General features: G+C 45.4%; 4 protein-coding genes across 9 annotated transcripts; 2 read left to right on the top strand and 2 right to left on the bottom strand.

Annotated features, from left to right (window-relative positions):
• The first annotated feature begins 33,063 nt into the window (after nucleotides 1-33,063).
• Nucleotides 33,064-35,417, top strand: LOC142861018 (tubulin beta-2A chain-like). Its single transcript, XM_076010436.1, has 3 exons — nucleotides 33,064-33,220; nucleotides 33,568-33,678; nucleotides 34,591-35,417. Exons 2-3 carry the CDS (start codon nucleotides 33,618-33,620, stop codon nucleotides 35,400-35,402), a joined length of 873 nt encoding a protein of 290 aa, XP_075866551.1. The 5' UTR covers nucleotides 33,064-33,220; nucleotides 33,568-33,617; the 3' UTR covers nucleotides 35,403-35,417.
• A 9,682-nt stretch (nucleotides 35,418-45,099) lies between these two features.
• Nucleotides 45,100-49,184, top strand: TUBB2A (tubulin beta 2A class IIa). The gene is made up of 4 exons (XM_012768510.3): nucleotides 45,100-45,258; nucleotides 46,450-46,558; nucleotides 46,906-47,016; nucleotides 47,929-49,184. Exons 1-4 carry the CDS (start codon nucleotides 45,202-45,204, stop codon nucleotides 48,987-48,989), a joined length of 1,338 nt encoding a protein of 445 aa, XP_012623964.2. The 5' UTR covers nucleotides 45,100-45,201; the 3' UTR covers nucleotides 48,990-49,184.
• A 505-nt stretch (nucleotides 49,185-49,689) lies between these two features.
• On the bottom strand, nucleotides 49,690-86,664 carry BPHL (biphenyl hydrolase like). Of its 2 annotated transcripts, none has more exons than XM_012768413.3 (7): nucleotides 86,499-86,664; nucleotides 79,336-79,439; nucleotides 76,536-76,702; nucleotides 74,579-74,732; nucleotides 65,062-65,193; nucleotides 61,760-61,883; nucleotides 49,690-50,010 (listed from the first exon to the last, which is right to left on the bottom strand). In XM_012768413.3, exons 1-7 carry the CDS (start codon nucleotides 86,597-86,599, stop codon nucleotides 49,923-49,925), a joined length of 870 nt encoding a protein of 289 aa, XP_012623867.2. In that variant the 5' UTR covers nucleotides 86,600-86,664; the 3' UTR covers nucleotides 49,690-49,922. The 2 variants fall into 2 exon arrangements, with proteins under 2 accessions (XP_012623867.2, XP_075866550.1); XM_076010435.1 differs by lacking the exon at nucleotides 86,499-86,664 and adding an exon at nucleotides 86,209-86,463.
• Nucleotides 86,665-89,605: 2,941 nt separating this feature from the next.
• On the bottom strand, nucleotides 89,606-126,254 carry RIPK1 (receptor interacting serine/threonine kinase 1). Of its 5 annotated transcripts, none has more exons than XM_012768424.2 (11): nucleotides 126,207-126,254; nucleotides 111,076-111,286; nucleotides 110,077-110,233; nucleotides 107,477-107,614; nucleotides 105,610-105,838; nucleotides 103,649-103,795; nucleotides 102,489-102,565; nucleotides 98,530-98,620; nucleotides 97,080-97,646; nucleotides 93,712-93,864; nucleotides 89,606-91,604 (listed from the first exon to the last, which is right to left on the bottom strand). In XM_012768424.2, the coding sequence occupies exons 2-11, from the start codon at nucleotides 111,225-111,227 to the stop codon at nucleotides 91,318-91,320; spliced, it is 1,998 nt and encodes a 665-aa protein (XP_012623878.2). In that variant the 5' UTR covers nucleotides 111,228-111,286; nucleotides 126,207-126,254; the 3' UTR covers nucleotides 89,606-91,317. The 5 variants fall into 5 exon arrangements, with proteins under 5 accessions (XP_012623878.2, XP_012623870.2, XP_012623877.2 ...); XM_012768416.3 differs by lacking the exon at nucleotides 126,207-126,254 and adding an exon at nucleotides 119,757-121,493; XM_012768423.2 differs by lacking the exon at nucleotides 126,207-126,254 and adding an exon at nucleotides 118,918-119,373.
• Nucleotides 126,255-143,702: the final 17,448 nt, after the last annotated feature.

Below are 143,702 nucleotides of genomic sequence, written 5' to 3'. Positions count from 1 at the left end.
CCTCATAGGAATGCTGTATAATTTGGGTGCTTTGGGCTGTTTCTGAAATCAATTCAAAACTTGCTTACAAAAGGTATAAAGATGGAAAATCATTGGCTCATATAATTGAAATTTCCAAAATTCCAGGGATACATGGTTCAGTTCCATCATACCTACCCCTGGAGCCTCTAATTATGTCATCAGAACTTTTTCTTGATTACTCTCTTGACTTTGCATTCTCCTGTTTTGTTTTTATATTTTGGCAAGATCTCCCCACATGGTGGCAACTTTAGGCTCATACCACCCTATTGCTGGAGAACCTGAAAAAAGAAGGATCCATAGTGGCCCACACCTGCAGTCCCGGCCACTCAGGTGGTAGAGGCGGGGAGGATCACTTGAGCCCAGGAGTTCAAGGCTGCAGTGAGCTGTGATCATACCAGCCTAGGCGATAAAGCAAAACCCTGTTTCTTACAGACACATTTAATAAAAGACCAGTCCCTGTGGTCAGTGGGGAAGGGGCAGTGATTGACTAGCCTGGATTGCATATCCTCCTGTGAGATGGACAAGAAAGGGCCAAGTGATTAGTCATCTCATCATTTAGGGAATTAACTGTTCCTGAAAGAAGTCAGGCTTAGGTTAAGTAACTTGTCCCAGAATCATTCAGCTCTAAGTGGAGAACCTGCATAAAAAAATCAGGTTTTCTGACTCCAAGTGAATGACTTTTGCAATGTCTATACAGTATCTAATCTGCTGTTGACCTTATATGGGTATTTTGCACTCGGATTTTTTTTAATCTTTAGAAGTTCTAATGAGGTATTTTAAAAATTGTCTGTTTCTCTCCTCTTCATGATTTCCTCTACCTTCTTGAACATATGGGCACATATATACTAGCTGTACCTTAATTGCATCATTTCTGTCATCTCTAAATCTATTTATATGAACTGATTTTTCTCCTAGTTATGAGCCATGTTTTCTTGCTGCTTTGTCTCTTTCAGTTGGATGCCAGATGTTGTGGATTTTATGTTGTTGAGTGCTGAGTCATGTCCTTTAAACATTGTTGGACATTGTTCTGGCACACAATTACATAACATGGAATCAGTTGCATCCTTTTGAAACTTGCTATTAAGCTTTGCTAGGACAGGTCCAAAGCAGATTTTGTACCAGGGATAATTTAACCCCATTATTAAGGCAATGCCCATGTGTGAGCTTTAGGAATTGTTTGGTCTACTGCTTTCCATCTGTTACCTTATTCTCACATAGTTTCTTATCTTACATGTACATATCAATTCTCAGCTGGAGGCTGGAGAGGACTTCTCTGCTGACCTCCAGAGATCTCTCTGTGAAGTTTCGTCTACTTCTTCCACTTCGGAATTCTACTGTGATTCTAGCTGACTTGGGTTCTCTGAATTCTAACTTGAACTCTCTGAATTCTGATTTCTTTTAACTCAATGAGACCATCAAGCTCTGTCTGAGTTCCCCTTCCTGCACTTCAACACAGAAAATGCCTCCAGATAGTAAGTTGGGGAAATCATATGGTGACCTAATTTGTGTCCCTTTTCTCAGGAGTCACTGTCATTCATTGGCTATGTCCAATGTCCTGAGAACCACTGTTGCATATATTTTGCCCAGTTTCTTAGTTGTTTCAGTTGGGAGGGTAAATCCAATTCCTGTTGCTCCATCTTGGCTGAAAGCAGAAGTCTTCTCATTTCCTTTTGATTAAAATGTTTTTTCTTTCTTTCCATCTACTTCCATAAGAGAATTCTGTTTATTTGCTCTTGTGTATCTTTTAGTTTAGAGTTCATTTATGATTTTCTTTATTTCTACCACTTTTCTGAGTTTTTTCACCTTTGTTTTCACAGATTTTTCTTTTCCCCAAGAATCTAATTTCAGAGTTTTTATAATTTTATTTATTCTTTCATATGTTAGCTTTCTTTTTATTTTTTTATTTTTATTTTTTAGCCATTTTGAAATTTTAGGTTACCATTTTCAGCAGTTTGGATATATTGTTTTTCTGATATATTTTTATGATCTAGAGAGACATAATTTTTTTCCCCATTCTTCTTGCTTTTATTAACAATTTTGTATGGGATTTGACAATGATCCTTTTCTGTTGCTTTTTTTTTTTTTTTTTTTTTTTTTGAGACAAGGTCTTTCTCTGCTGCCAAGGCCAGAGTGCAGTGGTGTCATCATGGCTCACTGCAGCCTCCTCTGGTCTCAAGCAATCCTCCCACTTCAGCCACCCTTGTAGCTAGGATTATAGGCACATACCACCATGCCTGGCTAATTTTGCTCATTTTTATAGAGATGGGATCTCACTATATTGCCCAGGTTGGTCTCGAACTCCTGGCCTCAAGCAATCCTCCTGCCTCAGCCTCTCAAAGTGCTGGAATTATAGGCACAAGCCATCATGCAGGGCCCACATTTTTAAGTGAAATGAATTTTTCTGTAATTTGAGGAGGAAGTTAAAGGCCTCCAAAGTTTAATAGCTGCATGGCTCTATAGCTCCCCCTTCTGTTGTTTTCAGGAAATTATTTTTTTTTAAAATGACCTACTTTCTGGGAGATCTGCTTCAATGCCTCCTCCCTTATTTTTACCTGGATCCTCTCTTCCCTTTGCTGCTATTAATCCTATCTTACTTCATCTGGAATCTGCTTCCAGCAGTTCTTCCTCACTCTAAGGCTTGTTCTAAAAGGGAATTTTGATTTTTCAGTTTGAGAGTTCATAGGGTTTGTTTCTCTGTCTATTTACAGGGAGGAGGAAGGTGAGGGGAGACGAAGGGTTAAGGGAGATTCAAAGCCATGGCCCCGCCACGGAGATCTTCCACCTGTCCCAGAACCAGGTCATTTCTCAAATCTCTTGTCTCACGGTTCCAATGGTCACATTTCTATTTTATTATGTATTTACTTCAACGCTATTTGCTGGGTACCTGCTATGTGCACCACATTGTGCTAAGCATATGAACAGGAATAGACACACACTAGCCTCCACGGCGTTTCCAAGCTGGGGTGGAGGGAGGAATAAATGTAAGCACAAGGAGGTGTAATCAGGCTGCAGTGTTGCTGTGAAGACTCTATGGAAACACACAGAAGACATCAACTCACTCTCATTGGCTGGAAATCAGGGTAATTTTCATAGCGGAAGCAACATTTACAGCCCCCCAAATTGGAAGGTCTAATGGAATTCACCTGTTAACAAGAATCAGGTTCTTGGAGGAAGAGGGACTAACTCAAACAATGGCTCTTGAAAGAGCCGAGATACATTACAAAAGAAAATGCAGCCAGATAATGGGGTTGTCTCCTCCACAGAGCTCACGCCTCTCCTCGCCTTCGGCAGCCTGGCCTCCTTTTCTTGTATTTGTTCCCTCCTCCCCAGCTACCCTGACAGGTCTCCGGGCGGAGACGGAATAGCCCTGCCTGGTGTGGGCTCCACCTCTTCCCCCGGGACGGCGGACTGCGGCTTTCCTCCGCCTGCGGACAGCGGGGGCCGCGAGGAGCCTCCCTGCATTCTGGAAGTGCGGGTCTGCCGCCGCCCCTGGGTGGACCGGCAGGCGGCGCCTCGCCCAGCCGCGCCCGCGGCGCCTCCCCCGACCAGCCCCGCGGCGCCTCCCCCGACGAGCCCCGCGGCGCCTCCCCGGACCAGCCCGGCGGCGCCTCCCCCGACCAGCCCGGCGGCGCCTCCCCCGACCAGCCCGGCGGCGCCTCCCCCGACCAGCCCGGCGGCGCCTCCCCCGACCAGCCCGGCGGCGCCTCCCCCGACCAGCCCGGCGGCGCCTCCCCCGACCAGCCCCGCCGCGACTCCCCCGACCAGCCCCGCGGCGCCTCCCCCGACCAGCCCCGCGGCGCCTCCCCCGACCAGCCCGGCGGCGCCTCCCCCGACCAGCCCGGCGGCGCCTCCCCCGACCAGCCCGGCGGCGCCTCCCCCGACCAGCCCGGCGGCGCCTCCCCCGACCAGCCCCGCGGCGCCTCCCCCGACCAGCCCGGCGGCGCCTCCCCCGACCAGCCCCGCGGCGCCTCCCCCGACCAGCCCCGCGGCGCCTCCCCCGACCAGCCCCGCGGCGACTCCCCCGACCAGCCCCGCGGCGCCTCCCCCGACCAGCCCCGCGGCGACTCCCCCGACCAGCCCCGCGGCGCCTCCCCCGACCAGCCCGGCGGCGACTCCCCCGACCAGCCCCGCGGCGACTCTCCCGCGCTGACGTGCCCCGCCTGGCGGAGGGCGGCGGCGACTCCCCCGACGAGACGAGCCGCGCTGACGTGCCCCGCCGGGCGGAGGGCGGCGGCGACTCTCCCGCGCTGACGTGCCCTGCCGGGCGGAGGGCGGCGGCGACTCTCCCGCGCTGACGTGCCCTGCCGGGCGGAGGGCGGCGGCGACTCTCCCGCGCTGACGTGCCCTGCCGGGCGGAGGGCGGCGGCGACTCCCCCGACGAGACGAGCCGCGCTGACGTGCCCCGCCGGGCGGAGGGCGGCGGCGACTCTCCCGCGCTGACGTGCCCCGCCGGGCGGAGGGCGGCGGCCGCTCCGCGCCACAGCAGGCTCTGCAGCAGAGCGTCGTTGCCGGCGCCCGCGTGTGTGCCTGGCTGCTCTTCCTCAGAATGTTGGTGCTTTGTTTTTTTAAGTGTGAAATCCTGTATTCACTCATTCAAGGGTTCACCTGGAAATTTTACGAAGACACAGAAGATGTGGTTACTTTGGAACTGGCAGTGTTTCCTCCATCCCTACCTCTGCTGCCTCCTGCAGAGCCAGGGGCTCAGATCGCCCGAGAGGGGCGTGGGAGCTACAGGAGCCCTAGACCAGCCCACTCGTGCCACCCAGAGCGGGGCTCTGCTGAGGGTAAACGTGGCCCGAAGGTGGTGACTAAAAGAGGAGGAGGAGGATGACTCAGTTCAGGAGAGAAAGGCCTAGCAGGTCCCCATGGCCCCACACCAGCCTCCTAGCTCACCCCGGCCTTGAGGCAGCTCACTGTAGGAGCATCGCTGCTTCTGGACTCTAGGGGCTCACTGACACCCCACCACATTCTTCATCCGGATGAGGAAAGCCCCTTTGTAACATAGTCCCATAAAATAAGGTTAGAAACGTCCTTGAAGAAATTAGACATTCTAAATCCTGGAAGCAGGCCAGGCGCGGTGGCTCACGCCTGTAATCCTAGCGCTCTGGGAAGCCTAGGCGGGCGGATCGCTCAAGGTCAGGAGTTCGAGACCAGCCTGAGCAAGAGCAAGACCCTGCCTCTACTAAAAATAGAAACAAATTAATTGGCCAACTAAGAATATATAGAAAAAATTAGCCGGGCATGGTGGTGCATGCCTGTAGTCGGGCATGTAGTCCCAGCTACTCGGGAGACTGAGGCAGGAGGATTGCTTGAGCCCAGGAGTTTGAGGTTGCTGTCAGCAAGGCTGACGCCACCCACGGTACTCACTATAGCCCCGGCAACAGAGTGAGACTTTGTCTCAAAAAATAAAAATAAATAAATCCTGGAAGCAAAGGACTTCCAAGCCACAAGAGTCTTATCCTAACTCAACTGCCCTACAGATGGTGCAGCCGGCCCAGCTCACAGGGCTCCCCTCGCGCATTCTCTTCCTTCCCTCAACACTGTCCACACTGGGAGCCAGGCAGACCCAGTCGTCAGACCACAGGGAACCTGGGATGGAGCCCTCGCCCGCTCTGGGCACGGGCTTCCTCCTTCCTCACGCCCCTGGGCATGGCCCAAGGTTGGACTTCTGTTCTTGGACTGCCTCAGGGGTTCTGTTCGCACCCTTAAGTTGTCCCTGCCCCAGGCCCAAATGATAGGCAGGTGGCATTCCACAAGAAACTGGAATTGAACTAACTAGTTCAATCAGCTTTCTGGGTCATGTGTGAATCATCTTGGTGGCTGCACTTGGCTGGTACATTCCAGCTTGTGCTTCATTCACATAACACATTTTCCTAAGACTCCTAGAGTGGCCAGGGTAAGGGAAAAGGTCAATCCCAATTGTCTGAAGCTCACAGCAGACATAGCAAACATTATGCAACACAGGAAAGTGGCCTAAAAAGGGAATTGGACACAATGTCATAGTCGCTAACCACTGGCAGCTCAAGGAGACTGGCTGGTCCTTTTCTCCTTCCTCTATGTGTCATTAAGCAAAATCTCTGGGCTAGTGTCTAAATGAAGGGACATAGCCCCAATGGGTTTGTAGACCCCAAATCAGATTGGAATAAGAGCCAGAGTCAAGGTCAAGCGTTATTAGGCAGGCTGTGGAGAGGACAGTGCCACACATAGTCCAGAGTTAGCTGGAGTCTCCAGGTCCCACAAAGTCCAGTCCCATGACTGAGTCTTTTCTAGCGGCTGAGGTCCCTGGAGGGCTTGCCAGCTTCAACCCCAGCCTCAGAAGTTATGTTATCACCACCAGCCACTTTGGCAACTCTGGAGATGCTAAGGTGTCTGCTGGGCTCTTAAAATTTGCTCTAGACCCTATTTGAGGTGTGTGTATGTAGGCATGAAGATGTGTACTGTACTTCTCTCCTCATACTCACTTTTAAATTTGCCTATATATTTAACATTCCTAGTGTTCTCCATTCTTTTGTGTGGATCTGACTTTCCCTTTTTTTGTTTTTGGAAACAGAGTCTTTCTCTGTATCTTGGGCTAGAGTGCAGAGAGTCGTCATCATACCTCACTGCAACCTCAAACTCCTGGGCTCAAGCCATGCTCCCACCTCAGCCTCCCGAGTAGCTGGGACTACAGGTGTGCACCATCACAACCAGCTAATTTTCTATTCTTTGTAGAGAGTGGTCATGCTCTTGCTCAGCCTGGTCTCGAACTCCTGGCCTCAAGTGATCTGCCTGCCTCAACCTCCCAAAGCACTAAGATTACAGGCATGAGCCACCATGCTCAGCCCTGGTTTTCACTTTGATTTTATTTTCCTTTAGCCTGAAGATCTTGCTGTAACATTTCTTGTAGTGCAGATCTGCTGGTGATGAATGCGGCTTTGCTTATATGAAAATGTCTTTTTTCATCTTTCTTTCTTTCTTTCTTTCTTTCTTTCTTTCTTTCTTTCTTTCTTTCTTTCTTTCTTTCTTTCTTTCCTTCCTTCCTTCCTTCCTTCCTTCCTTCCTTCCTTCCTTCCTTCCTTCCTTCTTTCTTTCTTTCTTTCCTTTCATTTTTCTTTCTCTCTTTCAATCTCTCTCTCTCTCTCTCTCTTTTTTTGAGATAGGGTTCTCATTATATTGCCCAGGTTGGCCTCAATCTCCTGGGCTCATGCAATCCTCCTGTCTCAGCCTCCCAAGTAACTGGGACTACAGGCACGCACCACAGCAGTTGACACTTCACCTTTATTTTTGAAGACTATTTTGACTAGATTTAGAACTCTAGGCTGGCTTTATTTCAGCCTTTCTGATATCATTCACTGTCCCCTTGTTTATGCTGTGATAAGAAGTCAGCAGACGTTCATTTTCCCCTGTATGTAACATGGCCTTTCCTCTGGCTTCTTTGTGTTAGGGACCGACCTTCCACAGCCCCACCGGACAGAAAAGCAGAGACATTGAGGATGCATTCACACAAGAGGAGGTTTATTTTCTGGCTAGCCAGGGTCCAAGCCCCAGAGCACCAACGCAGTGGCCACTCTCGCAGGCAAGAACCCCGACCGGAACTACGGCATGCCTTTTATCCCCATGGTGCACAAGCTGTGCACACGCTGACTACGCATGAATCATGCGTTGACCTTTAAAATGATTGGTTGCCCACTATTGCCTTTTGAAATAATTGACGGGTTGGTTGCCCTGTATTGCCTGATGGGCCAGTCGCCCGTGCTTCAATGACCTCATCCCGTAATTCCCCCTACAGCGGCGTAGCAAGCAAGCAATGACCAGAAGCAAAGGTTTGTGGTTAGCTCATTGCCCCACCCAAGTAAATTCCCGACAATTGGAAGAATTCCTCTGCCCTTCCTCTGTCCTACAAATTCCTCTGCCCTACATTTGAAGACTTTATCACTGTTTTTCACCATTATGATTGTGTTGTGTCCTGCTATAGTTTTCTTTCTGTTTATTCTGCTGGGCTCTGTTTTTGGATCTATGAATTGATATTTTTGAACTGATATGAATTGATATTTTGATGCCATGTCTTCAAAACTAAAAAAAAAAAAAAAAAAATTCCAGCCATTATTTTCTCAAAAATTTTCTGCCCCTCTTTCTTGCCTCCCCTCCTGGGAGTCTAATCATATGTATGCCTGATATTGTTTCATAGAGAGCTGAGGATAGGAATTTTCATTGTTTAAAGCTGCTTCTTCTTTATGTACTTGAATTTGACTTTTTTTTTTTTTTTTTTTTGAGACAGAGTCTCACTTTGTTGCCCAGGCTAGAGTGCTGTGGCATCAGCCTAGTTCACAGCAACCTCAAACTCCTGGGCTCAAAGGATCCTCCTGCCTCAGCCTCCCAAGTTGCTGGGACTACAGGCACATGCCACCATGCCCGGCTAATTTTTTCTATGTATTTTTAGTTGGCCAATTAATTTGTTTCTATTTTTAGTAGAGACGGAGTCTCCCTCTTGCTTAGGCTGGTTTCGAACTCCTGACCTTGAGCGATCCGCCCGCCTAGGCCTCCCAGAGTGCTAGGATTACAGGCGTGAGCCACCGCACCCGTTTTTTTTGTTTTGTTTTGTTTTTTGAGACAGAGTCTCGCTTTGTTGCCCAGGCTAGAGTGAGTGCCGTGGCGTCAGCCTAGCTCACAGCAACCTCAAACTCCTGGGCTCAAGCAATCCTGCTGCCTCAGCCTCCCGAGTAGCTGGGATTACAGGCAGGCATGTGCCACCACGCCCGGCTAATTTTTTTTTCTATATATGTTAGTTGGCCAATTAATTTCTTTCTATTTATAGTAGAGACAGGGTCTCGCTCTTGCTCAGGCTGGTTTCGAACTCCTGACCTCGAGCAATCCACCTGCCTCGGCCTCCCAGAGTGCTAGGATTACAGGCGTGAGCCACCGCGCCCAGCCAATTTGATAGTTTCTATTGCCATATCTTCAAATTCACTGCTGTTCAAAATTCTGTTAGGACCGTTCAGTAAAATTTTTCATTTCAGATCTTGTGTAAGATCTAGAATTTCTACTTTTTAAAAATGTTTTTTTAGAGACAGGGTCTTGCTCTGTCACCCAAGCTGGAGTACAGTAGCATCAGCATAACTCACTGTAACCTTGAACTCCTGGGCTCAAGCGATCCTCCCACCTCAGCCTCCAGAGTAGTTGGGACTACAGGTGCACACCACCACCCAAGCTAATTTTTGGTTTTGACAGGATCTTACTATGTTGCCCAGGTTGGTCTTGAACTCCTGGTCTAAAGTGATCTTCCTGCCTCGGCTTCCCAAAGTGCTGGGATTACAGACAGGAGCCACTATGCCCAACTTATTTTTAATTTCAATATAATTCATATACCATAATATCCATTATTTTTATATTTACCATTTATCTCTTCATCATGTTAATATTTTACTTTAAATTCTTCAGTTTATTTATATTATCTATTTTAAAATTCTTGTCTGATAGTTACATTTTTTGCCTCTGTCATTTCTGGTTGTCTTTCTATTGACTTGATTGTTCTCCTGGTTATGGGTCAGATTTTCCTAGTTTTTTGGATTACTATAATAGTTATTTGATTGAATGTTGGGCTTTGAATATTTCATTGTTGAACATCTGAATCTTGTGCTCTTCCTCTAATGAGTATTAGACTTTGTTCCTGCAGGCGGTTAATTTACTGCATACACAATTTTATCAGTATGATCCTTCTGTGGCCTGTTTTTAATCTCTTTAGGGTGGACCTACAGCAGTATTTATACTGGTGCTGTTTTACTTACATTCCTAAGGTATGACCTTCCTGAAGTTTCTACCGAATGCCCTGGGTGTTCGTTGAGATAGCTCCAGGTAGCTGCTCAGCACTCAAACATCTCCAGTATCAAGTGAGCTATAATTACACAGTGGTGGCTCTTGTCCCTGGTAGTTGGTCTTTGCACGGCCTTGTAGAGTCTCATCTGCACATCACAGGCTAGCAGTCAGCCAAAATCTTGAAGGGTATCATGCATATATGTGGAGTTGTTTACTTGTGTAGCGCCGAAAATTCAACCCCTCTCAGCCTTCAAGCACCTGTCTCTGTCCTCTCAGCTGCTGCGCTCCGCTTGGATTCCTTTTCCCTGCACCGTGGGAGCCTCTCAGGCAAAAAGCGGGAACGATTGTAATGCTCAGCTCACTGCTTCTCTTCCCTCAGAGACCGCAGTCACTGGGATCTGTTTTCCAGGGACTGAGAACAGTCCTTTCATATATTTTGTCCAGTCCTCTAGTTGTTTACAGCAGAAAAGTTGGTCTGGTATCAGTTACGTCTTCTACACCCTTCTGCATGAGGTATTTTGGGGTGACAAGTAAATAGTACACTAGTTCTGGAAAAGGTCTTCCTTGCTTTTGAAAAATAGATGGGCAAAAAGAAATAGCGCCTCTGAAGATGTGATGTCAGGAACTGTCCCAGCAGATCTTTCTGTCATTTCTGGTGTCCATTTGGTACCCCGAGGGAAGCCAATGGAAGAGAGCAAGCCGAACAACTGGGGCTGGCCGGCATCGGCAGACAACACAGCGGTCAGCCCTGAGGCTGCCCGAGGCCTGAACTCGGGTTCTCACACTGTTCGGTCTCAGGGCGCTTCATGCTCTTAAAATTCTTGAGGATGCCAACAAGCTTTTTAAAAATATTGATAGGGAAAAGCCCCCGCCCAGGGGCCCTGAGGCAAAATCCACTGCTGATTGGATTCATGTGAAGCTTACGGCTGATCCTACTAACCCCACTGTTAATTGGATCATTTTGCATGCTCATAGCTGGGTGTGTGTGACCCAAGAGCTGCATAAGACTGCAGAGAAATAAGGAAGCGGGGCTCAGAATTTGGAGGCGTGCCCCTCTGAGCCGCCGGCGGAATGAAGGCTGACTCTCCAACCCTGTGTGCCGCTTGGGTCTCTCCCTGGTGAGTCTCTGTAACACTTGCCGGAACAATATAGCTTGTATCTGTTAATATTTACTATATTATTAGTTGAAACCAAGAGCAATTTTACATATATATTCATTAATTCACTAAAAATAAACCTATTGCCCATTAACATAGATGTATTTGTGTGAAAAATATTTATCTTCTAAAACAAAAAATAATTTAGTGACAAGAGGCATTGGTTTACATTTTGGCAAATCTCCTTAATGTCTGGCTTAATACACACAGCAGATTATATATCTACTCTTGTGTTTGATCTGTTGAAGTATGTTGTTTGGTTGAAAAGTATATTTAAAAAAATCTGGCCTCAGATATATAGTAGGAAATGAAGCAGTATTTTTTTTTTCTTGAGACAGAGTCTCACTCTGCTGCCCAGGCTAGAGTGAGTGCCGTGGCGTCAGCCTAGCTCACAGCAACCTCAAACTCCTGGGCTCAAGCGATCCTGCTGCCTCAGCCTCCTGAGTAGCTGGGACTACAGGCATTCGCCACCATGTCTGGCTAATTTTTTCTATATATTTTTAGTTGTCCAATTAATTTCTTTCTATTTTTTAGCAGAGAGGGCGTCTCATTCTTGCTCAGGCTGGTTTCGAACTTCTGACCTTGAGTGATCTGCCTGCCTTGGTCTCCCAGAGTGCTAGGATTACAGGCATGGGCCACCATGCCCAGCCCAAAGCAGTATTTTGAGCAGACAGTTATGGATGTTCTTCTTTGAGACTATGCTAAGAATGTAACAAGTGGTCATTCCTTAAAGGTCATTTGCAATGTGGAGTCTGAAACTATCTCCAAAAATGTTGTATACTCTATGGCAGGATCAGCAAATTTTTGCTGTGAGGGCCAGATAGCAAACTGTTCCCCTTTGCAAGCCATTTGGTCTCTGTTACAGCTTCTTGACTGTGCTGGTGTAGCACAAAAGCAGCTGTAGACAATACATAAACAAATGGACATGGCTACGTTCCTATAAAATTTTATTGATAAAACCCTTTTTGTGGCCGGGCGTGGTGGCGCCTATAATCCTAGCACTCTGGGAGGCCGAGGCGGGTGGATTGCTCGAGATCAGGAGTTCGAAACCAGTCTGAGCAAGAGTGAGACCCCATCTCTACTAAAAATAGAAAGAAAATAATTGGCCAACTAATATATATAGAAAAAATTAGCCGGGCATGGTGGTGCATGCCTATAGTCCCAGCTACTCAGGAGGCTGAGGCAGGAGGATCGCTTGAGCCCAGGAGTTTGAGGTTGCTGTGAGCTAGGCTGATGCCATGGCACTCACTCTAGCCTGGGCAACAAAGTGAGACTCTGTCTCAAAAAAAAAAACAAGCAAAAAAACCCTTTTTTTGTAAAGTAAATGCTGACCTCTGCTCTATTACATTAAAGTCCTTTGGTCTACCTTGCATGTGGAATGGATGACTTTGAGCACCAGATGCCTTGAAGGAGTTTCAGGGGACCATTACACCAGCACCAGGGGTCGCTAGACCACACTTTGACAACTGCTCTAATGTTTTTGTTATATGGATAATAAGTCCCTTATTATAAAGCCACTTTTAGTTGCGTCTCCTGTTACTTGCAGCTCAAAGCATCCTAGCTAATAAACTCCTGGGTATTTTTACAAGCCAGACATCCACATATTGGTTTCTATCTTCTTCCTATTTCTTAAATGGCAACCCCAACCACATCAACCCCCACCAGTCTGATGTGTCAGCAGTGGAGTAGAAACAGCAAGATGCACGTCCAGGCTGAGAGGCCCAGAGGCAGCCCCATGGAGACTCACTGGGTTCCAGGACATTGTGGAAGAGATCTGGAGAGTTCCCCATGTTTTCACTTGGAAGGGCACAGAGATAACTGAGAGAAGGCCAGGGGAACCAAAGAGGCCCTTTATGGGACAAGGCAGGATGGGTCAACATGAACTTTATAATGGAAGGCTTTAGGGGAGTATGGGCATCTCACAAGGTACTAGGCTGGATGGGTGACAGTGAAGGGGGAATGCACCCCACCATCTACAGCTGCCCTGGCATCACATACACCCTCTCTAACTTGGAATCAACCTCAGACTGATAGAGAAGTTGACCAAGGGTCTGCTACATTGTCTAAGTGGAAGTTGTTTCTGCCAAGGAGAATGAGGGCTCTTGAGCTAGAAATTAAGGTTAAGTTTAGGAAAGCTTTACAAATTTTCATACACCTGTGTTTGTGCAATAAAAATTCATATTCTCCATCAATGGACATCAAATTTAAAAACTTTGCCAACATGATGAAAAATGATATTTCATAATTTTATTTATATTTCTTAATTATTAGTGAAGATGAACATCATTCAAATGTTATTGGGTGGCATTAATTTTAAATCCACTACAGTTCTTTGAATCCAGTGCAATTATTAATAACATTTACAGTCTAGGATACAGTACGCTAGAAGCTGCAGACGAACCTATTTGCACAGAAAAGGATGCTGTAGATTTATAGTTTGTCAAGCATTACATAGACCACTTAAGAGACATATTCCTCTAATTCAAGTTGACTTTCTACCATTCCTGTATGTTTATGCTGTTTACCATGTAAATTACACTCCATTTTCATGCACGTGCCTGCCTGCCCAAGCTTCTTGGTCACACTGATGACTGGTTGCTGAAAACAAGGCAAAGGCATCACACACAGTGCGATTCTGGGTCTTGTTGCTTCCAACATCTCTCTTCTCCCTCTCAGCCGTCTGGTACAGTCAAGGCACACTCTTTGAATCTAGACCTGAGAACAGGGGCAAGTAATTCTCTATGTTGTGCTATTTCTTTCATATATTAAAACAGCCTCAGTTTGCTTGCCTGCATAAGTAATACCCATTTACAAATTACTTTCATTAAAAAATAAAATGGTACACAGAATTTAAAAAGCCACTCTAAATCCCACTGCTCAACACAACCATTAGTTTCATTTTTGTATATCAGCATCAAATCCTCACTCAACTACATAGATATTTTACATACTAATAATGCTATGCCATTAACTAAGCATTTATCCCCTGAGCATTGGACATCAATCTGCTATATTTAGTCTACAAACATTGTAAGTTATAAAAACAATGTTGTTATGGATTTGTGTAATCCTTGGCTGCTGTGAATTCAAATACCATCACATTTCTATTTTCTACTTTTATGATTTGTTTATTCATTTATTCAACAAATATTTATGGTACTAGGCACTTATATATAAATAAGACACTGCTTCTGCCCTTAAGAATCTTGTAGTCTAATGAGGGAGTTTACATTGTCATGTAGGTTTTATGCCTTTACTTATTTGAGGCATGTATTCATGTTATATTTACACAAGCATCAAAATATAGAGTATCTACATTTTCATGTAAATTATGTACAAGTGGCCAGACATGTGTTTGGTTGACTGAGTTATTTTCCTCAATGCTACACAGAACCATGCAAGGCTCTAGAAGACTTGCTGTTGTTTGTGCAGTGGAATCTCTAGACAGCACATGCCTCCACTTCAGCCACAGGATAGTTTGGCAGATAAATGTTCTTTTGAATGAGAAAAACAACTAAGCATTGAAAACATGAGAAAAAGAAAACACAAGATAAAAATAGAACTTGCCAATCTGCTTTATGAAATGCATTTTTAATTGGTTGGATTTACAGGTAGCATTTTTACCATATTCCATCCTGCCTGAACTATACTATCTTTGTGATGAGGAAATAACTATACCATGCATTCTAGTTTTGAACTCTAGGCCAGCTATGAGGAAAACTGTCTCATGTTTCAGGTCTAGAACCAATCATTAACCCTTTCTGCAAAACTTCAAAAAAATTAAAAGAAAACCTTAAAATCGACAGGTTGAAAGCATAGCATAGTCAGCCCTTGAATGTCCTTCCTCTAACATCAACAGTTTTTAACGTTTGCCCATTTGGCTGCATTTGCATGTTTACTTTTTTACCTGAATTATTTGAAAGTAGATTGCAGACATCATGGCATTTCGCCCTAAATGTTTCAGCACACAGCTCCTAAGAACAAAGATGTTCTCTTATGTACCTACAAATGCCACCACCACACCCGAGAAATGTATCATTGGCATTCAACAGCATCACCTAATAGCCAGCTATGGTATCCCGGAGCAGTGTCAGCCCTGCCCTGCTGCCCGGGCACTGAGCCCTGTCCCTGTCCCATCCCTGCCCTGTCTAGAATGGAAAGTCTGACTTGGCGGTGCATGTCATGTCCACAGACTGTCCCAGCACCTTTGCCCACCGGCTCAGACTCCTGGATGCTAATGCCTCCCACATCCCTGTAACTGAGCTGACCGTTCCTGTCCCATGGGTCGCACCTGGGCTGGTGCCTCCTCACCTTGACCTACGGCCATCCTGCAGTTGACCACTGATATCTGAAATGACAAGTGATTGTGTTAACCATAGGTAATGGGGCCAGCATGGACATTTCCAACTTGTTCCTTTGCACATAATGTTACCAAGAAAAATGGTTTTCAGCAACACCCGTGATCTTGCATTTCATTAATATTTATTTCAGAAGAGAGCTGCTCATAAAAGCAAAGTGCATTTCGGCTTCCCAGTAGAGGGTAAAGGAAATGCTCTGGACGGCTGAAATGCAGTTGTCAGAGGCGGGGAGGGAGGGCTGCTGCTTAGTCTCTCAGCCTCAGCCTGTCCCTTGCAATAGGGCAGGGAGAGCAAATTCTTTAGGTCCCAGTGGCCATCACAAGGCAGATCATGGCAAGCAAAGATGCAGCACAAGGATGCCAGCCCCAGTCCTGTCCTGGTCCCTCTGCAGAGCCCTTTACCCAGGGTGGGGGCAGGGAGTTGCAGAGATGCTGGAGTCTCTCAAGGAGCACAGGCTCCCGTGAATAAGGAGTGCTCACTACTGGCTGCAAGAACAAAAAGCCTGAGAGAAAAGGAAAAGGCAGGGGAGTGAATAAAAATAGAAACCAGCTCAATGTGCTGACAGGCGAGATTTTCAATGAATTGGGTTTTCCAGGGAGTGGAAATATCTCATTTGAAATAGAATCCCATGGACAAGCTTCTGGGCTCTGTGTTTCCCCCACATTAACACCCTGACAAAGGGCTGCGCTACTGGAGCTGCAGGAACCGGGAGAGGCTGGCTGGCTCCCTCCTGTTGTGCAGACAGTCCTGGGGCCTGTGGTGGTTACCTAGGAAACAGCTCGTGTGAACTTGAGAAAATATGCTGTCAGGCAGCAGGGGATGCAATTGCTGATTTGTTGGCTGGTATTGTGTGGTGCCAGGCCATTTTATTAACCCCTCAGAACCGGTTTCCTCACATGTAAGGAGGAGACAATATCTACTCTGTGTGTGTGTGTGTGTGTGTGTGTGTGTGTGTGTGTGTGTAGACTATAGCTGGCTGTAGAGCTCAGGAGGGGCTCAGCATGGACTTCCTCCCTTCTCTCCCACCCACCGCACAGTCTTGCTGCACTTACCAGGTGCCACTGAATAAATAGGATATAGATATGAGATGGAAACAACTCTGGTAATGAATGAGAAGTTAATCAATTTTTTAACTGGAATGATGTTTAAAACTTAATAAGAAAGTTTATTATGTGTTTATTATCTGGTGTTAGATGATCAATCTTTTGTAAATGGAAAAATCATTTAACATACAATTACTCATAATTCATCACTTCTGTAAATTTGAAATTGTTAAAGTGTAATGTTTCAGATGCTCTTTGAGTAAAGCACAGCCGCGTAGTAGGGGTTGCAGGACCTCATAAAGAACATTCTCTTCTTCTCTGCTTGGGTTTGGACCAAATGAGAGATGAATGTGACTCAGACAGCAATAGCAAAATGGCAGCATTATTACTGATAGAATCCACGTTACCAATGAGTGCAGCACAATAGGCCTTTCAAAGCCCCTCAGAATTAGAGAGACGTCACACTCCCCCATGCACAGGCCCCACTGGGCACTTGTGCCACCCCCAGCTTCAGCACCCAAATCAGGGCTGAGTCCCTCCCCCCAGCCCATGCACCCTGTCTGCAAGCAGACCACCGTCAAAGTCTGCAACATAGAGATTGTTGACCAGCTGTGCATTAAAGACTTCAAAGGAGTTAAAGCTCCAAGTTTCCAGCTTCATTAACAAAGCAGGTGCTGTGTGGACTTGCCAGACCCCCCTTCAGGGCTGGGAAGTTCTCATCTCTCCAGCTGCTGGGAGTTGGGGGCCACTGCCAGCCCGCAGGGTGCCCCTGTCTTCCAGCTGCCTTCAGCCGGAGAGAACACCCCACCCAGCGCTGAGGCCCCTCCCTGGGACAGCTCAGCTGCAAGGGCTGCTCAGTGGGAGGATGCAGGTCTAGTCTCTCCGCCTCAATGTGGGACCCTTTGAAGGGTCATCTGAGATCCAGGGCATCCTTGGGATTGCCTGAGACCACTCCTGGGCCTGCACGATCTGACTCCTAGTATCTCCATCTGATCCCTCATCCTTTATCCTTCATTCATAAATCTCTCCGAGTCTGTTTCCTGAGGAACTGACCTGAGACGATTAATCTCCAAGCAAGCGCATCATGCATTCAGATCACAAGACGGTGAAGGACTCCACCTTACGAAATTACATCTGGAAACTCATACTCTTCAGTTATTTTTCTTGATATATTTATATGATCACGTCTCTCCCCAGTTTCTTTTCCAATTCTTCTCTGTGAAGTTCCTGTCCCCCCGATGTTGGACCTTCTTGGGCTAGTCTTCTCATTTCTCCATTTCCCGTCCCCTTCTCTCCTTACCGCACCGTCTAGGAGATTTGTTTGAGGTATCTTCCAAGGTCTCCATGAAGCTTTCACCTGCGCTCTTATATCTGTAGTCCCCAAGAACTTTTCGTTTCCCAATTTCTATTTTTTATATCATCCCATTCTTATTTTGTGGATTCACTATTGCCTCTTACCTGAGGAGATTCATGAGGTTTTAAAAGATGTTTTATTCTCCTTACATAATTTCTTCCATGTTTCCTTTTTCCCATTTGTGTGTTTGGGTCTCTTTGATGCTAGAGGCTTTCTACAGGTGTGGGTGGTCTTTGGCTGCCCACTCCTTCGTAAGAGGGAGGCACCACTAGGGGCCTAATCGGAACCTCTGGGCCTACAGGGCTATTCGATTACGAGGCTCACTGGATGAATGGTGGGTGATCTGTCTGGTGCTTTCCTTGGGGAGCCATCAGTGCCAATGTACAGATGGAACGATAGCCACCAACTCCTGCCATCCCTGAACCCACTCTGTTGTGGCAGCATTTTATGTGTCACTTCGGCGAGGCTATGGCACCCAGCTGTTAGGTTGAACAATAGTCTACATGTTACGGTGAAGGTATTTCGTGGACATGCTTGACAGTTATGATCAGTTTGCTTCAAATATAACAGATTACTCTCCATAAGGCAGATGAATCTCATCCAGTCAGTTGAAGACCTCAACAGCAGAAACAGGTTTCCTGGAGAAGAATTCCTTGAAGACTGTAACAGAATCTTGTCTGGGGTTCCAGCCTGCTGGGCTGCCCTACAGATTCCAAGCTCTGTTGGCTCTGTCTCTGGAGACCCCTCACTGGTACACATTCCTTTGCAATGTGACTCTGTCATGCTATCAATCAAGAGCTGGAGCCTGTTTCTCTCTGAACCTACATTTGGCCACATGATTTGCTTTAGCAGACGGGATGTCAGCAAGGGTAGGAAAAGCGTATGCAACCTGGGGCCTGCCCCTCCTGCAGCTGGAGGCCCTTTGCCACCACGAAGCCTAGATTAACCTGATGGGTGACGACAGCAATGTGGCTGTTGTTCCAGCTGACGTTAAGCCAAACCGCCAGAGATGACAGCAAGGCTCTCCCAGGACAGCAGGCCCCATATGAACTGGCCCAGAACGGAGAAGCCACTCAGCCAACCTGCAAGGCTGCAATTAGTAAGTGCTTTCTCACAATCCACTGAATATTGGGGTGGTTTGTCACACAGCAAAAACTGATATAGTCATTATCAATCGGTCTTTCTTCATAAGCTGGCTATATTCCCCAGAGAAAACATGCCCGTGTCCTGCTCCTTATGCCTGGCTGCCAGCACGCTGAGGGCTGGGGCTGGGCTTCAGTATTTGGTATGCAGACAGTCACTTCATCCCCTGAACAAGCTAGGACCACCCATGAAGTTTTAGGGGTGCCCAGCATCCACACATTCTTCTCTGCTCCCTCTTCGGACACTAAGTGAAAATTTGGGAGGTTCCCCAAACCACCCTCAGGTTCAATAATTTTCTAGAAGGACTGAAAGCTATCATACCCACAGTCGTGGTTTATTAAGTACACAGGCTAATATCCGCCGAGGGAAAGGACATGTGAGGTGGAGCCCAAGCATAGAGGTTTCCCTGCAGGAGTCCTGCACGGTGTCAACTCTGCTCCCACCAGCATCCGTCTGTGACAGCGCGCACAGAGCCTTTCCGGCCAGGGCAGCTCACCCGATCCTTTGGTGTCCAGAGTTTTTACTGGGGCCTGATCACATACTGACCACATGGCTGCCCTTTAGTGCCCAGCCCCGCCTGGAGGTTAGGCCAGCTTCTTCCAGTTCCTGAGAGATTGGAATTGATACAGTGTGGCCCAAAGCCCTCGTCATAAATCACCTTGGTAGGCTGTCCAGTGGCCACAGTCCCCAAGCAAACAAAGACATCCCTATTAGTCGGTACATTCCGGGGGCCTAGAGATCACCTCCCAGGAGCCAAGAGCACAGGCCAGGCCTCTCTTTGGATAAGAACAATTATTCACTGCACAGGCCACCCTCTGGCATTTGGCCAAGGCTTTCTTACAGCAAAATATCATCTTTGGGCATCTATATTTAGTATAGCATTTATTAGACATAATAATAGTAAAATAAAGCCATCCTATAAAGCCATTATGTACATTTTCATGTTTTTGTACTCATTTGATTATTCTTTTCCCCCTGATCTACCACTATTTGGACCTTCTGATAAAGCTGTGCAGTGCTAGTTGGCATGGAAATTAGCTAATGGTTAGCTAAGTCCACTTCCTCCTCAGGCAGCCATTTCATAACATGCTGGAGAGCTTTGACTCAGTCTCTCTGCACACTCAATCAGCAGTATCAGCATTATCATAAGGCCTCTTTGCACAAGGTAGTTGAATCTTATTGGTGATAAGGCCAGTGTCACACCATGTCACAGTCTGGCAACCTGAAAAATAGAGCCAGAAAATAGCGCCACATTACCAGAGTCCCACCGAATCATCAGCAATTATTCCAGTCCATGATCGGAGCAGATGACCAGAACACCTCCCCAGGTGAGGACAGTCAGGTTCACAGGCTTTCGTTGACACAGTCAGGTTCCTAAATCACGAGTCTCAGCAACATGCCCCCCTTTCCAGGCACCTGGGGTAACTGCGCTAGGAGACAAGTCACCTGTTGCTCTCAGCCTTCTTAAAGCACAGTGTGCACTGATCCCCATGCACACACCTGTGCTCATCCCTTTACTCTCGGCTTCTTTCCCTTTCTCTCCACTTACCGTTTTATTTTCACCAAATGTTTCCACTTTGGAAAGGACGTTAGGTTTGGTCACTCTACCGGTGTCAATTGCCAGGAGTAATAATCTTTGTGCCTTTATCACCCCATTTCAGACAACAGTGTTTCAATTGCCTGTTCTAAGTCTCTACCAAACTTTTTTCTGAGGATGAAAGGTGTGTTCCTTGGCCCAAAGGAGTGTGGCACAGCGGTCCAAATTGGCACAATATCTTCTATTCTAGTCCTTTTCTGCAGTATTTTGAACATCAGCATCAATCACGGGTCAGCAGCCAGACCAGGGCAAGTGCCAGCTCCCAACAGGCCCAGGGCCCACCAGCGCCCACCCGACCCAACAGCTCTGCGCAGCCAGCCCTGGAGAGCCCGCCCTCCGCCTCTACTGGCTCTGTCTGCTGGCAGACGGGACAGCAGGCATCGTGTGCCTGAGAGGGTGCCAGGGGACTGTGTCTAGCCTCAGCCATCTCTGCATGGCTGCAGTACCCCTTGCTGACCCATTCCATGGGCACAGGTGGCCGCCTCAAGCGAGTGGCCAGGATATCCACTTGGCAATTCTTTTTTTTTTTTTTTTTTTTTTTTTTGAGACAGAGTCTCGCTTTGTTGCCCAGGCTAGAGTGAGTGCCGTGGCGTCAGCCTAGCTCACAGCAACCTCAAACTCCTGGGCTCAAGTGATCCTTCTGCCTCAGCCTCCCGAGTAGCTGGGACTACAGGCATGCGCCACCATGCCCGGCTAATTTTTTATATATATATCAGTTGGCCAATTAATTTCTTTCTATTTATAGTAGAGACGGGGTCTCGCTCTTGCTCAGGCTGGTTTTGAACTCCTGACCTTGAGCAATCCACCCGCCTCGGCCTCCCAAGAGCTAGGATTACAGGCGTGAGCCACAGCGCCCGGCCTCCACTTGGCAATTCTAACCCCTTTCTGGTCCTGGAAGAGCCACGTCCATGTCCTATCTTAACATATCCCTCAAATTCTCACAGCGATTTCCATGGGGCTGGGCACCATGTAGGCCAGTTTTCCATTGCCCACCTGCCTGATGCTACGGACTGGCCATTGGCTACTGCCCATAAATCAGCAAAAACCCAAACACAGTGGCAAACAGCACACGTTTCAGCCCAGTGAGCTGATTGGTTTGTGCCTTCTTCCATCAGTGTGGCAGTCTTCCAAACGGATGCTTTCTGCTCGCCTTGGAGCTGCCTCCCAGAAGCCACACTTGGCTCTTTGGTTAATAAATGGTTGCTCCCAGCAGCTCCTCACATGGCTCCACGTCAGTGGTAGGGAAGAGAGAGGCTCCTTCTCTCAAGTATCTCATCCTTGTATCACCCCGGACCCATGGTCCTCTACAGGCCAATTCCACTCTGTTATGGGGCTTTTCTCAGCACACTCCTCCCCGTTAGGGTGTTTCTCTGACAACACCCAAGACATTATGGGTTTTTCAGATTTCAAGATTATGTTCTTCAGTCCTAGGGCAGCGTCAATTAATATCCAGTAGAAGGCTAGTAATTGCATTTCAAAGGGAAGTTTTCTGGCCCCAAATCCTAGTGGTCACGGGTTGGTAGCACTCCCAGGCTTCTGCTATAAGTCCCAGTCTGCACACCGCACAGGGATATTACGCATGAGCGGTCTGTACCATAACTCCCATGAAATTAACTACCTGTGTCGGCTCAGGCAGTCTCACCGACTCCCACTAGCATGTCCAACCGATATCAGGTAGAGTTACAAGATGTCTGCGCGCAGTACTAGGCAAGGGAAGCGTCCCCAGACTCGACAGCCATCCCCTTAATAAATTCAGGCACAGGAGACACGGCCAATTCATATAAAGTCTGTTCAGATGTTCCAATTTTCACCCAAACTTCCACTTAATGCCTCCAACCATTTCATTCCCATATCCTCCTAATCTAACTATAGCCCCTTGACTCCAACAGGTTTTGGAATCATGGCACATGGGGCTCCTGTGTCAAGGAGTTCTAGAAATGCCTCTCCTGCAGCTGGGCACAGTGGCGCAGGCCTACAATTCTAGTACCTTGGGAGGCTGAGGTGGAAGGATTGCTTAAGGCCAGGAGTTCAAAACCAGCCTGAGAAAGAGACCCCGTCTCTACAAAAAATAAAAACATTAGTTGAGCATGGTGGCGCATGCCTGTAGTCCCAGGCAGGAAGATCACCGGAGCCCAGGAGTTTGAGGTTGCAGTGAGCTATGATGCCACTGCACTCCAGCTTGGGGTACAGAATGAGATCCTGTGTCAAAAAAAAAAGATTCATATTACCCACACTTGAGCATGTGCCCTTGGGTCTTTTGCCAATCCTTACCCTGATTGGATTGCGAGACCACTGTCTCAGGTGATTCCAAATAAGGTTCTTCATTGGCATCTTTGCTTTCTGGCTTTTGATACTCCTCCAAATGATAAAGCAGAGTTTGTTTAAAGTGAATAAAGTGTATTTGTTTAGAGACCTTCAATATTGGGGGAGGAGCAGGGGCTTCCATCAGCACCCCTGATTTCTGAGGGTGCTCCATTAAGACCTCTGTGTTGACTCCGCCAACGTCTGCTTTATTCATCCCATTAGTGACCACTGAATCCCTGACTCCCCTCGGTCCCTCCCCCACTCTCCTGCAAATCTTGGTTATCTCTTGCTTCAGCTTACCCACTCCCTTTGGCTGAGCACTGAGGTTACCAGCTCTAGGGTGACCAGCCTGAATCCAGGCTTGGCTCAGCCTCAGGCCCACACCCATGCTCTCTTGCTTTCATGCGCACCACTGCAGAGAATAACCAAGGGGTTGGCATCAGCTGGCTACTTTTCATGTCCTTACGCATCCAGTGCCATCTCCCCAGAATTTGGATCCATTATTTCTAAATTGTTACTGAAAGTCTGGTACTTGTCCCCATGGCTAAATGAAGAGTGAGGACAAGCAGTTTGGGGGAAAGAAAAGAGAAGGTTATTAATTTGCCAGCAAATGAGGAGGATGGCAGACTCACATCTGTGAAAGTACCATTGTCCTATCTATACGCAGAAATATGGAGCTCTTAAAGGGAGTTTCCAGCTTTGGGCTATTGCTGTTTAACCGTAGCATCTCGGGTACAGATAACCTCTGACCTCTGCCCAGACAATTCTGTTGAACCATCTCCTGTGGTACAAAGAACAAAGGCCACTCCTCTGCCCCTCTGACCACTGGCCTGGGGCAGGAATGCAGGCTTTAATTCACAAAAAGAGTGGGGGGGGGTCATTAAAGTGACAACTTAAAATACATGTTGCCCTTTTTAGGCCATTACTTCTGTTACAATTCCTTTGGTCATGTTTGCTTCTAGTAACCAGTTGCAGTGCAGCTTTATTTCCACACCATTGGCAACCCTGCGACCACCCAGTATTCAAGGCCTCATCACGCCACCACCTCTGTTCCTTCTCAAACCACATCTTCCAGTGACTCAGGGTAGGGCTTGTGAATCCTACTCTGACACCAACCATGAAGTGCTTGAGCCAACTGTGAAGTTACAAGGACCAGTCCTAAAGAATATCCTTACTTCTGACACTAATTGCAAATTCAAGAGTCTAGAAGATCACCCTTAGGTTTAATAATTCCCTAGAAAGATTTACAGAACTTACTGAAATCTTTTATACTCACAGCTATGATTGCTTACAGGGAAGGGACAGATCAAAGTCAGCCAAGGGAAGGGCACATAAGGCAGAGTCCAGGGCAGTAAACGAATGTGGAGTTTCTTGTGGAGTCAGGACATGTAACTTTCTCCATATCAACATTTTACCATATGCATGGAGTATTACTAGCCAGGGAAGCTCAGGGAAGCTCTGTTGTTCAGAGTTTTTGTTGTGCCTTGGACGCACCATTGTGGATGTCCTAGACCACACATCCAAACTACCCCATCCTCCCCACCCCATGGGCAGTTACCCTGGGAGTACCTCTTTGTCCTGGGGTGCACACTCCAGGCATGACAGCCCTGGGGAGAGGCACAAACAGGCCACAGGAGTAGGTTCAGGGCAGTTTGAAAAGACAGCTCAGGCACCTTAGAATTTGGAATATGGTCTAGAAGAGGGGTATAATTTTGAGTGAATATGACCTCTCAGATCTACAAATTGTCTCCCATGGGAAGAAGACTGGACAGAAAAGGGAAAATCATGCTTGATTTTTGGAATAGGTCCTGTTATTTAACAATCCTCTTAGCCCCTATCAAATCTTTAACCAGACTGCCTTCCTTTCTCACCTTAACTACTGTATTACCACTAAGTTTTTCAGGCATTAGATAACCCAGAAGATCTATAAAAACCTGTTATGTCAACAAGCCAAGGCACAGAATCCCAGGCCCAGAAAGAGGTGGTAACCTGCCTACCCACCAGGTTCTCAGGAAGCCACAGAACAAGAGGCGGGAAGGTTGGGAGGAAACTGATGCTACAGCAGATCTCGGGTGGACAAGCTTTGTCCTGGCCACCCAGTGAGTTCACCAGAACTCCCACATTTTCCGTGCTCCTTGAGAAATGGCCAGAACCATGGACAATTTTACCAAAGACACCAACATTACCAGAGAACTAAGGAACTCCAGCAAATGGTCCTCAACAGCTGCCTGGCACAGGTGTGAGCCTGGATTCCCACAGGGCCCTTGGAACTGTGCTGTCAGAAGTGACTGCCATGCACATGTTCCCATAGATCTCTGATGCCCATGCCATCGCCAAAATATTCAGACTGCAAACTGGGAAATCCAAATTGCTACTGTCCTCCTTAGTCCTACAGTTAAGGACACTCTAGGCCCAACAACTTGGGGCCTTCTCAGCTAGCTTCCTTCAGACCTCAGATCTTGGTTTTTATTTTCTAATTTAACCTTTAATAATTATTCATTTATTACATTCTAGGTTTACTTCCTTTAAATGCCTGATCTAAGACCCTCTAGTACCTGTCAGTCTAGCAACATACTCAGATGATACAGCTGTCACTAAAAGTTTGGTACTTGTCCTCACAGCTGAATGAAGAATGAGGACAAGTGGTTTGAGGAGAAGGAAGGAGACGGTTATTAATTTGCCAGCAAAGGAGGATGGCAGACTCTCGTCTTAAAGTACCATTGGCCTCTCTATACAGAAATACAGAGCTTTTAAAGGGAGTTTTCAGCTTCAGGCTATTGTTATTTAATAATGAAGACAGTGAAGACAATCTTGTGACTTCTGCCCAAACAATTCCATTGAGCCACCTCCTGTAGTACAAAGAACAAAGGGTATTCCCCCTGCCCCTCTGATCACTGGCCTGGGGCAGGAATGCAAGTTTTAATTTCCAAAAAGAGTATGTGTGGGGGGATGTTAAAGAGACAACTTGTATTATATTTGCCCTTTTTCAGGCCCTTACTTCTGTTACACATTTCCCACTGTCAATATTACCCATATCTATGGGAGGAGGGGTGACATAGTAATAGAGCTATTTCCTGCTGGATTGGGGTGATGTTTTAGATGCAAGGTTTATACTTATTTATGCCACTGAAAAGCTTTGGTAGTAGATTTACAAAAATAAACAATGCAAGAGATTACCAGGCAAAAAAGGGCATAAGCAACAACTGCAACCATGAGGATTGACAAGGTGAACTGGAGGATACCTGATAGGAGAGATTTTACCCACTTGGTATCTAAGACACTGGTAAACTGTGGGCCCTTCCTGTTGCCTTGTACATGATGTCTGAGACAGGGTTGGGCAAGAAAGAAGCAGGGGACCTCTGAGCACGGAGCTATTAGTCACACCTTGTAGGTGATCGAGACACCGGCTTCCACAAATTCAGAGTGTAGGAAGGCAAATTATACACAGCAATATGACAAGCCCAGCAGCGAGACAGTTCAGCAGAAGAGGAAATCCCCACTAAGGAGTTGTCTCTCCATCCTGTAGATAGAACAAATAACCAAAGAAAGAATACCAAAAGGAACATCAGCATTTTCATTTTTACTTCCTTTTTAAAAGGATATTTTAGATCACCCAAAGGCTGGGCCATCCACTGGGGGCTTGGGTCCTCTTCTTCCATGGGACACCTCTTTACTCTGGTGTTATGGACCCAGGGTTTTACTCCTGGCAATTTCAACAAGGTGTGAGTTGATAGGGGCACTTCATAGGGTCCCTTCCACTTCTCTGCCAGTGGTTGTTGGTCCTCGTCTTTCCAGGCTTCAAGCATTACCCAGTCTCCTGGTTTAAAGCAACAGAGGGAACTGGCACAAGGACCTAAAAGAGGCAAACTCATGCACAGCGGTTACCATCTGACCCATTCATTTGACATGTTGCGTTACTCTGCTTTCTTTTACTTATGGTTACTTTACCACACTTACCTTGGGGTGCTAGGAAGGGTCTCTCATAAACTGTTTCACGGGGGCCAACTTTATCCAGAAAAGGGCAAACATCAACACCCTATCCCCCTTTAAACGGGTTTCCTGCAATTTCCATTCTAGATGTAGGGCTTTTGCTTACTGAGTTACCTCCGATATAAAGGAGGATCCATTATCTCTCTGTATGGAAGAAGGAGCCCATACCTTGGAATGAGTTTCTTCAGAAGGATTCTGGCAACTTCAAATGTTCTCTCCATTTGGATAGGATAAGCCTCTACCCAGCCTGAAAAGGTATCTACTAATACACGTTGAGGCATCTGAATGAAGTCAATTTGCCAAGCATCAAAAGGATGGGTTCCCTGTGCAGTAGGTCATTTTTCTGCCTTTGGAATGTTGTGAGCACATTAATAGTTTGTCACAAATGGCATCCTCTTAAATGAGGTCATACCAGATCCACTGAGGCATCACATCAATAATGTGTGCCTTCATGTAGGTGCCTCGTAAGGGGCCAAACCAAGGCTTCGGGTAGAAGAAAGAGTCTATGAGCATTCTGTCTCCACTTAGCTGTGTCATCCCAAATGTCAGAGCCCCAGCCTTTAGTTTTAACGGAGGTTTATATTGATCTAGATCTAGCTGGGGATCAAGGCCCCAAGGAACAGATCACCTTTAGCAGTCTCCTGAGCAGCTCTGCCAGCAGCCTGCTTCATTTTTGCAGCATAAGGTCTCCCATTTTTGGTGACCAGGACAGTGTATGATAGTCACCTGGTTGGGCTCAGGGTGTACTAGTGTCCTTATTTCCTGCATTCAGGAGCCCCCTTTCCTTCTAAATGGCGTTAGAATGAGCATGCATAATTATAAAAGCATATTTAGAGTCTATATAAGTGTTTACCTTTTCTTTCCTTCTGAATAAAAAGGGAGAGCTCTGGTTAAAGCAATCAGCTCAGCTTCCTGGGCTGAAGTCCCAGGTGGCAGAGCCATTGTTTCCAGCACCTGTTGTTCCGTGACCACCACATAGCCAGCCCTTCATTGTTCGTTGTCCATAAAGCTGCTCCCATCAGTGAAAAGATCCCAGTCTCTGGCATCCGCTGATCTGACAAAGTCCATCCTGCTAGGACAGCCAGTCTCCAGAACCTCTGAACAGTCATGCTGCAAAGGCTCATTCCCCTCGGCTGATAACAGTGGCAGGACTGAGAGTAGATACAGTCTTTAATAAATCACGAGTAGCTGCTACTGCCCAGAGACAAAGAGGCCACCCTCTCACAATATTGTCCAGTGGCTTTGACAAGCATGCCACTGGCTGTGGACCATCTCCTGGCATCTGTACTAACATTCCAAGGCTCATTCCTTGTTTTCCATGAATTTATAACTTAAATTCTTTCTGCAAGTCAGGCAACCCCAATGTAGGGGCAATCATAAGGCTCTGCTTTAGTTTTTTAAAAGGTACTTTGACAGTCTGTAGTCCAGATCAGTGGCTCCACATCTGTTCCCTTAAGGGCCTCACACAAGGGCTTTGCTATTAGTCCAAAGTTTGGGATCCAGATGTGACAGACCCTATCATTCCTAGAAAATGGAAGAGTTGTTGAGCAGTCCCTTGCCAATTTGGAATCCCAGAGAAATGACCTGCTGTTTGCAAATCTATCCAATTGCAGGTTCTGCAAGTACCCCACTGAACCCTCACCAAACAGGAGAGCCTTTTAAACCCCTGAGGCAACACAGTCCTACAGTGCTACAAAGCCACCCTAGTCCCAGGATCCTGCCATTCCAATGCGACTGAGTAGCATTCATAGTCACCTGTACAATATCATTAAGGGTGTGTAGATCCCATATAAATCTATACTCACTGGTATGGAGAATTTAAATCCTTTCTGCATGTCCCGCAGTCCTGTTGGCCCACATGGCCTTACTCACTTTTTGGTAGCTGCTTCTTGCAAATGCTACAATGATGGGCAAGTCTGCTGAGGCCCAAATTCAAAGTGAACTGACCCACAGAGGCAGCCTCCTGTGTGCCTCGCCAGGCCCTGGGACTCATCCAGCAGGATCTTGGTGGCGGCCTCAGAGGAGTTTCTGCCACTGCTGGAATAGCTCCCGGTGCTCCTGCTGCTCTCCCGTCTGCTGGATTCGGTGGCAGAGGCAGCGGCTCTCTGGGGTCCACATCCTAAGCCTGTGGTGACCAGTTCCTCAGCGGCTGCTTGCCAACTGCTGCCTCTCCCCTCTGCCTGGCCCATGAAGCGCCATGCGCACCTGGTGCCCAGGTAGCAGCCAATGGTGAGGCCCCAGGCCACTTCTGCCCACCCGGCTTGGTGGTGGTAGCACTCCTCTGCCAATTAAAAGGCTGCTAATTGCATCCCCACTCTCAGTTGTACCTGGGGCTCCTGCGGGGTATGTGGATTGGATCCACTGGTGAGGCATGGCACCTCAGCCCCCTCCTCCATCACCTAAGTCATAGACTCAAAGAAAAGCTTGCTCTCCTGGGACTTGCTTGTTACCTGCAGCTGTTGGCAATTTGGGCAGTTTTCTTTCCAGTGTCCTTTCTTTTTACAAAAAGCACACTGATTGTATTTCAACCAGGGGTGAACTTTTTCTGCCCTTTCCTTTTAACTGCCTCAAAGGACTCTTGGTTGGCACAGCTAACAGAACACACATAGGTTTCAGTTTCTGTTCTACCCTAGCATTATATGCTTTAAAGGCACTATCAGCAAGCTGTCAGGGATTCATGCCAACTGTCCCTTCCACACACTGGGCTTCTTCCATATATCTGGAGCACTCTGCTCATATTAATCATGCACATATTTTCAGGGCCCTCTGGATCTGCATCTGTATATTTCCGATATGCCTAATGGATGCATTCCAAAATTCAGAGGGATCTTCATTAGCTTTTTGTTGTAATTCTTGGACCTTGTTTAAACTCTTCAGTCTAAGCACTCCCTTCCAAAGGCCTGCCAAAATACATTTTTTTGTTTTTTTTTGAGACAGAGTCTTGCTTTGTTGCCCAGGCTAGAGTGAGTGCCATGGCATCAGCCTAGCTCACAGCAACCTCAAACTCCTGGGCTCAAGCGATCCTCCTTCCTCAGCCTCCCAAGTAGCTGGGACTACAGGCATGCGCCACCATGCCCTGCTAATTTTTTCTATATATATTAGTTGACCAATTAATTTCTTTCTATTTATAGTAGAGACGGGGTCTCACTCTTGCTCAGGCTGGTTTCGAACTCCTGACCTCGAGCGATCGGCCCGCCTCGGCCTCCCAGAGAATACATTTTTTTTAAATTTATTTTTTATACATTTTTGATAAATATTTATTCTCACACCATCTGCATCTGTGTTAGGATCCCAATTTGTGTAACTCCAATAATACCCTTCCAACTGTCCTAGCACATTCAAGCCCCCTATCTGATATTGCCATAATGGAAATTGCCCTGTCCTGGCTATGAGTGCCCTCCAGCCAAATTGAGTTCCCTGCCAGGTCTTAGTAGAGACCATTCCCACTCCTGAGTCATAACCTAGTGGGTGTGGAACTGAAGAATCATTCCCAGTTGTGCCCTCTCCAGCACATCTCACAGTGCCAAGACAGTGGCAGCAGTAGTTGCCCCAGACCTGGCTCCATGAGGGGCTGCTTCCTAGGCTGGCCACAGGGCTCAGATGGGGGGGAGGACGGGAAACTGCTCCCATTATGTACTCCATGACCACTGCATCAGGAGGCCACACCAGATGGGGCCTCAGGAGACCCAGCAGCACAAGCTTGAGCATGGCCAAGCCCATGGTGTCTTCTCTAGCAAGTGGGGAGCTGGCAGTGGGCAGTGACTCATTAGATCCAACCTGGTTAATCCCCCCAATTTTATCACATGGCCTTTCAGTCTCATTATTATGCAACTGTATGAAAGATTGTACATATAGGATCTCGTCCCATTTACCTGAACTTTGACAAAATAATTACATTTTTAAGGTAGCATAAAAACTTAAGGTTCCATTCAGTGGCCACTTCGTACACTCTAGCACATACACTGGATTACAGTCCCATCATTCTCTTTTAGACTTATGGCGATAAGCTGGCCATTCAGCCAAAATTTTCCCCAAGGGGCTTTCAGATGGAAAGAAATGGGGCCTCCCATGTTGATAAACAACAATGAACACAACATGGCAAGTAGACAATACAGGGAATTCCCAACAAAAACAATCTTAAATGCCAGGGCCTTACAAAACAAATGAGAACTGCACAGACGAATAAAGATCTCAAATGAGAACCAACATTCCTAATCCAAAAGAGAATGAACTCCTCAGGTTTCCTGGTTCCACCCAACTGTGGCTTCCACCCACAAACAAGCCCCTACAAACAAGTGGGCTGCCACAGGGATGGAAAGTCTGAGAACCTCCCCCAGTGGGTGGAATCAAGGGTCTCAGTGTGAACACTAGGGAGCTAGCCAAAAATGGCCGAGGTGTTGCAACACTTCCCAGATCCATTTCCTTTTCCTCAAAAACGTTCAGGTTGGTCAGAGCTGTGTCTAATTTGGGAAGAAAGAGACTGTTTCCCAGAGTTAAACAGTCTCCAGCAGCTGCTGGGCTGGCCCCTTACTCTCCCAACCCAAAAGGCCGGTGCTGCCCCTGGGGAAGACCAGAGCTTGCCCCGGCTGCTCGCCACCTCTTCCAGCCACAGCAGCTGTCTTGGGTGCTGGGCTGCCTGAGCCTCGTGGGCTCACCAGGGATGCCAAATTCTGTTACTGAAAGTTCAGTACTTGTCCCTGTAGCCAAACAAAGAATAAGGACAAGTGGTCTGAGAAGGAAAGTGAATGTTATTAATTTGCCAGCAAATGAGGAGGACGGCAGACTTGAGTCTTTGAAGGTACCAGCGGCCTATCTATATGCAGAAATATAGAGCTTTTAAAGGGAGTTTTTAGCTTTGGGCTATTGGTGTTTAACAATAGCATCTCTAATGAAGACAATTTCATGACCTCTGCCTCTTGTGATACAAAGAACACTCCCTTACCCCTATGACCACTGTCCTGGGGCAGGAATGCAGGTTTTAACTCCCCAAAAGAGTGGAAGGTGGGTTCAGAGAAACACTTATATTATAGTTTGCCCTTTTTCAGGCCTTTACTTCTGTTGCAAAGCTGTCTCCTCAGGGCCAATGAGAACATGAAGGCCAGCCCAGCCCTGACACCTAATGGAACCAACCCCAGCCCCTAATGAAGGTCATTCCATCTCTAAAAGCACTAAGTAACAGATTCTATCTGTCTGAAACAGAAGAATGAGCATGAGCTGATTTCTTACCCACTAAATTGGTTTTGCCAAACATTGGTCAGGCCCACTAATTTCGGCTTGGCCCCAGGCATTCACATGCACACCATCCACCTTGACAGTTCAGCTTCAGAATCTGCTGACTATAGATAAAAACATTCCCTGCTGAAGTGCCCCGATGTTGCTACCTGCCTATCCCCACCTGTTTCCTCTCCAATAAAATTCCTGCGAGACCTGCTCACCTGTCCAATTAAAGAATAGCCTTTCGATGGTTTTGGATGCTTGCAGGTTACTGAAACCAGAACACTCTCCCTATTGCAATGGTCTTTTTGAGGATTTGTTTTTACGTGACCATAGGGTCCCACACACGAGGGTGTTAGATCAGTTCCCTGCACCGGCACTGTCTAGACGTGATGACATAGAACGCCATGCTCTTGTCTCCCGACTGCCAGGCGGCAGGCGACTGCATCAGGTGGGGCTGCGGTCACCGACTGCACTGGGGAGGCGGCAGCGGGCCTGGTGCACGGGTGTGGGCGGGCACCTGTGCAAGGACATGGTCTCTTTCTAAAGCGCCATGTTGCCCACCCCAACCTCCCTGCCCCTCTCCTGCTGCAAACTCACAATGGAGTCAGCGCCCTCGCCAGGGCCAGCTCCTTACGTGGCCACCCAGGCGCCCTCCAGGCTGCTGTCTGCCCTCCCCGGCCCTTCCTGCTGGGGTCAGTGGCATGGACCTGTGCTGTTGGAGGGCCGCCTGGGGTCTCTGCAGGAAACTCTGATGGCTGGAGGCAGCTGCTGGGCGGGGTCCGCCTGTCCTCAGTCCTGCCAGGACCCACCCGTCAGCAGGGATGTAGCCACACTCAGCCCTGCCTGGGGTGACAGACCCTCCCTCAGATCCTCCCCACTGCCACCCCTGCCCCTGGAAGGGCATCTGCTGTGCCCCTCCCCCTCCAGCGTCCTCCCAGCCTCCCAGCCTGTCGCCATATTATGGCGATGCTCTGCAGATTTCCAAGCCCCAGCAGCAGCTGCTGCAGGAAATAGGGGCTGTGCAGAAACTGTCTGGCGGCAATGGCTGCTGTTCCAAGGACATGGGAGGAAGATAAGGCCATGCTTGGTGACATTAGGATGCCACAGACAGCATGATGTGATTCTTTCATTTCAGTTTTGGGAGGTCATCAGCGATGAGCATGGGATCGACCCCACAGGCAGTTACCATGGAGACAGTGACTTGCAGCTGGAGAGAATCAACGTGTACTACAACGAGGCTGCCGGTGAGTGTTGGGATGTGCTCGGCCTGTCGACCTTGCTTTGCATACTGTGGCAGGTGAAATGTCCTAGGAGCATGCAAATGACAAACACATGCTTCTTGCATATTCATTTAAAATGGCAACTGCTAGAAAATACACTGTATGGTTCCTTAGGACTCCTGCCTGCTCCAAATGGCTGAGCATGCTCAGAATCTCCCTTTTCTTATGGGCAGAAAACCTCCCCTGTTCTCCTTTTGTCTCAGATGCTGGAATTTTCTCTAAAGAATTCTGCTGTGAGAGCCACAGAGGGCATAGCCCTGCCCAAGGGTCCTCTGCCAACCGAGGGCTAAGTGGGCTCTTCTTCCCCGCAGGTAACAAATACGTCCCTCGGGCCATCCTGGTGGATCTGGAGCCGGGCACGATGGACTCCGTCAGGTCCGGACCATTCGGCCAGATCTTCAGGCCGGACAACTTCGTGTTCGGTATGTAGGCACCATCAGCGGGAGCTGGCAGGATGGCTCGCCTCCTTCCCCACAGCTGTGCACGCCTCAGTTCCTAGCGTTCAGTGCCCGGGCGAGACTGTGTCCACAGGCAGCCCCGAGTCCTGCCTGACCCGACCCTCCCAGTCCACGGTGGTCCTGGCTCTGGCCGCCCTCTGGACAGCTCAGAGATCAATGTCAGCCTGGACAGGGCTGCTGCAGCCCTCCCGGCACAGAGCAGCTCTGAAGGGAAAGAAGAAAGGCCAAGAGAAGCCTCAAGCAGGCCTTAAAGGCTGCAGGTAATTTTAAAGGACCAGGGCAACAAGGAACCACTTCAAGGAGCCTGAGGTCCAAGCACAAGGAGTGACTAGAGGTGTGGACAACTGCTTAGGGCCGTTTTCTCTGCTGATCACATCCTGGCTAACTGTACCTAAATTGAGTGCTTACAGAATGCATGTCAGGGTTTAAAATGTATTTTAAAGCCCAGTAAGTTTTGTTTTCTTTTGTTCTTTTCTCTAGCTCATTAGTTTGTTAGGTTATTAGTTTGCATGGTGACTTAGATGTCTCAAACACTGGGGGACCCCCAGCTCCACCCGTCTGACACAGGAATGCAAGTTTCAAACCTGTTATGAACAACAAAGACCTTTTTTAAAAAACTGATCCATTAATTTTTTTAACCCAACCTTCCTCCTCAATAGCCTCATATGAACTAAATTCATTTTTTATTTTATTACGATCCTCTGTGTTTTTGAGGGTCACGGATATATGGGGAAAATTTTAGATAAATGAAAAGGATATGTAAAAGAGAGGAATCTGCCACTCTAGGACTAGCCCTACCGTTTCCTCCACGGTGAAAACGAGAGAATTTGAACCTCCTTATGTTTCAGTGTCTAACAGTCTCCTTCCCTCTGGCAGGCCAGAGCGGAGCGGGAAACAACTGGGCGAAGGGCCACTACACGGAGGGCGCGGAGCTGGTGGACTCGGTCCTGGACGTGGTGCGCAAGGAGTCGGAGAGCTGCGACTGCCTGCAGGGCTTCCAGCTGACGCACTCGCTGGGCGGCGGCACGGGCTCGGGCATGGGCACGCTGCTCATCAGCAAGATCCGCGAGGAGTACCCCGACCGCATCATGAACACCTTCAGCGTCATGCCGTCGCCCAAGGTGTCGGACACGGTGGTGGAGCCCTACAACGCCACGCTGTCGGTGCACCAGCTGGTGGAGAACACGGACGAGACCTACTCCATCGACAACGAGGCGCTGTACGACATCTGCTTCCGCACGCTGAAGCTGACCACGCCCACCTACGGGGACCTCAACCACCTGGTGTCGGCCACCATGAGCGGCGTCACCACCTGCCTGCGCTTCCCGGGCCAGCTGAACGCCGACCTGCGCAAGCTGGCGGTGAACATGGTGCCCTTCCCGCGCCTGCACTTCTTCATGCCGGGCTTCGCGCCGCTCACCAGCCGCGGCAGCCAGCAGTACCGCGCGCTCACCGTGCCCGAGCTCACGCAGCAGATGACACGTGCCTGCCTAGCATCCAAACACTATCAGCAGAACGGCAGGGAGTGTGAGACAGCTCTTAGCAGCTGCACAGAGACAGCTGCGTGCGAGTCGCCAGCCCGAGGAGGCGGTCGGGCAGGTGACATGGTCAGATCTGCATCACGACAGCTTCCAAACAAAGAGGACCAAACTAGTGAGAAAGTCTTTGGCGTTTTCGTTCCTTTCTAAACCCAGTGCATGCCTAGATTATAAAGTGTTCAAAATCTTGCTTCGGTGGGGGTCCAGGGAGGCACTGGACGTGTTTAGTGCAGAGAGCTGCAGGGCAGCATGAAAACTGCAGGTGTCTGAAAGGCAGCCTGCAGAAGACCGGTGTCAGCTAAGGGGCCACACAGGGACCCATGGCTAAGGGCCACATGTCAGAGGGTGCAGAGGAACTGCCTAACAAAGGCCTCTGTAGCAGATGCTGTTGGCCCCACCCATGTGATCTGCCAAACATGACGACCTCCTACGGAAACTGACCTGCCCGGGCTCATCTGTCCAGCGAGGTAAGCCCCTCTGGAAGGGGCCCCAGTCATTGACAACTTAGATGCCAAATGCCCAGCTTCCCTGCCTCTCAGGTGGGAGCACTCTGAGTGAAGTTTCAAGTAGTCTCTTACAGACCCCTGGGTGGCGCCCGCACCGCTCAGCCGCATCCCTTCCCCTCTGCCAGCTCTGTTCCCCACGGCCTTTCCAGTGCTTTCCAGAGTGGACAAAGCTCTCACCAACTTCCCTCACACCCTCCACTCAGGGTCTGCCTCGGGAGACCTGACCTGTGTCATTCATCAAAAAAGAATCACACGTTAGTTTTCCATTGCTGTTTGGTGACCCCAAACTCAGCAGCTTAGAACGTCACAATCTCCTTATAGTTCCAGGGAACAGGAGTCCAGCGAGGCCTGGCAGGTCCTCGCATGTCTGAGCAACCCGGGCTGCGCTCCCACAGGTGCTCGGGGCCTCTTCCACACTGGCGCTGGGCAGGACCCAGCGCCCCCAGCCGCAGGCCTCAGGACCCCAGTTCCCGGCCGGCTGTGGACAGAGGCTGTTCCCGCCGCTCGGCCTCCCACACAGCGCAGCCTCTCCTCCAGGTCATCCAAAGAAAGTCTTTCCTACCCACAGCTACAGAGAATCCTCTGCTTTAAAAGGGCTCATGGGATCAGGTAGAGCCCATCCAGATAGCCCTATCTTAAAGTCACCTGATTTGGAACCTTAATGACATTCGCAGAATTCCGTCACAGCAGCGCCTAGATTTGTGCTTGATTGAACAACTGGGAAAATGTGTGTGTACACCTGGGGCCAGGTGAATTTTGAGCCGTCTTAGAATCCCACCTATCACACATGGGCTGTCTGGGGAGTAGAAGCAGCATGGTTTTTGGAACAAGATGAACCTGGGTCCATGGAGTGAGTGATTTTTCTACTTACTAGCTGTATGGCCTTAGGCAAGTATTTCAATCTCTGAGCCTTAGCTTCTTTATGCAGAAAATGGTTTTCATTTTACTCACTTTGGAGGGTTATTTTGAGGATTAAATGAAATATATATAAAGTACTTGTCACACAAGTGTGCAGTAATTGGCTCTACAGTAAGCACCTTGTCAAGGGAGGTGCCCAAAGTATCCAAGGCTAACACAATATGTCAGGGATTCTTCAAAGAGAAACCAAGGTAGACTAACATTGGAAAATATTTTAATTTTGAACACATGATTTTAGATTCCTTTAACGAGGAAAAGTCTATGGCTCTATGTAAACATTCTTGGAAGAGTTAATATACTTATTGATCAGAATAAGGCCTTAATTGATTGGCATTAGATTACTTTTGTGGTACAGATTTTAAGGAGGTGGAGCCTGTGTGCCCAAAATGGGAAGGGTAGCAAGAGGTGGGAAGAATAATCAAAAGGGACATGTAACAACCTTATAATTGCACTGAGGACTAGTCCCGACTCAGAAGTTAAATGTGCAACTGCAGGCAGCTACACTGGAGATTTAGCTTAGGCTAAACTCAGAGCAGCAATCTAAGTTTTTCTGAATCTGCCCCACAGGGCAGAGGTCACATTCCAACTCCCCTCTGACATGTGCGTCTGGCTTTCTTGTCTTGCTTCCCCATCAAGGCCTTTCAGCCAGATCTAAGACTGTAGCATGGATTCTGACTCCTGCCCAAATCTCTGGTCGACTCAGCAGCTCATTGGCTGACTCAGCACCTGGCTGGGGCCTCTGCCCCTCTCCCAGTCCTGGGCCATGCTCTCTCGCTGTGGACGCTCTCGGCTTCATTCCTCTAGGTCACGGTGATATTGTGAAACATTTATTTGGTTTCCAGCCTCATTTCCTAACATACAATTCCTAAAATCCTTAGAATCTCTAAATTGATGTCATGTTGCATGCTAATGATTGACTGGCCGCTGGCAGCCCCTAAGTCGCTCCAGGTTGGGGGACTGGTCACCAGAAAGAACAAGGCAAGAGTAGTGGGTTGGGACTCTCAGCCCACCCCCCACCTCTGGGGCAGAGAGAGGCTAAAGGTTAAATTGATCACAAATGGCCAGTGGTTTAATCAGTCATACCTACTTAACGAAGCATCCTTAAAATCCCCGAAGGACTGGGTTTGGATAGCTCCCAGGTGGCTGAACACATGGAGGTTCAAGGAGGGTAGTGTGCCTGGGAGCTCCACACCCTTCCCCAGTACCTCACCGTGAACATCTCTTCCTCTTTGTCCCGTGTAATATTCTTTATAGTAAACCAGTAAACATAGTGTTTTTCTGAATTCTGTGAGCTGCTCCAGCAAATTAATTAAACCAAAGGAGGGGTGGTTGGATCCCTGATTTATAGCCATGTGGTCAGAAGCACAGGTAAAACAACCCGGGGCTTGTGATTGGTATCTGAAAGTGGAGGGGCAGTCTTGGGTACTGAGTCCTTAACCTGTGGGATCTGATGCTATCTCCAGGGAGACAGTGTCAGAATTGAATGGAATTAGAGGATACCCAGCTGGTGCCCCCTGCAGAATTATTGCTTGCTTCCTTGGTGTGTGGGGAAATACCCTACATGTCTGGTCATACAAGTCTTCTGTGTTGATTGTTGTAGTGGTAGAGCAGAGGAAAAACAGCTTGTGTTTTTCCACTCACAGTCATTATTGGCATCTCAATGGGATCAATAATGCCTCATTAATTACAAAACTATCCAACCTTAAAAGTTAGTGGCAGATCATGTCAGTATACATGTATTCATGCATTAACACATTTTTAATCTTGAACCATCTAGTACATAGACATACCTGGTTGCACATTACTTCTGTCTCCTGTCATTCCCCGAGAGGCCTCATTCTCCCCTCTCAGCCCGCGAGCCCCCTGCTGGCCAGTGAGGGGAATGCCTGCCCAAGCCCTGTGCTCTGATTCCCTCCAAGCTAACTGGGCACACAGCAGGCACCTCCCTTCCCTCTTCCAACTTTCACAGCTCTGTTAAATCACTCTCAGAGAATGTCTCTCCCACAGATCTGGCTCTATCTTCTTTAATCTCCTCTTTTCTTCCAGCTATTAAAAAAATTCTACTCATTCCTTTGTAACCAGAAAATGATACTAACGGTGAGTGATGAACAGAGCCAGTTCAAGAGCTCTGTAGGTCCTTGGTACTGTTACTTTTGGAGAAACCCCCCATCCTATCAGATATCTTTAAATTTCTATTGGTTAACTTTTTACATTAATTATAATTTATGTTATGATATAAAAGTTGAGTTGCATTTGACTAACTGGCATATGTTCTGCAGTTATTTAAACATTTATTCGTTTTACTACTGCAGTTTTCTTTTCATATTTTGAAGTCTTTACTCCCCTACCCCACGCCATCTCAAGTATTTTCTTACATAACAAATGTTCCTCCCAATTAAGAAAAAATATAGTACATGTAGGCAGGATGCTACATTGGCAGCAACAAAATGTGGTGGCATCAAATAATAAATTTAACAAAATGAGTTAAAATGACGCCTATCACTATTTTTGTACTACATCCAATTAGGCATAAATAATCACTGATTATAATCAAGCAGTAGTATTTCTACACAGTCAAATCAAATATTTCCAGGATTTAGCTGGAAAACAAAGGAGGCAACACAGACCGGAACCCGGGCCGCACACCAGGAGGCGCCCAGGAGCCTGGGTTTTCCCATAACTTAAATGCTGCAGGCCCAGTAAGCACGTCTGAAAAATGCACCTCTCTATTTTATAGTCTAAAAAAGAGGCACTTCCCATTTCGAGTGCTTCCCGCCCCCCGCGGCAGTTCGCCAGCTCGGCGGGTGGCAGCTGCCCGCGGGCCGGGTCCTGGGAAAGAGCCGCGTCCACGCGGGCCGGGTCCTGGGAAAGAGCCGCGTCCACGCGGGCCGGGTCCTGGGAAAGAGCCGCGTCCACGCGGGCCGGGTCCTGGGAAAGAGCCGCGTCCACGCGGGCCGGGTCCTGGGAAAGAGCCGCGTCCACGCGGGCGCGCCCCGCGGCGGGAGAGCTGCCGTCGCCGGGCGCGCGGCCTGGGGAGCGGCGCGCCGGCGCGAGCCCGGGCGGGAGGAAGCGGCGCGCCGTGGCCGCGCCGCCCGATCCCTCGCAGCCGAATCTGGGCGACGGAGGGGAAAGCCAGCGTGCTGGCGAGCGGGTGGCGAGCGAGGTCGGAGAGGGCCGCGGACCGTCCCTCCCGGGCTCCCCCCGCCCCGTGCCCGCCGCACCCGCGGACCGCGGGGCGGGGCGGACGGAGCGCGGCGCCGCTCTGCAGGCTGCGGCCGGTCCTAGCCGCTCCGCCGCTTCCCCTCGGGCGGGGCTGAAGGTGCGGGGAGGGAGCATTTTCGCCTAACGAGAGCGTCACCGAGAAAGTGACACTGCAGTTGAGTCCTGATTTAAGGAGAAGAGCTGCCTGGAGGGAGGGAGGGAGGGAAGGAAGGAAGGAACAAACCAATTATAATGGCTATGCTGTGCATGGCACCTGCTGTGGGGCAGGTGGTGGTGTAAGTGCTTTCACACACTCATTCATTCAGGCCCTCTCAAACCCCCAGGAGGTAGGGACTATCATTACTCCAACTTTATAGATGAAGCAAGGGAGGCACAGAGAGGTTAAGTAACTTGTCTCAGTCACACAGCTAATTTAAGTGGCAGTCAGGAGTTGCAGCCATTCGGTCAACCTCTAGGGCCTGTGCTCTCCACCCGTCAGTGAACGGGGTGGGATGTTAAGCTGGGGAGAAGATTCATTCCTGTCTGTAAACAGCTTGGCCATGTGGAGCCAAGAGAGTTGGGTAGAGAATTTGGTATGGCCCAGATGGGGAGAGTGGTAGCAGCTGGGAGTAGGTTACATAAATCTGAGAATCTGTGAGATTGTGTCTCATTTAAGTCATGGCATAAGAAGATATAGTATTTCTTCATCCTTAATGTTAGAGGCAAAAATAATTAAAATTATGCCACAAAGGAGCAAACAAAAACACCTAAACAAACCATAATTAGGAAAAGCATAAAGGAGGATAATATATTAAACATGAACAGTGGTGAAAAATCTAGAGAATAGTGGAAGGATACATTGTGCTCTTTAGCACTTTCTAAATTTTCTACATTTATAACATGCATATGCATATGTATAAAATATGTATATAAAATATGCATGCTATGCTATTCATGTGTATATTGTATGAATATATACATTTCTATATATTTGGGGGGAAAGGGCTTAATGAGAATTTGACATCTGACCAGGAATGGTATCTTCAGTTTTGAAAGGCCCAGATTGACGGCTGTAATAAAAATGGCACATTCTGGGGTGTGGCACATTACAGAAAGTGGCTGAAAAACATTACCATATATTTACTTTGAATTATTATTCTTGTCTGCTGCAAAAATTTGTAAACTTTGGTGGGGCTGATATTTTAGAAATTAAATTGGAGTTCAGACTGTTATACTTTAGATAAGCATTCTAAAAAGGACGCCCCTTAAATGCTTCAGACAAAATCCCTCCATTTTCCTAAAGAGATGCTTTTATTAAAAAGTAGCTGCTAACGTTTGGGGGATGGTCACACTAAGCTCTGACTCCAGGGGGGGACATGGGCAATATACGTAACCTTAACATTTGTACCCCCATAATATGGTGAAATTTAAAAAAACCAAAAAAATAAAAACATTTAAAAAAGTAGCTGCTAAAAAGTAGGAGGCAGGGTTGTACTAAATGAGTTTCATGGGAAAGAGATGTTGGGGGTGCCTTGTTCCCTGGGCCTGCTCTGAAGGCACAAATGAGATGCGAGACTGTTCCATAAACATTGAGACAATTTTATTGCTGGGATGATTTTCATTGTTCTGCAGAGGAAACTGGTATAAAAATTCCAGGACCCTGTTACTTGGACCGACTAAATTTATTACAACTTGATCATATCTGTCACTTTTAGAGATGATATCGATTAACAGTAATAGCATCACAACATCACATATTCACAGGGCACTTTTCACTAGAACATTCTCACCAGAACCCTTCCTTTTGGACCCTCTGAAGGCAGGAGCAGGGCAGGACGAGCAGAGAGAAGGGCAAGCTCCCGAGTCCTTTTGGAAAAGACGGACAGGGCTGAGCCTTCCACTGAGAACACACTCTCTAGTCTGAATGTTGCCATCATCACCCCACCACGCCTTCAAGGTAGGGGTGGCAGAGCTCAAACACTGGTGACATCAGGTCTAAAGCAGGAAGTGACCCATGGCTGGAGGATGTCGGTCCCTTTCCCTGTCACCCTGCCCAACAATGCCAACAGTGAGAGGAGCTGCTCCTTTTTAGACACAAAAATAGATAAAGGGAGAGAGTGGAGGGGAAGAGAACTTTTCCCCAAAGCTCTTCAGAAACTTTGGGGAGGGGAGAATTAGTTGGTTCCATTCCTCCTGTTACTATCTGCATCAGTGCTGTACAAACTAGCATGGCTTTGTGACAGCCTGGAGGGCTTGGGATGTCTACACTGGGAAGAGGGCAGGAACTCACAGCCCTCAGATGAGTCACCTCGGGCAGGGCAGCAGTTACTTAGAAATGTGCATGCCCCTTTCTGTTCCTCCCATTAGGTACTAACAGCCATCAGGCGCAGGTGCTGGGGCGGGCTGGCGCGTGCCCAGCAGGAGCTGGAGGCAGGAGGCGGCCAACTCAGGAAGAGCTGTGGCTTCCAGTAAGCCACACAGCAGACAGTCCTCAGGTGCCTGGGCCTGCACTAATAAGCGCTGTCATTTGTTTATTTACTGCATGCTCGCTCAGTGCCAGTTCACAGACAGCCCCTCTCATCTCCACAAAGTAACAAAAACCACTTTCCGTTTTTCAGAGGTGGTAGCAGAGGCTCAGTGAGGTTAGGGGACTTGCTGAAGGGCTGAGCCAGGACGGAACAGTTTGGACACACTCCATGGGGCCATCCCTATGTCCCCAGTATATTCCCTTCCAGGTCTCATCTTTTGCTCCTACAAGGCCTAAAATTTCCACCTTGAATTAGAACACAAAGGCCAAGAATCAATTATCTCCAGAAAGATTCTGTGGAATTGTGTAATCAGTGATATTACCATTGGGACCCTTCTCTGGGGAGTTTCTGGAAGGCTCCAGCTGGCTGTGAAGTGCCAAGATGTGGGAGTTGAGGTGGGGGTGGGGGGAAGATGGAGGCCAAGTGCTGGGTACCTGGGAATAGCACCAGTGGGACAGGCTGTGTGTGGCTGACAGCATCATGCAGAGGGAGAGAGGAGGAGAAATTCTAGGAAATCCACCCCCACCCTTCGAGGAGACACCAGGCACCTGCCCGCCCCGTGCCTGGAGGACAGGGAAGAACTGGCTACCTAAAGCTGGGGCATGCAGACACGACTGGGCCCAAGAGGCTACTCACTAATGCCTTTGACTTTCCACCTCTGATACAGAGCAACTATTAATATGGTGAGTGGGTTCACATTTTTAATGACAGCAACACCTTGGGTTTTACAGAGGCATTTTTGCTCCATAAACTCAACCCGCTTTCATATGTAGCTTTGTGTTTCCTACTCACAAAGCCGGCTCTGGGGCACCTATAATTATCATCATTGTACAGTTGGAAGTGCTGGGAATCAAAGGCAGTGCCCAGGCCCTGTTACCTAGCCCACTGTGCAGGGTCGCTACTGCCAGTGATTACGGCTGGTCCTCACAGCATCCTGCCCCAGCCTTTAAAACTCACCTGGCTTTCCCCTGGTACAAAGAATCTAGCTTCCTTCGCTTGCAGCCTCGTGGCTGGTCAGGGCTTTCATCCTTGCTTTGTAGCTGTGAAGCTGGGGTAGTAATGACGCTTACTGGAGTCCAGGGCTCGTCAATAGAAACAGGCATATTGTGAGTAGCAAATGTGAACCATGTATGTAATTTTACATTTCTAGTAGTTATGTATTTAAAAGTTTAAAAAAAACCAAGTGAAATTAATTTTTACAAATATGCTATTTAACACAATATATCTAAAACATTATTTTGACAGGTCATCAGTATTTAAAAATTAGTAATGGAATAATTTATGTTATTTTACATAGTGAGCCCGTGAAATCTGGTGTGTATTTTACCTTTACAGCACACGTCAGCTCAAGGGCTCAAGAGCCACATGTGGCTAATGGCTATGGCAGCGGCTGCAAGGCTCTGCGAGGATTAGATGGCCTAAGGTAGGTAAGGCCTGACACAGCGACACATGCTCGTTGCCCTTGCTTCTCCCTCCTCCCTCCCTCCACCGTGTGTGTGTGTGTGTGTGTGTGTGTGTGTGTGTGTGTGTGTGTGCGCGCGCGCCTCTCTCTCTCTCTCACACGCGCGCGCCTCTCTCTCTCTCACACACACACGCGCGCGTGCCCTCTCTCTCACACACACACACGTGCGCGCGCCTCTCTCTCTCACACACACGCGCGCGCGCGCGCGCCTCTCTCTCTCTCACACACACACGCGCGCGCGCCTCTCTCTCACACACACACACCCACACACACGCGCGCGCGCGCCTCTCTCTCTCACACACACACACGTGCGCGCGCCTCTCTCTCTCTCACACACACGCGCGCGCGCGCGCCTCTCTCTCTCTCACACACACACGCGCGCGCGCCTCTCTCTCTCACACACACACACACACACACACACGCGCGCGCGCCTCTCTCTCTCTCACACACACACGCGCGCGCGCCTCTCTCTCTCACACACACACACGCGCGCGCGCACGCAGAATGTTCCCCATTTAAGAGGCCTTTACCAGGCCTCTAGAGCCCAAAGCATACACGCGACAAACCCAGCACCGAGCACTGTTCCTGGGGTCTCCCAGGCCCAGCATCTTCCTTACATAGAGAAGTGAAATCCGCCCGCCCTGCTGTCCGAGGTTTCTTCGAAGGCAGCTGCCCATCAGCTCCCCGGGCCCCCCACCCGCCAGCTGCGCTCCCCCGGCGTTTATACTCGCCAAGATTTCCCACTCGGAATAGAAAGAGTGAGGCCGCGGGTGCAGGACCCGCCCGGGGTGCAGGAAACCTGGGCGAACGGCCGGGCGCCCACGGAAAAGGCGCCTTCAACTCCAGGCTGCCGCTGCGAGGGCGCCGCAGCCTCTCGCGCCGCGCAGGCGGGACCCTGCTGGGGGCAGCCCCTCCCTGCTTCCGGGGCTCGGGTCCCCAGCCGCTTTCCAGGGCCAGGGTGGGCAGGGGGATGGGGACCGCGCGACGCGAAGGCCAGGGCGGTGCGGCCGCGCCCCGGGACGGGGAGGGCGGCCGGCTGGGACCGAGGCCTGACCCCCGCCTTTGGCCGCCGAACCTCAGGGCCAGGAGCCCGCCGGCCCGGGCCTGGACGCCTCACACCCGCACCACGCCCCGGCTCCCCCTCGCGGTGCCGCAGTCCCGCGTCCCGCGCCGCAGCCCGCCCCATGACGTCACGGGGCTGGGCGGGTCCGCAGCATTAAAGGCGGCGCGGGCGGGTGCGGGGAGCTGCCCGTCCTCCGCCGCCGCCGAGCTCGCCCGACCCTCCGCGCGCACTGCTCCGAGGCCAGGCCTCCACCCGCTCCGCAGCCGGCACCATGCGCGAGATCGTGCACATCCAGGCGGGCCAGTGCGGCAACCAGATCGGCGCCAAGGTGGGCGCGCCCCGGGCGGGCCGGGGTGCGGGGGCGCGAGGGTGCTGGCTGGGCCGGGGAGGTCGCGGCGGCCCCAGGCCGCCCGGGCGGCACCTTCTGCGGAGAGGCCGCCGGGCGGGTCCCAGGAAGCTGCTCGACCTGCCACGGTGCCCGCGGCGACGCAGCTCTGTGTGCCTGTAATCAGGCCTTTTAAATTTCCTTCGGACTCAGCCCTTCTGTGGGCTGCAGCTAGCATTCCCAGTGTATTAGTCTCCGGAACTTGGATCGGGGCTACGATCGTATTTATCCAGTAGCCGCATGTGAAATTAAATTTGTATATTTTTGTATGTCGTTTGAATGAAAAAAATGCAGTGTCACTGGAATGACAGATGTGAGAGAGGCTTCCCTTTGGGCCCCACACACGAGGGTGTTAGATCAGTTCCCTGCACCGGCACTGTCTAGACGTGATGACATAGAACGCCATGCTCTTGTCTCCCGACTGCCAGGCGGCAGGCGACTGCATCAGGTGGGGCTGCGGTCACCGACTGCACTGGGGAGGCGGCAGCGGGCCTGGTGCACGGGTGTGGGCGGGCACCTGTGCAAGGACATGGTCTCTTTCTAAAGCGCCATGTTGCCCACCCCAACCTCCCTGCCCCTCTCCTGCTGCAAACTCACAATGGAGTCAGCGCCCTCGCCAGGGCCAGCTCCTTACGTGGCCACCCAGGCGCCCTCCAGGCTGCTGTCTGCCCTCCCCGGCCCTTCCTGCTGGGGTCAGTGGCATGGACCTGTGCTGTTGGAGGGCCGCCTGGGTCTCTGCAGGAAACTCTGATGGCTGGAGGCAGCTGCTGGGCGGGGTCCGCCTGTCCTCAGTCCTGCCAGGACCCACCCGTCAGCAGGGATGTAGCCACACTCAGCCCTGCCTGGGGTGACAGACCCTCCCTCAGATCCTCCCCACTGCCACCCCTGCCCCTGGAAGGGCATCTGCTGTGCCCCTCCCCCTCCAGCGTCCTCCCAGCCTCCCAGCCTGTCGCCATATTATGGCGATGCTCTGCAGATTTCCAAGCCCCAGCAGCAGCTGCTGCAGGAAATAGGGGCTGTGCAGAAACTGTCTGGCGGCAATGGCTGCTGTTCCAAGGACATGGGAGGAAGATAAGGCCATGCTTGGTGACATTAGGATGCCACAGACAGCATGATGTGATTCTTTCATTTCAGTTTTGGGAGGTCATCAGCGATGAGCATGGGATCGACCCCACAGGCAGTTACCATGGAGACAGTGACTTGCAGCTGGAGAGAATCAACGTGTACTACAACGAGGCTGCCGGTGAGTGTTGGGATGTGCTCGGCCTGTCGACCTTGCTTTGCATACTGTGGCAGGTGAAATGTCCTAGGAGCATGCAAATGACAAACACATGCTTCTTGCATATTCATTTAAAATGGCAACTGCTAGAAAATACACTGTATGGTTCCTTAGGACTCCTGCCTGCTCCAAATGGCTGAGCATGCTCAGAATCTCCCTTTTCTTATGGGCAGAAAACCTCCCCTGTTCTCCTTTTGTCTCAGATGCTGGAATTTTCTCTAAAGAATTCTGCTGTGAGAGCCACAGAGGGCATAGCCCTGCCCAAGGGTCCTCTGCCAACCGAGGGCTAAGTGGGCTCTTCTTCCCCGCAGGTAACAAATACGTCCCTCGGGCCATCCTGGTGGATCTGGAGCCGGGCACGATGGACTCCGTCAGGTCCGGACCATTCGGCCAGATCTTCAGGCCGGACAACTTCGTGTTCGGTATGTAGGCACCATCAGCGGGAGCTGGCAGGATGGCTCGCCTCCTTCCCCACAGCTGTGCACGCCTCAGTTCCTAGCGTTCAGTGCCCGGGCGAGACTGTGTCCACAGGCAGCCCCGAGTCCTGCCTGACCCGACCCTCCCAGTCCACGGTGGTCCTGGCTCTGGCCGCCCTCTGGACAGCTCAGAGATCAATGTCAGCCTGGACAGGGCTGCTGCAGCCCTCCCGGCACAGAGCAGCTCTGAAGGGAAAGAAGAAAGGCCAAGAGAAGCCTCAAGCAGGCCTTAAAGGCTGCAGGTAATTTTAAAGGACCAGGGCAACAAGGAACCACTTCAAGGAGCCTGAGGTCCAAGCACAAGGAGTGACTAGAGGTGTGGACAACTGCTTAGGGCCGTTTTCTCTGCTGATCACATCCTGGCTAACTGTACCTAAATTGAGTGCTTACAGAATGCATGTCAGGGTTTAAAATGTATTTTAAAGCCCAGTAAGTTTTGTTTTCTTTTGTTCTTTTCTCTAGCTCATTAGTTTGTTAGGTTATTAGTTTGCATGGTGACTTAGATGTCTCAAACACTGGGGGACCCCCAGCTCCACCCGTCTGACACAGGAATGCAAGTTTCAAACCTGTTATGAACAACAAAGACCTTTTTTAAAAAACTGATCCATTAATTTTTTTAACCCAACCTTCCTCCTCAATAGCCTCATATGAACTAAATTCATTTTTTATTTTATTACGATCCTCTGTGTTTTTGAGGGTCACGGATATATGGGGAAAATTTTAGATAAATGAAAAGGATATGTAAAAGAGAGGAATCTGCCACTCTAGGACTAGCCCTACCGTTTCCTCCACGGTGAAAACGAGAGAATTTGAACCTCCTTATGTTTCAGTGTCTAACAGTCTCCTTCCCTCTGGCAGGCCAGAGCGGAGCGGGAAACAACTGGGCGAAGGGCCACTACACGGAGGGCGCGGAGCTGGTGGACTCGGTCCTGGACGTGGTGCGCAAGGAGTCGGAGAGCTGCGACTGCCTGCAGGGCTTCCAGCTGACGCACTCGCTGGGCGGCGGCACGGGCTCGGGCATGGGCACGCTGCTCATCAGCAAGATCCGCGAGGAGTACCCCGACCGCATCATGAACACCTTCAGCGTCATGCCGTCGCCCAAGGTGTCGGACACGGTGGTGGAGCCCTACAACGCCACGCTGTCGGTGCACCAGCTGGTGGAGAACACGGACGAGACCTACTCCATCGACAACGAGGCGCTGTACGACATCTGCTTCCGCACGCTGAAGCTGACCACGCCCACCTACGGGGACCTCAACCACCTGGTGTCGGCCACCATGAGCGGCGTCACCACCTGCCTGCGCTTCCCGGGCCAGCTGAACGCCGACCTGCGCAAGCTGGCGGTGAACATGGTGCCCTTCCCGCGCCTGCACTTCTTCATGCCGGGCTTCGCGCCGCTCACCAGCCGCGGCAGCCAGCAGTACCGCGCGCTCACCGTGCCCGAGCTCACGCAGCAGATGTTCGACTCCAAGAACATGATGGCCGCCTGCGACCCGCGCCACGGCCGCTACCTCACGGTGGCCGCCATCTTCCGCGGCCGCATGTCCATGAAGGAGGTGGACGAGCAGATGCTCAACGTGCAGAACAAGAACAGCAGCTACTTCGTGGAGTGGATCCCCAACAACGTGAAGACGGCCGTGTGCGACATCCCGCCGCGCGGCCTCAAGATGTCGGCCACCTTCATCGGCAACAGCACGGCCATCCAGGAGCTGTTCAAGCGCATCTCGGAGCAGTTCACCGCCATGTTCCGCCGCAAGGCCTTCCTGCACTGGTACACGGGCGAGGGCATGGACGAGATGGAGTTCACCGAGGCCGAGAGCAACATGAACGACCTGGTGTCGGAGTACCAGCAGTACCAGGACGCCACGGCCGACGAACAGGGGGAGTTCGAGGAGGAGGAGGGCGAGGACGAGGCGTAAGAACTTGTCAAATCAGTCGTGTATCCTTGGTGAACTTCTGTTGCCCCCAAGCATGGTCTTTCTACTTGTATACTATGGTGCTCAGTTTTGCCTCTGTCAGAAATTCACTGTTGACGTAATAATGTGGAACGCCTCTAAAAATTACAGTATTGTCTGTTAAGATATCTATAGTAATAAAAAAGCATGTGTATAAAACCTTGTGGTCTCTATTCTCACTAAAGTAGTTTTTATTCTTTCACTTAATACTGCTTAATTATAAAGTTTAATACTAATAGTAATATAGGACTTATGCTTTAGTACCTTTAATTACAAGTATTCCTACACTTTTCGTACAGAAAGATGAAAATACATATTCTTTTTCATCTTTACTGACGCAAAGTATTAAAATCATCCCTCGAAAGTGATCCAGGAGTAAAACAGTGGTTTGAGGATAAAGCAAACCTTCCGTGGTTGTTCAGGTACCCTACGAATCTGTACAATCAACCTTAGGCAAGGATTTTGTTTTTCTACTTCTCTTTGAAGAGTGGGAAAAATACAAATAAAGAAATGAAGCTTGGACCCCTCAGATAAAAGGTACAGTACAAATTCAAGATGTCCTAAAATTGCAGACATCTACAAATATTCCACTTAAAATTTATTTTTAACTAAATTGTGACAGGAATTTAGTTTTTAAAACCAATGGCAGACATCCACAACTAAATGTTAAAAAATCAGATTTAATTTTTGTAGCTATTGAAAATAAAGGCTATTTTCAAGGTGTCATTATTCCTGTTTGATTAAGTCATATTGAAGAGAGGGATAGGAAGCCTGAGAAGGTGGGAGACCTGTTGTGTGACTCAGTGGGGGGTTTCAAAGGCTTCTGAATAACTGGCAGCTACATGATCAAAGCCCAAGTAAAGAGCCACCAAGAATCAAATGTTCTCAGGGACATATTCATTGTAGGAAGTCTTCAGCTAACTTGTTGAATTCACTTGCAAAACGCAAATGCAGGTTGTGTTTGCCTTCTGGCATCAGATGCAACCTAAAAAAAGAGGGAAAAAAAAGCTTTTGATCAATGGTAAGTCACTTAAAAACCACTTACCTTCCCCAACATTTCTTGAAAATCTAAAGTGACAAAAAGCCAGTTTTTCCCCATGACCGCTATCCAGGAGCAAATTTAACAGTGTCAACTTTCCATGAATGTAGACATGAGGGTAAAGCCCCTTGGAGTGTATGACCGCCCAGGTGGTTGGGCGTCAGGCGATCGCTTAACAGTTACAGAGAGATACACATACTGTATTCAAGGTTGAATCAGGTAACAGATAGTTTGACTGAAAAACTGAGAGCAGGGGAGGTGCTTTGGTAAAATCCATTTTATAAAATCTGTTTAATGAAGTTGATTTTAAGAGAGAAGTTTAAAAAGATGATAAGAAATGTGTAGAACCCACTGGGTTGGAGCAGGTAGTTTTTTGGGGTATACCTATGTAGTGGGAGAGTGCAAATCAGAATTCACAGCCTGCTGTTCAAGGTTCCAAATCACCCTTCCTTTCTGGATTACTGAGTAAGTCTGAATACAAGCCACCAAAGGGCAAAACTCCTCAGGACCATTAGGGTGGGGACCTGGGTCAGCAGCCCTGTGTGCAGGAGCCACAGCTGCGGCTGTCCCAGCTCCACACTGGAGCAAACCTCACTGTCCCTGTAAGGCTTCTGCTTTTCAGTAGAAGTTTGATCAAATGGGACTGGTTTGCAATTTCTTTAACAAAGTCAGCCTTCTCTGAGTTCCATATTTTATTTATTAGCTACAAAAGTAGAGAAATAGTAGAAGTGTTAATGCTTCTAGGATGTAAGCACAAGGTCAAGCCAGTTTGTCTGCAATGACAACTGGACATTAAAAGGACTATATTGGGGCAAAATTACAGTTACTATATTGCCACATTCTCTGACTTTCAACACTGGGGGGCACTAGGGAGGACTTGGGGCCAAGGGAGCTGTTCTTGGAAAATGCAGGGCCTCTTGCAACTCAGCCACATCGGGGATGGGGGTACCAAGAGAATCAACTTGAAGACATATTGTTGACATCTTTCTGAGGCCCTTGAAAAGTTAATGCTATCAATAATAACTAGAACATTATAAATTCAATGTTAACACATTAACTGTCATGAAAGTTGTTTTTAACTTCTACCAGTTTTGAGCCTGGGGCCTCATGAAGCATATATAACTCACACATCTCTTTACCCATTGACAGTTCTAAAAACAGATTAAATGAATAGAAGTCAATAAATGTTGTTGTTCTATCTGTTTAACTTTACACTTAAGCCTGAGAAGTCAAGAAAAACACTTTACCCTTATGAACTATTTTTCAAGTTTTCACATTCCTTTTTTTACATTAATTTTCAAGTTTTTATATTACATTTTATTGGTGATATAACAATTTTTTCGTTAAATTAGAAAAGGATCATTTTGTTTCTGAAGTTTTTATTCTGTTTTTGTAATAAAACACTGTGGTCCCAGGGAGAATTTCTTTTCCTAGTGTGGCAGTCGACGTGTCAATGCTATTCAGAAAAAGATGAGTTACACCCACCACAAAGGTAGGATTCCAGTTGCATTACACAAGGAACAGTGTTTGCAGGAACACTCAAGCCATGTTTAGGAAACAGAAAAAGAACCAAGTGTCCAGGATGCTGAGCGGTCACAGAAGGATGCATCCTCCAATCTGCACTAAGCTGGGTTGTGAGGCAGGGACTCCCCAGCCTGCTAAACTTGATGTCTTCCTCTGTACATTTCCAATCTGGCTATGATTTGCTAGTTTCTGATAAGGAAGCAAGGTCAGAACACAGCTGTGAATCCTTTCTTTTTAGCCATTCAGTGCTCTCTATACTTATCCAAAAGTAATTTCTAGATTTGGGGGAATAACACCCAAGTTCCCTTCATTAAAATATAGGAGACCTTCTCTGGATGCTGGATGCATGCATGGACAGACAGACGGACAGATAGAGTATGAAGAAAATTGTCATTCTCCCTGACATTTTTGGAGGTCATTTCAAGATCCTTAGTACTCCTTCCTTCTCTATGTCTGACCCAGGATTCACCACACTTAAAATCGAGTGTGTGTTCCTCTTAGGGAACAGGGCCGCAGCAGACAGGCATAAATACCAGCTGTCAAGGCAAGGCAGGAGCTCTGCTGTTGACCTAGATTTTCACCCAAAGAACAAAAGGATTCAATCACATGCTCCATGGAGAGTGGTTTTTGAACAATCACATTTTCCAGGAAAACCAGTAAAAAGCCTCCTCACTGCTAAACACACGGCTCAGCTGGAAATGAACAGGCCTTTAAGAGGTTACAACAAGTTCCCATGTGCGGGGGCAGGTTCCCTGTTGCATTTGGCACCTTTAGAAAAAGAGACCTGACTGCAGATCTCTTGAGGAACTAGAAGCTGTCTAACCCCACTGTGTAAATTCAGTGGTCACTTTTCCTCTGCTGATACGGTCCTTCTGGGTGCAGTTGGCACAGGTGAGATGCTATTCTCAGGTTACTTTTCCTTCCTCACTCAAACCTTTTTTCCAGCTTTAACTGAACAGAACTTTCAGCTGTAACTCCCAGAGCTAATAGTAACAAGGGCATAAGTAATGTGCTGTAGCACGTCTTCACTTCAGATTAGTGTGATGAAACTCTAAATTCTTTCTGAACCCATAGAGTTGCTAGCAACTCTGTGAGCACTTTCATTTTAATCAGAGATAAAAGTAGCCTGCTGGTTCTCTGTACTGGGATTTCTTCCATTACCAAACTGGATGGCAATGCGGCTTGTCACTTTTTCAGTCATTCCTTCTGAGGCCACCAAGACCTGGTTGCCAACAACTGCCCTTTTTCATTCAGAAACTAAATCTTTTCCATTATCATTCTGCTCCTTCTAGAAAACTCCATCTAAGGAAAAGGTAATGGTGGGCAAGCCACATGCTCCTTGCAGCTGGCAAAGCTGGTGGGAGGGAGCAGCTCCCCAGCCAGGGCCCTACCCAACAGGCTCTCCCTCTCCACCCAAGGGACAATCAGGCATTTGAGAATGGGGGATGGGCATCTCTCCAAGAAGCTCCTTTTTTCAAATGCTGCCACATCTCAAGCATTAACCACTTTGGTGCCAGCGTCAACTATAGTTGACAGCCACAGATGAACGCGCACAGCAACTTTAGCCGACAGCCGTGATATGAAGGTGCACAGCCGAACGTAGATTTTAGTCTATAATTTTGAATTGACTTTTCTAATTTTCCATTTACCAAAATAAAATTGTGAACATTTAAAAACAATGTAATGAAAACATATATGTATAGATTACCTATTCTGATTTACATTACAAGTAAAGCTGCCTGTAAAGTAAAAAAAGCTTTCAGTGCTTTAAAGTTTTACTCATCACACAAGAGCAAAACGGATTCATCGTCAATGCACAGCACAGACCGCCGTGCGGGCTGGGAGTGCGGCTGTGGGCGAGGTTTCGTGGCCAGTGAGCGCCGTACCGAAGTGGTTAAGAAAGAAACAAAACTGCATCAGATGCTGCTTTTTCAGTAATGCAACAGCTTGGAGGGGACTGCTTCTGGGCAGTCAGGAGCTACTGGATTCATGCTTTTATTTTTTTAGACATAGTGTCTTGCTCTGTCACCCAGGCTGGAATGCAGTGGCACAATCATAGCTCACTGCAACCTCAAACTCTCAGACTCAAGTGATCCTTCCACCTCAGCCTCCTTAGTAGCTGAGACTACAGGAGTGCACCACCATGCCTAATTAAAAAAAAAATTTTTTTTTTTTTGTAGAGATGAGGTCCACTATGTTACTCAGGCTGGTCTTAAACTCCTGGCCTCAAGTGATCCTCCTGCCTTGGCCTCCCAAAGTGCTGGGATTACAGGTGTGACCCACCACATCTGGCCTGGATTGATACTTTCAAATAGTGTGAGGACAAAGCCTTTGCAAAATTGCTGGGACTGTGCAGACCTAGTTGGGGCCTCGGACTGCAGTGAAAGCTTTCTTGCTGTGGCTGCTGAGTGTAAACTGGAGGTGCCATCACAGGGTGAAAGGCATGGGCTTTACAGAGTTAGGATGAGTCTGGGCCAACGCAGGCTCTGTGCTGCAGGTCATACCATCTCCCTGAGTCACGATTCCACATCTGGAAAATGGGGAGAGTAACAGTATCTACCCCACAGGATTATTCCAAGGATGAAATGAGATCGTACGTATGAAGTACACCGCACAGGGTCTGTGGGCACATTGTAAGCATTTAACAAATGTCATTATTATTCTTTGTATTGCACTGTACAATGTATAAAAACCCTTATAAAGGTTCTAATTATGTACAGCATATTAAAGAAATGCTCTGACTCAAAGGAGCACAGTTTATTTGTATTTGTTGACTAACAATACCTCCAATTGGAAGATTCTTCCTTTAAGAGAGGCTTAACAAAATCTTGTGGGTAAGATTTATCTAAAAAGGGTCCACCTCGCTCTTTCTGAACACAAAAGACTCAACTTTGCAAACGCTGGCTAATTCTGTTTGGAGTTAGTCCTTCAATGTGACCACAAGCAGAGTCTGTAGCTGACAGTTTTCCCTCCCACCCGAGCAGCAAGCAGTTGAGGGTGGGGGCTGTGATGGCAGGGAACAGCTACCTGGCAGTAGGAGAGGGGAGGGCAGCCCAATGCCCCCAGGCGCATGTGGTCCAGAGCTGAAGCTGCAGTTGCTGCCCTGCTTGCAGTGCCTACCTGCCCCCAGAAGCTGGCCTCACTTTTCTACAGATCTGGAAACAAACCCTTGTCACTGGTGTGGATCTTTTTCACCTAGGCCAATTTCCCTGCAGCCCAGCTGGTGGTATGGTTTCCACTGGCCTGCCTTGGAGGACGAGGGCCATCTTACCACTGGTGGCCTGACTTGCATTGTCAAGGAAGCTACAGAAAGAGGCCCTTTCCTCCCTTCTATGGTCCAGACAGAGGACAGCAGCTAGATCCCATCCTAGCTCCCAAGTCCCTGTGGCACCCCCTCCAGGCAACCCAGCCCAAGGCCAAGGCCTCCATGGAGAGGAGCACGCAGCCCTTTCCCATTGTGGTGTTTCATTTTATGTGTCAAAGTGACTGGGCTACGGGGTGCCCAGACATTTGGTTATTCTGGGTGTGTCTGTGAGAGTGTTTCTGGATGGCAGTGACATTGCATTGGTACACTGAGTAAAGCAGATGGCCCTCCCCAGTGTCGATGGCCCTTGTCCAATCTGTTGAAAGCGTGAGTAGAACAGAAAGGCTGAGTAAGAAGGAATTCCTCCTGCCTGGTGGTGTTCAATCTGGGACATTGGCTTTCTCCTCCCTTTGGACTCAAGCTGAAACGTTGCTCTTCCTGGGTCTCAAGCCTGTCGGCTTTTAGAATAGAACTACACCTCTGCTGGTTTTCAGGACTTTGTACTTGGACTAGACCCACACTTTCAGCTCCCTTGGGTCTCCAGCTTGCCGACTCACCCTGCATACCCTGGGATGTGTCAGCCTCCATAATTGTGTGAGTCAATTCCTCATAACAAATCTCTTTCTCTCTAAGTATACATACACACACCTTTCTTTCTCTCTCTGTGTGTGCACACAGACACACACACATCCTGTTGGTTCTGTTTCTCTGGAGAGCCCTAATATACCCATACGCCTGCACTGATGATGGTGCCTGACGCTGGGACAGAGGACAACTTGTCACCGACCTAACTGCAAGCTATACCTGACGTCTCCTGGGGGCCCGGCCCACCTGCACCCACACCAGCATTCCATCCACAAAAGTGGCAGCTACTGTGTGTTGAGCTCTGAGTCTTAAATGTACAAACTCATCAATCATTCCTCAAAAAAATATTTTGAGATGCTAGGTATCAACCTTCCTATTTTCCACACGAGGAAGCAGAGGTGCAGAAACGTGATGTGCTGCACAGCTAGTGACTAATCCACACTCGACCCCAGCCTGTCTGAGTCCCTGCTCATGCTCTAGTAAGCCCACTGCTAGTTGCTCAGGACCCCAAATACTGACTGTAGTCTCCAGCAAGACTCCACTTCCCAAATGTCCCCTGTAGCTGTCGCAAACCTCAGATGCCAACTCTTTGTGCACGTGGCTTTTCTTTCCCACCTGGCCTGGTGACACACGAAAGTACCCATGGAGACTTGGCCCCCCATGTGTCCCTCTCTCTCTCCACAAGCACTGAGCACTCTAAGATGTTCTAGACCACTTCTGGGGTAGGTGTTGGAGTGTTCAACAGGAGGAAAGTGACATCCCCACACCAGCAGACATGAAAAGGTAAGAATCAGGAGCCCCATGACCTTAGAAAGATGCATGAGGTGGAGGCAGAGCCCAGGGAGCCTTGCAGAGGAGGAGACACGTGAGTGTGAGCTGAAGGGGGAGTGACTCGGGTGGGCAAAGGGATGCCTGACAGATGGAGAGGAGCTCTGGGCAAGGGGCTGGGCATTTGCAACTGGCTCTAAAACCCAGAACCGGATCTGGGCTGGGCCTCTACTTCCTGAGATCTGAGCACCCCCTCAGAAGCACTGTTGTGGGCTGACTTGTGTCCTCCCAAAATTAATATGTTGAAATCCTGATCCCCAGTACCTCAGAATGTGACCTTATTTGGATATAGAGTCTTTAACCACTTTGGGACCGCGCTCACCGCCCCGAAACCTCGCCCACAGCCGCGCTCACAGTCCGCACAGTAGTCTGTGCTGTGCACTGACGACGCGTCCGTCTTGCTTTTGTGTGATAAGGAAAGCTTGAGAGCACTGAAAGCTTTTTTTACTTTACAGGCAGCTTTACTTGTCATGTAAATCAGAATAGGTAATCTATACATATATGTTTTCATTACGTTGTTTTTAAATGTTCACAATTTTATTTTGGTGAATGAAAAATTAGAAAAGTCATATCATGGCTGTCAGCTAAAGTCACTGTGCGCGTTCATCTGTGGCTGTCAACTATAGTCGACGCTGGTCCTGAAGTGGTTAAAGAGACAATTAATTTGACATGAGGTCTTACGAATGGGTCCTAATCCATTATGACTGGTGACCTTATAAGAAGAAATTTGGACACAGGTTCAGAGGGAAGCCAACGTGAGGACAGGGGAGAAGGTGGCTGTCTACAAGCTGAGGAGAAAGGGCTCAGGGGGAGCCAACCCTGCCCACACCTTGATCTTGGACCGCAGAACTGCGAGAAGATAAACCTCTGTTGTTGGGGCCCCAGTCTGCGTACTTTGTCACGGCAGCCCTCGCCAACTGGTCCACGACCTGAGCACACATGTAGCCGGACCTTGCTGTACAGTCGCCTCCTCTTCTGAGCTGGCTCCAGGGCCTGTCCACACCAACCCCAGAGTCTGAGTGGGGCCAACCTCTGCTCAGCAGGAATGCTCTGAAAGCCAGCCAGGCTGGCCTCAAGGGCGATACCACCCTGGCAGCAGGACATGCCCACAGAGGCTGGCTAACCAGGCAGTGGGGACCGATGCTCAGTGCTTTCAGGCCAGGAGGGAGGGCCAGATATACAGGGGCACAGGTGCTGGGGCTAACGTCAGCTCCTCATCGCTGCTGTGATCTGAGCAGCTCTCATTTTGTGTTCTACATCTTAAACTTCCACACAAGAGTTTGTTCAACTACCTAAAAACGAATTGTAAAACCACTGAACTTGGTGGGTGTGGTGGCTCATGCCTATAATCCCAGCTACTCAGGAGGCCAAGGTGGGAGGATTTCTTGAGGCCAGGAGTTCAAGACCGGCCTAGGCAACATAGTGAGACCCCATGCCTACAAAAATTTTAAAAATTAGCTGGGCATAGTGGCACACACTGATAGTCCCAGCTACTCAGGATACTGAGGGAGAAGGATCACTTGAGCCCAGGAGTTTGATCATACCACTATACTCTAGCCTGGGTAAGACAATGAGATCTTGTCTCTAAAAAAAAAAAAATACAAAAAACAAAACCAAACAAAAAACCATGAACTTGAATGTCTCTAAGGCCTCTTTGCTTCGAGACTTCCTATGAGGGAAAGACAAACTAACAGGAGCTGGCAGCAGATCTGCAAAGCAGCTCTACCCTTCGTGTGGCCTCCTTCTGAGGATGTTTGCTTCACACATAATATGTATTTCTTGGTAAAGGAAATAGTAATAATATCCCTTCTTGTGAAGGGATAGACTGTGCCATTAAGTTTAACTTAAAAAAATGTACCTGGCAAGGTAACGAACTATCAAGTTTACTGCAAGTTGTTCCTCTGTTGTCAGATGGCCCGGTGCACAGAACACAGTAGGATTTTGGTATTCAAAGAATCCACCTTCCTTTTGTGGGGTCCAGAATAAACCATGGTAGATCATGCCTAATATAAAAGGCTCTCACAGCAGAGGAAGGCAGTAAGTAGAAAATACAAGCCCGTTTTAGACAGTTATTGCTAATAACACTTTACCCTCAATCCATTTGTTCTAAAGTTTATTGCTCTTACAAAATGATCTTCCATAAAATAGTCTACTGAAACAATTAACATCTGCTTGGTAGGGGTTTATTTTTCTCCCATACTGGTGTACCTTGTTGCTAGGAGATGGGTCTGGAACAGAATTCCTAAATTAAATGTTCTCGCAGGCTGACTGTTATTGAACCTGGCTCTTTAAGGGCACACACTGCAGTTACTAAGTGTGTCAGTGTGCAAAAACCTGTCATTTCTGAAGCTAGAAGACAATTAACCAGGTCACCTAGTATATGATTCTAGGCATCTTATCATCATATTAAGAGTATGCTTTTAAATGGCAACTGTGCAATGGTGGAAAAGCACTATATTAGGAGGGAAAAAAATCTAGGATTTGTAATTTACTAGCTATGCAACCTTGAAAGAATGCTTAACATCTCTCAACCCTGATTTCTTATCTGTAAAATGGGTAATATTTTTTCATAAGTTTGTTGTGAAGTATAACTAGCTATTATATGTAAATGCTTTTTAAAGTATAAAATGTTATATGGAAACATTATCTTGTACACTGCAAATATATATAATAAAACACAAAAATTGAGATTGTATAGAAAACTTTCAGAAGGATTAATAAGTATACTACTTGAATTCTATACCATGAACATGACTTAGTATTATAATTTTATAAAAGTCTAGTTTGAAAATATCTTTTATTGCCTACTAAATACATTAATAAACTTCTCCACTAAACCTTTATGTCCACCTACAATATAATGGTAACCTAACTTCTACCTTTATTCTTCACTTACTCTATATTCCAAGCAAACGGGTTATTCATTACACATGCTCAAATGTATTTTCTGATGCATGACTGAAATGTTAAAGGAGGAAATATTAGTATGTGGAATAAAGAGATGCCTTTTAGTTTTTAAAAAATGCTATATGGATATAGGAATTATAAAGGTTTATGGTAACTTATTTTATCACACTCTAAGAAGCATTTTTTCTCCATTTAAAAATTCTTGGCTGGGCACGGTGGCTCACGCCTGTAATCCCAGCACTCTGGGAGGCCGAGGCAGGTGGATCGTTTGAGCTCAGGAGTTCAAGACCAGCCTGAGCAAGAGTGAGACCCCGTCTGTACTAAAAATATATATATAAAGAAATTAGCTGGACAACTAAAAACATACAGAAAAAATTAGCCAGGCATGGTGGTGCATGCCTGTAGTCCCAGCTACTTGGGAGGCTGAGGCAGGAGGATCACTTGAGCCCAGGAGTTTGAGGTTGCTGTGAGCTAGGCTGATGCCACGGCACTCTAGCTGGGGCAACAAAGTGAGACTCTGTCTCAAAAAAAAAAAAAAAAAAAAAATCATAGACATCTGTTATTGAGTAGCTCACAGAATAGAATCTTAGGAAGCAGTGGAACTGTTTCTGTGCCTGCTTTCCCTGTGGGACTGTGGGGGCTTGGGGACAGGGAGGACCACCACTAACCATCAGAGTAGTGCTGCCCTCAGCAGGAATCAGAAACTAGCTCATGGAAGGAAAGGAAGTGGGGGAGAGAGAAAGGACGAAGAAAAGGAGGGAGGGAAGTTGCTAATAAATCCAACTTCAAAAGAATTCCCTAGAATTCTGAAGTTGTCTTGAGTGATTCAGACATGTGTAAAATTAATATATAGGCTCTGAAGGGATCAAGGCTCAGTTGGATGTTTATTTTCTAAAAAAACAAATCGGGCCCCTCATCTCCCAGTTACCCCTCATTTTCACCCCCAGGATACAAATCCACTGCATGTAAAGGAGATGATGAACTTATTCAATTTTGAATTTCCATCCAGATAAAAGTGCCAACAAAAGCTGGCTACTGTGTCAGCCAAAGTATTTAAAATATAAACTTCTATTTCATACAAAAATTTATGGGCCTGAATAACAGAATTTCTGCTGATATATCTTTTAAGATTCTCTGATGTCCAAGGTCAGTTGGCAGAAATAAGGATTAAGAGAACACGTGAAGGCCGGGCATGGTGGCTCACGCCTGTAATCCTAGCACTCTGGGAGGCTGAGGTGGGCGGATTGTTTGAGCTCAGGAGTTCAAGACCAGCTTGAGCAAGAGCGAGACTCCATCTCTACTATAAATAGAAAGAAATTAACCAACAACTAAAAATACATAGAAAAAATTAGCCAGGCATGGTGGCGCATGCCTGTAGTCCCAGCTACTTGGGAGGCTAAGGCAGGAGGATTGCTTGAGCCCAGGAGTTTGTGGTTGCTATGAGCCAGGCTGATGCCACGGCACTCTAGCCCGGGCAACAGAGTGACATTCTGTCTCAAAAAAAAGAAAAAACAAAAAAAAACAAACCACATGATATGTACCTGCTCTTTAATCAAGTGAGCCACCAACATGGCTTGGCATATGTTGGTATTTTGTGACTTTGAACAATAGGTTTCTCATTATGGTGTGTCCATATTCGAGGCTGAAATAACTTATTTAATAAAAGTTTACAAAGTAGGCCGGGCGTGGTGGCTCACGTCTGTAATCCTAGCATTCTGGGAGGCTGAGGCTGGAGGATTGCTTGCAGTCAGGAGTTCGAAACTAGCCTGAGCAAGAGTGAGATCCCGTCTCTACTAAAAATAGAAAGAAATTAATTGGCCAACTAAAAATATATAGAAAAAATTAGCTGGGCATGGTCGCCCGTGCCTGTAGTCCCAGCTACTCAGGAGGCTGAGGCAGAAGGATTGCCTGAGCCCAGGAGTTTGCGGTTGCTGTGAGCTAAGCTGACGCCACAGTACTCTAGCCTGGGCAACAGAGTGAGACTCTGTCTCAGAAAAAAACACAAAAAAACCCAAAGTTTACAAAGTAATTTTAAGTGGGGAAAAAACAGCAGGATTCAGAGTTGAATATAGGATATGATTATATCTAGGTACAAAAATGCTAATAATGATAGTATTTAATGGCTGGCAAGCAATGAGCAATCTGTTTTCTTCTTTTGGTTTTACAAATTTATTTTACTGGGTAGTTAGTGCTTCTATAATAGTATAAAACTGTACTGAAAATTCCCAAATTATACGAAATTGTTTCAGTTAACAATGATTGATATAAATTGAAGTTGTCACCAATGTTATAGAACCTAACACCTATTAGCACATTTGCCAGCCACAGAAACAATGAGAGACATTTGTCTCAGAATTCCTTTCCTTCTGATTATCCATTACCCGCAGTTCAGAGCTCCTGTCCTCCGTGGCATCCTAAATAAAGTAGTAGTATTGGCTGACACTGGCAAAATGGAGGAACTTCTCCTGCTTCTTATCCTACTGGTAGCTTCTCCAGCTTACTCTGGGCTTCTGGGGCAGGGAGTGCTAAGGTGATGCCTGGACTTACCGCGACCCTTTCACGTGCTCATGTATGAAGTCGGCATGAAATCGTGGGACCAGAGGATCCTTCTCCCCGTGCACAATCAAGGTGGGGCACTGGACCAGGGGCAGCAAGTGCCGGCAGATATTACCTGAAGGACAAACACTGTTCTAGGAGGTGAAAAGACACACAACTTGGCAAGCCATGCCGCTCTTTGCTCCTCAGTTTCTCTGTCTGTAAAAACAGTAGTTGGATTCGAACAGTAGTTGTGACTGGGGTTCTTTCTTTGGGTTTCCTTTTCTGTTCTTCTGCTATTTTTTGTTTGTTTTTGAGCTCTACTAGTAAACAAGTGGCTTTGCCACAATTCATATCAAACAGTAGGAAAATCAACCAAACAAAACCCCCGTAACCTTTTATATTACACAGGGCAGTTCCCAATGTGCAGAGCAGCAGTGGGTGCTTGACACCTGGAAAGCTTTTTCCTGCAAATCTTGTCTGGAAGGTTGGCGGGGGCCCCAGCCAGCCCTCCAAGCACATGTACCTCACAAGGAACCTGCAATTTGCACATGGTAAAGAAGGTCACCACTCATGCCTCTGTGACACTCCAACATCCTTTGGGGACTGTAAGGACATTTCTGAGGCAATTTTGGTACAAACTGGGCTATAGTCCCTGAACTGCCATTTCCTGCCCTATGAGACCTTGGTGGCTCCTTACCCACTTTGAGCTTAAGCCTCAAACAGGGACACTCATAATTTCCTTGGGGTTGCCATGAGGCTATAAAGAGAGCCATACCTAGGGGTCCTGGTATCCTAATGTAGCTACTCCCACCCCCGCCCCTCCTTCCGCCTGTGTCTAGAGGAAAGCGCTGCTGTCTGCGAGGGCTGGGCCCAGTCTCTGCATGCCGCCCTGCCCTGCCCTGCCCAGGCCTCTCCCCTCCTCTTCAGCTGGGGGTCACTGCTTGCTACACGAGAAGGGGACCAGTTGACTATGGAAATACTCGAGGCCTCTTAAGCTTCTCTCTCCTGTCCTTCGATGACACACACCTGCCAAATGTATAATCAACTGATGATAATGAAAGTCAGTGAGTGCTCACTTTGAGTCAACAACTGTTTACGAAACTTCGTATCTGTTAAGCACTTATGGTGCCTGCATGTTTCAACTCATTGAGCACCCACAGTTATTTGTGCATTAAGTACTTCCATACAGTAATACCAACCTTTCATTAAGCACTTACTTTGTCCTTGGACCTACACCGAAGCTGAACAAATAGTATCTCACTGAATCCCCACCACAGCTTAATGAGGCAGGTAGTTTCTCCCAGGAAATAGACAGGAAACTGTAGCTTTGAGATGCTAAGTCATCTGCCCAAATCCATTCCGACAGCAAGCCAGGGTCAAAACCAGAATTCACGCGTAGGCCCACCTGACTCCAAAGCTGTGCAATTAACCCCTAAAGTGAGCACCCATAAACTTAACTGTACAATTATGGAAGAAGGGCTCCTATCAAATTAATTAGTACAGAATGGGGATAAGTCTATATCAAGACATATTTTTGGGCCCGGTGCAGTGGCTCACGCCTGTAATCCCAGCACTCTGGGAGGCCGAGGCGGGCGGATTGCTCGAGGTCAGGAGTTCAAAACCACCCTGAGCAAGAGCGAGACCCCGTTTCTACTATAAATGGAAAGAAATTAATTGGCCAACTAATATATAGAAAAAATAAGCCGGGCATGGTGGCGCATGCCTGTAGTCCCAGCTACTTGGGAGGCTGAGGCAGAAGGATTGCTTGAGCCCAGGAGTTTGAGGTTGCTGTGAGCTAGGCTGATGCCACGACACTCACTCTAGCAACAAAGTGAGACTCTGTCTCAAAAAAAAAGACATATTTTTGAATTACTAATTTAACTCTATTTCTGCTTTTAAATCTCCCTATCTTTTCACTGCTCTCTTCCATATGGCATGAAATTTTACATTTTACAAAGTCACTCTCTTTAATGGAGAACTGTTTCAAACATTGCTTTATGGCATTTTTTGTTTTAGGAACAAAGAGAAACACATTTCAAAGACTTGTTTTTATGGGCGGATACTGCATTTGAACAGGATCATTATAAGGCATATATGTGCTGTTTTCAACTTAAACCAGAAAAGTAACATTTCTAAAAGTCCTTTTCATTGTGAAAGTTTTGACACATGACTCATATAGGAAATGATTACCTAACAGATGAAACTGGTCCTTCAATCACAATTTGTAACAATGTACTCCAAGATTAGATCTTAGCTACTCTATTTTTTCAGCAATTAAAAAAAAGAAAAGAAAAATGAGACATTATGAACATTAATAGCTGAATAAAAACAAACTTTAATTTAAAATTTCTCCTAAAAATGTCAACTCTTACTGTTAATGGAAGTCTTGTTAATTTTTCGGATAAAGAATATCAGATTCACGCCTGTAATCCTAGCTCTTGGGAGGCCGAGGCGGGCGGATTGCTCAAGGTCAGGAGTTCAAAACCAGCCTGAGCAAGAGCGAGACCCCGTCTCTACTATAAATAGAAAGAAATTAATTGGCCAACTGATATATATATAAAAAATTAGCCGGGCATGGTGGCGCATGCCTGTAGTCCCAGCTACTCGGGAGGCTGAGGCAGAAGGATCACTGGAGCCCAGGAGTTTGAGGTTGCTGTGAGCTAGGCTGACGCCACGGCACTCACTCTAGCCTGGACAACAAAGCGAGACTCTGTCTCAAAAAAAAAAAAAAAAAAAAAAAAAAAAGAATATCAGACATTTGTTCATAGCTGAGATCATATGACTTAGTTCTGAAGATGGAAAAATAACTGAGTATTTTCCTCCTCATACTAATTCTGCTGGGGCCGAAGATTATGACAGAAATTCCCTTCTTTTTTTTTGTCCTGGTAACAGAGTATCCTAGTGGTGTGACACATCTAAATGTGTAAACAGGAAAAATACAGTGTATATATTGTGGCTTATTTGTTTTCTCATAACCCATTCTGGAATTAGAAAATAGGAACTGTCCAAGGCTTCTGGAGAATTATTTTATCATCATACACACAAAGAGTTAAAAGGAAAAAAGAACAGTCTGCTATTAAAGACTCAAGAATGTCACCCTTTAGACAAGCAGTCCTATCTCTAGGTTAAGGCTGATTGCTTGTGCGAGAGCGTGCATTGTACACAGTAACTAGTATTCTCTGTGCACACGTGAGTGTGGAAGGCCAATGGGTGGACTGAGGAGCCACTGAGGAACTCTGCAACATCAAGGGAGGAACTGAAGATCCCTCTCTAATCCACAGAGCAACCCTTCAGTAGTCCAGGTAACCTACCATCTGGTTGATGTTTAAACTGTCCTATGCCATCCACCCACTTCTCACAGGTTCTGGCAAAGTAGTCATACCCATATAGGGCTTCTAGAGGCTTTCTTGTTCTCTCACTCCATTTAGAAACATCTCGGATGCCTGAAAAACAGAAGCATAGACAAGGATAAGTTCAGTCTCATACTAAGGTATTATGCTGAAATCTTCCGAGCATGAGCCACCTGTGAGCCTTATGCTCACTGCTCTGTCTGCCTGCAACGCTTTTCCACCGCCCAGGCCCTTCCCTCCCTCTCCTCTGCTTGGCACTTCCCACTGCTTTGCAGCGTCTCCTGCACCCACGGCTGAGCGCCTGCCCCTGCCTAGGTCACATGCCCATTGTAAGGGACTGTGCTTTGCCCCTGACTGCACCCCAGGGCCTAGACCAGGACCTCCCACACAACAAGCCCACAATAAATACTTACCAAGTGAACAAAATGAGACCTTCACTTAATGCTTTCTGTTAAGGGTATATGATAAAAGAAAATATTCCTCTAATTAGGGTCACTTGAGTGAGAGTGATATTATTTGTAAAAGAGGACTTTTTGCTGAGTTTCATTTTTATGTATATTGAAAAATGTACACAAATTATTCATTCTAATTTCTGCCACTGAAACAATATGGGTGGGTGTAAAAGGCTAACTCCCAACTTCAAACTATATTATAGCTGATGCACTAGTTGGAAAGGAATAACAGCTGAAAACAACCTTTAAAATGAATCAACAAATACAATTACTTAGCCCAATATTTCCCATATTTCTTAAACACACTGATAATTTAAAAATTCAAATGCTTTTGAGTATATTAAATATTGCTTATTGAGGGCTTTTAATACAGTGCTTCTACTGAACAGTACACCTGGAAGACAATATGACACTAATGAAATAAATGCCCATCGAACAATAATCTATACAGGGCTCCGGCTGCCAGGAGCCCACAGGTACTCAGTGTGTACTCAGTGAACTGGAATAATCGAGTGGAGGAAAAACTGCTGCTCACAGCTGCACCTGCCTATGCAGGCTGGATCCCCGCGCGAGACGGTGCCTGCCTCTGACTGCCTCACACTGCTGGCGGTAGCGGAGTGAGCTGAACACAGAGGCTGAGGGCGGCCGAACTGCTCTGCACAATAGTGAAGAGATGAGGGGTGTGGAGAAGCAATTAAAAAATTAAGAGGTGGGGAGGAGATTTGGGAAGAAGAAAAAGAAAAATCGGGGAGGGAGAGGAGGACAGAAAGCCCAGCACGACAGTGGAAGACAGTAAAAAGATTCCCCGTAGATGCTTCTCTTCTGGCCATATGGCAGACCGCACCCTCTGAAAGCCCTTCTAGCAGGAGAACAACTAGTTCTTTCTCAAAACATAGTTTTGTTGCATTGTTGAAGCTGCAGTGATCAACGGAAACTAGGGTATGAGAGGGTCTGAGTGTGTTTGTGTAGGAGGAAAAAGGCCTGAAAACAGAGCTAAGGAAGACCCCAGAGGCAGGGCTGCTCCGAGAGGAGATGCAGCCGTCAGCCGGGTGGCTGGTGAAGGCCAAGCCTGACATTCCTGGTTTCAGCTGAGCTAAAACTGGCCCCAACTTGGTATGCTCCTCTGGTTCCCAAGAGCAGCAAATGCAACTCTTCTCTGAAGGAAAGCATTCTCAATTTATGCTCACTGTTTTGTTTGTTTCCAGATTTAAGAGTAAGCAAACATTAGCTCCTAAACAAAGATCACAAAATAAACAGAATTTTTTTAAAGTTGATGAAAAAACTATAAAACTAGGTAAGAAATCTCAATTAATTATGTAGAACGGGACAGAGACAGAAGCACAAGAGACATGGAAGACAGATAGCCGAGGCCATGGAAGCCTGCCGGGACCGGAGGAGGGGACGGGGCAGTGAAGGAAGCTCAACACTGCAAGAATGGCAGTGCACGTTTTCAGAAGTGATCAAAGAATCCATGAACAAAAGTCAAATGTATTCCCAACAGGATGAACAAAAAGAAACCCGCACTTAGACGCAGTATAGCGAAACAGCCTGCAGCAAAGGTTGACGGAAAATCTGAAAACACAGGCAGAGCGGGGAGGCTCAGCACCCCCACCCAGCCAGGGCGTGGGACAGGAAGCTCAGGCCCTGAGCACAGAGGGAGGCAGAAGGCTGCAGAGTTACAGAGAAGTGACCATCCTCCTGCAGGTTCACAGCCAGCCAAACAGCCCCTCAAGGAGGGCGAAATAAAGATAGTTTTAGGTAAAAACTGAGGTGACTATTAATGGGCTGTCCTTAAAGAACTTCTAAAAATAACTTCAAGAAGAAGAGAGAAGCTTTCAGAAGGAACACCTGAATTGAAAAGACAGGTGCATAAAGACACATGCAAACCTGATGGCGAACCTCCAAACAAAACCGCCAAGCTAATGAGAATATGAAACACTATGGCATTTCCTTACATTAATATTAAACAGTTGTGTCCATAAAGAAAGTGAAAAGACAGGCCACAGGCTGTGAAAAGATATTTGCAACACAACTACCTTTCAAGGGGTTATTAATTAGATTATTTTTTTAAAAACTACACATTAGTAACACTGTGACAATATTGGAACTGTGCTAATCTTGGGTTGGGTGTAGAGTCCTTGGGGTGTTTGTTTTGTTATTTTATGGGTTTTGTTTTTGTTTTTGAGACAGAGTCTTGCTGTGTTGCTTGGGCTCGAGTGCAGTGGCATCATCATAGCTCACTGCGACCTCAAACTCCTGGGTTCAAGCAATCCTCCCACCTCAGCCTCCCAAAGTGCTGGGATTATAGGTAGGAGCCACCACACCTGGCCTGTTTTGCTGTTACACTTAAAATTGTATACCTGTTGGCCAGGTGGTATTATATGTATGAAATGTTACCTAATAAAAATTTAAAAATCAATAAAGATATGAATATCTTTCATAATATGGAAGAAGCCCAAATGGTGAATAAACACATAAAAAGATTTTCAATCTTATTAGTAATAGGAAAATGCAAATTAAGACCACAAAAAGATACTTTACACTCATCTTTGAGTGACTAGTCTGACAATTTCAAGTTGTTTTTTTTTTTTTGAGACAGAGTCTCACTCTGTTGCCTGGGCTAGAGTACCGTGGCATCAGCCTAGCTCACAGCAACCTCAAACTCCTGGGCTCAAGCGATTTTTCTACCTCAGCCTCCCGAGTAGCTGGGACTACAGGCATGCGCCACCATGCCCGGCTAATTTTTTCTATATATTTTTAGTTGGCCAATTAATTTCTTTCTATTTTTAGTAGAGATGGGGGTCTCGTTTTTGCTCAAGCTGGTTTCGAATTCCTGACCTTGAGCGATCTGCCTGCCTTGGCCTCCCAGAGTGCTAGGATTACAGGCGTGAGTCACCTCACCTGGCCAATTTCAAGTTTTTATTGAAGACGTTAAGGAATCTTGTATCTTGCTGGTGGAAGTGTAAATTTATCGTTAGAAAATAGTCTGTCACTTGTAATGTGGTATATCTGCCCACAACACTCAGCAATTTCACTTGTGGGCTTGGACCCTAGAGACACTGTTGCTCCTACGCCCCAGGAGGCAGGTACAAGAATGCTCCTGGCAACAGTGGAAATAGACTGCCTAAACAGAACGGCTCTGTGAGCCCAAAGGGGCGGTGGGGAAGGAGTGGTGGTGGTGGCGGCTCTCTCGGAGATGTGGTGCTTGAGTTAAGTCAGGGGGAGCAGAAGCCAGCAAGGAAGGGAGCAAGCAGCAGGGCACGTGCACTTTGCAGCTCCCGCTCACAGGCCGCAGGAAGCAGGAAGCAGGTGTTTCACGTGGCAGGGCTGGAGGCGGAAGCGTGGGGAGGTGGCCTGCAGAGGCACAGTCTCGGGCCACTTGCTGATGAACAAAGCCTAGCAGTTTGGACTTTACCTGGAAAGCTGTGGGGTGTCCTTGAAGGCTTTTCAAGTAAGATGCCATGACATCGCTGTCAGAGCAGTGTGGAGAGGAGGGAGTGCAAGTTGGGTCCACAAAAAGCAAAGAGGAGGGGTAGAGCGGAGCGGCAGGAGGGTGCTGTGTGGAGGTCACCACACAGCACAATGCAGAGCCAGGCCTGAGCCCGCCCTGCCAGCTGCGCCACTGCGGCAGGTCTACACTTCCCTGAGCCCCGTTCCCTATCTGCGGAGCAGGCTGGGCAACAGCTACCCTCCGAGGATGGTGTATGGCTGAAGACTTGAGCTCATGGCAGACACTCGATAAACAGTAATTAAAAATGTTCTTTTGTGGGAGAAATAGTATATTCCAGTGGGTATCATTTACCAAGATAAAGAATTTAGCAGGAGGAACAGGTCTAGAGGGAAGATTATGTGTTCAATTTTAGACAGACTGAGTTTAAGGTAGGGCAACCGGATAATAAAATTGAATAAAAAGTTGAATAAGGCAATAAAAAAGTTGAATAAGGCAATAAAAAAGTTGACTGTGTGGGATTTGGGAGTTAGGTGTAACTAGGGGCTGAGTGCAGCTACTCGGGTTTTGAGAGCAGAAGAGCAGAGCACCGAGGACAGCGCCTGGAAGACGCCCAATATCACAGCCCACAGAAGGAAGTGGGCACATGTCACAGCCAGAGAACAGCCGGAGACAGAACGGGTAAGTAGGGAGGACACGGTGGCAAGAACTTCAAGACAGAGAAAGCTTCAAAAAGAGAGTGTGATCAACACGCTACGACCACACATCATGAGCACATCCTCAAATACTGCAGAACGACCAGGGAACACAGGCAGGGGCGTGTCTGGGGGTTTGGTGACACGAAGGCTCTGTCTCCACTGCCTAGAAGGTCAGAGCCACCTTGACGCAAGTTAGGAGAGACTGGGGAACAGGGAAGTGGAAACAGCCCAGAAGGGAAGCAGAGATATGTCGGACAGTAAAGAGGGCCGTGAGATGGAGAGGAGTTTTGTTCTGTTCTCACGGAGGAAGGAAAGCCAGGGCAGTTGCAGAGTGCGTTCCCTCTGCAGTGACTGAGGCGAGAGTGTAGGAAGAGGACAGTGCTGGGACCACGGGCCACGATGCAGGCATGTGCATAGCATCACCGGCCCCGAAGGGTGGGCACCATTGGGTATCAGCACTTGGGATGCTGTCCCAGACAAAGTGCCCCCAGAGCTGGGTCAGGGGTCAAGATGCCTTACTGAGGAGGAGGGGGCCACCTCAGGCCAGTGCTCACAGCAGGTCAGCAGAAACAAAGGCAAAGAGGCATGAAGAGGAGAGCTGGTTTCGGGAACGGTGACTTACCCCATGAGGGAGATGGCCCAGAAGGATGAGGGAAAAGGGAGATGAGGCTGGACATGTTGCTTGGATTTAAGTTACTGAAGAGTTTTAAGTACTGCAGTAGAATGATCAGATTTTTGCCTTGGAAAGGAAACTCTCCTATGGAGGACAAACCTACCCTGAGAGGCCAAGAGCCTCTCAGGAGAATGATGGGAGGGAGGCGGGGATAACTTGAGAGGCAGCACGAACCTGGCACCAGCAGCATGCGGCCAGAGTTAAATGCAGAGGGAGAGGAGGACTGGGCCCTGAGGGATGACTCTGGCTTAGATGACCGGCACACTGGGTGCCATCCCTGAGACAGTGACGGTGGGTGTGGGAAGGGCCATGAAATAATAAGTTCAGTTTTAGAACAAGGAAGACCACATTCTCGGGCATAAAACAAACCATAACATTCAAAAGAATTAAAATCATGCAATGTGTGTTTTCTGAACCAATGGGATTAAACTAGATTTCAATAACAGAAAGGTTTCTTGGAAACCTCAAATAATTGGAAATTAAATAATATACTTCTAAATAACCATGGGTGAAAGAGGAACTCTGAAGACATATTAGAAAATATTTTTAACTGAATAAAAATACAACATATCAAAATTTGTAGACTGTTTAGATGTAGCAGTGCTTAGAGAGAAATCTATAGCATTAAATGCTTATATTAGGAAGGAGAAGAGGTCTCAAATCAATAAGCTAAGCTTCTACTTTGAGACAGGGGGTAGGGAGAAGGAAGCAAATTAAAACTCAAAGGAAGATAATAATAAAGAGATAATAACTAAAACAACATGGTACTGGCATAAAAACAGACACATAGACCAATGGAACAGATTTGAGAACCCAGAAATAAATCTACACATCTATAGTGAACTTATATTCAACAAAGGTGCCAAGAACATACAGTGGGGAAAGGACAGTCTCTTCAATAAGTGGTGCTGGGAAAACTGGACATCCATATGCAAAAGAATGAAACCGGACCCTTATCTCGCTCCATATACAAAAATCAAACAAAAATGGATTAATGACTTAAATCTAAGACATGAAACTACTAAAAGAAATCATTGGGGAAATGCTTTAGTACACTGGTCTGGCCAAGGACTCCTTGAGTAATACCCCCAAAGCACAGGCAGCCAAAGCAAAATTGGACAAATGGGATCACATAAAGCTAAAAAGTTTCTGTACAGCAAATGAAAGTGAAGAGACAACCCACAGAATGGGAGAAAATATCTGCAAATTACCCATCTGACAAAGGATTAATAACTAGAATATATGCATATAAAGAGCTCCAACAACTCACTAGGAAAAAATCAAATAATCTGATTAAAAAATGGGCAAAGGATCTGAATAAAAATTTCTCAAAAAAAGACATACAAATGGCCAACAGGTGTACAAAAAAATCCTCAACATCCTTAGTTATCAGAGAAATGCAAATCAAAACTAAAATGAGATATCATCTCACCCCAGTTAAAATGGCTTTTATCAAAAAGACAGGCAATAATGAATGCTGGTGAGGATGGGAAGACGGGGACTCTGTACACTGTTGGTTGGAATGTAAATTAGTGCAACTACCATGTAAAGCAGTATGGAGGTTCTTCAAAAAACTAAAAATAGAACTACCATATGACCCAGTAATCCCACCACTGGGTAGATATCCAAAGGTATTGAAGAGGTATTTGTACTCTCATTCTCATTGCAGTATTAACCACAATAACCAAGATATAAAATCAGCCTAAGTGTCCATCAACATATGAATGGATAAAGAAACTGTGGTACATAGACACAACAAAATATTATATAGCTATGGAAAAGAAAAATCTTGACATTTGCAACAACATGGATGGAACTAGAGGACTTTATGTTGAATGAAATAAGCCAAGCACAGAAAAACAAATCTTGCATGTTCCCACTCATATACGTGACCTAAACATTAAAACAATTGAGCTCATGGAGACAGAGAGTAGAATGATGGTTACCAGAGGCTGGGAAGGGTAGTACAGAGGGAAGATAAAGTGGGGATGGTTAATGGGTACAACTGTATAGTTAGGTAGAATGAATAATATTTGATAGCACCACAAAGTGACTATAGTCAACAATAAGTTAGGGTATACTTTAAAATAACTAAAAGAGAGTGAGTTAGAATATTCCTAACAAAGAAATGTTAAATGCCTGAGGTGATGATACCCCAATTAGCCTGATTTGATTAATTCACATTGTATGCCTGTATCAAAACATCACATGTACCCTATGAAGACATACAACTATTATGTACCCATACTAATTAAAAATGAAAAAAATTTTAAAAAGAACAGAAATAATGACATTAAAAACAGAAAATAGTAGAAATAATTCAACAAAACCAAATCTAGTTCTTTGAAAAGACAAATGAAATTGATAATCTTCTAGCCAGACTGGCCAGGAACAAAAGAGAGGTGACACAAATTACTCATACCAAAGGGAAAAAAGAGGGGCATCACTGCAGACCCAATAGACTTTTAAGAGTGTAGTAAGGATACACCATAGCAACTCTAAAATTATCCACTGGCTTTGGCAACAAGATTATATTGATACTTATTTCTGTGAGAGCAGTTTCAGTAGAGTGTGCTGTAGGGGACAGAGTGGGAGGTGGGCCAGAATGGACTGAGGAAGGAAGGAGAGGAGAAGAGCATGTAGAAGCAGAGAATGAAGACAGCCTTCAATAAGTTTGTTGGGGAAAGACAAAGAATGGGAAGGCAATAACTACAGGTAAGAGGGGCAGCTTTTTGGAGGAGGAACCATGCCTACCTTTATGGGCTGAGAGTAAGGATCTGGTAGGGAGGGGTCAATGACACAGGAGAGGGAGGGAAAACCTAAGGGAGCGCACAGTTCCCTCACTGGTGCCTGGTGACTGCCAACAGTCACTCAGATGCAGTGGCCACCAGCGCAGCCCCTGGACAGCAATGCTGGGAGCAGAGGGGGCACCTGCTTGGTCTCGCAGAGGCAGCGGGAGGGGATGCCAGCAAGAGTGGAATGGTTCACTCTGCACAAGACAGCCACCAGGTGGGAACACAGTAAGCACAGCAGGAATACAGGTTAGCACTGGTAACTACATCAGACTCACCCTTTACGCATTTCATATTTCTTTATAAAGCAGACTGTTAAGAACTAAGATTCTACAACAGAACCCTGCTGTTAGTAGCTTAGTCAAAAGTCATGTGAACTGCAGAATAGCTGAAAAAGACCAGACCTGGGATATTCTAGTGCAGGGGTCTGCACACTTTTTCTCTAAAGGGCCACAGAGTAAATATTTTAGGCTATATAGGTCAAGAGACAAAAATCAAAGATATTATGTAGATACTTATATAAAGGAGGGGGGGACACCTGACTTGCCTGGGAAGGGCCATGTGTGGTCCACTAGAATCACACTGGGACAAAAAGCTACTGGCATAAAAAGGAGGTTCCCAGTGGCCAGGCTGGCAGGTGATGGCAGTGGGGTAGCCCAGGTCAATTTTCACTTTTTGCCCCAGCAGCTCCCAGACTCTGGTGCACTCTTCTCTCCTCCTGAGAGCCTGGTCCTCTCAACTTGGGCGGCTGGCTGGAGCTGAGCAACTTTAGTCGCTGACTAAAGTTCCATGACTGGGTGCCTGGAGCCTGTCAACTGTCACTCACATGGAGTGGCCACCAGCACAGGCCTGGGCAGCAATGCTGGGAGCAGAGGGACGCCAGGCTTGGTCTCTGTGACTCACAGCACTAGCCTCCTTGATTAGTGCCCAGGCTTTACAGAGGCAGGAGGCAGGCTGGATTTAGTTTTTCAGTACATCCAAAAACCTCAAAGAAAACCCTTAAGGATAACCTTAAAAAATATGAATAGCACAGAAATTCTTTAATCAAAATATAAGGTTTCATATTTGAATTCAATGCTCCCTTTCATACTCACATTATTTTAAATGAAATTATAAATAACATCGCACATCACCTCTCACTTCCTTGAAGTTCACTAGTAGCAGTAGTAAATGGAAATGCTGCTTTTACTTAGCCTTTTCTTGAGTCATGAAAGTTTCACTCCTGGAAATAGAAAGCTTTAAAACTCAGACTGGTTAAACTGTATTACTTTTCTGAGAACTCATTATTTTTCCTACCTTGCAGTTGAGAACTGGAAGCAGATATGACTTGTCAACACATCTCAAAATAAGAGATGAGAAGGGGAGAGAGAAGAGAATCATCCATTGTCAGGGCATCTCCGGTTGGCAGAACCTACCCTCATAAATCACGCTGTCCTCAGCAGTGACGTAGGCGTTGGCGCCCCAGATCACCATCTTGTGGATATAAGCGGGATATTTTGCAGCAGCAATGAGTGCGGTTATGCCGCCATCACTCCACCCCAGCAGAGAGACCTTCTTAAACTTCAGTGTCTGTGACAAATACAAGATGCACAGCACAGGTTACTGCTCCTCTGCTGAAAGAACCCAAGAGCCACTAATGTTTAGAATCAATACAGGTGTGGGGTCAGACTATCAACTAGTAATAAAAGAAAAATCCTAGCATCCACCATTTGATTACATAATCTTTTTTCTCAATTAATTTTGGTGTAATAATTGTCACAAAAACCTAAGAATATAGTATGGGTCTGAATTATGAGGGAACTACATCTTCTGGTTGGATAAATCTCAAGGAACCAGAATCAACAAAGACCGGTTATACTTAGATATGACAAATACTCTGTGTGTGTCTGTGCAAGAGTATGCACATGCCTGAGCAAGAACTTTGAGAACAGTTCTGTAGAGCAGAGAGGGGACCTTGAGATCTGCTGGAGGAAGTGACGTGTGGCATCTGGTAAAGCCACTGACTGCACCTGTGGGTAGCATTGCTCGAACTGGGCTGTCAGCGAAAGGTGTGGTAAGAGGTTATGTTAGTCCTTGGGTGAATCAAGCAGCATCTGAAAATGTGTTTGGCAAGGAAACAGACAAAGATTACATCTGCGAGAGGCTGCCTAGAAGTAAGAATAGAATGGCTAGGAATATTTAAGGTAAAGAATTAACAAATATTAGTCAGTGGTATTTGCTGCCAGGACTATAAATTGGTATAACCACTATGGATAATAATTTGGCATTATCTTATAAAATGAACATTTGCATCTTCTTCACTCAGCAAGTTGCTTCCTAAATTCATATGACACTTTCCCACAAGTGTGCTAGGAGCTCCATCCAGGACATCCGCAACAACATTATTTAAAATGGCAAAAAAAATGAAAATTAAAATGGCCATGAACAACAGAATGTTCACTGCAGTGCTATTTATAATCACAAAAAAAGGCAAGTTAAAAATTAAATTAGTTGGCTGGGCGTGGTGGCTCATGCCTATAATCCTAGTACTCTGGGAGGCCGAGGCTGGAGGATGGTTTGAGCTCAGCAGTTCGAGAACAGCCTGAGCAAGAGTGAGACGCCTGTCTCTACTAAAAAATAAAAAGAAATTAGCTGGACAACTAAACAAAAACAAACAAACAAAAAATATATATATAAATAAATTAGCCGGAGGCATGGTGGCTCATGCCTGTAATCCTAGCACTCTGGGAGGCCAAGGCGGGAGGACGCTTCAGCTCAGGAGTTCGAGACCAGCCTGAGCAAGAGTGAGACCCCATCTCTACCAAAAATAGAAAAAATTAGCTGGGCATGGAGGCGCATGCCTGTAGTTCCAGCTATTCGGGAGGCTGAAGCAGAAGGATCGCTTGAGCCCAGGAGTTTGAGGTTGCTGTGAGTGAGGCTGACACCACGGCACTCGAGCCAGGGCAACAGAGTGAGATTCTGTCTCAAAAAAAAAAAAAATTAAATTAGTTATCTACCATCAGAAGATGGGTGAAGTAAGACACAGTACATCCACCTGATGGGCTTAAGACTGATGTAAATGTGTATTTGGTGACATGGAAGTATCTCCTCAACAAATTGTGCAGTGAAAATGGTAAGGCGGAAAAATGTCAGGTGTCGTCTGATAACAATGCTGGCCGGAAAGGCAGAGCCTTAAAGTCTCAGTAATGGTGTCTTTAGATAGCTGGATTGTGAGCTATTTCAACTTTCTTCTTTACATCTATTTGAACTCTTTGAATTTTCTATAGGAACCCCATGGTATTGGCTTTGTAGAAAGAAAGAACAATAAAACAAAATAAATGCAGACAGGTCCACCCACCCTCCCTGCCCTGAGCGCCTCCCTAAGAGACCCACCTTCATCAAATCAACAGCATCTTTTGCATCCCTTTCAAAAAAGTCCACTGGGAAATCTCGATCTGGGGGTCTGGAATGTCCATATCCTCGGGGATCCCAGGCGACCACTGTGAAGAGCTTCTTACTCAGGCTTTGGAGCTGGGGTCCAAAATCAGTCTCTCCACTTCCTGAAAACAGCCACTCTGTTACCCCAGGCAAATGCTTTCCTTGTATCAAACACATTGCAGTGAAGACAGAAGCAACGACAATCTTAAAGCACAGTAGCCAGTCTCTACTCCAAGTTAGCCGCCAGAATCCATCAGGAAAGTAGTCTTCCAGGGACCTAAGCCACGCTCTCAGGCGGACTGCCTTTCCCGCAGGAGTTGGGATCTGCCTGCGACCTCCCCCTGGTGGCTATTTTGAGAAGGACCGAGGGCTCGATTCTTTGGTCCTCTTATTATTTCAGTACTTTCAATATGGCTTTACTTAATCTTCCTTTTTTTAAAAAAAAGAATTAATGAAACTGTATAGAAATAAAATTATACATATGATATGCTTTGTTTTTTTTTTCTTTTTTGTAATGACTTACAAATGAAAGATATCTCTATATTATCTGTAAAAAAATTTATGAGATTTGGTCCAAGTTATTTATTCAAAGCAGAATTCTAAAATTCCACATTTTTTAATTAAGCTAATGTGAATAGCCCTAAATATTTTGTTTTGTAGTTATAATTAAAAAACAGAAAACTAAACTAAAACGCTGAAATGGGGGGAGGACATGGAAGGAAGAAATCAAATTATAAAAGTTTGCTTCATCAAAACAGTTCAAAATAGCCTATGTTAACAAGTAGAACTATATTCCTGGGCCTGTGCTGGACCTGACCAGCAGTCCCTAGCCCTGCCACATGGTCACTCTAGGTGTGGTGTGCCCACACCCACTGCGAGCAGCATGCACTCTGAAAGAGCCTAGTCCAGGGGAAACTCAGCATCTTATCTGTAAAGCCCACTGATTTCTGAGGACTCATAGCTCAGGCCACCAATGAATACTAAACACTTTGTCTGAAATGTCTTTCACGATGGTGCAAGATCATTTAACATTATCAAGGCCCATTATTCTTCCTGGCAAGATATATCTTTTTCAAGATGAGGTAAATCATTCAGAAAACCCAAGTCAAAAACAAATCAATGTATCTCTAGCCTACATCTACTGCTGTGACCCAGGGGCTTCTCTTACGATCCCTGACCTGGGGCGACTTCTGCTGGGAAACTGCTCTGCAGGAGGGGCGGAAGGTGAGAAGACAGGAAAAGGGAACCCTCTAAAATATCAACTTCATAAATAGTAAGACATTTGCTTTCTGGCACACATGCATACAGTTGCAGAATACTAAAACCTTAAAACATGTTCAAGGAAGAGATATGCATAGGTACTGCTTTGTGACACCTGAGAAGCCTGTGGGAGGGGTCTGCATACTGAGGGCGGGATAGGAGACAGAATCTCACTGCTCCATCTTTTAATTTTGGAATCGTGCTAATGTTTTACATAACCAACAATTAAATCAGTAGAAGTTTTTATATCTGGATAATGACTGCAATACTGAAATAATGGAAAACTAAGCTGGGAAATTATTCATTGTTTACAGTTAACTTTAGCTTTCCATAGGCCACTGGAGTGAGTGTCCTCTTTCATTACAACAGTTTAGGGAAACAAAGATACTATCTAGACTCAGAGCATACAGTACCACAATCAGCTGAGGCTCAGTCAAGTGGAACCACCACTGATTGAAACGACTTTAGCACTTTACTTTTAGAAGAAATAAGCAAATCACAAGGAAATAAGTACAGTCAGCCCTCCACATCCATGGTTTTCACATCTGTGGATTCAAACAACTGCAGATCAAAAAAATATTTTAAAAAATATGGATGGTTGGGTCTGTACTGAACATGTAGTTTTTTCCTTGTTATTATTCCCTAAACAATATAGTATAACCACCATTGACACAGCATTTACATTGTATTAGGTATTATCCATAAACTAGAGATGATTTAAGGTATACAGGAAGATGTGCATAGGTTATGCAAATACTGTGCCATTTTATAGCAGGAACTTAAGCATCTGGGGATTTTTGGATTTACGCAGGGTCCTAGAACCAATCTCCCACAAATACCGAGGGATGACTAATATATGGGAATTATTTAACTAACTCAATAATAAAGCAACAATACTAAACCCCTTTAAAACCAAACTTTGGATGTCCTGAGATCACTGGAAATATTCCCCTGAACTTTCTACATCTGAACAACTGTTCTGAAAATGAGACTGAGACCCAGTGGGCTTTATTATGCCTCATACATTAAGAGACGGTAATCTGCTAATCTAATTTTGATTTTCGGAAAAGACTTTATGTTTTTTTCTTAACTCTTACATTAATTGAACATATTATCAATCACAACAGGGTGAGCAATCCAAACTGGTTTTAGCACGTGGAAAATTCCTCGATGCCAGGCAAACTGGGATGGCTAGTCACCCACTCACCTTCTTCCTTTGTCTAGCTTTCTTCCCTTACCTCTGGCACCCCTCAAATTGGGAGCAGCTGTGGTTTCATAGTGCACTTGCATGGGAAAAACTGGGCACTTAAAGGCATAAAAAATACATGTGGCAGACAGTTATCTACTTTTCTAAATCACTTATATTTGATTGTGGCAAATATTGCTTCAAACATTTCAGCAAAGCACTAAAATTAATAATCAATGTTTGGCACCTAGTATTTTGAATGCATCATGGATGATACAGCACGTAAGAGCTATTAAAAAATGTCCAGACCCAACATCCCAGGAAGTAGCAGGACCGCATGCTCTCCCTCTCCTGTCTGCTGGTAACGCAGGTGAACGCCATTCACGGCCACTTTGGCAGAGGTGACTGAGGTGCTAGAAGAAAAAACACCCATCCCCATAGCAGGGAGGAAGGGACAGGGAGAGATTTGTCAAAGGAAACAAAATTACAGCTAGACAGAAGCAATAAGTTCTAGTGTTCTATAGCAATGTGGGATGACTATAGTTAACAGTCTTATATTACATAGTTTCAAATAGCTAGAAGGATATTGAATATTCCCAACACAAAGAAATGATAAATGTTTGAGATGATGGATATGCTAATTACACTGAATCTGATCACTATGTGTTACATGTATCAAAACATCACTATGTACCCTATGAATATGCACAATTATGTCAATTAAAAAATAAAAATGTTTTCTAAAAATCCCCCATCCCCAAAAGAAAAATTGTTTAGCGGTACAAATTTAATGTAGCAAAACTATTCTTTTACATGCATGAGTCAGCTCCAGTACCCCTCTCCGGATTCTTGGATTGCCTCACTTTCCTAATACTGAACAGTGGCAGGAGTCTTTCTTCCTTACTAGACTGCAGATCTGCAGTGTGCCTTCATGCTTGAATATGCCACAGCCCCCAGCCTGGGGCTTATGCTACAAAAGCACTGAGAGACTTGCTGAAAGCAATGGCATTCAGTCCTGTGGCGCGTGCCAGGGAGCCCAAGTGCAGCTGGAGGGGCTGGGGGCTCCTCACAGAGGTGCAAGGGTGGGCACCAGAAGCAGGAGCCTGGGGCCACCTGCCAGCACCTCAGCAGGCCTAGAGGAGGTACAGACTTGAAGGAGCCCTGATGGCATTCTAAAGGGGTCCAGAAGGCAGGTCTGGATCTCAGGCAGTGATTGAGGTGCAAAGCTTCTTATGTGGTCTGGCCAGCTGCAAGTGGGCTACAGTCAGGAATGCCCATCTGCATTGAGATGGCCACACCTGTTTTTTAAGATGTTGAAATATTTCTGTGTTGACTGTTAAGTAGCCATGTCCATAAGCCCCCATCTCAAAAGCCCTCCCTCCTACCATTGGCCTTGGGGCAGGGCTAATGCCAGCATGTGTCCTGCCAGAATGACATATGCATTCGATTAACCTTTCCTCAGCTGCTCTTCGGCAGCTCCAGAAGAGGTGTGCAGGGCTGTACACAATAGAGCACATGCAAGGGCCCTGCACCAGGCCCAGCCAATTTACCAGATGGCTGAATGACGCACAGAAGGGACATAGCGGCATGCAAGGGCAGGTGTTAGGAGGAGATGCTCCTCTTCTCCTAGTGAATTGGTGATAAACTTAAATCAACCACTGCCTCTTTTTTCTTTTACATACTCCCTACCCTACCTCTCCCCTTAGTCAGAATGATTCCTGAAATGCAGCACTTTTGAAAAAGCAAGGTCCCAGCCGGGAGCAGTGGATCTTGCCTGTAAATCCTAGCACTCTGGGAGGCCGAGGTAGGCAAGAGCAAGACCCCGTCTCTACTAAAAACAGAAAGAAATTAATTGGCCAACTAAAAATATATAGAAAAAATTAGCCTGGCATGGTGGTGCATGCCTATAGTCCCAGCTACTCGGGAGGCTGAGGCAGGAGGATTGCTTGAGCCCAGGAGTTTGAGGTTGCTGTGGGCTAGGCTGATGTTACGGCACTCTAGCCCAGGTGACAGAGACTCTGTCTCAAAAAAAAGAAAAAAAGGAAAGGAAAAAAAAAGAAAAAGCAAGGTCCTGTTTCCTCTTCTGGTTTCATCTCATTAGCCAACTTTAAGTAAGAAAGAAACAAATGTAGGCCGGGCGCGGTGGCTCACGCCTGTAATCCTAGCACTCTGGGAGGCCGAGGCGGGCGGATTGCTCGAGGTCGGGAGTTCGAAACCAGCCTGAGCGAGACCCTGTCTCTACTAAAAATAGAAAGAAATTAATTGACCAACTAAAAGTATATATACAAAAAACTAGCCGGGCATGGTGGCGCATGCCTGTAGTCCCAGCTACTCGGGAGGCTGAGACAGGAGGATCACTTGAGCCCAGGAGTTTGAGGTTGCTGTGAGCTAGGCTGATGCCACGGCACTCACTCTAGCCTGGGCAACAAAAGTGAGACTCTGTCTCAAAAAAAAAAAAAAAGAAAAAAAAAAAAAAAAAGAAACAAATGCAGAAACAAATGATTTGATTTACAGGTACATCTAATCTTAACATGCAATTTCTGGAAAAATACAAGGCAGAATCAGGTAGTAATAAGGCCTGACATAACTGTAAGCTCATTATCTACACAGAAACACTAATTAGAGGAGCAATAAAGCCACAGAGCAATGGCAATTGTGACACCACCAATTTGATTATTATTAACATCCTATTGCTCTGAGGAATTCATCTCTGTGGTTAAGATGGCTTTAGATAGCTGAGGATCAAGACAGAGGCAAATAAACACACTCTACTGAGAAAGACTCATTTCAGCAAACATTTGTGTATTGGTGTGTCTGCTTTGTCCACAGTCCAGTAGGAAAGAAGATAAAGACAGAGGATTTGCTCTGCAGACCCTCAGGGAGGCTGTTATGACTGAAGAAAGGAAGAGCTCGAGGTACCAAGAGGGCATGAAAGTTCTTAACAGTATTTCCTGTGTTTACTAAATAAAATGAGGCAACTCCCTAAACAGACGACCAGCATTTACCTGGCTCATGTTAGTAATAATGTGCATGATACCATCCTTTTTCTGTATTACTCCTTGTGTGCGAGAGATCTGTTAGGGGCTCCCTTCCCTGAAGTGCTGAGGACATGCTTGTAAAAGTCTTTTGCACCATGAGGCTATCAGGTGTAACGAGAAGCCCCTCTCCCTCCTTCTCACCATCCAAAGCTGGTCCGTTTCTGGGACCTGGTGTTGCTGCCTCACACTCTCTGAGCCAGCACCAGGGCACCAGCTCACATAGGCTTCTTTCCTTCAGCTCCCATGTTCATTCCCAAGTCTCTTCTGCCAAAACCCTCTAACTTCCCTCTGCACTTTGCTGTATCTATGTTTCAATTTCCCATTCCAAACTGCATTTTTTTTTCTAATTACTGCCATCCCATATTCTTTTGGTTGCCTAAAAATAAAACAGAAACAAAACCAGGTAGTTTAGAGCTCAGCATAATGGGAACTCAATGTTGGGGAAGTATTTACAAAGGCAGAAACCTTGCAAAGTGGCTTCAGAGGATAGACAGAGAGGTCATATCAGGGCTGGGTAGAGATATCTAAGAAGAGAGAAAAAGTAGCATTTGAGATGAACTTGCAAAGATGGGTAAAACTCTGAAAAAAGAATATGGTGGGGAGGGCATTTCTTGAAGAAGAAATAGCATGGTAACAGGCCCAGGAGCAAGAGCCATCTGTGGGGACAAGCTAGCTGGAGTGTGAAGTCAAAGCACGAGCCAAGGCTGGGGCCAAATTGTGCAGGGCTTTGCAGCTAGGCTAAGGGGAAAGAGAATGTCCTGGGTGCTCTGTCATCAACATCCTTCATGTCCATCATCCATCACCAGAGTACCTGCCATTATCACATCGGCCCATGCCCTGGGGTTAATGCAGGCTGCCAAAAACCTTTCATGAATCTCCAATTTGGGGGCAAAAGGACAGAGGATTATTTATGAATAAAAGCAAATCAATTTCAAACATAAGAAAAAGGAGCCAGGTGTGGTGGTCATGCCTGTAATCCCAGTACTTTGGGAGGTCAAGGTGAGAGGACTGCTTGAGCCTATTAGTCTGAGACCAGCCAGGGCAACATAGCAAGACCCCATCTCTAAAAAACTTTTGAAAAATCAGCAAGGGAGGCCGGGTGCAATGGCCCACGCCTGTAATCCTAGCACTCTGGGAGGCCGAGGCAGGCGGATTGCTCAAGGTCAGGAGTTCAAAACCAGCCTGAGCAAGAGCGAGACCCTGTCTCTACTATAAATAGAAAGAAATTAATTGGCCAACTAATATATATAGAAAAAATTAGCTGGGCATGGTGGTGCATGCCTGTAGTCCCAGCTACTCGGGAGGCTGAGGCAGCAGGATTGCTTGAGCCCAGGAGTTTGAGGTTGCTGTGAGCTAGGCTGATGCCACGGCACTCACTCTAGCCTGGACAACAAAGTGAGACTCTGTCTCAAAAAAAAAAAAAAAAAAAATCAGCAAGGGATCGTGGCACACGCCTATAGTCCCAGCTACTCGGGAGGCTGAGGCAGGAGGATTGCTGGAGCCTAGGAGCATGAGGTTGCAGTAAGCTAGGACGACACCACTATACTCTAAGCCAGGGTGACAGAGCGAGATATTGTCTCAAAACAAAAATTTCTGGGGTGGGAGCCAGACATCTACATTTTTTAAATTACCCAGATTCTAATAGGCAACCAAGGTTGAGAATGACTGAGTTAATTTCTTGGAGGAAAAAAAATCCTGTCTCCCTTTTAAAGCATGCCTTCCTACCTTGTGTTTATCCTAGCCCCTCTCTTTCTGAAAGGCTGAGCAGGCAATTTTGTGAAAGGAAAGGATTACCTTACAACAGTAGTGAGGGGGCTGAGCTGCTCCCCTCAAAGAGGCAGAGTATACTGTTAGGAAAGGCAAGGATGTAACAGTGTGGCAAATAACTAAACTAAAGCTAACCTTTGGGACTATGTGTCATGCACTCTAGGAACTTCACCTAGCCCACTCATTTTGCTCTGAAGTGCACAGTATACTTAACCTGATTTTAACCATTGAATAGCCTGAGGATCAGGTAATTTGCCTGACACACCATCATTTTGGAAAGTCTTCATACAGTAGTATATATTCAGCTGTTTCTTTTTCCAAAGTAGTCATTAGCCACAATAAAGCATTAACTAATCCCAGGGCTTGAAATTTATATGCATTTTTATGATTTTTACATCTTTTATATATTGTATTATTATTTAGATATTCCAATTATACCTACTAATTACTTAGTATTCATTATGTCCCGGGTCTTTTACATTTGGTGTTTCAAATCCTCACAAAAACTCTGCAAGGCAGGAGGCTCAGAGAGGTTGAGTAACGTGCACACATTTGCCGAGCTAAGAAGTGGCAACATGGCCATTAGAACTCCAAAGACCATGACTCCTCTCTAACCTCATGGAAGAACAGAGTCCTCAGTAGGGCTCAGGTACTGCCAGATAGAGGGTGGTGGCAGGCATCAGTGGAAGGATGGTCTCTGATTCTCCGGCAGGGAAAATATTTTTCTTCGGGTAGACTGTTATGTTCTGTAAGTTATTGATATAATAACTGTACATAACATACAATTTCAGATCGAAAAGGCTTTTTGACTTGACCCAGAAATAAACTACCTTCCAGATCATGTAAGAACAGGGTCAAAGTTCTAAACAAAAGACTTAAACACATTTTTGGAACACACCTCAATTGTAGGTTGGGCATGGCTGTTTTGAAGCAAAGTATTTATTTATCTACTTATGTTGGGCTGCAGCCTTGATTCAGGATGAAACAATTCCCATGCTTGTTTTCCCAGATTACATGTCATATCAATTCGCAGCTGCATTTATAAAATGGCAGTACAAAATCCAGAGAAACCTGTTTTTCAGACCTGTTTTAGAAAGAATGATCTGTAGTGTAGCTAGGCAGATGGGGCTTTCCTGCAATCATCAAATAATCTATCAAAACTGTGATATTGGTACAATCCCTATAACCTGATTTCAATCCCTTTCTGCAGACAGGAAACTGGATGAAGTGCCCGTTTTTCACTGTTGATGTATATAGCCGTGGCCATAGACATGTTTTTCCATCTATCAAAATAGTCCTGAAAATCTTCTAATGATTCCTAAATAAGAACCTAAATGAAATATGAAACTCAAGAGCTAGTTAATCATATAAAAATTTAAAAGCTGTTCAGATTTCCCTTCCTTTCTCATTCCAGATTAAGTTCTCAATCTAGAAGTCTCTACAGTCGATCAAGTAGTTCTAAATACCTACCTAGCATTTGACTTTTTTCCACTAATGGAATTGACCCATCGACAGTTAATTGCACACATGCATTGTGTACATTTGTTTTGGTTTTTTTGTTTTAGTTTTTTTTTTTTTTTTTTTTTTTTTTTTGAGACAGAGTCTCGCTTTGTTGTCCAGGCTAGAATGAGTGCCGTGGCATCAGCCTAGCTCACAGCAACCTCAAACTCCTGGGCTCGAGTGATCCTTCTGCCTCAGCCTCCCGAGTAGCTGGGACTACAGGCATGCGCCACCATGCCCGGCTAATTTTTTATATATATCAGTTGGCCAATTAATTTCTTTCTATTTATAGTAGAGACGGGGTCTCGCTCTTGCTCAGGCTGGTTTTTGTTTTAGTTTTTTTTTGAGACAGAGTCTCACTCTGTTGCCCAGGCTAGAGTGCCATGGTGTCAGCCCAGGTCACAGCAACCTCAAACTCCTGGGCTCAGGCAATCCTCCTGCCTCAGCCTCCTGAGTAGCTGGGACTATAGGCATGCGCCACCATGCCCGGCTAATTTTTTCTATATAATTTTAGTTGGCCAATTAATTTCTTTCTATTTTCAGTAGAGATGGGGTCTTGCTCTTGCTCAGGCTGGTTTCGAACTCCTGACCTTGAGCGATCTGCCCGCCTCAGCTTCCCTGAGTGCTAGGGTTACAGGCGTGAGCCACCCGCCGGGCCCATTGTGAACATTTGTGTGTGTGTAGAAAATAAAGCGAGCTTCATGCTGCTTTATCCACATTTCTACCCAGAATCTCTAGAAACCAACAGTACCCACTATCAAGGCGGCAGGTCAGAGATTAATTCAGTTTGGGTCGTTATTGTTTTATCTGAAACGGAGGGAGGGGAGGGAGGACAAAAGAGCAAAAAGCAGCTTCCCGAGTGCGTCCACACACACACCTCAGACCCTCCAGGATCTGAGAGTGAGGCCCAGGCCTCTCATCTCCGTAGATTCGCAAGATGGCTCTTTTGCACATTACAGTTCGAGATCAGCCAACCAGAGACGCGTCAGGCGACTCGGGACTGCGGACTGAAGCCTCAACAGAGCCAGGGGAGCTGAAGGGCGCGCCCGCAGCCAGCCGCGCCCTGGCCTCTCCGCGCCCTCAGCCCACCTGCGGCCGGCGCCCGCCCCTCCCGCCGCCCCGGAGCGCGCCGACGCAGGAGCCTGCCGATGGGGCAGGCGCCGTTACCCGAACGCCGCCGCGGGCCCGGCGCGGGGGACTTGCATCCCGGGCTTCAGCGCCGAGAGGGACTGCCGCAGCACGCCCGCGCACCCCAGCGCGGCCGCCATGTCCGAGCTCCAGCCGCGCAGGGGACGTCTGCCCTGCGGCCCGCGCAGACCTGGGCCCGCCCCGCCTCGCCTCGACGCCCCGCCCACAGCCAGACCGCTTCGACGCCCCGCCCACAGCCGGCCAGCTACGACGCCCCGCCCACAGCCAGACCGCTTCGACGCCCCGCCCACAGCCGGCCCGCTTCGACGCCCCGCCCACAGCCAGACCGCTTCGACGCCCCGCCCACAGCCGGCCCGCTTCGACGCCCCGCCCACAGCCAGACCGCTTCGACGCCCCGCCCACAGCCAGACCGCTTCGACGCCCCGCCCACAGCCGGCCCGCTTCGACACCCCTGTCTGTCCCGTAGCCCCCCTTTCTGCCCGCCCCCTCCGAAGCCCCGCCCCTCCCGCCGCGGGCCTAGGACGTACAGAAACCCGGCTTGGAGTGTGCCAGTCCTGGAATGGGTCGGCGCCCTCCCCGGCTGCCGGCAGTCCTCTCTGCGTCAGCCCTGGCTCCGCGGTGGTGGTCCAGCGAGCGCCGCCCGCCCCGCCTGTCCCTGCGGCAACCGTGGCCATTCCAGGGGGCGAGGCCGCCCGCCATCCTTCGAGGGTGGGCGTCCGGCCCGGGGCTCGGGAGGCGCCGGTGGGGACTCGGCCCTGTGGCTGGCTGCTAAGGGTGGGGTGAAGTGCACTTGCTTTTAGGAATGATGGGCTCTGTATATCTTTTTTTATACCACTTCATACCCCTTAGGGTGGCTACTAGCAAAAATCTCAGAATTAGTGCAGGTGAAGATGTGGAGAGATTGGGACGGTTGTGCAGTGCTGGTGGGAATGTAAAATGGTGCAACCACTGCGGTAAACAGTACTGCAGTTCCTCAAAAAATTAAACCTAGAATTACCGTATGATCCAGCAATTCCACTTCCGGGTATATACCCCAAAGAATTGAAAGCAGAGTCTTGAAGAAATATTTCTATACCCATGTTCACAGCAGCGTATTTCGCAATAGCCAAAAGGGTGTAAGCGACCCAAGTGTCCAACAAATGAATGAACAACCAAAATGTGCTCTATCTGTACAATGGAATATTATTAAGCCTTAAAAAAGAAGGAAATTCTGACACATACAACATGGATGAACTTGGAGGACATTATGCTAAACGAAGTAAGCCAGACAGAAAAAGACAAATGCTGTATGATTCCACTCTTCTGAGGTTCCTAGAGTGGCCAAATCATAGAGACAGACAGACAGTAGAATGGCGGTTGCTGGGGTGGAGGGGAAGAGAGGACGGGAGGTGGTGTCTCATGGGTCAGACTTTCAGTTTGGGAACATGAGCAAGTTCTGGAGATGGATGGTGGTGATGGCTGCACAACACTGGGAATGTATTTCATGCTACTGACTGCATACTTAAAAGTGGTTTGTACTAAGTTTTTGTGTATTTTATCACAATGGTTTTTTGACTATATAATTCAAGCTTTGTAAAGGTTATAGACATTATATACAATTGAAAGGTCAGTGGTAGAAAAACTATCCCTTTAAGTCTGGCTACCATTCTGGCTACCTTAAGTGGAAGTAACTAGCAGACTCATGGTTACTGTTGTAGCCTTGGCTTGGATTATTGGAGACAACAGCTTCTTTGCAGATTGCATTATTTTTCCTCCAGGAGACCCTTGTTGTATCATGGTTCTGTGCTTTAAGTGCTACAGCTGTGGAAAGTTCTATTACCTGCAGGGTCCTCACTGGCCCATTGGAGTTTCTTGAGCAGTAAAGGCAGTTTGGGCCTAAATACAGAATATGCAAAAAGTTTATATTCTATTTTCAACATAAATCTATTATTACATTAATTTCCACATAGAAGGAAAGTTAAATTTATATATTCAAACATTATATTGTTTGAATTGTCTTTGATCATTTGACTTTCAGAAATCTTTAGTGAGGTCAGTATTTCCTTTTTTCTGAAATGTTGATTGAGATTTCTTGTCAGAGATGATGAGGGTTAAATATAGTTGTCTGTAAAATTTCAACATGTTACCCTAGTACTAAGCAAAAATAGTAGCACTGAGTTTTTAGGTTATTGGTGTCATGGTTTAAGTACACACATGAGAACTAGTTCTTTATGTATAACACAATTGTACCGTTTAAAAAATAACTGCCATTTTGGTGCCAGACACCTTAAGATGCATCATTTGATTTTAATCCTCACATCAACTTTGTGTGCTGTTGCCTCCTCATTTATAGATGAGGAAACTGAGGCTAGAAGGGGTTAGGAAGCAAGCCCTACATTACACAGCTGAAGAGTGGCAAGGGGGAATTTAAATCTGTTTAATTTCAAAATCCAACACTTGGATTATTACATACTATAGAACTCACTGTAGTAGCTCTTCAATGATTTCTTTGTAATCAGCTGCTTCTAAAATCTTAAATATTTACACTCCTATTTACACTATTAGAAAAACCTTTTCCTTATAACACCCGTTAAAATGTACATCAAAATACTATCTAAAACATTGTGAAGAAGAGCTCCTTTTCTTATTCCTGAAGCTCTAACTTCACATGATAAACCCAAAGTGAAGATTATGACTATAGTGACAAGTGGCAAATCTGCCCATCAAGACGTGGAGGCTGGAATTGGGTCTTGTTTACCACTAATAACCCCAGGGTGTGAACATCTTTCTTGGAACCAAGTTTGGATTGTCTTCTTTCTCATTTTCTATTCGGTGTCCTGCTTACTTGGTTTCTGCCCACGAACAGCTGGGTCCTAACCCCTGCAGAGGCACGCTTGGTTCTTTTCTGCGTGTTGAGAGATGGGGAAGGCCTCGGAGCCCTGTGGGAAGGACAGCAGTGCTGCAGGTCTCTCATCACGGGGGCCGAAATGATCTGGGATTCTTTTACCGTCAGCTTCCTCTCTGGGGCCAGCAGCAGGAGGGAAAAGGGGACGTGTGCACAGGCGATGCCAACCTCAGTGGTCAGGGCACAGTAGAAAATCCCAAACTGTTCCAGTCATACAAACACACACATCACCTCGATGGCCTGTAGTTGAGGTATAAAATTTTATTTTAAAAAGTTCATTTAAAAAACTGCATTTTTATCTAACATTGATCAATCCTCTTTGCAATTTCAGAAACTTTAGAACACTGTTAGGATAGCAGAACAAGGGATACATTTAGAAAAGAAATTACCCAGGCGCCTCTGATGAAAGGTGGACGCTGTCCAACCTCCAATCTCCCTCTCGGCCTGCGTGATCTAATTCTGTGGGGAGTCTCAGCGGTGAGCCCGGATGTGTGAACAGAATGGAGGTATGTCACTGTATGGGAGTGGCCTTCTTAACCAGGGTGATTCTGCCCTTCCAAAGAACATTTGGCAGTGTCTAGAGATATTTTTGTCACAACTAAGAGAGGGAGGAAGAGGAGAACTATTGACATCTAGGAGGTAGAGGCCAGGGATGCTTCCATACATCCTATGAGGCACACAACAGCCCCCACCACAAAGAACTACCCAGCCCAAGGTGCCAGCTGTGCCAAGGGTGAGAAACACTACTTTCAGCCCACTTCAGGGGCGCATGTGTGTCTGCTGGAGTTGAGGACTCAGAATCAGAACCAGTACCACCAAGACACCAGAATCCATTCTGACCATCACTGTACTGCGATTGCCCGCCCCCTTGGCAGAGCTAAGCACATGGCGTTTCCTTTTTGTTTAGCAAACCACCAGCAGACACTCCAGATGGCCTGCTGGGATTCAGTCTCCTACTCTTCTATTAATAGTTCCTTCAGGTTTCAGGTTTCAGGTTGGTTTTGGAAGGTCAAGGACTATACAGTTGCCAGATTTGGAAGCTGTCCTTTTTTACTTTGTGGCACACAGAGAAAAATAAAAACATTTATATAGTACACTGGGGTAAACTGAGGAAGCGGTTTAATGGTGATCAGCTCTGAGGCTCCAGTCACAACCAGATGTGAAGATATTAATATTCCCTGCATACCTGTTCCCTCTTCAGGACACCCAGGCTAGGTGAAAGTACCAGAATGCTAGGAAAGTATTTAAAAAATTAATCAATTTTTGTAGTAGTCACATTTAGTAGCAATTCCTTGCAACAATAGCCTGGGAAATTCTAATGGTCCTCCCCCCCCCCCATTGTTTCCCCTCCTTAGTACCAACCTTTAAAATCTCTTTGGTTAATTTACAAATTAACTAAATGTAAATTCAGTTAAAAATTAATTTATAACTTAATATAATAGAGAGTGCATGTAATTCTTAAAGCCTGTAGTGCTTTATAGCATTTGATACTGACATTAACAGACCCTTTAATTTGGGGACAAACTGCAGTTATAATACACAAAAACTCTGCACAGGACTTAGAATTTTATAGTACTTTGGTTATAACAGGAGTCTATGTGGAAGAGAGCATAAAATAAGAAAGCTGATTTATTTTATGTTCTCTGAATTTTTTTTCTCAAACTCCAGGAAGCTGAACAACTAGCATGGTCGTGGGTCGTGGCATGAGCTGAAAGAAAGTGGCCTTCCTGGTTCTCTCCTTTTCAAAACCCAATCACTCTCTTCTGATTGGTGCTGGGACATTAAAAGGTTTACACTTTCCTGAGAGTGGCTGTTTACTGCAGATTGCTTTTCCATTCTGCAGCTACGAAGTGCAGACACAGAACCCATTTCAGGGAGGGCCTAGGCAGCGCACTTTCCAGCAGGCTGTGCACCCAGTGAGGCAGCTGCTTCTGCTGCCGATGCCCTCCAGGGCTAGTTCTGGCTGACCTGGACCAAGCAGTTCAGAAGGTCTGTTCTGGAACACTGGTAGAGTGCGTGAGCGAGCTTTCCCACTGTGGCCCCCTTTCCGCCTTTCCTCATCAGCCACTTCTGGAGCATCTGGTAAACCTTCTCTTTGAGTCCATCTCGCTCATAGTCATGGTCAATTTCATCAATCTGAGACTGAGTGAAGCCCAGCTTACGGGCACAGTTTTTCCAGTGCTTTCCCAGATTTTCCCTGACTGGGTCCAGGTGTTTATCAGTCAGACTAGTGGTATTATCTGCCAAATGGAAAAAAGAAAAAGGTATCAAGCTATGACCCCTTTGAACATTCTAGCTTCCTGAATTGCTGAAAACCCAAGTGAAGAGTACCAAGAGATAGTGAGAAAGATAACTTCTTAATTCTACAGCTGCTGACTCACTGGAAGACACTACAACCTGCTCGCCCACATGGAGTCTGTGTGTGAAGGAGAATGGGGCACTTCTTGCTTCTGGCAGGCGAATCCTGGCTTTGTGAGCAAAACCCTTATGTGGCTACTAGGTTGGGCCTTAGCCAGTGGCTCTGTTTATATTAGACCTTTCCAGATATAAAGGGAAAAAATACCATTTTTGTTCCTTTGGGACATTTTCCACTTACATCTGGCCAGAGTCAAGGCCACCCAACTCCTGATTCCCCTCACTCACCTGTTCACTTTCATCTTTCTTAATCAAGGAAACTGAGACCATCAAGTGTGAGCTCATTCAATTATAATGCCTCCCCTTGTCTTTCAAGGGTGAGGTGTCTATACTCTTTAAGGTCCATTTTTGGACCCATCCCTTCCCTTATGCCTCCCCCCAGCTGCTGTCCCCTCTTCTTCCATAGCCAGAACCTCTCTTTCTACTAATCCCTTCATCTTAGCCCTTCATAAAAATAATTAATACAAGGAAAAACTACAAATATAAACAACCGCAACAAACAAACCATATTCCTCCTACCTCCGTAAACTAAATACAAGGAAAAAGACATCTCAGTCAGGTGCAGTGTCTCATGCCTGAAATCCTAGCACTTTGGGAGGCTGAGGTGGGAGGATTGCTTGAGCCCAAGAGTTTGAGACCAGCCTGGGCAACATAGCGAGATGCTGCCACTTTTACAAATAAATAGTAATATTAAAAATTAGCCAGGCATGTTGGCGTGCACCTGCAGTCCCAGCTATTTAGGAGGCTGAGATGGGAGAATCACTTAAGCCCAGGAGTTGGCAGTTACAATGAGCTACGATTGTGCTACTGCACTCCAGCCTGGGTGACAGAGTGAGACCCTAACTCAAGGGGGAAAAAAAAAGGAAAAAAATAACCTATTTCCCCCCAACTCCCATTCTTTCCTCAACCCCTGTAATGCAACCTCTGTCGCCACCACTGGATGTCAGCAGTCCAAGAATCTCCCAAGGTACTTGACATATTTTCCCAGTATTCTTTAGGAGAGGGTTCCTGGGTTTTATCACATTCTCCAAAGTATCTGTGGCTCCCTCCCCAAAAGTTAAGAATCTCTGTTCTAGGTATTCTTTTAATATCCCTGAGGGTAAAACGGATGTTCTAGGTATTTTAAAGGCTACTCTTTAAATGAGTTTGATCTGGGATTGGCAAACTATGGCCTGTGGGCCAAATCTGGCCCTCTGACTGCTTTTGTAAATAAAATCTTACTGGAACACAGCTATAGTCTTTTATGTACATACTGTCTATGGTTGCTTTTGCACTACAATGACAGAGTTGGTAGTTCCAAGAGAGATCTCAAAGCCAACAAATCCTAACATACTTACTAGCTGGGCCTTTAGAGAGAAAAATTGCCAATTGCAGGGTTAACCAGAAAGCTGGGTTCTTAATCACATTGTTTTGGCCTCATGACTGCTTTTCTCAGAATATACTTTGGGATTAATGTTATGGGTCTACATCGTAGAACCCTATAAGAGACAGCTCTCTTGTTTTTATGACAGAGTGCTGTTGAAGGCATAGCCTTCTCTCTTTTATAGCGTCCTCTGTGATTAGGACCTCAGGGAGCTATTTCCCCCATGTCTGAGTAATAATATTGATGATGATGATGATGATGGTGATAAAGAAAGTTTAACACTTTTATCGACCTTACTATGTGTCAGGCAGCATTCTAACCTTTTTACACATATCAACTCATTTAATTTTCACAACAAAGCCATGAATTAGATACCGAGATTATCCCTGTATTATAAAGTAAGTAAATTACAATGGAATTATATGGAAATCATACAGATATTTTAGAGAGAAAACATGGGACAACTTTTAGAAAAAATCATCAGAGAAATTTTAAGATTCCTCTATATCCCTCTTGAAAGTAAGAAAGTTCAAGGTTGTTAGACACTGGGTCCTTCAAGAGCTTCTTACCAAAGATATCTTGGTACTTAGAAGCTGGCTCTTCTTTCAAGTTCATGTTTGTGCTCTCTGGTAGTGATGAACCCATTCCACCAATCTCCATGTAATTGTAGGCTCCAATCTGAATGCCACTACTATTGAATATGGTGCATTTTATAGGCTCGTCTGAATAGAGAGAAACACACTGGTAAGCACTTCTAGACCAAAAGCAAGAGACAAAATACACCATGATAAAAAAGCAGGGCTTTACTACAAATGTGAAGTTTAATTATCCCATGCTGCTCTTTAAAATGTTCTTCTTTAAAATGTGGCTAAACTACCTCATACCTATCAGGATGGTTACTATCAAAAAATAAAAAATAGTAAACATTGGCAAGGATGTGGAGAAACGGAACGCTTTGCACTGCTAGTGGGAATATAAAAGGTGCAGCTGCTGTAGAAAACAGTATGGAGGTTCCTAAAAAATTAAGAACAGAATTGCCATATGATCCGGCAGTCCCAGTTCTGGGAAAATACCCAAAAGAATTGAAAGCGGGGTCTTGAGGAAGTATCTGTATACTCATGTTCATGGTAGCATTATTCATGACAGCCCAAAGGGTGGACACAACCTAAGTGTCCATCAGGAGATAAGCAAGATGTGGTCCATACGCACAGCAGAATATGATCCGGCCTACAGAGAAAGGTAATCCTGTCACATGCAACAATATGCATGAACTTTGAGGGCATCTGCTGAGTGAAGTAAGGCAGTCACAAGACAAATACCGTATGATTCTACTCAAATCAAGTACCCAGAATAGTCAGATCCATAAAGCAAGCAAGTAGGATGGTAGTTGTCAGGGGCTGGGGAGGAGGAACGGAGAGTTGGTGTTTAAGGGGGACAGAGTTTCAGTTTGCGAAGATGAGAAAGTCCTGGAGATGGATGGTGGTGATGGTTGTACAAAAATGTGAATGTAAGTAATGACACTGAACTGTACTTAAAAATGGTTAAAATGGTAAATTTTATGTTACGTGTATTTACCACAATTTTTAAAAAATGTGACTGCCACTAAATCAGAAAATAGATGTGGGTGAACAACACAGTATGTCTCAGCCACATTTACACGCAGGATCCTACTACCCAAATATCTGTTAAGGTCCTCCCCCTTTATACAATACACCCAAACCTCTCACAGGTCAGGACTCAAAGCTAGTCACAGCTTCCCCAACACCTCTCTGATCTGACTTCCACTCTCTCCTCCCCTCTCCACTCTGGAGACTCCAGTCCCGCCAGGTTTCCTGCTGATCCTTTAATATGATGACCCTGCCCTTGCTCAAGCTGTTCCCTCTGCCTGGACTGCCACTCTCTCTGCCAGTTCTCCCTACTTGTGAGTTTCTGACACAGCCCAACACAAATTCTACCTCCTTCCATGAGCCTGCACCCTAATCCTAGACTCAGCACCGTGCCCTAGGCTGCTTTGTATCAGAACTAGGTCTGTTTGGATAGAAACCGCAAGTTCACTCATTCTTGTATACTCGCTAGCTCAGGACTGGGCATGGAGCACATGCTCAATGACATTCATGCTGAGTTGAACTTGTGAAACAGTACTGTCACTAAAGAACATTCAGCATGTCTTTGTAGGAGAGAGAAGGTGGAAGAGAAGACAGTTCTGAGGGAGGTCAATGAAATTCACCTATAGGTACCTTGGTCAGCACACTTGGCCCTAGGCAGACCACAGACCAGACACCATGCTCATTTTGTTGCATTTTCTCTGATAAAGCCCAGGAAACCAGGGACCCTGTCTGCTGAGAGGTGTAAGAAATGTACGGTGCACACGCTCGGTATCTGCATGTCACTCTGGGTGGTTCGTGAAGCTGCCGAAACTAAGGTCCTTGGAATCCTTCTATAGGATTCTAAATGCATTCTATAGAATCCCTGGCAACAGGCTCTCAGGTGCACGCCAGCTCTCGAGGATTTGTCTTTTGTTAGTGTTCTTTGTTAACAGTGATAGTAACAGGCAGCTCTTGCATTGTACACTTATTCAGTATGCTGTCAGGCACCTCCTAGGCCACCACCTCCAGCCTGTGTTTGAATCAGTGCTTTCTGCTGCCTTCCTGCCCAGATCTGGCCACTGGGAAAAACCATAAAAGTTTTGAAATGGAGAAACTAATGCAATATTAGAAACACACAAGGGCTTGTAATATACACACTTTCAGTTGTAACATTTTCATTTGTAACTGAGGATAATGAACCCTGGAGACGCAAAACGATGTGTACAAAGTCACCCAGATAGTGAGAGGCACAAACAGAACTCGGTCTCCCAACTCTCAGTCCAGTGAGCTTTCCTTTTCCAACCTCACTTGAAGCAGCGCACTGAATAAAATACAATGTTCTTGGGAGCTACATCATCGAAGTGAAGAAATATTTATTTTCCTTTTGTAATTACTGGATAGACACACCCTCCATATATGGCACGGCAAATCAGAACACTCACATTTGGTGCAGAGTTAGGACTATTTGACAAGAATGAAAGCAGGCAGAAGAATCAGTTAAATTTGCAATGTGAAACTCAATTTGTTCATTTGCTAAATCAGTATTAGCAGGATCATCTTCTGGGGCAGAAACACAGACAATTCTATTACTTATTGTAGATCTAAGTCTGCTGTCCCCTACTGACAGCATCTCAGAATTAGTGAGGGGTTGGATCCCTGTGTATGTCATTGGCAGAACCAGGTACCAGAGGGAGAGTGAGAACAGAAGGGAATTTCTGGCACCAGACTGGTGTGCTTGGGTCACTCTGCAGACACAAGATCAAAAATGACACATTGAATATTGGTTTATGGGCTGTCTTCCATCCATTAGGATTTAAGCTCCATGAGGGAAGGGACTCGGGCTGTTTGTTCACTGTTGTATCTCCAGTGACTAGAAAACTGCCTGGCATAAAGTGGGAAGTATTCTAGAAATGTTTATTAAATAACTCATGAATGAATAAAATGATATGGCAACACTAATGAAAAATTTTATTCCAAGATACAAAGGAAACAAAAGGACATTTCACTCATATGATTATATCTGATTTAGATTTCACTTAATGCGTAAATCCAATATTTAGTACTCCACAGATCTTACAGGTTATTGTTGAAGATGCCCACCAGTCATAACAACCCATAACCCAACGCCTAAGGGCAGCTGCCATGAACCCTAGATCAAAACTGAAATACTCCCACACCCAGTGGTCTGACAGAGCTCAATCCACAGTGGCAAGTTGCATCTGGCATCTAAAGACTGTTTACTTGTCCTTTGTCCCCATCCTAACTTATAGGCTACAACAGAGCTGATAAATGCTATATTTTCAGAAAAATAAAAAAAAGGATAAGATTGTGACTATTAAAAATCTGTTTACCTGTTGGTGACAGGGAGGTGAATGGGATGGTTGGTGTGTTTCCTACCACGTTGGTCTCAGGCACTGGAGTTTTATATAGACTAGGTATATGGCTTGAATTTGGCGGATACCAAATTGGACCTGCTGTTCCTGGGTCCAATTGTCTTGTTCCAAAACCATGTGGACTATACAATCCATTGTTCCAGTATGGTACTTGGGGCTGGCTGGTTGGCCCCACTGGCGGGTGCACTGCATCACCATGACTGGGTGCGCTGGGGTAAGCAAAGCTCTTTACCCCTGCGTTGTGAACATTCTCATAAGGTCTCTGATGTGCAAAAGGGTCATGGGAGACCCTTCGTCTCTTTTCCTCCTCTCTGTTATAAGCCACATTCTGTCTGGGCTGCTGTTTCGTCTGCTTGTCCATGCGACTGCCAAAAAGATGGTAGTTGGCTTCCTCCTGGAGTTTACTCTGTAGGCTGGGAATATTCTCTTCCTGCTGGTGCTCCAGGGAGGGAGCAAACCAGGACTCTTCCACAGGACCCATCCCAAGTCCCTGGGAACTGTGCAGTGAGCTGGGTTGCTCTGTGGCTGAGAGGAAATGATCAACACTGGAATGGGTTTCATGAAACAGCAAAAGGTAAAATAAAACCTGAGCACCATCATGACTCTCTACCTCAGAGTAACACACTGAAAACAAGTAAGAGACAAGCAGAAAGCATTTTGGAGGTGGTCTTCCTCTGCAAGCCTTGCAGACAACAAGTAGGACCCGCTGGTTGGCAGCAAGAGAGCACTAGGGAAATTATAACAAGCAAAAAGAAAAAGCAAGTGCATAGGGATGACCAAGGAAGAAAGGGACTTGGGTTGAGGAGGAGGTTGTCTCCTTGGAGTGACTCAGGGAGGAAAATAAGAATCACAGCAGCTCAGTCCTAAGCACTTTCCGTGGATTGTTTTTCATTCTTTAAAAGCCTTCTGAGGGTGGGAGCAATTATCACGATTTGATGGGTGAGGTTTAGAAGAGATTAAGTAATATGCCCCAGATTGGACAGCTAATAAGTGGCTTCAATATCATATACTCCACCTTCCCTTTTGTTATAATGACAAAAATATCCCTGCTTGAATCTGAGACCAGACCCGCTTGTGCTACAGATCTAGTCACCTCCAACCTCCGCAGGGACTTTGCGTCCACGTATGTCCTCTTCTTTCTCCTGAATTGTCGCTTTCTCCCTATCAGATATATTATGCCTCTTACGTTCAGGATGCTTTATGATTTTGGTGAGCACATTATTACTTAATAGTTCTAATATATGTAACTAGACTCACGAATATTATTATAAATTCCTTTAAAGCGGGTATTCGCTTTTATAGTTTCTTCTGTTTCTCATATGGTCCCGAATACTATTTTAGAGAGAAGAGTAAATGAATGAGCAAACATATAAATGGATAAATAGATTTTGACTCTAGTATAAGTTACCTGAATTTGACCTGCTTGGAGGTATTGCCACACAATCAAGTTGGAGAGATTGCATTCTCTTTACAATTGCATTTTGGTCTGGATACTCTTTCTGTAATTAGGAGCATAAATACACACTTTAGTATATAGCTGAAAATATTGAGTTCCAGAAGATTATAATGAGAAGAATGGATTATTTTCAGAAGGCAGAAATTCCATACAAATCTTACAAGTAGTAAATATATATAAAAAAATTTTTCCCAATAGCCAAAATAATCTTAAAAATGAAGAACAAATTTGGAGGATTCATAGTTCCTGATTTCAAAACTTACTGCAAAGCTACAGAAATCAAAACTATGTGGTACTGGCATAAAGACAGCCACACAGGTCAACAGAACAGAATAAAAAACTCAGGAATAAATTTTCCCACATACGGTCAATTGATTTTTGACAAGACTGCCAAGACCTTTCAATGAGGAAAACTGAACAAACACAAAAAGATAAAGATGTACCCTTACCATATACAAATAATAACTCCAAATGGATCAAAGATTTAATTTAAGAGCTAAAACTATAAAACTCTTAGAGAAAACATAGGGGAAAATCTTCATTACACTGGTCTTGCCAATGATTTCTTGGACATGACACCAAAAGTACAGGCAACAAAAGTAAAAATAGATAAATTGGACTATATCAAAATTAAAACCTTTTGTGCATCAAACCTGTAGAATGGTAAAAAATCACAAATCATATAGGTCTGATGAGGAATGAATATTCAGAATACATAAAGAACTCCTACGATCAACAACAAAAAACAAACAATCCAATTCAAAAATGGGCAAAGGACTTGAATAACCATTTCTCCAAAGAAGATATACAAATAGCCAATATAACCACATGAAAAGATGCTCAACATCATTATCCATTAGAGAAATGCAAATCAAAACCACCATGAGATACTGGTGCATACTCATTAGAATAGCTATAATTTAAAAAAAACAGAAAATAACAAGTGTTGGTGAGGATGTAGAGAAATTGGAATCCTTATGCACTGATGGTAGGGAATAAAAATGGTGCAGCTTCTATGGAAAACAGTTTGATGGTTCTTCAAAAGTTAAACATAGAATTACCATATGATCTTGCACTTCCCCACTCCTAGGTATACACCCCAAAGAATTGAAAGCAGGGAATGATACTTTCACACCAATGTTCACAGCAGCACTATTCACAATAGCCAAAAGGTGGCAACAGCCCAAGTATCCATCAACAGATGCATGAATAAACAAAATGTGGTACAAGTTGAGTGTCCTTTATCTGAAATGCTTGGGTCAAGAAGTGTTTTGGATTTCAATTTTTTTTTATTTTGAGCTATCTTGGGGATGAGACCCAAGTCCAAACATGAAATTCATTTATGTTTCTTTTCTTTAATTTAAATAGAGATGGGGTCTCACTACGTTGCCCAGGATGGTCTCGAACTCCTGACCTCAAGTGATCCTCCTGCCTCAGTCTCCCAAATTATTGGGATTACAGGTGTGAGCCACCACACCCCACCTCATTTATATTTCGCATACACCTTATACATATAGCCTGAAGATAATTTTATATAATATTTTTAATAATTTTGTGCATGAAACAGTTTGTGTACATTGAACTATCAGAAAGCAAAGGTGTCAGGTGTGGAATTTTCCACTTGTGGTATCATGTTGGCTCTCAAATGTTTCACATTTTGTAGCATTTCAATTTCAGATTTTCAGATTAGAGATACCCAACCTGTATATCTATATAGTAGAATATTATTGAGCCATAAAAGGCAATAACTTTCTGATACATGCTATAAAATGAATAAACTATGAAAATATTATACTAAGTGAAATATGCCAGACTCAAAAAGAAAAATATTAGGTGATCCTATTTCTATGAGCTACCTAGAATACGCAAATTCAGAGACAGAATATAGAACAGAGATTACCAGGAACTGTGGGAGGAAGGAATGCGGGGGTTGGTGTTTAATGAGTACAGAGTTTCAGTTTGGGATGGTAAAAATGTTCTGGAGATGGACAGTGGTGATAGGTGTACAACACTGTGAATGCACTTATTGCCAACGAATTGTACTCTTAAAAATGGTTAAAATAGTAAATTGTATGTGTATTTTATTACAATAAAAAATAAATGTTTTTCCTTATAGAAGTAATAATATTCATTATGGAAAATGTAGAAAGTTATATTTTTAAAAAACCTACCATAGTTTTTACATTTACCCAAAAAAGCTTACATTTTGGTATTTTTCCTTAAAGTTTTTTTCCTAGTCTTATTTGTATTTTATTCTTAATGCAGTACCCACTACATAGGTAGGTGGTCAAAAAATATTAGCTGAATGAATATATGCTTGATTTGGGGAGAATGACAGAGGATATTAATTATGTTCATACTTTGTAGCATTTTATATATTGCTTTTTACTTAACATAAAAGCATTTTATGTTGTTTTAATTTTATAAAAGTGTTTTCTTTTTATAATTTTTTTTATTACACAATGTATGCAAGTACAAAGTCCTTTTGAAAGATTCAGATAACACAGAATCACACAGAGCAACACCTGAACCTCTGCTGGTCCCATTCCCTAGGGGTAATCCTTATCCCTCGAGGTGCATCTTTTTATTCTCTATGCATTTGCGTACACATTCTAGAAATATACAAATATATATATATATATATATATATATATATTTAGCATTAAAAGGATCTTTAAGTACTGTTTTATGACATTTTTTTTTTTTTTTTTTTTTTGAGACAGAGTCTCGCTTTGTTGCCCAGGCTAGAGTGAGTGCCGTGGCGTCAGCCTAGCTCACAGCAACCTCAGACTCCTGGGCTCGAGTGATCCTGCTGCCTCAGCCTCCTGGGTAGCTGGGACTACAGGCATGTGCCACCATGCCCGGCTAATTTTTTTATATATATATCAGTTGGCCAATTAATTTCTTTCTATTTATAGTAGAGACGGGGTCTCGCTCTTGCTCAGGCTGGTTTTGAACTCCTGACCTTGAGCAATCCGCCCGCCTCGGCCTCCCAAGAGCTAGGATTACAGGCGTGAGCCACAGCGCCCGGCCTGTTTTATGACATATTTTTTCACTAAGAAGCCTTGAAGATCTTGCATTGATTCTATATATCAGATTGGGAAGAATATCTTTGTAATATTGCAACTTCCAAATAATTAAATGGTATATTTCTTCATTTACTTAAGTCTTGTTTTATGCCTCTTGATTAAGAGTTACTACTTATTTTTTATAAAATTTATTGCTGCTAATTTTGTATGCTATTATAAATGATATCTTTAAAACAAAAATATTTTCTAACTATTTGTGGCCAATAAGATATAATTGATCTTGTGTATTGATGTTATAACTTTGAGTATTTATTTTACAGTTTTTAGATAAACTATTATTGATTCAAGAAGATTCTTTTGACAGGGCGTGGTGGCTCACACCTGTAATCCTAGCACGCTGGGAGGCCGAGGCGGGCAGATCTTTTGAGCTCAGGAGTTCAAGATCCGCCTAAGCAAGAGCAAGACCCGTCTCTACTAAAAAAATAGAAAGAAATTAGCTGGACAACTAAAAGTATATAGAGAAAAAAATTAGGCATGGTGGCGCATGCCTGTAGTCCCAGCTACTCGGGAGGCTGAGGCAGGAGGATTGGTAGATCCTAGGAGCGTGAGGTTGCTGTGAACTACGCTGATGCCACAGCACTCTAGCCAGGCAATGTTGAGTGAGACTCTGTCTCAAAAAACAAAAACAAAAAAACCTCAAGAAGATTGTTTTGAGTTTTCCTTGTACATATCCTATCACCTGTGAATAATGACAGTTTTGTTTCTTCCTTTCCAATATTTCTTCTTTCTTATATTTCTTCTTTCTTTTTCTTATTCTTCTGCAATGATTGATAATACATGTTTCAACATGTTAATATTTTGAGCATCTGCTATATTACCTACCTTTAAACTCTTCACATCCTCTTCTACATTTTCTTCTAGTTGACTTAAATAAAAAGGCCTAAATATTTCTTCAATGCCTATATGAAAAAAATAGTACTTTAAATTTCTTAAGTATTTTCTAACATAAAATATTAACAATATATTGTCTTTGAATTACTTACCTCAATCTGTGGGCAAAGCAGTAAAACAAAAGTTTAACTTCCCAATCACTGACTCTGATAAAGACACTAATGAGACTAACGCCCAGGTAGACAGAGCAAGGGGAGGATAATACTAGACACCAGGGACTCTTGCCTGAGGGCACGCAGTTTCTCTGGGCCAAACCAAACAGCAAACACACTTCTAAAGACACCAGCTAAATGAGGGAAGAGGCCTTCTCTTCCTGTTTTTTTCTGAAGTCATAAAAAGCTGGGATGAGAGGGTGAAAAAAATAAATAAAAATTTAAAAAAAGCAAGGGGAGGGGAAAGAAGGAAAGCAGCAGAGGAATGGGAAGGCAGTGGAAGGGTGCCCTGAGACACCTGAACGGACAAACAGAATGTGGTCTGGCCACACCACGGAATACTATCCCTCCTTAAAAAAGGGAAGGGATTCTGACACGTGATACAGCATGGATGATCCGTGAGGACATTCTGTTAAGTGAAACCAGCCAGACACAGAAGGACGATACTGAGTGATTCCACTCATATGAGGTACCCAGAGTAGTCAGATCCATAGAGACAGAAAGAGTAGAGCGGGGTGCTGGGGGCTGGAGGACGGGGAGTTATCGGTTAATGGGACAGAGTTTCAGCTTGGAAGAGGGAAAGCCCTGGAGGCGGGTGGTGGCGACAGCTGCGCAACAGTGTGGATGGGTTGATGCCACTGAACTGCACACTTAAAAATGGTCACAACGTTAAATTTAATGTTATGTGTATTTTGACACAATTTAAAAAGTAAATTACAAAAAAAAAAAAGGCCTTATATGCCTCCATGCTTTTGAGAGGCATGGCATCTTTTCATTGAACAAAATGTTTGAAATCTAGAAAATCAGTTAGAAAATCAGTTGGAAAATATAAGTAAAGTGGAACTCAGCTTTCTGAAGGCACAAACCAAGTTCCTGACATCTTACTAGCACAATCGCAACACGGGACGCATCCTACAGAGTCACGAAAGACGCTCTTACCAGGAAATGTTGGCCGAGCTTCCGGATCAGCTTGCCAGCAGAGCTGCATGAGGTCGATGACCTCCTTTGGGCAGTTCTTGATGTCATCCTCGTCCGGCCGGTTCCCAGACTTGATGCACATTATCAGCTGCTGCTCACAGATGGCATCTAGAAAGCAAAGAGGAGTCTAGGTTGAGACTTTCTTTTAGGTCTAGCCCCTCTCTCAGGCAGGAAGGTGACAGAACTTGGACAACGCTGCTGATTTATCTCTGCCTAGGCTGTGCTTGTGATATAGCTGCCTCATTCTGGGGCAGAATGGCTTTGTGACAAGGAGCTGACATCTTCCATTACAGAGATGATCAAACAGCATTTCAATGTCTGCGGATGAAAGATAAAATTCATAACAATGCTGCCTGCTGGTAGACAGACAAACAGATTATGTGAGTAAAGCCAATGGCATGCCCTAGATCTTAACACAAATGCAAATACAGTATAGCCTTTGCCTTTAAGCTCAGTTTAATGAGAGTGACTTAAAATATAGAGTGATAATTGCTATTCAAGAAGGAAGGACAAGGGTTTCTGGTAACACAACCATGCCTAGAATGGAAGGTCTGTGGAGGCTTTGTTGAGTCCAGGAGAATCAGCAGGTACACAACATCTCTTTGCAGATGCTTTTACATCTCTGCCCTGGCCCTGGCCTTTACATCCACCTGCCTCATGGCCAAATCCTGAGTGGGGAAGAAGGACTCTTGAGGAGGATTCCAGGCAAGGGACATGAATTAGACCAGCAGTTACTGAAATCATGATGCCTCCCAGAAATTACTCACTCAGTGCAGTGGCACACTAACCAGGGAGGAGGGGCAAGGGATAAGGCTAGAGAGAGAAGCAAAGGAAGGTCCTGAAGGGCTTTGTCTTCCACACTGGGGAATCTGAACTGTATGCTGAAGGCCACAGGGAAGGATTTTCAATAGGTGAGTGAGAGGATCACATTTGCCTTTTATGACAACCACTTTGGCTGCCACAGGGACAGTGGACCTTGGGAGGAGCCCACAGCAGAAACAAGGAGGGTCGGAACTAATCAGAGGTCAGTGGGGCCAGAGAGAAGATTGGACAGGTTGAAGATGCATCTTGAGTCATATAGGTATCTCAAATTCATAGGTTTTGAAGTCTGATTGAATGTGGAAGAGGAAGGGCAAGGTCGAGTCGAGAAAGATGCTAAGGTTTCTGGCTGGGCAACTCAGTAGCTGCAACTTTCTGAGCACGCACAGAGGAGTGAAGTGGGCTGGGCTGCAGGGGAGTGTTGAGAACCTGCGCTCATTTGGGGGATGCTGCTTTGGAGGATCTTCGGGTGCAAGGGATAGATGGGAGCCACAGGAGTTGAGAATCACCCAAGATGAATGTGTAGGAAAATGTCCATCAGCTTATGCACCCAACAAGCTGAAGAATGCCTCTGTTCTCCTGCACGAGCCACAACTTACTCATCTTTATGATTTCAATGTTGACTAAATTGCCCACAGTCAGGACTGGGAAAAAATAGTTTTTGAATGAATGAGTAAAGTGAATGAGTGAAAGTATAAAGTGTATGCCTTGTAGTGGGAAAGGCTAAGTTATCATGAGCAGAAACAGTGAAACCTTCCTGTGCAGGAAGAACCCTGGAATTTTACAACATCTCCCAAGCTTAGGTACATTATGGAGGCTTCTATTCATTTTGTAATCTCTGATTCCTAAACTGGGATTGCTCATTCATTCAACAAAAATTTGCTGAGCACCTATTATGTTCTAGGTACTATGTGTATAAATGCTGAAGAGACAGCAGTGAATAACTTAGATGTGGCCGTAGCCCTCATGGAACTCAGTCTAGTGGGTAAGACTGACATTAAATGAACAAATAATTATAAATCTTAACTATTTCATTGAAGCCCACTGTTTCATGTAATAATGTGGATTAATATTTAAATCCCACTCCTCTACAAATGCCTTACTTTCATATGGCTCCTTATTTGCAAGTATTGCCCAAAGTACTATGGCAAAGCTGTACACGTCTGACTTCTCCGTGGGCTTCGCATTGATGTCATTCAGGTGCTCCGGGGCCATGTAGTAGAGGGTGCCGCCATTTTTCTTGGATGTGCTATTCACTTTCCTCTGCTCATTGTGCTCCTCTTTGGTTAGTTTGCTCCATGTCTTAAAGGAAGCAACGCCAAGATCTGCTATCTGCAAAAGGGACAAAGGCAATGGGATTGTTCAGTGAAGGCTACAAGCAAAGTAGATTTGGCTTTAACTTTTGGATTTGGGGGCTTATCCTATGTATGTGAGGTACAGTGAATTTTCCAGAAATGGTGGCACTGGACAGGTTTATAACAGCTACTTCTGAATAGGCTCATAGCCATCTGGAAAATCTCCCCCAAGAAATGTTCACGTGAAATTCTGGTATCTCAATTCTTACGTGATAAAAAAAAAAACTTCTTATGCACTAAAAAAAAACCCAAAAACCAGAAGATATTTCTGACATGAACAATAAAAATAAAGTATGTTTATTCAAATCTGTGCACATTTTTCAACTATTTCTGGGACTAGCGGGGAAAACAATATTTTCTTCTCTGCAGATTTACGTAGCAGATGGTGACCAGGTACCACACCTTCTACTTCCCCAAATGGTGTCCAGAGGCCCATGGATGGAAGTGTCCAAGGATCCCAAAGAAACACAGAGGATAAGGACTGTGGTGCTCCTTGTTCTGAGTTGGTAGCCTAAACCTAAGAGAAGATGGGATGGGAAGAAGGAAAAAGACAGACAAGAAGGCAGAGAGAAAAATACCAAGGTCAGACACAGAACAGAGACAGGTGGCAGGACAAAATGCCAGAACCACACAGTTAAGAAGAAACCAAAGTTGGCAGTTCCACGTCTGCCTCCAGGAACCCAAGCAAGCATTTGGAGATGAATTTTGGCACATGATTATCTAAAATTAACAGATTCTAACCTAGAATATAAGAGATAAGATATTGATTTAAACAAAGCCCTTCTTTAGAAACATAGGAAAAAATATCTGTCCCAGATGAGGACAAAGTGCTAGAAGCAGAATCTTCTGGTAGAGAGGGACACTTGTGCAAGCAGGCCCTGGGTCCCTCCCATAATGTCACTCCCCTTTCAGATTCTCGTGCTTGGATCCCTGCTGCCAAAGCCAATTAGCTGAGATGCTCCCCTAGTTAAACTTTGCCCTCACATGGACAGAAGACACAGCCCTTTCCCTTGGTCCCTTTACTATGATGGAAAGAGAGTTACCAAAAAGAAACTGATTTTTTTTAATGCAGATGGAAGTAAACAAATAAAAATTATAAATCAGCCAAATTTCATAACGGAGCTTTTTGATGCCAAAAATGGCCAACTCACTACTGAGCTCTTTCCCAGGCCGTATCTGAACTCTAAGGATTTTCTGCACACATCTTCACATTACCCTGCATTTCTAGGAGGAGAGTCTTGCTCACACAGATCTCCTGGGAAAAATGATGAGGAAAATGACCCATTCCTAGGTGAACAAGGTTAAGTTTTGAATGTTTCCATTGCCCCTCTAACAGAGGAGGAAAACACACTCTAGGAAAGAGGTTTTCTCATCTACCCCATTCAGTTCCACTCCTCCCGTAAGATACGAGTCACACCCTGCCAGCTATCTCCTGACTCCATTGAGCCTGCATCTTTCCTTTCAAACCTTGGTAGAGCCTCCTGGCACCACCACCACCAGTTATAAGCTGAGCCAGGTCTTCCTTTACTATCTACCATCTACGAGAATGGATTTACAGTGGAAATTAAAACTAAGAATTAGCCAAACTTCTAGAAGCCTGAAGATTATGGTTTACCTTAATGTGGAAGTCATCATCAACAAGGATGTTTTCAGGCTTCAGGTCCTTGTGTATCACACCTTCTCCATGTAAGTAGCACATTCCTTCAATGGTCTCCGTAATAATCCTTCCTTTTACAGAAAGTGGGATACTGATCTAAAATAAGTGATATTAAGTCTATGAAATGGAAAGGTAATCAAATAAGCCAAAGTAAATGTTTCATAGGAATAAAAATCTGTCCCAGACTAGGACGGAGGGGTGGGACCTGGACCCGAGGACATGGTTAGCAGGTTTCCTTCTAGCAGACGTCCCACAGCACTGTCGTGATTGTGAAGCAATAGAGAGTTCATTCCAGGGCTAAGGGCATTCATGTTATATTTGTCAGTGTAAAAACAAAAATTCCATGGCAATGTGGTCAAATATAAAAATGCTACAAAATTAAGCTCCTTGAGAACAAAAAACATATATTATTTGTATTATTTAATACTGTATCCTTAGTACCTAGGGTGGTACCTGGAATATTTGTTGAATGAATGGTTGAATAAATACACTAACAAACATTTTCTATTGTATACTCATATGATGTGATAGTATATTTATTTTAAATATGGGAACAATGTCATAATAATGTGCATGTACAATAACTTAAGAGAAAAAAGAATACGAAGGAATAGGTTCACATTGATTATAGCAGGGGTCCTCAAACTTTTTAAACAGGGGGCCAGTTCACTGTCCTTCAGACCGCTGGAGAGTGTGCACCGTGGGCCCTCGGCTGCTAAGCAGGACAGGTAGCGGCAGCAAAAATACCCGGCAGGCCGGATAAATGTCTTAGGTGGGCGGCATGTGACCTGTGGGCCGCAGTTTGAAGACACCTGGATTACAGCCACGTAAAAATTAATCTATCAGATAAACATGATGCTTAAAGTATGCTGAAGTTAATTAACATCAATTTGGTGGCCTAGTGTCAGATACTTTAGGTCTTTTTTTTTTTTTTTTTTTTTTTAGGGACAATCTGGTATTGGCAATATACTTTAGGTCTTTATAGAGTCTTACATTACTCATACTCACAATTATATTCTAGTTATATGAACATCCATGTTAATATAATATAATTTCAGTTTCTAGTATAGTGATTAAATTTTAGTTTTGCTTAAGTCTGAAAAGCCAGTTTATTAAATTAACAGAATGTTTCCTAAAAATGTATGTGTATATTGGTTACTGGTTAACAGGAAAATAATTTTAATGATGAACATTAGATTCCCAAGTCTGCCATTCAAACCATATTTAGGACATAATGTAGCTGAACCACAGTATTGACAGCTTGATCACCATCACACAGAAAGTAGAAAAAGATATTTTTTTCCCTTCTTCCTTGGGATGCCTTTGGACTTAGGAAAAAATTCTGAGCAAGCAAAGGGTCCTCCTCCCACCCTCTTTCTGCTTCTCTCTTTCAGGTCCTCCTGACTTCCTGCCTCAGCCCAAACTGGCATACCTGGTCTTCGCCTGATCCTGCAGGATGTCTCAGCCCCCAGTGCCTTCTTTCCTGATCACAATGCCTGCTTTAAATAGCTGATCTTAGCTGGTTTGGGGAGGAAAGCAATAGGATCAAACCATAACCCATGCTTATTATGATCTTATCCTTCCCAAAGGTATTTTCAAGAAATATCTGTTCACTTGGCAATCGTGGGGGGCGGGGTGGAGAATGGGGAGTATCTGCCATAAAGGCAGCCACATCCCACCACTCTTCACATACAATCTCCGCTCTGGTGGAATCCAGTGCTTGACAGTTCTCCATGCCATTCTCTCTGCCTGGCACACGTATTGCCGATTCTCCACTTCAAAACACCTACTTGTTCTTCACACTGGAAGCCTCCCCCACCCAATCTGTCCCGGCGGGTGGGCGCCGCCCCGCCCACTCGCCTGCCTGTTACTGGTCTCCAGCCTACTGGCTCCTGACTCCTGAGAAACTAGCACAAGGCCTTCATCTTAATAGGCTTATAAACTTTTTAAGATGTTTAAAATTCTTTGGTTTGGGTAAACAATTTTTGTTTTCCTGTTTTAAATCTCATCCAGTGTTGTCGCCACTAATGTTCTACATTCAACCTAAAATAAAAATTTCTTGAATGGTATCAAATTGCAACCACTAACACTCCATCTTCTCTTATACTCGTGTTTAGTGCACACAACTTAGTCAATCCATATTTGTCACAGTCATTTATAGTGTAGATGCTTTCACCAGTCAGCCCATATTTGTCATCCATCGTGCATATACCCCACGTCAGACCACGTGCTTCATGAAGGCAGGGCCTAGCTCTGGGCTGTGGATTGCAGAGTGGCTGGCAGGTATGGTAGACAGCCAGCTACAGTACTAAGACACACAGTGCATGACAAGAGGACTGTTAGCAGGATTGAGAGGACGGAGACCCCCTCTAGGACAGCAAAAGGCAAAGAAGATTTAACGAGACACTGACTTCAGAAAATCCAAACTACTAAGCAATTAGCAATTCGCAAAGGGATTATTTTATACCAGCGAGGTGCAAATGAACAGCAAATGGCAGCCCTGACAGAGCCAGGCCCGTGTGCTGGGCACAGGAGTGCACGCAGTGGGGACTCCGCACCTCGGCTTTCAGCACATGCATCAGGTTGCCCTTCTCCATGTACTCCATGACCAGGGAGTAGTTCCCCTCTTCTATGATGATGCCCAGGAGCTTCACCACCCGGCTGTGCCTCAGCCTGTTCATCATCTTCCCCTCCTCAAGGAGGGACTCGTTGTACCTGTGAGTGGGAAAGGAGCCATGCTGAGATGAGCAGCGCCAGCGCCCCAGAGCCCTGCCTGCGCCCCAGTGCATCACATCACATGTGCTTTGGTCATACTCCTGGGTATGTTCTGCTCTCTGCCAGGCACTGACCACGAGCCCTGGAAGGCAGAGCAGTTTCTCATTCATCTTTATAGCCCTCCTGCCCGGTAACTAGCACTGCATGCTCAAGAAATGAGAAGCCACTGAATGAATGAATGGATGAAAAGGATGTGAACAGCAGTAATGTAACCTGAAAAAAACGATTGTGCTGCAGGAGCTGGAGGTTACAGTGAGGTGTGATCATACCACTGCACTCCAGCGTGTGCAACAGAGTGAAACTCTCCCTAAAAGAAAAAAGAAGATTGTGCTGGACAGTACAACAAAAAACATAGCCTCTCTCCCAACCACTCTGACAAGGAGGGAGAGAGGTACACCCACTCCACTGATGGCTTTAAAGAGGGGGTTCTTGGAACCTTTCAGGAATGAACTGCCTTTTTTTTTCATACTTAGGGCTGGTCCTCACCAAAAATGTGAAGTGAATTAGTCTGTCTTCACTGATACTTCCTGTTTTCTCCTCCCAGCCTCCCTCACTACCCTCACCTTTTTGTTTTTCTCAATTTCCTTCCCTTTCATTTCTCTTCCATTATTTACTAGCCATACCCAGCCTCGGAATCCCATCCGTGATAACCACAGGTGTCATGATCACCCCTGACATCACGCCAGCGTCTGTCTCATCCTAACACCCAGCAGCTCTCACCCCCACCCTGATGCACTCCTCCACAACAGCCACTTTCCCTGGCAGCTCTGCTCCCAACTCACTCAGTGCGCTTGGGCCCCGTGTAGACCTTTTTCATTATCACGAGTCCATGGGTTCTGTGGAAACACAAAGACACCTTTCCGAAGCCTCCACTGTCCAGATATTCCCTCTCCAGGAAGTCACTGGATTTCATCTTAATGTCGTCCAAGGACATGTCTGGTTGCCTTCTGAATGCTCAAAATTATACTTTTTCCCCTCTGTCAAGAAATCTGCCTGTAAAGAAAACAGAGGCTAACTCAGGGCAAAAACACACACTTTTGTAAAGTCCCACCACATGCTTGGTGTTCATTTGTTTTTTTGAGAATAGATTTATAGTCTTTAAAATGAGCTATTTCTCATATTTCTAAGAATCACAGACGACCATAATATTTATTTCTTCAGACTTTTCATTTCTGGCAATATGGAGCACTAGAAAATCTTAAAACCCCTCCTGCAACTGAAGGACCTGTATGTGTTGGATAACATAATGCAAACATCCATTCAAATGCACAGCAAAGCTCAGTGGAAAGGAAAAGAACTCTAGAGACAGAAAAAAACAGGGCACCAGATGTGAGCAGTGGCCCACATGGCAGCCCTGTGGGCACTACCAACCTCACCATCTATAAATCAGGGCTTAAAGCCCAGCCAGAGACAGAACCTGAGGTCAGGCCATGCATGGAAAGAGGGTTGGAATGAAGACTCCCCCCTTAACATGGCACCACTCAACGTGCTACCCCTCTATGAAAGGATGAACTAGAAAAAAAGCAGCTTATCAACAAACGACTGTATTTGTCTTGTATTGGACATGGAGTATTTAAACAAGTCTGTGTGCATTCATAACCTTGGGCCTGTCTTCAAACAGATTTGGGCTTTGAATTGAAGCTCATAAGAGGAGGCCAGGACTCCCCAAACTAAGAACTTTATACAGGAAGTGGTCACAGAATGATGACAATGCTGAGGTTACAAGGTTAAAGCAAATACAGCACCAAGCCAGACAGGATTACCCCAAATAAAACTTACTTTAATATGAGCCCTCTTTCCAAATTATAAAACATAAAAGAAAAAATTCACCATGAGCCAGACCCTGCAGATGCCACAAATAGCAGTACTCGGCTACAAAGAACTTCAGGTAAAGGAACTATTGAATAGCACTAGAAAATAAATAAGTTCAAATTATGAACAAAAAAAGAAATGTGAGGAATATAAAAAGGACAATGCACTCTCTACAAGGAACAGGAAGATGTGAAAAAGGATGAAAATTTGGAGAACTTGTCCGACAGTGCTGTGAAGTATGCAATGTCAAATCACAATTATCTGGTTCACCCTCCTTCCCTTCTTTTCTTCCATTTATTCATATTCATTCATTTTCTCTGAACTGAAATGAAGAATAAAAATCTATGGGGAATCACAACAAGATACCACCACACACTGGCCAGGATATCCAAAATTAAGACTAACAGTACCAAATACTGGCAAAGGTGGGAGGCAACCAGAATTCTCATACATTATTGGTAGGAGTATAAAATGGTACAACCATTTTAGAAAAGGACTGGAAAAGAGCTTTGTGGCAAAACAGAAACTCCATGCATACCAACAGGACATACACGCTGAGGTGTGTGTGTGTGTGTGTGCGCACGCACACGAGTGTACATGTCTATGTTTTGAGCGGAGGGTAGAAGAGGGGTTACGGATGTTTTATATTCCAGAAATACCTGCATCTCAATACAGACAGTGAAAAACATCATTTGATAGGGCATGAAATACTCATTGAAATTTTGAAGGCCATCAAAATAGCACCTATAGGCCGGGTGCGGTGGCTCAAGCCTGTAATCCTAGCACTCTGGGAGGCCAAGGCGGGCGGATTGCTCAAGGTCAGGAGTTCGAAACCAGCCTGAGCAAGAGCAAGACCCCGTCTCTACTATAAATAGAAAGAAATTAATTGGCCAACTAATATATATATATAAAAATTAGCCGGGCATGGTGGTGCATGCCTGTAGTCCCAGCTACTGGGGAGGCTGAGGCAGAAGGATTGCTTGAGCCCAGGAGTTTGAGGTTGCTGTGAGCTAGGCTGACGCCACGGCACTCACTCTAGCCTGGGCAACAAAGCGAGACTCTGTCTCAAAAAAAAAAAAAAAAAAAAAAGCACCTATACATTTTACATTTCATAAAGCATATATTTTGCTTATAAAACTAAACGCACTTTATAAGCATAACTCAGCAATTCCAATTTCAAGAGAAATGAAAATGTGTGTCCAAAAAGACCTGTACAATGTTCAAAGCAGCTTTATTCATAATAGTACCAAACTTGTCCATCAATAAGAGAATGGGTAAAAAACAAAAAACAAAACTGTGGTATATTAACACAATAGCATACTACTAGCAATAAAAATGAACTATTAATACACAAAACAGCATGAATGGGCCAGGCGTGGTGGCTCACACCTGTAATCCTAGCCCTCTGGGAGGCCGAGGCGGAACGATTACTTGAGGTCAGGACTTCGAGACCAACCTGAGCAAGAGTGAGACCCCATCTCTACTAAAAATAGAAAGAAATTATCTGGATGACTAAAAATATTAGAGAAAAAATTAGCCGGGCATGGTGGTGCATGTCTGTAGTCCTAGCTACTCAGGAGGCTGAGGCAGGAGGATTGCTTCAGTCCAGGAGTTCGAGGATGCTTTGAACTAGGCTGATGGCACGGTACTCTTACCCGGGGAACAGAGCAAGACTCTGTCTCAAAAAAAAAAAAAAAAAAAAAAAAAAAGCACCATGAATGAAATGCAAAAAACATGATGCTGAGTGAAAGAAGCCTTATACAAAAGGATATATACTATGTAATTCCATTTATATGAGGTTCCAGAATAGTCAAGACTAATCTGTGTTGAAAAAAGAATACTGGTTGCCCATGGGCAGGGTAAGACTCGAAATGGGGCATGAGGGAACTTTCTGGGGTGCTGGTGATGTTCTATGGTATGAGTAAAGGCTGGAGTTGCACAGGCACATGCATTTGTCAATTTTACACCAAAAGGAAAACCTGTAAACACATGGAACCCAAGTTAATGGTAAGCATGCTGAATTATGTAGGCATATGTGTACTGATATCTGCAATTTACTCTGACATGCATCAACAAATCAGACAGACTGATGGACAGCTGTGGGGAAACGGAGAGGGGCAGCTATGTGATGAAGCAAGAGTGTAAGAAGATACTAATAAGGGGTATCGGGGAGTTCACTGTAAAACCTTTTCAAATTTGCACTTTGATGTTTTTCATAATAAAATGCTGGAGGGGGTAGAGTTGAAGAAAAAAAAAGTACCTTGTGGGGGGTCTGAAAACAGTCATGTCCAGTGGCCTGCTGCAGGTGGCTCAGGGGAGCAGCTTCCTACAGTGTGCACAGGCTTCAGGCTGCGCCTGCCTGGCAAACAAGGCCCACACGGCAGCTTCTACAGGCTACCTTCCCCACGATGCTGGAAGACACTGCCCGGCAGGAGGAAGTGCCCTTGAGGAAGAAGTGCACTGGGGACAGGGCAGGGCTTGGGCTGAGGGAGGCTGCCTGGATAACGGCGTGAGACTGAGGAGCCCAGGGTGAGGCAGGGGCTGAAGGTGAGACAGCAGGAGCCGATAAGGACACCATGAACCTTCCTCTCATGCACGTGAACTCTAGCTCTGTGACTCATTAGCCCTGTGACCTCAGGGAACTTACTTAAGCCTCAACTTCCTCATTTGCAAAATGAAAGAATAATGACCCTCCCACAAAACTGCTAAAGATTGTATGAGAAAAAAGAATACACATGAAAATGTCTTCGTTGCCTGCTTTATGGCTCTGGCTCTGGCCTGGCTGCCCACCCAGGCTTCCAGAATGCCAATGTGCAGCTGGCATCACTCTGCTCAGCAGGTCTCTACTGACCAATCCTCGTGAGGATGAGATCGAGGTGGGGGCAGACAGAGGGCATAAAAGACAGAACATTGATTTCACGCCTCCTTTTCCATTTGCTGTGGATCCCAGAAGCATGCACAACCCCCCCTCCTCATGTGGTGATTTGTCCTGCCCTCCCGCTGCTGCCCTCTCAGGGCACCTCCCCCAACCTCTTGCCTGACTAGATGCTGCTCATTCTTCAGGTCTCAGCAAACTGGCATTTCCTGAGGGAAGCCATCCTAAGTTTTCCCATTAGACATTTTTACAGCACCATGTACTCTTCTCCTGAAACGGTTAAGACAGCTGTAATTTGAGAATTTTTTCCCATGAAGCTCACAGAAGGCAGGAAACTGTCCTGTGTACTGTCTCCAGTGCCTTGGAACCCGACAGGCAGCTGATCATTAAATGGATAAGTATTTTTTAAAAAGAACTAAATTAAACTATTTAAAATATTTAAAGGATATAGTTAAATGAATTATAGCATATTCATAAGACAAAATATTATATAGCCTTTCAAAACTGTTTTCAAGGAATAAATTTATAAAAACAATGCGTATTTATATTTGTATATATCTCTCTGTGTGTATATATATGTAAGTTGATATAGATAAATGTACAGGAAAAAAGATATAAGGAAAGACACCAAAATGTTAACAAGAATTACATCTGGATGGTAATTTGTATGTTCTTTTTTACATTTTTACTACATATTCCAAATTTTCTACAATAAACACAAATTATGTCTATAATAACAATTATATTTTTTGAAAGGAATAATTCCTTGACTCAGTAGTTTTTTACTCTAAGGAATTATTTAATAAATCAGAGATGCTGATAAAGATTATGCACAAGTATGCTCCTGGTAATATTACATAGAACAGCAAAAGCACTTAAAATAATTAACATGTACAAAGCAGAGGTTAAGTTATGGCCCATCCTTACTTTGAAATATGTCTAGGAGTTTTCAAAAAACATACATGCTGTAACAGAAACTTTTCTAAAGAAGACAGAATAATGGCCAGCAAACATACATCACTAATCATTAGAGAAATGCACATCAAAACCACAATGAGATTTCACCTAACCTTAGTAAGAATGGTCTACATCAAGAAATCCCAAAACAACAAATACTGGCGAGGATGTGGAGAGACAGAAACACTCTTACACTACTGGTGGGACTGCAAATTAGTGCAACTTTTGTGGAAAAGAATTTGGAGATACCTCAAAGAGCTAAAAATAGAAATACCATTAGACCCAGCAACAGCATTATTAGGCATCTACTCAAAAGAGCATAAGACATTCTATTATGAAGACATCTACATCCGAATGTTTATGGCAGCACAAATCACTATCGCAAGGACATGGAAACAACGCAAGTGTCCGTCAATTCATGAGTGGATTATTAAAATTTGGCATATGTTTATAATGGAATATTACTCAATTCTAAGAAATGACAGCGAGCTAGCACCGCTTATATTATCCTGGATTGAGCTTAAGCCCATTATCCAAAGCGAGGTGACACAAGATCAGAATAATGGGCTCCACATGTACTCGCCATCAAATTGTACTGACTGATTAACACTATGGTGCTCAAAGGGTGGTGGTGTTCACTAGGGATTTTCAGGGGTTGGGGGGGTAGTCCCATGTCTGAGGGATGTGGTGAACATTGTGGAGGGGAAGAGCATAACTCTACCCCTTGCTAAGGAGAGGCAAAGATATAAAATGTAACCAAAATGTTAAGAAAAAAAGAAAAACACACATTTGTAGGGTGTGGGGCAGGTGGGAGGGGAGAGGAGGGGATGGGTTTATACAAACATAGTGAGTGCGATGCCCACGTCTTGGGGATGGACATGCTTGAAGCTCTGACTAGAGGGGGGATGGGAGACAAGGGCAATGTATATAACCTTAATGTTTGTACCCCCATAATATGCTGAAATAAAAAAAGAAAAGAAAAAATGATACTGTATAAGAATTCTTGATAACATTAAAAAACACTCACAAACAGTAAGGAAACAGGAACATGCCCTGGAATCTTTTGCCCAAATGGGATGAAGACTTTATGAAGAATTGTATTTGGTATCTCTCTTTCAGTCCAGGCCACGTCTCCTCAAATCTGTCAAGACCAAGCAGGACTTGCAGCGCCACCTGTATGCGCTGGAGCTCAGGGGAAGGAGGCCTCCAGGGGGGTCCGCCAGACTTTGTGAGCTCAGTTCCTGACTGAAGTCAGTTCTCCTTATAGTCTCGTCATGCTAGTTTAGTCAGATCTTAATCATGTGCACCATTTGCATGGTTTCCAATGATTTCTTTGGTTTTTACTATCCTCCTCCACCCCTTTTTCTCTCTTGGACAGTTCAACCTTATAAAGCACTGGGTATCTTAGGAAGGCCTTGTGAGTAGTTTAGTGAAGGATACACATGAGCCACAAAAACACTGAATTTAGGCAGGTTATATAGCCATGTTAGTACATAGCCATGTTACAGAGTAATCAATGAAGGCATACTAATTTCAACCAATAATGTATTTCTGTGATTTTAATGGAATTTATTAATGTTTTTGAATAAATGGATATTAATTCATGGACTCAGGGAAGTGATTTTTTTCTATTGAAATTAATGGAAAATTCCAAGAAATTTCACATATTACCTTCTAAGGCAGGGTAAATCTATATATCAATATTCTAACTAATTTGTCCCCATTTCTCCATGATAACCATGCATAATGAGAGTATGACAGAAAATGCTGGTTGCCTACCTGCCATTGCCCCCTTCTTCCCTGCTAATAGAACTCTGATTTTACTCAGGTATCCAAGTAACCAAAGGACTTCTGTCAGGTTCTTTAATTATAGCAGCCTGGTACTTTGCCTGGATAAACAAGAGCTCTGAGCAAGGAAGAACCAAATGATCATCAAGAAACAGACTGAAATAAGAGTTTAACAAGCATTATCATGTACATGAGCACATTATGACCCACGAAGTAAATTTTATCCTGATTTCAACTCACAAATGAAGAAACTAAGATTTGGAGCTAAATGATTCATTCACCTAATGTGGTAGATTCTGGAGTCAAACTTTTGTCCTGACACTCAAACTTTCACTCTCAGTTCACTAACACATGCTGTTTCTCTAGATAGCAAACATTTTCTGTCTCTGGAAAAATCCAGATGCAAAGACCCAATCTTACAGCCTTACTCACATACATTAAATGAGTATACTATAGTCAGAAACAAGAGAATGTACAGAATTTTAAAAACACAGGAAATATATGGTTCAAAATCAACATTGTACAGATTAATACAGTCAACCATTTTTACCAAAATATAATATCCAAACAAAGCATGGGAAATTATATACTTTTTTCAAATTCCTGGATCATATTATGGAAAACGTTATGGATTAACAAGCACTACATAGTAGCTTGCCCAGTTTGGAAGCTGATATTTTAGGAATTCTTCTTAATACTCCTTCAGATTCACAATCCTGAAACTACAACATATTTCTGGGCAAAATATAATGCACATAGATGAAAATTAAAATTAATCGTTTTTGATGTTTTATCAGTAAAAATAACGATGGTACACTCCAAATTTCATTTTAAACAAGCCTCATCTTCTCTTTGGTGTATGGAAGAGCCCACAGTATTCCACAAATCTAGTTGATCACAATTTCCTCCTTACTCAGTGCACCTTCCTGGTCACAAGATGCAGATGAGTACTAAGTCACTGTACATTTCAAAGTTCACTCCCTGCCTTGGTTTCTTCAAGTGTAAACAAGGGAAGAACTAACAGTGGCCTAAAGACATGAGGACGTAAAAGTCCCTTGATTAGAACAGCCTCACGCTTTGCCCAAGACGAACAAGAGCTCCCACCAAGGAGCAGCCAAGCGACCCAGACCTCCTCCCCTACCCCTCCATGTGAGGCTTTGTAGCGTGCTTAGGAGAGGAGGACGCAGCCTACCCTCTTCCGAACGCTGAAGAGCCTGTAGGCCTTCACGAAAGCAAATGACGACCAAAGCGGCCTCCTCGGGTTACATCACTCGTCCCTTCAGCCGCTGTTGACCGCTCCTTTCCCATTTGCCAGCTGACGTCTGAGACCGCGCAGGAATGCTCTTGACGGGCTTCCCAACCAGCTGCGGCCCCAACTGCAACACTAAAAGGCCCTTTCCAAGGGTTCGCGAGAGTCCCATGCAGGGACAGAACTCTGCTAGGCAAGAGCACGCACTACTTTTTCTTAATGATGCTGCAGCAACAACCCATCGTCCCTACAAAGGCAATAACGCCGTTCACACCGAAGAGACTATTCCACCGCCACACCCTAGTCGTGCAGGTCTTCGCCCTCTCGACTTGCGCCCAGACCTCGGGCTACAGAGGGACGTCGCGACTCCCGCCGCAGCCGACAACTGACAGCCGGACTTCCGGGAACGCCCCGCCCCGCCCCGGCGCAGGCCCCGCCCCGGCGCAGGCCCCGCCCCCGCGCGCACGCCGGGGTCAGAAAGCCCGGCAGCTACCCGGAAGCCCGCGGCGGCGGCCACGGCCTTGGCGCAGACGCCCTCGAGAGTTACTTTCGTTTCCGCGCCACGTACGCCGAGGTCCCCGGGAGAGGAAGGAGCGGCGCCGGGAGAGTCAGCGGTTGCTCGGACGCCGCGGCGGCTTCGCTGGGCGAGCTGGGGCAGGGTGCCCAAGCCCGGACGAGGGGGTCGCTGGGGCCTGGGCTCGGGAGTGGCCGCCCCGCGCCCGCCCGCTCACCGCGCCCGCCCGCTCACCGCGCCCGCCCGCTCACCGTGCCCGCCCGCTCACCGCGTCCGGCTCCGTGGCCCCGCCGTCCAGCCGCGCTCCCTCGGTCTCGCCCGGACAGCCGTGCTCGGGCGCCCTACGTGGGGGCCGCCGTGACAGCCGCGCTCCGGGAGCCGGTCGGTGGCCGCGCGTCCGCGTCGAGTGCGCTCGGCGGGAGGGCGTGGACTGCGCGCTCTGCCTCCTCCCGCCGAGGAGGAGGACTGTCGGAGCGCCCGCCCCGCCAGGCCAGGCCTTGCTCCCACGTTTTAAATCCCCGAGCTCAGGCCAGCTAACGGAGCGCGCTTTTATTTTGTTTCAAGGGAATCGGTAGGCCTAAAGAAAAGAAGAGACAGAAACCTCTGCTCGCGAAGGGGAGGCGGCCTGACCTAGCGGAAAGCACTGGTTGGGTTACAGTGGGGACACTGCCTAGGAGGGTCCGGGAGCTCTGCGGGTTAGCCTATGCAAATTACCATTCATCTCCCTTCATCTGTAGAGTGGGGTTACAGAGGAGGAAATGTGATGATTATTTCGCAGCCCTTTAAAATGTGAAGTTTAAAGCAAAATTGGATATACTTGTGTTATATTAAAAAGCAAGTTATAAAATGTGCACATGATCGCATATTGTAAAAAGATATATATGTCAAGAGAATGAGAAGATAAGCCACAGACTGGGAGAAAATATTTGCTAAAGACATACTTGATACAGGATTGTTGCTCACAATATACAAAGAACTCTTAAAATGTAACAATAAGAAAATGCACAAACTGATTAAAAGTGGGCAAAAGATCTGAACAGACACCTCACCATACATATATGCTTATGAAAAGATACTCAACATCATAGGTCACTAGGGAATTGCAAATTTAGAAAACTAGTGAGAAAGTATTACACACTAGAATGACTAAAATCCAAAACACTGAGAACACCAAATGCTGATGAGGATGTGGAGCAACAGGAACTCTCACTCTTTCCTAGTGGGAATGCAAAATGTTACAGCCACTTTGGAAAACAGTTATGCAGTTTCTTGTGAGTTGAAAGCCTGTGTCCATACAAACATGTATACACAAATGTTTACAGCAGCTGTATTCATAATTTCCAAAACTTGAAGGCAACCAAGATGTCCTTTACTAGGTGAATGGATAAAAAAGCTATGGTATATCCATACAACAGAATATTATTCAGCACTAAAAAATGAGCTATCAAACCACAAGAAGACATGGAGGACTCTTAACAGTATATTTCTAAGTGAAAGAAGCCAATCTGAGAAGACAACATAATGTATGATTACAACTATATGACATTCTGGTAAAGGCAAAACTATGGAGACAGTAAAAAAAGATCAGTAGTTGTCATGGAGTTACAGGGAGGGAGGGATGAATATGTGGACCACAGGAGACTTTTATGGCCTGTATAGTCTGATAGTACAATGGTGGATACTTGTCTTAGGTATATAGAATGTACAATACACAGAGTGAAACCTCACAAATTCTGGACTTTGGTTGAAGATATATCTATACTAGTTCATCAGTTGTAACAAATTTACCACACCGATGCAGAGTGTTGATGGTACAGGAGGTTTTGGGGGACAGGGTGAGCGTGGGAGGGGATATGTTCTTTCCCCTCAATTTTGCTGTAAAACTAAAACAATGCTAAAACTATGCTAAAACAAAGTCTATTAATTATTGTTAAAAAGATCTATGCATATGAAAAGAGATTAAAGGGATACCTGTTCATTCAACAAACTTTTCTGTCTACTGTATGCCAAGCAGGTACTAGATAAGAGTATCTGGTTGTAGATACAAGTGATACAAAAAAGGAATTCAGGCCGGGCGCTGTGGCTCACGCCTGTAATCCTAGCTCTTGGGAGGCCGAGGCGGGCGGATTGCTCAAGGTCAGGAGTTCAAAACCAGCCTGAGCGAGACCCGTCTCTACTATAAATAGAAAGAAATTAATTGGCCAACTGATATATATAAAAAAAAAAATTAGCCGGGCATGGTGGCGCATGCCTGTAGTCCCAGCTACCCGGGAGGCTGAGGCAGAAGGATCACTCGAGCCCAGGAGTTTGAGGTTGCTGTGAGCTAGGCTGACGCCACGGCACTCACTCTAGCCTGGGCAACAAAGCGAGACTCTGTCTCAAAAAAAAAAAAAAAAAAAAAAAGGAATTCATTCCTTCAATAAACATTTACTGAGTACCTGTTCTAGGCACTGAAGACCCAGTTGTGAATCAAAGACAAAACTCTCTACATTGCATTTGAGGAGCTTACATTTTAATAGGAAAGACATAGTTCCTGCACACCACTATCCTCTGGACATCGTGACCTTCGAACATTGGAGTTGGGCTGAGACAACTGTGTGGGCTTTTTTGCTTCGTTCTGTTTCGCCTTCAGTGTTCTTGCTAACTCGGAAACGTGGGTTTGGGAGCTTTACTCATCAGTCCCACCAAAAGCCATGAGAGTAGACTGCGCTTGAGAGGAAGGGACTCATCCCTGTGGAAAGCCAGAACGGAAAGGCACGCAAGAACAGTCAAGGTGAGGCAGTAAAACCAGCAAGAACAAGGAGGCAGTAGCTGTGAAGCCAGTGGAGGCCAACGTGTGAACGCAACTGGGCAGGTCTGTTGGCCACATACCTGAAACCCAGCACATACCTGACACCACCCCACACCACAGTTCCCAGTGTCCTTAGTAATGAGACCCTGGGAGACCTCCCTGACTCCTCCTCATCTCTCCCTCGTGCCCCCACACCCATCACCAAGGCCTTCTGCCCCAAGTCTCTCCCCAGCCTGTGCAGCTCTGGTCGTGTGCCTCGTCTGGACCATGCAGGCTCCTCTCCAGAACCTCTGGTCTCCTTGCAGCCACTCCCCACTGTAATCAGCCCGTGCCCTCCAAAACGCCAACCAAACCACTAGAGAAGCCGTGGGACAAGAAACACAACCGGCTCTCCCCACCCCACCACAGGCAGTGAAAGATAGAGAAAGAGAGACAGACAGACACAGACACACACACACACACACACACACACACACACACACACACACACACACACACACGACATCCTGAGAGGACAGTGGTGTCTTGATCCTTTTACCGCTCCCCTTGAACCTCCCCTGTCCCTAAGGATGGGCTCAAAGCCGCCTTATTGAAATGGTTTCGCCAAGGCGCCGCCCCTGCCCGGGCCTCGCTCCCCCACAGCCTCCACCTCTGGCCATCCTGAACCCCGTTCAAAGTCACCTCCGAGCCTTTGCAAACACTGCTTATCCCACTTAGAAGGCCCACCCCCGTCACCGCGTTAATCCCACTCCCCTTCCCGGCTCCACGTCGCAGCCCCGGCCCCCGTCCCCGGGACACCTCCCCAGCGCGCCCCTTGTCCCAGCGCCTGTGGTCCCCACCAGACCCGGCGCCGCCGCAGCAAGGGCTGTGCGACACCGCCCATTCTGGGCCCCGCAGGGGTGCCCGGGAAGAAGCAGGGCTCCCGCAGTTCGGCCGCGCCACTGATGTGGGGGCGCCTCGATGGCCCTTCGGCAGCGTCTCAGTGGCACAACAAGAAAAGAGTTTTCCGCCCCCCTTCGTGTGAAGTAGGGTGAGGCAATTAGCGAACAGCACACATCTGTTTATACTCATACCTCCGGTTATCTCTTGGGTTGGGAAGAAAGGCAAAAGGGAGGTGGGATGCACAGGGATCGCGCAGAATTCAAAGAAAATTAATCACTTCAAAGGTCAGCTCATGGCCAGCGCGTAATTAGTTTGTGCCTTGCTAGGGCCCTTTGGGAGGGGGGATAAAAGGCACCCCGCAATTCAGGTCGGGGTCCTTGCCTGCGAGAGTGGCCACTGCGTTGGTGCTCTGGGGCTTGGACCCTGGCTAGCCAGAAAATAAACCTCCTCTTGTGTGATTGCATCCTCGATGTCTCTGCTTCTCTGTCCGGTGGGGCTGTGGAAGGTCGGTCCCTAACATTTGGGGGCTCGTCCGGGATTCCGGCCCCCTCAGAAAAACCGTCAGTGTGGGGGTATTGGAAGTTATTATTGTGCCAAATGGTGGTGTGTGACCACCAATGATGGGAAATGGAAATGGCAGGCACAACCTCTTCTCATTAGCATGTCCTATGTCCAACCTTGTACTAAAAACAGGTATGCCAGAGACTGCAACCTAATAAGGGTAAAATTTACAAAAAAAAGAAAGAAAAATAGGCGGTAAATAACAAGACTCTCATGGGGAATATGCCTCTACCAAAGACTGCACGTTTGCTCACTAATATATATCAAACTTAAAATTACCCCGCTCCCAATAACGGTAGGACCCAACCAGGTACTACATCCATGGCCAGCTACTGTCAGGCCCAGCCCGGCAGCACCCCAGACCACCTCCAGCAAAGGGACTCTCCACAAACTAATGGCTAGCACAAGTAGTCCCCGAGGCCCATCGCCCGATGGAGAGCTCACAGATCCCTTATGGAAAATGCTGACAGCAGCATATAATGCACTGAACCGCACAAGTCCCAATGCCACACAGGCCTGTTGGTTGTGCTATGACATAAGGCCCCCCTTTTATGAGGCGGTGGGGCTGGCCACTTATTTTAACCTGTCTTCAGAAGACTCCCCTAAAACGTGCCAGTGGGATCGTAAGGGCCCCGGACTCACCCTCCAGTCAGTTCTTGGCAAAGTTACCTGTTTAGGAACAGTGCCTCCCAGCCATGCACAACTCTGTGCCAAGGGTAACAGGACGCTAAGCCTATCTAAGAAAACAAAGTGGGTTATCCCCGGGCCAGGTGGGTGGTGGGTTTGCTCCAAGACCGGTCTGACTCCTTGCCTTAGTATGTCTATTTCAATGAGTCTGAAGATTACTGTATAATGGTATTAGTGTTCCCAAAAATAATATACCACACTGAAGAGACAATGTATGAGAGTGTGATAGGGCAAAGAGCTGCTAACCTAATTTTCCGTAGAAAAAGAGAGCCCATTACTGCCATCACTCTGGCTACCCTATTTGGTCTAGGGGCAATAGGGGCGGAAATTGGCATCTCCTCCCTAGCCATGCAGCAAAGGGGACTTAACTCCCTCAGGGCGGCTATAGATGAGGATATCGCCAGGATTGAAGAGTCCATCTCCCACTTAAAAAAGTCTTTAACCTCCCTCTCGGAAGTAGTTTTGCAAAACCGGAGAGGGTTAGACTTGGTGTTCCTGCAACAGGGAGGGCTATGTGCGGCCCTCCGGGAGGAATGCTGTTTCTATGCCGACCACACAGGAGTGGTAAGAGAGTCCATGGCCAAAGTAAGAGAAGGGCTTGCTCGGCGCAAACGAGGGTACGAAAAACAAACAGGTTGGTTTGAGTCCTGGTTCAATAGTTCCCCCTGGCTGACTACCCTGATTTCCGCGCTTGTAGGACCACTGGTGATCTTACTCTTAGCCCTGACATTTGGGCCCTGCATAGTAAACAAACTCATAAGATTTGTAAGAGACAGGGTCAGTGCTGTTCAGCTTCTGGTGCTGCAACAGCAATATCAAAGACTCGGGACAAATAATGCAGACCCAGAACTTATAAATTACCCAGAAGACGAGCAAGAGTGCTCGTCGGCGATGTAAAGGAAAGGGGGAAATGTGGGGGCGCCTCGATGGCCCTTCGGCAGCGTCTCAGTGGCACAACAAGAAAAGAGTTTTCCGCCCCCCTTCGTGTGAAGTAGGGTGAGGCAATTAGCGAACAGCACACATCTGTTTATACTCATACCTCCGGTTATCTCTTGGGTTGGGAAGAAAGGCAAAAGGGAGGTGGGATGCACAGGGATCGCGCAGAATTCAAAGAAAATTAATCACTTCAAAGGTCAGCTCATGGCCAGCGCGTAATTAGTTTGTGCCTTGCTAGGGCCCTTTGGGAGGGGGGATAAAAGGCACCCCGCAATTCAGGTCGGGGTCCTTGCCTGCGAGAGTGGCCACTGCGTTGGTGCTCTGGGGCTTGGACCCTGGCTAGCCAGAAAATAAACCTCCTCTTGTGTGATTGCATCCTCGATGTCTCTGCTTTTCTGTCCGGTGGGGCTGTGGAAGGTCGGTCCCTAACACTGAAAGCCACAGGACGGGTAAGGAGCACTCGGATTTGGAACAGGAGACGGTGACTCCAGGACAGGGAAGAGGTAGGACGGACGCCCTGCTGCGGATCCCCGAGGAGAGAGGGGCGGTGAGAAAACAGGGCGGCAGGCGGGGACGGGGCTGCAGGGCGGACCGAGGCCGGGAGAGGCGGCGGGGAGGGACCGCGCCGGGGCAGCCCGAGGCCGCGCCGCCGACCGGCCGCCGCGCGAGAGGCCGTTTCTGCCCGCGACAGCGCCCGCGCCGCGCTAGCGCTCCGGTCCCCCGCCGCCCCCGTCCGCGCCCCCGCCGCCGCCTGCGCAGGGCCACCCCACCTGCCGCCTTCGTCCGCCTGCCTCGCCGCGCTCGAGCCTGGACGCCGCCCCGGGAGCACGACCCGACCCCAGCCGCGCGCAGGGCTCTCACCCGGGGCGGGCGCCGCAGCCCTTTAAAGCCTGCCGCGCCGCGGGGAGACTTCCAGTCCGCACGAGGGCGGGGCCGAGGGAACCGCGGGCCGGGGGGGGGGCAGGCGGGCCCTGCGCCTGCGCGAGCTCCGCCCCTGCGCCCGCGGCGCCCAGAGCCGGGCTGCGAAGGGAAAGCGTCCTGAAACTGGCCGCGGGGAGGAAGCCGGCGGGACGCCCGCGGGGCGGAGACTCTCGGGGATTTGGGAGAGGAACCCTGGAACCCTGGTCCCTTCCGCTCCCAGGAAGCGAAGGCAGAGTGACTCGCAGGCTCTGACGCTGGGGCAGGAAGGTCGCGGGGCCTGCGCCACGCCCTCGTCGTAGGTTCGCGCTCCACCTCCCACCGGAGTCGGCGCTAGTCCCGGGCCCGGATACGGAGCCCGTCTGCACCCCGGCGAGTGGCCGCGGTGCTGGTGTGCGCAGCCCCGCCGCTCGCAGCACGGTGACAGAGACAGAACTGAGCCAGACGGTGACCTCTGTGCGGGTTCCAGAGGCAGAAACGGCTTCAGGGAGTCGTGCCGCGTTCACGACCCCCAGCCCTTCATTGTGCCAGCTCCTTCTTCAGGCTGAGGCTCAAGGTGTGGGCAGGCTTGGCTCCTTCTCAGGGCTGTGAAGAAGAATCTGTTCCAGGCCTCCTTCCCTGGCATGTAGATGGCTGCCTTCTTGCTGTGTCTTCACATGGCCTTCCCTCTGTATCTGTGTCCACATTTCCCCTTATAAAGACACCTGTCATACTGGATTAGGGCCCACCCTAAAACCTTAACTTAAGCACCTCTGTAAAGACCTCTATATCTGTCTCCAAATACAGTCACATTCTGAGGTACTGGGAGTTAGGCCTTCAACGTAGGAATTTCAGGGTAACACAATTTTCAGTCCATAGCAATCCGTATGCACATTAATGTTTGGGAAACACTGACTCAGTCGACCCCTACCCTCTCTTCCATGACTCATATTCAGTAATTATTGGGCTTTTAACTAGTCTTTTCTTCAGAATAAAGAATACTTTTTTTGCAACTCTCGTTAGCTTCTTCAAAATGTGGCCTTACCAACAAAGTCCTCTCCCAGACACTCAACAGAAATGCAAACACATGCTCACCAAAGACATGCAGTGGTGTCCATCCAGCTCTACTTGTAATAATCCTAAACTGGAAAGCCCTCAAAAGCTTCCTGGTGGATGGACTTAAACAAATGAGCTTGGACTGGAATCCACAGCCACTCAGACTCGCGGCCACGGCTCGCCGCGGTGAGGTGGGTGTTGTCTCCGGGAAGCGGAACGGCGGCACTCAGCTCCCTGCATGGGGCAGCTCCAGGACCTGGGTGTGCACCTGTCTGCATGCCCCGTTTTAGGTTTTGCTTGCTTAAGCATCATCTGTACTGCTATTCTCCTAATGAAACATGAAATTAAAACCAGATTACTGAAAAATGAGCACAGTGTACCGAGAAAAGACACCTCTAACTCCAGGAACCTCTCAGGTATACGTAGGAGAGTTTGTATTTCTGTCTCTTTATGCTGATGAATATAAAATGTAAAATCTTCATTAGGACATTTAGTATTGAGCACAAAGTGCTATTGTTCCAACAGATCAAACCAAATTCAACTGTATATTAAAAGGATTATACACCATGACCAAGTGGTATTTTGCTCAGGAATGCAAGTGTGGTTCAATATAAGAAAATCAATCATTGGAAGACACAACATTAATACAACAAAGGAAAAACAAAAAGACACAATAAGGCCGGGCGCGGTGGCTCACGCCTGTAATCCTAGCACTCTGGGAGGCCGAGGCGGGCGGAGTGCTCGAGGTTGGGAGTTCGAAACCATCCTGAGCGAGACCCTATCTCTACTAAAAATAGAAAGAAATTAATTGACCAACTAAAAATATATATACAAAAAATTAGCTGGGCATGGTGGCGCATGCCTGTAGTTCCAGCTACTTGGGAGGCTGAGGCAGGAGGATTGCTTGAGCCCAGGAGTTTGAGGTTGCTGTGAGCTAGGCTGACGCCACGGCACTCACTCTAGCCAGGGCAACAAAAGTGAGACTCTGTCTCAAAAAAAAAAAAAAAAAGACACAATAATCTTAATAGATACATATTTTGACAAAATCTAGCACTGATTCATGATATCAATACCCAGAAAATTAGGAATAGAAAGGAACTTCCTCGACATGACAAATTGCATTTGTGAAGAACCCACACTAAAATTATAATCAACAGTGAAAGACTGAAATCTTTCCCCTTAAGATTAGGAAAGAAACAAGGGTTCCCACTTTCCCCATTGCTATTCAACATTGTGTTGGAAGTTCTGTCCACAGCAGTTAAACCAGAAGAAGAAATAAAAAGCATCCAGATTTTAAAAGAAGAAGTAAACCTATCCATATTCACAGATGAAATGATTTCCTATATATAGGAAATCCCCAAGAATCCACAAGAAAGGTATTAAAGCTAATAAATTTAGCAAAATTGTAGGATACAACATCAGTGCACAAAAATCAGCTGTGTTTCTACACATGTTCAACTAACAATTTTTTTAAAATTATGAAAGTAATTCCATTTACAATCGCATCTAAAAGAATAAAATTCCTAAGACTAAATTTAACCATGGAGGTGAAAGACTCGTGCACTTAAAACTATAAAACATCACTGAAAGGAATTAAAGAAGCCCTAAACAAATGAAAAGATGTCCATATTCATGGGTAGGAAGACTTAATATTGTTAAGATGTTAATACTACTCCAAGTAATCTGTAGGTTCAATGCAATCCTTATCACATTCCAATGGCCTTCTTGGCAGAAATGGAAAATCTAGCCCTTGAATTCCTATGGAATTGCAAGGATCTCCAAATAGCCAAAGCAATATTGAAAGAGAAGAACAGAGGCCTCACAGTTTCCAATTTTAAAAACTTGCTACAAAGCTACTGTAATCAAAACAATGTGGTACTGCCATTAAGGATAGACATATAGATTAATGAAACTGAATAGAGAGTCCGTAGACATATATAAATCCATAAATCTATGGCCAATTGATTTTTGACAAGGTTGTCAAGTCTATTCAATAGGGAAAGTATAGTCTCTTCAACAAATAAGGCTGGGAAAACTGGATTTTCCCATGCAAAAGAATGAAATTGAGCACCTACCTCACACTATATAAAAATTAACTCAAAAAAAGATCAACAACCTAAATATAAGAGATAAAGTCATAAAATTCTTAGAAGAAAATATGAGGGTCAATCATCATGTCCTTGATTTTGACAATGGATTGTTAGATATGATACCAAAAGCACAAACAACAAAAGAAAAAATAGATTACTTGGACTTCATCAAAATTGAAAACTTTTGTGCATCAAAAGACATTATCAAAGAAGTAAAAACAACCTACAGAATAGAAGATATTTGCAAATTATATATCTTATAAGGGTTTAATTCTCTCTAGAATATGTGTGTGTGTGTATATATATATATATATATATAGAGAGAGAGAGAGAGAGAGAGAGAGAGAGAAAGAGAGAGAGAACACTCCTACCACTCAACAACAAAAAGCAAAAAAAACAGTTTTAAAATGGGCAAAAGGGCCGGTCGCAGTGGTTCACGCCTGTAATCCTAGCACTCTGGGAGGCTGAGGTGGGTGGATCACTCGAGGTCAGGAGTTCAAAACCAGCCTGAGCAAGAGCGAGACCCATCTCTACTAAAAATGGAAACAAATTAATTGGCCAACTAAAAAAAAAAATATATATATATATAAACTAGCTGGGCATGGTGGTGCATGCCTGTAGTCCCAGCTACTCAGAAGGCTGAGGCAGAAGGATTGCTTGAGCCCAGAAGTGTGAGGTTGCTGTGAGCTAGGCTGATGCCACGGCACTCTAGCTGGGGCAACAGAGTGTCTCAAAAAATAAATAAATAAAAATAAAATGGGCAAAGGACTTGAATAGACATTTCTCAAAAAAGAAACAGAAATGGCCAGTAAGCATGTGAAAAGACATCAACATCATTAGTCATTAGGGAAATGCAAATCAAAATCACCATGTGATACCACTTCACACTCATTAAAATGGCTGTCATTAAACACACACACACACACACACACACACACACAAACATACTCAAAGAAAACCAGGCTGGGTGTGATGGCTCAGGTTTGTGATCCCAGGACCTTGGAGGCCAAGGTGGGAGGATCACCAGGAGTTTGAGACCAGCTTGGGCAACATAGCGAGGACCTGTTTCTACAAAATAATAATAAGAAGTGTGGGTGAAGACATAGAGAAATTGTAAGGTGTGCATTACACCATGATCAAATGAAATTTATTCCAGGTATACAGGGTTGGTTCACATTTGAAAATCAACTAATGTAATCTACCATATCTATAGGCTAATGAAGAAAAGTCACTCAATCATATCAATTGACATAGAAAAAACATTTGAGAAAAATCCAGCACCCATTCATAATAAACTCTTGGCCAACTAGGAATAGAAGGAAACTTCCTCAACTTGATTAAGGACATATACAAAATCCTACAGCTAACATCCTAATTAATGGTGAGAAACTAGATGCTTTTCCCCAAAAGAAGGAACAAAGCACATCCCCTCTCACCACTCCTATTCAACACTGTACTGGAAGTCCTAACTAGTGCAATAAGACAAGAAAAGGAAATAAAAGGTATACAGATTGGAGAGGTAAAATAAAACTGTCTTTGTTCACAGATGACATGATTCTCTATATAGAAAATCTCAAAGAATTAGTTTAAAAAGAACCAACCAAACAAACTCTCCTGGAAGTAATTACTCATTACAGCAAGGTTGAAGGACACAAAGTTACTATATAAAAGTCAATTGCAGGCCGGGCGTGGTGGCTCACGCCTGTAATCCTAGCACTTTGGGAGGCCGAGGCGGGCGGATTGCTCAGGGTCAGGAGTTCAAAACCAGCCTGAGCGAGACCCCGTCTCTACCAAAAATAGAAAGAAATTAATTGACCAACTAAAAATATATATACAAAAAATTAGCCGGGCATGGTGGTGCATGCCTGTAGTCCCAGCTGTTCGGGAGGCTGAGGCAGTAGGATCGCTGAGCCCCGGAGATTGAGGTTGCTGTGAGCCAAGCTGACGCCACGGCACTCACTCTAGCCTGGGCAAGTGAGACTCTGTCTCAAAAAAAAAAAAAGTCAATTGCATTCCCTTATACCAGCAATGAAGAATTGAAATTTGAAATTTAAAACACAATAACATCATCACTTACATTAACATCAAAAAATAAAATAGGTATAAATCTAATATGTAAAGGCTATATGTGGAAAACTACAACATGCTGATGAAAGGAATTAAAGTAGATTTAAATAAATAGAGATTCTATATTCATGAATTGGAAGACTACTATTAAGACATCAATTTTTCCCAACTTCATCTATAGATTCAATGCAATCCCAATGAAAATCCCATCAGGCTATTTTGTTGATATTGACAAACTGATTCTAAAGTTTACACAGAAACCCAAAAACTCAGAATAGGCAATACAATACTGGAAAAGGAGAACAAAGTTCAATGACTGACATTACCTGACTTCAAAATTTACTATAAAGATTAAGATAGTGTGGTTTTGGTGAAAGAAAAGACACATAGATAAATATAATAGACTGGAGCATCCAGAAATGCCCACACAAATATAGTGAACTGATCTTTGACAAAGGAGGAAAGGCAATTCAATAAAGAAAGATTAGTTTTTTCAACAAATGGTACAGGAGCAATTGGACATCCATATGCCAAAAAAGAGAGAGAAAAAAAGAATCTACATACAGACCATATGTATTTCACAAAAATTAACTCAAACTTAATCATAGACCTAAATTCAAAATTTGAAACTATGAAACTTCTAGAGAGAAATAGGAGAAAATCTAGGTAATCTTAGGTTTGGCAATGAGTTTTTGGTTGCTTTATTTATTTAGGAAAGACTTCACTCAAAGACAATGAGTTTTTAGATACAACAACAAAAGTATGATCCATGATCAAAAATTTGATAAGTTCAATTATTAAAATGAAAAAATTCTGCTGTGGAAAGACACTATTAGGAGATTGAAAAGATATTTCACAGACTGTGAGAAAATATTTGCAAAGTAAATATTTGATAAAGGATTTGTACCCCAAACATACAAAAACAAACTCATGAAACTCAACAAGTAAACAAATGACCAAATTAAAAAATGGGCAAGCCATCAGAACAGATAACTAACCAAAGAAGACATACAGATGGCAAACAAGCATAAGAAAAGGTGCTCAACATCACTTGTCAGTAGGGAATTGCAAGTTAAAACAACAATGAATTGCTTACTCATTGTACTCATTACACACCCATTAGAATGGTTAAAAAAACCAATTCTGGTGATGATGTGGGGAAAAAAGAACTCTCATTAATGACTGATAAGAACGTAAAAAGATACAGCCGCTTTGGAAAATAGTTTCTTACAAAGCGAAACACTGGCTTACCTGTAATCCAGCAATAACATTCCTGGGAATTTACCCAAACAAGTCGAAAACTTATGTCCACACAAAAACCCAAAATGAATGTTTATAACAGCTTTATTCATAATTGCTCAAAACTATAAGCAACCAAGATGTGCTTCTGTAGGTGAGCAGATAAACTGTAGTACATCCTTGTAATGGTACATTATTCAGTGACAAGAAGAAATGATCTATCAAGCCCCGGAAAGACATGAAGGAGCCGTAAATGCATATTGCTAAGTGAAAAAAGCCAGTGTGAAAAGGCTACATATTGTTTGGTTCCAAATATATGACATTTTAGAGAAGGCAAAATTATAGAGATAGTAAAAAGATCGGTGGTTGCTAAGAAATTTGGGTTGAGAAGGGGTGGGATGAATAGGTGAAGCACAAGACCAGGAAATTTTAGTGTGGTGAAAAATATTCTGTATGATATTATAATGGTATACACATTTGTCAAAACCTATAGAACTTTACTACATGCCAAATGAACTTTAATGTAGGAAAATTTAACCATCATGATTTAGGAGATCTCAAGTCCCAGAAAAAATGTAGACTGTGGTGAAAGAATTTAACTGTATTACAAATGTATGAAACAACCTCACTGAAGGGGATAGATTAAAGGGTGCCGACCTAAGTAACTTTAGAAATGAGTGGAGGATGTATGGCTAAAGGCAAAAGGAACTGCATATAAACACTGTACTCTAGTTGATAAAGTTGTTTTATCTTTGATAACAAGTTGTTAAAGTTGGGCACAAGTTAACAATTTTGATACAGCTTTACATGTATGCTGTAATTAAACAAGTCATAGTGAGTAGTGGGAGCCAGGTTTCTCAACATTGGAGTGGGACTTTACAGATAAGCAAGGGGAGGGTGTTAGAATGATCCAGGTGGAAGGGAGTAGAGTTGGAGACATCAATAAGAACTTAATACACATACAGATGACTCCATATAGAAATATTTATGGATGAGAGTATATACATTGGTTGGTATACACACATATATTTATTTGCTCTGCCAGTTGAGAGAGCCTAAAAAAAAATCACAATATAGTAGCAACAGGCATGCCTACCTCCAGATCTTGGTTTTTATACCATTCTCCAATAAAGGGAACCAGGAGTCCATAGAGAAATGGTTGATTCTAGGACTGGGGCAGGAAAAATACAGGATAAGCCTGGAGAATCTTGGAATGCCAGAAAGTAAGAAAGTCCTCAAAAAACAAAACCAAACCCACATTGATGGTGGTATGTCAAAGGAACACAGGGGCAATTGAAAGCATTCTGAATGACCAAAGCTGGGACATTTTAAATAAGAAAATGAATAAAGTAGCATTGAATTGTAAACTAAAGTATAAAATAAATATCCATGAGTCCAAATTGATATAAATAAATGATTGACTGACTGAATAAATACTGAATAAATAAATAAATGGGGAAAAGAGACCAATCTCCTATGGAATTATTCCAGGCCAGGAATGGGTAACTCACGCCTGTAATCCTAGTACTTTGGGAGGCCCAGGCAGGAGGATCTCTTGAGACCAGGAGTTTGAGAACAGCCTGGCAACACAGTGAGACTCTGTCACTACGAAAAATAGAACAATTACCCAGGTGTAGTGGCATATGCCTATAGTCACGACTAGTCAGGGGGCTGAGGCAGGAGGATCGCTAGAGCCCAGAAGTTTGAGGTTGCTGTGAGCTATCATGATGCCACTGCACTTTAGCCCAGGCAGTAGAGTGAGACCCTGTCTCAAATAAAAAATGTTTTTTCCAAATAAATTATGTAGACATGCTACTCTAAAGGAGGGAGAGCATTACTCCCACTCTTTAAATGTGGGCCCCGCAAAGCAACTTCCTTCCAAAGAATACAGTGTGGAAAGGGGAGAAAATAGAGTAATTTTACAATAATTTCAGCTGACTGATCAAGGTCAATGTCAGTAGTAATCTATTCATAAAATATATATCCTTGGTATGATGGGTTGAAAATGGCACTTTACCTCTGTGATCCTCCTCCCAAAAACCCATATCCCCACTCATGAGAAAAATCAGGCACCTACAATGTACATGACCAGTAGTACTTTTCAAAACTGACACAGTCATCAAAACCGAGGAATTTCTGAGAAATTGTCACAGATAAGAGAACCTTAGGGAAATATGACAAATAAATGTAATGATGGTATCATGGATGGAATCCTTTTACAGAAAAAAAGACACTAGATAAAAACCAAGGTAATCTGAATTAACTATGGACTTTAATTGATAATAATGTATCAATATTAGGTTAGGCACAGTGGCTCACGCCTGTAATCCTAGCACTCTGGGAGGCCTAGGCGGGTGGATTGCTCGAGGTCAGGAGTTCGAAACCAGCCTGAGCAAGAGCGAGACCCGTCTCTACTATAAATAGAAAGAAATGAATTGGCCAACTAATATATATACAAAAAATTAGCCAGGCCTGGTGGTGCATGCCTATGGTCCCAGCTACTTGGGAGGCTGAGGCAGGATTGCTTAATCCCAGGAGTTTGAGGTTGCTGTGAGCTAGGCTGACGCCACGACACTCACTCTAGCCTGGGCAACAAAGTGAGACACTGTCTCAAAAAAAAAAAAAAATTAGTTTATTCATTGTAGGAAATGTACCATACTAATATAAGATAATAATAGGGGAAATTCTATGCAGGGAGTATATAGAAACTCTCTATATTATTCACTTAATTTTTCTATAAATCTAAATTGTTATAAAAAGGTCTACTAATTTTTAAAAGACTCTAAAAAGTTAGTTGGCAATATTTGTGTGGGTCTGTTACTTTCACTCTCTCCTCTCTCTGCTGTTCATGGATCTTGCTTCTATTCCTTTGCTAATACCACACTGTGTTTGCTGTAGCTTTAGAGTAAATCTTAAAATTGTTGAGTGTGACTCCAACTCTATTCTTCTATTTAAAATTATTTTAAGTAACCATTCTAGCTTCTTTGCCTTTCTGTATAAATTTTTGAATCAACTTGTGTATATCTACCAAAAATTCTCTGGGATTTTGATTGGAATTGTATTAAATGTATGTATAAATTTGGGAAGAATTGACATCTTTACAATATCAATTCTAATCTATGAAAATGGTTTACTTCTTCATTTATTTAGATCTTCAGTTTCTTTTATCAGCTGTTTCTAGTTTTCAGCATAGAGAAATGTGTATATTTTTTGTGAGATTATTTCATTTGAGAATCTATTGTAAATTGTTTTAATTTTTGTTTCCAATTATACATTGATCGTATATAAAAATACAATTTACCTTTGCTCATTGACTTTATATCTTGTGACCTTACTAAACTCTCTTATGAGTTCTAGAAGGTTCTTTGGTTTTTTTGGTATACGTTTTATAATTTTCTATGTAGACAGCCATAGAATCTGCAAATAGGGACAGTTTATTCCTTTCCAATCTGTCCGCCTTTTACTTCTTTTTCTTTTCATTGCACTGACTAGATGAGACTGGACATCCTTGCCTTATTCCTGATTTTATGGGAAAAGTATAATGTTAGCTATTTTTAGATGCTCATTATCAGATTGATAATTTCTGAGAGGTTTTGTTTTTTCTCATTAATGGACACTAAACTTTGTCAAGTGCTTTGCCTGCATCAATTAAATGATCATGTTGTTTTTCTTCCTTGGTCTATGGTGGATTATATTAATTGATATTCAAATATTGAACCATACTTGCAGTCCTGGCATAAATTCATTTATGCCATGCTGTATTATTCTTTTTATACATTGCTGGATCTGATTTGCCAATTTTTTGTTAAGGATTTCTGCATTTATGTTCAAAAACATATAGTGATATAGTGGTCTATAATTTTATTTTTTGTACTATGTTTGTTTTTGCTATCATGGTAATGTCAGCTTCATAAAATGGGTTGGGAAGTGTTCCTTTCCTATTTTCTGGAAGAGATTGAATAGAATCCGTCTTTTTTTTCCTCATGTAAGTAGTTGGTAGAACTCACCAATAAAACCACATGGGCCTGGTGATTTCTTTTTTGGAAGGCTTTTAACTATACATTTAATTTCTTCAATATTTATAGTACAATTTAAATAGTCTCTTTCAACTTGGGCATGTTTTAGTAGCTTGTTTTCAAGGAGCTGGTTCATTTCATCTAAAGTTTATATGCATAGAGATGTTCATGGTATTCTTTAAATTTCAGGTCTGTAAGTATATCCCTTCCTTAATTCATAATATTGATAATTTGTGTCTTTTCCTTTTTTGCTTTATCAGTCAACAGAGATTTCATGTATCAGTTTCATTGATTTTTTTCAAAGAATCAACTTTGGGTTTCATTGATTTTCTCTACTGTTTTCTGTTTTCAACTTCATTGATTTCTATTGTCTATTATTTTCTTCCCTCTGCTCTTGTTGGGTATGTTTTACTCCTCTTCTCCTATCTCTTAAGGTAGAAACATATTATTGATTCAATACATTTTTTCTTTTCTAATGTAAGCATTTTAATGCCATAAATTTCCCTATAGCACTGCTTTGGTTGCATCTCATATGCTTTCATATGTTGTATTTTCATTTTCACTCAGTAAAAAATATTTTCTAATTTCTCTTTGATCCATATATCATTTATAAGTGTGTTTAATTTCCAAGTGTGTAGTGATTTTTCTATTGTCTTTCTTTTACTGATTTCTAATTTAATTTTTTTATGGTCAAAGAACATATTTTGTATGATTCCAGTTTTTCTAAATTTGTTATGACAAAGGATGTGGTCCATATTGGTGAATTTTCCACATGTATTTGAAAACAATGTATATTCTGCCATTGTTGGATAGATTATTATATAGGTGTTTAATAGATCTAGTTGGTTGATGATATCTTCCAGTTATTTCATCTCCTTAATGATTTTCTATCTCTAGTTCTAGCTATTACTAAGATAAAATGGTTTCTGATAAGAAATCTACAGCCATTTGCATTGTTGCTCCCCTATAAATAATACATTATTTTCTTTGACTGCTTTCAAGAGTTTTTCTTTGTCCTTCTTTTTGTTTGTTTCATGATGATATATTTAAATGTATATTTCTTTCACTTTATGTTGTTTGGAGTTTGAGATTTTAAATTCAATTTGATTATTCTATTTTTCAGTTCTAAAATTTCTGTTTGTTTCTTTTTAAATACCTTCCATTTCTTTACTTTAGCCTTTTTACTTTTCATTGGCTTCTAAAGTTTTTTTTTTTTTGGAGACAGAGTCTCACTCTGTTGCCCCGGCTAGAGTGTCATGGCATCAGCCTGGCTCATAGCATCCTCAAACTCCTGGGCTCAAGTGATCCTCCTGCCTCAGCCTCCCGAGTAGCTGGGACTACAGGCATGGCCTCCATGCCCGGCTAATTTTTTTCTACTTTTGACAGAGACAGGGTCTCACTCTTGCTCAGGCTGGTCTTGAACTCCTGAGCTCAAATGATGTGCCCGCCTTGGCCTCCCAGAGTGCTAGGATTACAGGCATGAGCCACCACGCCCGGCGTGCTTCTAAAGTATTTGTAATTGATCACTGGAATTTTTCTGTTTGTTCTCTTTTTTTGCTTAAATAACAGAATTTTATTGTCTCGATCTGGTCAGAAGCCTCAGATCAAGATGTTGGCAGGGTTGGTTCCTTTTGGAGGCTCTGAGGGCAAAGCTATTCCATGCCTCTCCTCTATCAATAGCGTTTGGTGGTTACAGGTAACCCTTCGTGTTCCTTGGTGTGCAGCCGCATCAGTGCAGTCTCTGCCTCCATTTTCACGTTGCCTTCTCCTCTGGATCTTCTGTGTGTCTCACATGTCCCTGTACTTTCTCCTATAACACCACCAGTCATGTATTTTAGGACCCACCCTCAATCCAGATTGATCTCATTTTGAGACCCTTAATTTACTTACATCTGCAAAGACCCCGTTCCCAAATACAGTCACATCTAGGACTTGGACATACCTTTTTGGGGGGATACAATTCAACCCACTACAAGGAATCCTGTACATATAATAAAATTCAACAATTGTAAGTGTTTCATTCAATGAGTTGTGACAAATACATGTGGTAGCATAACTACCACGGCAATCATGGCATGGAATACCTTCATCATCCCAAAGTTCCCACATCCTTTGCAGTGAATCTCTGTCCCCACCCCTAACCCCAGCAACCACTGATCTGCTTTCTGTCACTATAATTTTATCTTTTCCATAATGCCCTATAAAGAGAATCCTTAATAGTGTGTAGTTCTTTGTGTTTGGCTTCTTTGACTTAGCATAATGTTTCTGAAATTCATCCATGTTGTACATATCAATGGAATCAAAACTTGCAGGAATAATACAAAGAGTTCTGTCCACTTAGACTCATGATTGTGAACACTTTGTCACATTCACATTATCTTTCTCTTATCCTACACACACATGCACACATTTGCTAAACCTTTGGATACTTTAAGCTTGCATTTCCTGAGGACAAGAGAGGATTAAACAGCAGCTAACCAAAAACAAACTCTTCCTCATATAAGGACAAAATGTGCAGAATATAAAACTTTTCCTATAATTAAGAGAGCTACAACTTTTCTGATTTCTGACTGTGGCAGGGACACATTATGGAGAAAAGATTAGTAAAGAGAGAAGGCAGTTTCCTGTGGTGAGGGAAATCGAAAGCTTACTCTTCACTTCCCTCAGGATATCAGTTCTTAGAACCACCAGCCAATCTCCTTCCTAAGTAGACACAGGCCCCTCCTAGAATGACACCTCTCCTCCACCTTCTGTTCCTTTAAGGCCATCCTTCACAAAGCAATTCCAGGATAGCTGCACTTTGTTTCAGACCTTGAGATAATGGACTCTCCTTGGCATTTATTATCTACACCTAGGTGGTGATGTTCCATACAGCAGAAAACATAGTGCAAAAGATCTGCCTTCCACTCTGTCTAAAAGTAACAATTAGGGCAAAATATGTTATCATTTCACAATTCTGTTTGGATTTCTATGTTCAGAATCAGCTCTTAATCTCTAGTCATTGATCACCAAGGACCCGGTGGCTGCTGCCTTGCTCAGAGGTGGGGCAGGAGGTGGAAGGAAGGTCAGATGTCAGGACACATGGCTTCAAGAGAAACCCATGGCTTAAAAGTGTGCACAGGCCGGGCATGGTGGCTCACGCCTGTAATCCTAGCACTCTGGGAGGCCGAGGCGGGCGGATTGCTCAAGGTCAGGAGTTTGAAACCAGCCTGAGCAAGAGCGAGAGAGACCCTGTCTCTACTATAAATAGAAAGAAATGAATTGGCCAACTAATATATATACAAAAAATTAGCCGGGCATGGTGGCGCATGCCTGTAGTCTCAGCTACTCGGGAGGCTGAGGCAGGAGGATCGCTTGATCCCAGGAGTTTGAGGTTGCTGTGAGCTAGGCTGACGCCACGGCACTCACTCTAGCCTGGGCAACAAAGCGAGACTCTGTCTCAAAAAAAAAAAAAAAAAAGTGTGCACAGGCCACAGGAAGTATCAGTAATCTCCACTGGGCCCTGCTTGGGTATACATCTCCACTGTATCTGCCTCCCCATGCCCCAGCCCCTCCTTCCAGGTACTGGATGACAGGAGGGCTAATTAATCCTGGGAACGGTAACAGTTGGGTGAGGAGCAGAGGCGACCTCCCATAGGAAGACTTTACAGTAACCCAGGTGGGAACAGTAAAGTTGGTGAATGGAAACACTATCACAATAGAAGCAAGTCAGGAATAAAAACAGACATTATGCAAATACACAAACATCCCTGCCATGTATGACAGTTATTGGTGGGTGTGGTTATATCCCTTCTAGTCTAATAATTCATTTAGAATATAGGTGATGTTTTCCTCATCTTTTTTCATTCAAAGTATCCAGAATTGCACATAATTGCTTAGTAAATATTTGTTGAGTAAAAAATAAGTAAACATATCCTAGTAGATTAGAAGTCTAAATGGATAAGATGGAAAAGTCTTTAGGAAGTCTAAAGTTATAGACTTAATAAACCTAAATCTGTCTATTCCTGAGCACAAATCTGAAAACATTCACATTTTGGTATTTTGATGGCTTGAAAGCAAACCCTGGCACAGCACCCGTGCATCTAGATCTTCAGGACAGCTGGCACCCTGAATCAGGACAGTGGAAATTGGGGTGGTGACACCAGGAGACCCAGTGAGACAAAAGGAACAAGTGCTTCAGTTTGGTGGGAGAGCCTGTGCACAGCGCTCATCTTTATTCTGTCCAAAGATAGACTGATAATAGCTCAGAATGCCCCAGCAGGATAGACTTTCACCTAGCAGGATAGACTGTGTGACATAAGTGGGGTTCAGGCCCTGCATCCCATCCCGTGGGGTCCATGCCTGTTGTGGCTATAGTTATGGGAGCCCCTGGCCAGAGCCTCTTCATATCAATGCTCATGAAATGCTGTGCCAGGCCCTGGCCCTATGGGGCTGCTCTGTCCCGACACATGGGCCAAGTCAAGAACCCAGGCAAGAGAGAACTCATGACAAAGAATGTGAAAGAGTGTTTCCCATGTTTGCTCCTGGAATAACATGTTGCTGGCCATCCTACACTTGATTTCAGTAAGGCTCTAAAGTGTTGTGAGGCTGGGCATGGTGGTTCATACCTGTAATCCCAGCACTTGGGGAAGCCAAGGCTGGAGGATTGCTTGAGGCCAGGGGTTCCAGACAAGACTGGGCAATCTAGTGAGCCTCTGTCTCTTAAAAAGTGAAAAAACTTAGCCAGGCATGGTGGCATGTGCTGGTAGTTTCAGCTATTCAGGAGGCCGAGGCAAGAGGATCGCTTGAGCCCAGGGTTTTGAGGCTACAGTGAGCTATGATCATGCCACCACACTCTAGCCTGGGCAACAAAGCAAGATCCTATCTAAAAAAAACAAAAAAAGGAAAGCGTTGTGGATTTGGCTCACGCTCAAGGCTGTGGTGTTACACTGGGCTCACATGAATGCCCCCAGCTAAGCACAGAGTGAGCATTCTATAAATGTTAGCCCTTGCTGTTATATGTGTTCCGTGAAAAAACGCTCGAATCTTCTGGGCTAGGTATCTAGGAATGGTCTGGCAGTGGAGCTGGGAGGTGAACAATGGCATCTGCCCGTTGATCCCAGAGTTGGAGGGTGCTGAGCCCCTTGAACACACTGGCCTGAGTCCTGTCCTGCAGCCACAGATGCACTCCGGAATCTACCCCAGAGGGAGGCAAATGCACAGCCCGACTCACCTGGTCCAACTCCAGCCCTGCCCCAGCCCCTAGGACTCACAAGCAGGGAAGCCAGGGCTGTCAGTGCCGCTCTAGGTCAGCTCAGATCCCAGAGCGCCCTGGGCAGCCCTTCCTTCAGGTTTACACACAGAATGCCAAGCATGCCGGAGGATATACACCAGAGACTCCAGCCAGCCAAGTTGCCTGATTGGAATCAACCCCTTGGGAAGATGCTGACTTCCTCAGGCCACTTGTCAATTTGTTAACTATGTTTTTTGAAAAACGGAGGTTGTGATAATTGTCAGGAAGACAATGAAGACTTTCCTTAAACATGGAGAGTTGGCAGGTTCCTGGCTTCTGTAAAGCCGAAAGGGCTGATGATCTTAGCAATGCCCAGTCCCAGCAGGCCTGCAGCCTGGACTGGGAAGGAGCAGGGTGGACACAAGGAGGCTGTCTGTGAGCCACCACCCTGGACAAACAGCCCTGTAGCTGTATTCAGCTGAGAGACTCAGAATTTAGAATTTGTGGTCCTGTGGTCCTGCCTACAGTGGTCTCATTTCCTGAACGGAAACAGATTTGTGAGCACCATTTCTCGATGTGCTTAACTAAGTATATGTGTGGTTCTTCTGCTACACGGCAACCTGAAGATACCTGGCTTATCTGATACTTAGAAATATTAAATACATCTGATAGGATGTATATCACTAGGATGTATATCACTAGACCAGCTTCCTGAACCTTCTCCTGCTCCTCAGTTATATCTCTGGTCAGAGATCTCTTCTCAGAATCCTTCATGTGCATTCCACTCGACTGAAGAACCCAGGACTGCAGCGAGTACCGGGGGAGGAATTGCCACAGCTGGCATTCTCAGCCCATGCCCAGCAGGCAGCACAAGCAAGCCAGGGATTATGCCTGGCAGACAGGGAGGGAATAATCTTGCCTCTTCAATTGTACACATGTTCACTGAGGTTCTAGTATGTGCCAGGACCATGGAGTTTCCAGTGCTGTTCCCCATTTTCATTATATGCACAGTATATTAGGGGACCAGATGGGTAAAAAGGAATCAAAATATATGCAGTAATGTGGGCACCAGGGGCTACCTATGCAGCCAGCTACATCTGTCCAAGCAACGTTGGACAACAGAGGATTCAGCCAGAATCATTCACAGTCAGTAATCAATATAGTGCAACAATTTGGGTATTTAATGGCTATGGAAAGTGGCATCAGTGAGGTGAACAGATTAGCTCCATTTAGGGGGTTAGGAAGACCTCCCAGACAGGGCATTCTTGAACTGAATTTCAAAGGATGCCTAGGATCTTCCAGAGAGGAATCTGAGAGGTGAGAGGAACCAGGTCATTGTGGATGAAGCATTCTGCTGGTTTGAGAGTTCTCTGGTGGAGTGCGAGCATTGTGTGGGCCAGGCTTGGAGTGTGGCAGAGATGGTGTAGCAAGGGAAGGGTGGAGAGCATAGACAAGAAAGCACAGTAGAGGGTAGGTGGGACCATGTCTCAAAAGGTCTTTCTTGCTATGCCAAGAAATTTGGACTCTACTCTGGAAGCAGTGGGCAACAATGAAAAGTGTTTAAGCTGGAAGGTTAACTTAGAGCATTCTTAGATCTGTGTTTTGGCAAGATCCTTTGGTATAAATATAGAAAAAGACAAGGTTGGAGGTTAGGCAACCAGTTAGGAGATGACCATATAATAATAAAACATTGCAGGACACCATAGGACCTAGCCTGCTGTGGTTTGAATGTCCCCCAACATTCATGTGTGGAAATTTGGTCCCCTGTACGGTGACGTAG

The sequence above is a fragment of the Microcebus murinus genome, chromosome 15, assembly GCF_040939455.1.
Source record: "Microcebus murinus isolate Inina chromosome 15, M.murinus_Inina_mat1.0, whole genome shotgun sequence".
Taxonomy (NCBI): Eukaryota; Metazoa; Chordata; class Mammalia; order Primates; family Cheirogaleidae; genus Microcebus; species Microcebus murinus.
The sequence above is the reverse complement of the archived record's forward strand: the minus strand, read 5'-3'. Positions and strand labels throughout refer to the sequence as shown.

Excerpts from the sequence above, each read along its gene's own strand:
- BPHL (XM_012768413.3), bottom strand. The coding sequence starts at position 86,599 with ATGGCGGCCGCGCTGGGGTGCGCGGGCGTGCTGCGGCAGTCCCTCTCG. Across the intron at positions 65,194-74,578 it reads GGACAGCGTGATTTATGAGG|GCATCCGAGATGTTTCTAAA; the intron begins GTAGGTTCTGCC and ends TCTGTTTTTCAG. Across the intron at positions 50,011-61,759 it reads GAGCACGTGAAAGGGTCGCG|GTTGCATCTGATGCCAGAAG; the intron begins GTAAGTCCAGGC and ends CTCTTTTTTTAG.
- RIPK1 (XM_012768424.2), bottom strand. The coding sequence starts at position 111,227 with ATGTCCTTGGACGACATTAAGATGAAATCCAGTGACTTCCTGGAGAGG. Across the intron at positions 107,615-110,076 it reads TGCATGTGCTGAAAGCCGAG|ATCAGTATCCCACTTTCTGT; the intron begins GTGCGGAGTCCC and ends CACTTATTTTAG. Across the intron at positions 103,796-105,609 it reads AAATAAGGAGCCATATGAAA|ATGCCATCTGTGAGCAGCAG; the intron begins GTAAGGCATTTG and ends TTTGCTTTCTAG.
- TUBB2A (XM_012768510.3), top strand. The coding sequence starts at position 45,202 with ATGCGCGAGATCGTGCACATCCAGGCGGGCCAGTGCGGCAACCAGATC. Across the intron at positions 45,259-46,449 it reads GCAACCAGATCGGCGCCAAG|TTTTGGGAGGTCATCAGCGA; the intron begins GTGGGCGCGCCC and ends CTTTCATTTCAG. Across the intron at positions 46,559-46,905 it reads GTACTACAACGAGGCTGCCG|GTAACAAATACGTCCCTCGG; the intron begins GTGAGTGTTGGG and ends TCTTCCCCGCAG.
- LOC142861018 (XM_076010436.1), top strand. The coding sequence starts at position 33,618 with ATGGACTCCGTCAGGTCCGGACCATTCGGCCAGATCTTCAGGCCGGAC. Across the intron at positions 33,679-34,590 it reads GCCGGACAACTTCGTGTTCG|GCCAGAGCGGAGCGGGAAAC; the intron begins GTATGTAGGCAC and ends TCCCTCTGGCAG.